At 43.5% G+C, this 127,093-nt stretch overlaps 2 protein-coding genes across 2 annotated transcripts; one reads left to right on the plus strand and one right to left on the minus strand.

The window, feature by feature from the left end:
• Positions 1 to 2,238: 2,238 nt before the first annotated feature.
• LOC149460243 (adenosine deaminase domain-containing protein 2-like) lies at positions 2,239 to 55,372 on the minus strand. Its single transcript, XM_089679869.1, has 11 exons — positions 54,952 to 55,372; positions 53,138 to 53,254; positions 48,292 to 48,371; positions 41,939 to 42,023; positions 26,843 to 26,965; positions 17,653 to 17,800; positions 13,671 to 13,835; positions 11,601 to 11,809; positions 6,659 to 6,893; positions 3,498 to 3,621; positions 2,239 to 3,166 (listed from the first exon to the last, which is right to left on the minus strand). Exons 1-11 carry the CDS (start codon positions 55,370 to 55,372, stop codon positions 2,999 to 3,001), a joined length of 1,875 nt encoding a protein of 624 aa, XP_089535995.1. The 3' UTR covers positions 2,239 to 2,998.
• An 11,627-nt stretch (positions 55,373 to 66,999) lies between these two features.
• On the plus strand, positions 67,000 to 114,646 carry CAPNS1 (calpain small subunit 1). Its single transcript, XM_089679811.1, has 11 exons — positions 67,000 to 67,149; positions 90,997 to 91,140; positions 92,604 to 92,637; positions 99,117 to 99,206; positions 99,338 to 99,395; positions 104,680 to 104,744; positions 107,193 to 107,261; positions 109,774 to 109,852; positions 110,780 to 110,896; positions 114,181 to 114,239; positions 114,323 to 114,646. Exons 2-11 carry the CDS (start codon positions 91,010 to 91,012, stop codon positions 114,347 to 114,349), a joined length of 729 nt encoding a protein of 242 aa, XP_089535937.1. The 5' UTR covers positions 67,000 to 67,149; positions 90,997 to 91,009; the 3' UTR covers positions 114,350 to 114,646.
• Positions 114,647 to 127,093: the final 12,447 nt, after the last annotated feature.

Consider the following 127,093-nt stretch of genomic DNA (forward strand, 5'->3'; position numbering starts at 1 on the left):
TTTCCCACCATAAAGCATCAAGGAACATCTTGCTGCTGCTGCTGCCCCTGTTGGAAAGAGTCACTTGGAACTTAAAACTTCATTCTGTTCCTGCAGCACAGCAACATTGACTTTGGACACCTCTAGTCATTGACCATTATGTGCTAGCAGCTGTCCAGGTCCCTTACTTAAGGCCTTGCCTCTTACCCTGAACCTGTATATTGCTAAACTGCTTTGCGGGGTGGAAGGCATTCTTCACTTGGGGCTTTCACTCAGGGAGTTTCTTAGTGGGAGGAATTCTCTCCTTCCTGCAGATGGAACTGGAGCAATGTTTGGCTCTCGGCACTATCAAGAGACAGATTTTAGACTTTTCTATCTTGTTTCAGAGACAGATACTCTTTTACTACTCGGTAGAAGACCTTTGTACAGGGTGGTTCACATGTAGGTTCCTTCACCCTTTCCCCTTTGACTCTGGGGATCTGAATCTGGTTCCCACTACATGTCAGAACCTGTCTGAACTCATTAGAGATATTCCACTCTCTACTTCCACCCACCAAGTGGTGTTTCTTTTAGCCATCTGCCAGATGGGTGTCTGAACTGGTGACCTTATCTTGCAAAGCACCCTTTCTGGTTTGGCATAGGGAAAAGGTGGCGTTGTGGCCCAGGACTTTATTCTTGCTTAAGGTAGTTTTGGTCTTTCTTCTAAATCAGAACATTGATCTTCTTTCCCTCTGTCCAGTTACAGTTCACTAAAAGAAAATTTCAACCACTGCTTCTTTCAGAACTGACTTCGCTTCTACAGTCTCTAGGTGGTTTTCTACCAGTTCTATCAGGTAGATCACGGGTGTCAAACTGGCAGCTCTCCAGCTGTTGCCAAACTATATGTCTCATGATGCATTGAAAGATTGACAGTTACAAGCATGGCTCCCAAAGGCAGAAGCATGATGCGACTTGTAGTTTCGCAACAGCTGGAGGGCCGCCAGTTTGAAACCCTGAGGTAGATGATTTGGCCTCATCAGATGCCCGTTTTAAATGTAATGGCCTTAAAATGGCACTTTGAGCAGTTAGCAGTCCCCATTTCTGGTATTTATCCTTGGGCCTGTTGGAATTTGTTTACTGTGTTGCCCACCCCTAGTTGGACTGCTTTTGAACTTCCTGAAATGTAAAGACTTCCTGTATTACTCAATAGATAAGAAAATATAGGAAATTGTACACACAATAAAATCCTTTACTTGGAGTCAATTGAGGAGCACAAGTCCTACCCCTCTGATAACACACTCTGTATTGCTTTGCTAAAAATTGAGGCATGCTGGTAGTAGGAGGGGTTATTTTGGACTGAATTAAATTTTTTTTCTTTTGCTAGTGTCCATTTCTACTATAGGTGGAAGTATAACTCGAAGGTCTAAGATTTCCCTTTCTTCTCAAAGGACAAGAAGGTAAAGGGAAGTTCATTATTAGGACTTACTGTCAACTGTCAAATGGAAGTGATCTGGCACATGTGCAACTGCTGGATCGCTTCCACACATCCCGATATGTGTAGGTCTACCCCCCCCCACTCACTTCCGCTACGTTTTCAGGGCTTTGCGTGTGCATCGCCATACCCTGGACTTTCATGGCTGTTCTCTAATCTTCCCATCTTGCTAATGACCCAGATGCATTGCTTCTGTAACATGTCACTTTCAGGTCCTAGTATCACTTTCCCCAAGTACGAACATAAATGCATCGAATGGGGGCACCTACGCGTGAAAACATTGCTTGTGCTACACTTGGAACATATCACTTTGCATGCTGTATTGTGAGCAACAATTCTAGGCCCATTATTTACACTAAACTGAAGCTGTTGCCTATAAAAAAAAAAAAGTATGTTGCCTTTTCAAGGCTTAAACTGTTGGGTATCTATTTACTTGGTGCAACCTAATCTTTTATATATTACAAAAAAAAGGTGTAATATATTGTGTTTATGTGCCCTAAAATTAACGTTAGTGTTTTTTTTACAGATATTTCGCAAATTTCATAAACTGTTGTGTTAATGTCGAGTGACATAAAACTGGAACTACTGCAATTCTTTTTTCTCAAGGGTGTCTTCTTTCAGAAAATGTATAATGTTTTCAGGGGTTTAAAATCATCTTCAGGCCTAAAATTATTTTTTATACGTGAGCAAAAGATACAAAAACTGCTCTTACAGAGGAAGGGTTAAGGGCAAGGGAGTTTCAGATTCACCAACATTGTTGTCCAGCAGTGATGAAAGACAAAGTTGGAAAAAGGAACAAAACTTCTCTCTTTATTTGTAAAGCAAAAAACATTGCAAAAGATGACACATCCTTTTCTTACAGAGCAGCTGTGGCCAAATTGCTTTTCTTTGTGATTTGGCACACTGCTTTAAAAGAAGTCATAACCATAGCCACAACATGAGATGGAAACATTTATAGAAGTTTAGGAAGGTCATACTGAAAATAAACACAGGACTCTCCATCTGGGCCTAGCCAGGTGGTGGCTCTGAATCTGTTCAAACACAGCTTGCGGGAAATAGAACTTTTCCCTCTCTTTTTTTTTTTGTAAAGCAAATAACTTGCAAACAATTATGCCTGGTACACATGGGCCGAATATCTCCTGGCATTGGCCAGTTCAATAGAAACCGGCCAAGATTCGGCCTGTGCGTACAGCAGCCTGTCTGACAGAAGCTGGCTGCACATCCAGGTTCTGTTGAATGGGCATGCTGGGAAAACAGCTGCCGATCGGCAACCGGTAGCGCTCAGCTAATGGCTGAGAGAGCTGACCGGCGTGTTCTGACGGGGGGCAGTCCCCATGTCAGAACACAATAGCTCAGTGGAGAGATTGCTGTACAACATCGCATAGTTAGTACAGTGAGCGCCTCAATTTTTGTTGCGTGCCAGGCATTACACATCCATCTGTACTTACAAAACTGCTGCCAAACCACTATTCTTTTTGATTTGGCACACAACCTAAAAGGAAAACCATAATTATAACCAAAACATGAGATGGAAGCATTTATAGATGTCTAATGAAGTTCACAATGGAAGTGAATGCAGGGCTCTCCATCTGGGTCTTGATAGGTGATGGCTTTGAATCTGTCCACACACAGCTTGCTGGGCCACATTCCATAACCATAGGTGTTCATATGGGAGCACAGCAGGGTCTTGACACGCTGGTACTGGTCTGATGAAGCCTTTGTCCCAGAGAAAAAGATACAATGGGCGGTCAGTTCCAGAAAACAAAATATCTTAATAGTAGTACAGGACACAGGACTTGTATTCATAGAATATGGGTTATATCTTGGGTTAATCACCTGAACGCAGCAGCATATAGCCCATGGTCCATGACTAAAAGTCCTGTGTCTTGTACTGTGTGTTTAGCCAAGTAAAAAATTCTATTTTTTTTTTATTTTGGAAGGGATATCATCTTTTATTGTTCTCTATGTTTCCATTTATGAAAATCCCTCCATCTCCTGCCTATTTAATAGTATGGCAGAACAGGAATTGATGGGATGTAGAACCTACCTTAGCATGGTGGTAGGAGTCTTGTATCTGCTCTTTTCCCATTAAACGCTGAATACCTATGTAAGACATAAGCATAGCTGCTTTACAAATCCGGCTGGGAGAACAGGAGGTATCAGAGAGAGCACTGCAACAAAACAAAAAAAAAACAGTTATTACTAACTAATGCTGGTTATCATAAATTTGCTAGAAAATACTGAATGAAGATTAGAAATGGGAGTCTCAACACAAACTTTTGTTTTTATTTTTTTATACTTTTATGAAATCACATTTAAAGTGGAACTCTAGCTAAATACAGAACACAAAACAGTAAAAACTGTTACCTGCCAAAATATTTTTGGGGAGCTCCAAATAAGATTCCTTGTGTTAGATACCTCCCTTAGAGAACCCAGTATCTGAAACATGTTAGACTACCCTTTCTAGGCAATTCAGTAAAGTCTGACGATCTATGAACTCAGGACTTTCTAGGTAGTTTTAAGACAGATCTCAGACATTTAGGGCTTCTTCACAGCAGCCTGCATTCTAACATATGCATGCTGGAGTAGGGGCAGAGCAATGTGTTGTTAATTTTTTTTACTTTAACAAAGTGAAAAAAAAATAAAAATTAAGACTTCATTCAACTCTACTCAGTGTAGCACCTTGCAACACACTGCAGTGCTGTGACATAAGGATACAATAAGGATTATTGCTTCAAAATCCTTTTCTTGGAGAACATCACAGGAAACAAGATGGATCTGTGTCCTGTGATGTACTCCCAGAAAATAATTTTACAGGTAAAAAAAAAACAAAAAAAAAGGTATTTTGGCTTTCCTATAAATTATATATATTGGAGAACAGTACAGGACATGGGCATTTTCGTTCATAGACCATGGGGTATATGCTACTACCTTCAGGTTATTCATCCGGGTCACTTTAGTGTGATGAGAATCACCTAAAGGTAACCTGAAATAATCATAAACTTTACAGCGTACTAGATTGGTACCTTCAGGTGACTAGACACTGGAAAGCATTTGGAGGACACATCTCCTGTGTGCCCCCCCTACAACTCTACCCCCACTCTGATTCCTTAGTTTTGTAACAAGTAACGCAGAGTAACCCAGAAAAAGGAGGGTGGGTGGCATGTGTCCTATACTCTACGCTAAGATATAGAATTTTCAGGTAATTCATAACTCCTTTTGTTTTATTCTTACTGTAAAGGACACAGGTTGAGTATTCATAGACCCTTGGACATACCCAGGTATTGAATAAGAAGGGTGGGCAACAACTAGGCAAACAGAACTGTGCCAACAGGCCCAACAACAAAAGTCAACAGTGCTGCTGCAAAAAAGACTGAAATCCCACCTAGTAGGACTTCGAAAAGGTATGCACAAAGGACCACATGGTGCTCTTACAAAGCTGGGCCATGGAGGCTTAATGCGTAATGCCCAGGAAACACCCATTGACCCACACGTAAAAAGCAAAAGTGGAACATTGTCCTTTACAGTGTAAGCTCTGGTGATGAGCTGTCATATTTATCTAGCAATGGTGGAATTTGAAAAAAGATGTCCCCTGCAAGGTCCTGAGGGCAGGACGAACAAGAAGTCCACCTACCTGATAGAAGCTGTTGTTTTGAGGTAGGCTCTGACTACATCTAGGCAGTGAAGGGCAATTTATTCTGGGATCTTTGGAGTAGAGCACAAAGATTGAAGGATGTCTTCAATGAGGAGGAAGACTGATACCACCTTAGGAAGAAAAGATGGTCTTGGGAGTAAAACTACCTTCTTTGTGAAGAATGGTCCCTTACAAAGGAAAACCGTTAGCTCAGAGAAATGTTTGACAGACGTGATAGCAACCACGAAGGCTACTTTGCCGGAGAGATAACCTAAGAGGAGTTTCCTGATGGGTTCAAAAGGTGGTTTCTGCAGGGCAGAGAGAACCGGATTGAGGTCCCAAAGAGGCACAGGTTGCTGTATGGGGAAGTGATTTGATATACACCTTGAATAAAAATTTTGACAATGAAGAATGAGGCCAAAGGTTTTTGAAAAAGAATGTACAAGGTCGAAACCTATCTTTTTAGAGTTCTTAAGGCAAAATTCTGGTTGTAGGAAGGCCAGAATGTGAGGAATAGAGTAATCTCTGGGGTGAAGTACCTGCGTTCACCACAGACAAAGAAAGATTTCCAGGTATCATAGTAGATCTTTCTGAAAGTGGCTTTCTCTGCTTTCAGCAAAATAGGAATGGCAGACTTAAAGACCCCTCTGTCCTTTAAGACCCTGGCTTCAAAAGCCATGCTGTTAAAGCCGAGACTGAGAAGCAGGATGAAATAAAGGGCCCTAAGACAGCAGCTCTGGCCTTTTAGGAACAGGCCAGGGTTGTCTCCTTATACTCCAAGTATATCTGTGTACCAGGTTCTTCTGGACCAGTTTGGTGCAAAGAGAATGCTGATTCTTTAGAACTATTTTGTGGAGCAAGCAAGGTAGAATTAGCACTGGAGGGAAGGCATAGATTAACCTGAACTGAAACCAGGGAGTTATCAAGGCATCAAATGACAGTGCTGAGGATCCTTGGTGCTTGCTACAAACAGAGGAAGCTTGTTGTTCAATCTGGAGGCCAGGATATCCATGTCCTGGATTCCCTATTTCTGACATAGCTGGTTGAAGAAGTTGGGCTTGATCCAGGAGATGACAGCTGAGGTAATCTGCCTTCCAGTTCCAAGTATGTAGAGGGCTTTTTTTAAAGAGATCCTAGGGGGAGAAAGGTTGGTTGTCTTGTGGCTGGATATCAGCTTTAAAGTGTAATTATTCTGTTTTTTTTATTAATTAAACAGGTCCCCAGGTGGTTTAAGCCATAATATTTAATTCCAATTTATGTGCAGTAACCCAAAGCAACCAATCATAAATTATCTAGCACTAATCCATCTTTAGTAGTTTGAATTCTGATTGGTTGCTACAGGTCTCTATATGGTTTTGGATCAATTTTCATTTTGATACATTGATCTGTTTTTAACCCCTTCCTGCCCACCATGGCATCACTTTTAAAAGTTCTGAATGCTCTGGGGGCGAGAAGGATCAGTGACCATGTGATCACTGTGATTGGCTGTCAGAGAAGTCACATAATCAGAAGCCGGTCCTTTATGCCCCCACATGTTACAGGAAAACAAGTAACCCTTCATATACTGTTCTTACCTCGCCACGGGTTTTCCAGTACTGCCATCCAAAGTCTCCACTTTCTTATCGCCTTTGCTCCAATTCAGGCTGTGTGTGGGGTGAACAGGGGGAGGGTGCTTGTTGTTATGTTCTGGCCCAAGAAACAAGTAGGGAGTATGTACCTCATAGGGCTGGAACAGAGACAAGTCTAGGGATGGCTGCAGCCGTTCAATGAGAGCATTAGAGAGCAAATCTTGTTGTTGCATGGAGCCCCCTGCATTTAAAAAAATGATAGCCACAATTAGTCCAGAAAACAACACCACCCCAGATACAGACACATAGGTGTTGATTAACGAAAAGGAAAACATTGCGCACTTTGCAAGATAGGGCATTTGCTTGAGAGCTTAGCAAATGAGGTGAAGCTTCACTTTGCAAAGAATACCCAATCATATGCATGAAAAAAAAGCATTTTTGCTTGCACATGATTGGTGATGGAATTCAGCAGAGCTTCCCCTAATTTACTAAGCTCTGGAGCAGATGCACTTGCAAAGTGCAGTCTATTTGTCTTTAGTAAATCAACCCCATAAGGTTTACAAATGTTTTATAGGGTTAATGTATGCAGATAAAGTACTGGCTGAATTTAGTTAAACACAGACCCTATATAGGAAAATGTCAGTCAGTCCACTCAAAACCTGTATTGCAGTTTTTTTAATCAAAGTTTTTGGTAGAGTTAAAGCCCACTCTCCTTTTTTATTACTGTAAAGCAGTCAGCGTATGCAAACAGTAATAGATATGGGTGCCTTTTGCAAATGTTTCGGCAATAAGGGTGCTACAGCTTTGGCTAAAATGGCTAAAATTTGGATACATATATTTTTATTTCCTTGGTTTGTATGTAGAATTTTTATGTAATTTGCACATCCCCTATGTTTACCGCAAAACACAATAATGTCAGCTGATTAAAATGATATCAAATGGAACTTTTATGTAATAGAATGGTGAGCTCACACCTGTGCAATATGTCACACTTTGGACCTCATGTGAAAATGTATGACAAATGGAATTCTATTGTTATCTATGGGGTCTGTTCATTCCTATGCAGTGTGCTGCTGTGCAACTTGAAAAAAAGCTGCAGGTGCTTTATTTTTAAGTTTGTGACCACAAACTTCATTTGGAATGTATAAGAACACATAAAAAAACATAAAAAGGCATGTCATCGCAAGGACACACAGAAAACAATTGTTTCCTGTGTGTCCCATTCGCACAACAGCACAGCCCAAGGCTATGCTGCAGAGTGCTACGATAAAGTGCAGACATGCTGCATTTTACCACAGCACACTATACAGAATCACATGGCACTGTACAGCAGTGCATTGCGCTGCTGCACAGTACCATGAATGAAGTGTAGGTTTTGTACACTTCAAATAAAGTTTGTCCAAAACAAAAAAGGGACCTGTGTGATACGCTGAATTGCACACCACACTGCCCCCTATCGCAGCTGGGAACGGACAGCTGCTGGAGAGATAAATCATTCTGGCAGCTGTCTGTTGCTGTGTGCACACAGCCTTAAGCTCACAGTGTACTATGTGCTTTACTATAGGAGAGCTTTATCCCCCCATTCTACATTCTGACACAAGCAGGGGAAAAAGAAAACAGTTTGCATAAATGGTTAGCATAATATTAAGATAAAATTAGCTCAGACTGATCATAGTTACATAATTAGTCTGGCTGGAAAAAGGCAAAAGTCCATCCAGTTCAACCATTAAAAAAAAAGTTATAATCCTATACCCACAGTTGATCCAGAGGAAGGCAAATAAACCCAGCAAAGGACGGTCCAATTTGCTCCTGCAGGGAAAAAAATTATTTCCTAATCCCCCGAGAGGCAATCGGATATTCCCTGGATCAACTTTACCTATAAATGTTAGTATCCAGTTATATTCTGTGTATCTAGGAAACAATCCAGGACTTTTTTTAAAGCAATCCACTGAGCTGGCCAGAACCAACTCTTAAGGGAGTCTATTCCACATTTTCACAGCTCTCACTGTGAAGAAACCTTTCCGTGTTTGGAGATTACATTTCTTTTCCTTCAGACGTAAACAGTGCCAGGGCACAAATTACAACGACAGCGACTTTATCAAAGGTTAAACGTTTGCACACCATTGTGTTCACTTGCGTGAGCATTTGATTAGTTTTTTTTTACCCTATTTTTAATGGGGGTTGGGATATGCTCAGTGCAGATCAAATTCAGACACCTCATGCAGCTGTGCAGCAGCAGATTGCTTCTCACTGTAATCTATTGCTGGCTGCAATCAGCCACAATAGATCGCTATACAAGTGATCTGCTGGTGCAGGGAGAGGAGCGACAAAGCTGCAACAGCTCTACCCAAACCTCCATACTTACAGGATATGCTGTAATGTCACTACATTCCAAGTGTACGAGGAAGCATGGCAGTATCCAAGCCATATCAAGACACTAGGGACTGACTCAGCCCATATTAATCCACCTTTAAACAAAAATATTACTTTTACGTGGGTTGACCATTTAAATCCCTGGTTCCCAACCTGCAGCCCTTTGGCACTTTTTGTGCAACTTTCGGGCCCTCTGCAAACAATACTCTGTGTTTCTTTATGGCCCAGTATAGCAGTGATTTCTTAGTCTCATGAAAAATGTCTGCAGTCAATGACTGTTTCCTGAAACTTGTTCCCAGTCTCCAACAACTCCTATAGCATGTTCCCAGTCTCCAACAACTCCTATAGCATGTTCACAGTCTCCAACAACTCCTATAGCATGTTCACAGTCTCCAACAACTCCTATAGCATGTTCACAGTCTCCAACAACTCCTATAGCATGTTCCCAGTCTCCCAACAACTCTTATAGCATGTTCCCAGTCTCCCAACAACTCCTATAGCATGTTCCCAGTCTCCCAACAACTCCTATAGCATGTTCCCAGTCTCCAACAACTCTTATAGCATGTTCCCAGTCTCCCAACAACTCCTATAGCATGTTCCCAGTCTCCCAACAACTCCTATAGCATGTTCCCAGTCTCCAACAACTCCTATAGCATGTTCCCAGTCTCCAACAACTCCTATAGCATGTCCCCAGTCTCCAACAACTCCTATAGCATGTTCCCAGTCTCCAACAACTCCTATAGCATGTTCACAGTCTCCAACAACTCCTATAGCATGTTCACAGTCTCCAACAACTCCTATAGCATGTTCACAGTCTCCAACAACTCCTATAGCATGTTCACAGTCTCCAACAACTCCTATAGCATGTTCCCAGTCTCCCAACAACTCTTATAGCATGTTCCCAGTCTCCCAACAACTCCTATAGCATGTTCCCAGTCTCCCAACAACTCTTATAGCATGTTCACAGTCTCCAACAACTCCTATAGCATGTTCACAGTCTCCAACAACTCCTATAGCATGTTCCCAGTCTCCCAACAACTCCTATAGCATGTTCCCAGTCTCCCAACAACTCTTATAGCATGTTCACAGTCTCCAACAACTCCTATAGCATGTTCACAGTCTCCAACAACTCCTATAGCATGTTCACAGTCTCCAACAACTCCTATAGCATGTTCCCAGTCTCCAACAACTCCTATAGCATGTTCCCAGTCTCCAACAACTCCTATAGCATGTTCACAGTCTCCGACAGTCTCCTTCAGCAAGCCAGCAGTCTCTAAGTGTTTCTTCCATCACGTCTGAATTCTATGCCCATCTCTTGTATAATGTCTGCAGATCCCGGCCCATCTCCTGATGGCCCACAGTCTCTCACCATAACTTGTATCATGTCTGCAGTCTCTGACCATCTCTTGTACCATCAGGGGCAGACTGACAACTCATGGGGCCCCCGGGCAATAGGGGATCATGGGGCCCCCTGTGTCCTTGCCCAAACTCAAAAAAGCCTATGAACAAGGTACCAGGGGCATCTCATGGGGCCCCCTACTGACCCTGGGCCCTCGGGTGGTGCCCGAGTTTCCAAATGGTTAGTCCGCCCCTATGTACCATGTCTGTAGTCTCTGAACATCTCCTGTACCACGGCCCGCATACTCTGACCATCACTTGTATCATGTGTGCAGTCTCTAACCATACCTTGTATCACACCTGCAGTCTCTGACCATCTTCTGTATTAAATGCACAATCTTTAGCCATCTCTTGTATCATGCCCATAGTCTTTGACTACATCCTGTTGTGTGTCTGCTGTTTCCGAAACTGAATATTCACTGAATTTTATGTGTGGCCCTTTGGTAAGGTTGGGGGCCACACTTGAGGCTCCATGTTAAGATAATTGGCCTCTGCTGACCTAGATGGATGGGGTGACAGTCCTGCTTTTTCCTTTTTGGAAGTTCCTCTTAAATATCTCCTCTTCCAGACCACTGGCATAGAGAGCAGCTACCCCTCACAGCAAGCCTGATTTCAAATTTCAGGTGCCATGTAGTAGCTCAAGCAAACATTTTTTTTGTAATTATATTAGGTCTAGTTAAAAAAAAATAGTTAGGGAAAAAGAGAGGACATCTAAAGGGTACATTGTACAATTCATTGGACCTGATAAAATACACGTGGAGGTCAAAATACCAAACCTGGCCATACACAGTGAATTTTGGCCAGTTCTTTGATGGCCTGGATGAAGTTTGAGCCAAGGATGGTCAGCACCCTCACATCCAACATCCCTCAATTTGAAAACTGAAGGAGCCAGATGGAAACTGCTGGATAAATAGAGGTTGCATCGAATGAGACACAGCTACTTTTCAGGTATTCTGACAGTCACGGGTGCTGGCAGTCAGAATACAATAGCCATAGTTGCTGTTTAGAGTTGATGGGCAAATCAACAGATTTCTCTAGTTCAGCCCTGCATATAGTGTACGACCAGCTTAAGCTCTTCAAAAGTATTTTTATTCAGTCATAGCAGAGTGTGATCTAGTTTATAAAACTACAACTTTGAAGTCACCATGACTTTGCACTTACACATAACAAAACATACCTACTACAATGCTTGTTATATACAGCGGCTCCATGATCTGGCTTAGCAATGCCCCCTGGACACCAAGGACGCTCCATTTAAGAACCTTGTCGGTGGCGGACATAGAACACACACGGGCAGCTGCTACACTGGGGGGACAGTTAGACAACAGGAGCAAAGAGCCCTTAGCGTGGATGCTCAGAGGTATAGAAGATGCTGGTACCCATGCACTGGAAGAGACAGTAAGACAAAATAGAAGGTCAAAAAAAACCAAAACATATCCATAGGCAGGTAAAAGCCTGACGTCCAGTATGAAACCTTTTTCAGGCAGGCGCACACTTGTAAAGGAGAATCTCAATTAATACCTCTTCTACCAAATGTGGTGCTCAACGTTACTTCATTGCAGAGAACTGAACCCCAAAGTTCAGTGGGAAAATGACCTTTCCAGGAGTGTCAATCTCTGTGGAGTTTGGTCCTCTGCAGCTTCCATTGGTTCCTCCTGCTGATCTCCATGTTACCGCAGGAGAGTAATGATGGGGAAAGCAAGAGGATGAACCAGTGAGAGCTGTGGGTGACTATAGAGATCAACACTCGTGAAAGTGTTGGTTTACTAGCAGACTTCAGGTAAGCAGTTCTAGGATCCCTGTCTTTCACATGTGCTCTTGCATTGTCACATGGTCTTCTGATGGAGACTGCAAATGAGCATTTCAAAATTCCTGCATGGTCCACTGTTATCACCAACAGGAAACCCACCCTAAAAATACCACGCCACTATCACTGCAGAGCATATAGACAGGAAGTGAACAAAGGATGAAAAACAGGCAAACAAAAATATTTAAAAATAAAAATATGGTATATGTTTATGAAACACTGGGGTTGATTTAGTAAAACTAAAGAGTGCAAAATCTGGTGCAGCTGTGCATGGCAGCCAGATTCTAACTTCAGCTTGTTCAATTAGGTTTTGAAAAAAACAAAACCTGGAGGCCGATTGGCTTCTATGCAGAGCTGCACCAGCTTTTGCACAGCAACCCCACAGTGTCCTAGAAAACAAGATGTTATTCTGGGCGGAGGGCGTACAGTGCTGCTCCCACAAACTTTTCTATTGCCATCAATCACCGTAGGCCTCAATTACATTTGTGGTTGGAGGGGGGGGGGGGGGGCTGTAAAAACAAGCAGTTGAGATGCATTTTTACCATTCCCCTCAATTGCTCTCCTCTCACTTAAGTAGCAAAGACAGCCGACCGACAGGAATGTACATATGCCGTGCCACGGCCGTGATGCTTTGCAAAAATTATCCTGTCACTTTTAGTGGTTGTGGTTGGAGGGGGGACTGTAAAAACAAGCAGCTGAGATGCATTTTTACCACTCCCCCCAATTGCTCTCCTCTCAATTAAGTAGCAAAGACAGCCGACAGGGATGTACATATGTCGTGCCACGACTGTGATGCTTTGCAAAAATTATCCTGTCACTTTTAGTGGCCAGAACTGCCCACCAAACACAGCCCATTCAACAACTGAATAGGGGTGCCCTGCAACCATGTACAATGCACATGGTTTTGGCACATTATTGCTGCCTTTAGGGGTTAAAACAGCAGTGAGGAAACAATATAACAAATCCTTACCGCCTGTAAAATGTGTGTTCCAACATAGATCGCTCTTTACCCAAAGTTCACATCGAAGCGTTTTCTGCAGTGCTTTGCAGAAACGCAGTACAGTCCATTAACATGATTTCCTATGGGACATGTTCACATCTCCGCGTTTTCACCCGGTGTTTTTGGAAAGGGTCAGGGACTTTTTTGAATGCACATAGTTGCGTTTTAGGTTTTATAGACTTCAATGAAAACGCTGCAGAAAAGCATGTAGTGCGTTTTTGCAGCGATTTGCGTTTTAAAACTGCCTAGCAACAAGAAAAAGTAAAAAATGAAAACAAAAACGCAAAATGCATCAAAAACGCAATGCAGAAACGGGTCTTATGCAGCCTGCATAGGTGGGAACCTAGCCTTAGAGGGAACTGCATGTCTAAATGAGGCCTTCCTGCTTCTGCATGCAACTTCAGCTTGTATTAACAATTTCACACCCATATGTCACTCACGGGCATGACGTAGTGGCCACTTCTGGCATGCAGCTTAGATAGAGGTACAGGAAAATCTTTGGTTTGAGCATCAGAAATTGGCTGTGCTGCGAGGGACAGAATATGCACTTCTTACGGGCCTCATCCACATTACTATAGTACATGTTGATTTCCTTGTATAGGTACCTATGAACAGAGATAAGAAATAGCTTTAGTACCAAAACAGTGAAAGCCAGAAGCTGGTGCTAGGATGAGATGCTAAAAAAATGTTAATCCAGAATCAGTGACAGGATGGTAAATGCAATGAGCAGAGGCAAAAACAGATGAGGATCCAACAGCATAAAAAGTCCGCAAATTGAGCCAGCAAGTGCTGCCTGAACTCTGCAGTTCCACCCTCATCAAACCTTCCCATCATGACACCAGAGTCTAGTTTGTGAACTCCACTCATTTATTTCTACTACTGTTCATCACCTTCCATGCTTTTTGAATGAATATGAGTTTCATAATATTACGTTTTTGTTTTCCCTGTTGGTCAGGGGATTGTACCTGAGCCCTGAAGAAGGAAGTATTTTACTCCTGAAACACATTGGCTTTGCTCCTCATTTAAATAAATTATATTTACAAGTGCTTCCTTAGTGTCGGTGTATACAAATTTCAAGGATTTTTTTCAAAGCCAATACTTCACAGCAATGGCACAGCTCAAAGACTTTATATACTGGCTACTTCGCTGGCCATGGTTGTCGGCTCAACTCAAAGACTCATCTCATTCAAAATATTATATTGGTTACAAAACACTGAAGCCACACAATATAAATCAGGAATTTTAACAATCTTTAGCTGGTTCCTGCCTGTCCTATTGTAGAATGCCTATTGTAGAATTCTTGCTACGAGGCGATCAGTGGTGAGCTGTGTCCCTTGGACATAGAGCAACACTGATGTGGGTAAAAAGCCAATGATGTTGGCTCTTAACCATGTGATCAGTTGTGTCTAATCACAGCTGATCACATGTAATCAACGGATCAAATTCAAAATCCTAACACTGACTTACAAAGCTGTCCACCATACTGCCCCAAACTACATCACTGACCTAATATCCAAGTACCGCCCAGCACGCACACTCCGCTCCTCACAAGACCTCCTTCTCTCTAGATCCCTGGTCTCCTCCTCCCACACCCGCCTCCAGGACTTCTCCAGGGTGTCACCCACCCTCTGGAACTCCCTGCCCCAACTCATCAGATTATCACCTACTCTCCTATCCTTTTGGCACACCCTGAAAACCCACCTCTTCAGGGAAGCCTACCCCACCCCCTGCTAACTTGCCGACCTCCTCCACTCTTCCTACCACTCCATCCCCCACAGCTATCTCCTCCTGTGCCACCACCCCCTCCCTCCTAGATTGTAAACTCGAAAGAGCAGGGCCCTCGATCCCCTCATGTTTTGCATTGTATTGGTATTGTTCTGTCCCCCTTTGTAATGTACAGCGCTGAGCGAACTATTGGCGCTTTATAAATACTGTATAATAATAATAATAATAATAAACAAATGCCGGTTATCGGCATTTCCTTTCTTCAACACTGTCACTGTCTAAAGGAAGGAAAGCCGATAGCCGGCTTTCCTGTGACGAGGTAAATTCATACAGATAATCAGGGCACTGATTATTAGTGTAGCCCCATCAGTGCAGCATACCTGTGCCCATCAGTGCAGCCCCATCATTGCAGCATATCAGTGCCCATCAGTGCAGCATATCAGTGTCCATCGGTGCCGTCTTATCAGTGCAGCCTCATCAGTGGCCAGCAGTGCAGCCTCATCAGCGCAGTGAAGAAAAATTACTTATTTGCAAAATTTTATAACAGTTTGTTTAGCAAAAAAAAACTCAGTGATTAAATACTACCAAAAGAAAGGTCTATATGTGTTAAAAATTTATAAAAATTTTATTTGGGTATAGTGTTGCACTCCCCTCCCCTTCTTGTCCTGACCCAGAAGGGACCTTATGATGTCACTTCCGGGTCCCAGTTGAGAGATTCCCGACAACATCAATTATTGCAGATAGGCATGGATTAAAAAAGTAGCATTGAACAATACTCAGAATGGATAAGAGAGAGCCAATCAGGCTCTGCTGCATGCACATGTGCTGACAGGGAGAGAGAACATAATAGTTTAACTCATCAGTGCTGGGGTATTTATTTTATCAAGCCATCCTGTTGCAGTGGAGGTCAAGGACCTCGCAGGGGGATGCCGGTATCAAAAGACTAGTTGAACAGAATTACAAATACGTGCCAGGTAAAATGCTTTACAGCCTTAAGATAACTACTGGATATGAATTGCCCCTTTTCTAAAGTTTCTTATCAAAGAGATCTTTAAAGTGGAGTTTTATACATGTTGCAGATTCCTGCGCAGAAAAAATCTGCACGCAATACTAGTGTTGTGGTGTGAACAGGGCATACAGAGAACAATTGATTTTGTTGTACCCTTACATAAGGTGTGCAAAAAAATGATGTCTCTGCACCATGGTATGAATGGGCCCTTACAGCCAAAGAAGCTGCTTCTGTTTGACCTGCAACTGCCATGGTGCTGCACATGTGATCAGTTATGACACCAGCCGTTTGATGGTTTGACAGTTTGGTTGGGGACAAACGCAAATGTAACAGTTAGCAATCCCAGCATTCCAGGAATGTAACTGTTATTTGAAACAGTTAGGCCCCATGTACACGGGACATTTCTGAAAGATGCAAACTGACTGCTGAAAAACGTAGGTTAAAAAAAGTCTGTTTAGCCGTGTTTGCATAACGCGTTTACATTTAGAGGCATTTTTTAAAGCTAAGCACAGGGGAACCTCCCAAATGCCCAGAATGCACTGAAAAGTGGTAAATTATTAACTGTTTCAGAGACATACAGAGAGTAGAAGCAGAGACAGCAGTAGGTGTGTTGAGATTATCTTAGGTGTGAGTTGCTCCTCAACATTTCCTTTGTTTCCAAGGGTGGGAAAGGTGTCTGGTGGAGTGAGTCATCAAGGTCACCCAGCAGGGGGTCTTCATGAGGAATTTGAGGTGTGAATAGTCATTAACATATATATATACATACATCCTGTGTTCAGTGTTTTGTCCATCTGAGTACCTTTAAAGCGCTTTGCATGCAATTTTCATGATGAAAAAAGGCTCTGGACAGCATCGGGAACTGGAAGTTAAAAAAAATTTCAAACGCAAAAGCTTATAAACGTGATTTGCCTCGTTTAGCCGCGTTTACAAGCATTTTGCGTTTCAAACGCTGATAAAATCAGCTGCTGAAAGCAAGTTTTCTGCATTTAAAAAAAACCACTGTAAACTCAAATGCCTGTAAACGAAGATGTGTACATGGACACATAGGAAAACATTAGGGTGAGTTCAGGGGCTGCTGAAGAAAACACTGAACAGCTCCTAAACGTGAGTTTATCAGCTGCTGTGTACATGAACCCTTAAGTTCATGGGTTTAGTTGCGCTTTATGATTTACGTCTGTTCAGGGGCTCTGGTCTTTAGCAAAACGGCAGCCTCCAGCAAGAAGAAACAGGAGCAATGCTGGGGGCAGTTTATAGCACACACTTCTTTTAGTAGCACAATTATTAATGTGGATTGTATGTTCCTTGCTAAAGAACAGTATTTTTTATCAAGTTGTTATGGGTAAAGTTCAGTTTTAACTGCAAATGTCACCTACTTACAATTTTATGTCAGTTTCTGAGCATGGGGGGGCTCTAACATGTAAATGAGCTGTTTTTTGAAGCCGGATACCTTGAATATTTGCCTTCTGTCTGCATCAATTCAGAGGAAGCAATGTTGTGCGCACCTCTAACACTATAACATGCTGAGGAGGAGCCAAACCCAGGTCCTTCCACCTGAATTTATTTTACAGAAACATTTATAGTTTTTTGATAGTACATTTTTGTTATTTTGTAACCCTTTATGCATAAATTGTGCTTAGTAATGTTCTTTGACAAAATGAAAAGAGAATAAAAAATCTTTTATGTCTCACCTTACCAGGGCCCTTCTTGCCACAACCAATGCATGGCTATCATGAACCAGGAGACCCTGGTACTCCTGCCAACCCTGGTAGCTGGTCACCCCAGTCCCTAGAGCCACCACCTCATAAGTATCCTCATTTGCTTGCCCACCAGGTACATCTGTAAATAAGAAACATACAGCAATTACTGACAGGGGCACACAGCTGGCTCTCTTTTCTGCAGGAAACCATTCCTCAGCTTGTTAGCTGCGTTTACAAGCGTTTGGCATTTGAAACGCTGATAAAATCTAATCCTGAACACAAGTTTTCTGCATTCAAAAAAATGACTGTAAACTCAACTGCCTGTAAATGCCTGTAAACGACGATGTGTACATGGACACATAGGAAAACAATAGGGAGAGTTCAGCGGCTGCTGAAAAAAAATGCTGAACAGCTCCTAAACGTGAGTTTATCAGCTGCAGTGTACATGAGTCCTTAGGGTTAAGTGAAGAACAGCTTTCAGAGTACGTGGGGATTGCGATTTCAGAATAGGTCTACTTTAAAGCCTAACTGATCTCTTATTCTTTAAATAGCAGCTAGGGCCTGAGTAGAAAAGCCAGTTACTTGCCAGCATGCTGCAGAGAAGAACCTTACTCTATGTGGAAGCAGTGGTAACTCTGCAGGGGTGCAACACACCTCCTGCTGTTTTAGACCTGTAGCTCTGCAATCAGTAAACTCATGTTCCGCGCAGATTGAAGCGCATGCAGAGACACCAATGTTTCCACACAGAAAGCAAAATCCTCAGGCTGTGGCTGCTTTCTAAAGAAAAAGAACTGCAAGATTCCAACATCCCTGGCCCTCCTCTTCTCTGCTGACATTCTAACCTGACCTTTTTCAGGTTCAACTATTTAGCTATTTAGACCAGCCAGCCTGGAATGATGTAGCACCTGCACATGTGCACAGGATTTATGTCATCTCCCAAGATGTGCCAAGTTGTTACACTAAGCCAGGGGTAGGCAACCTTTAAGAGGTGAAGATCTACCTGAGGAACATGGAGGAGATCAAAGATCACCGGGGTGCGCCTTCTTATTTAATTCAAAGAAACTTGCTAGCAAGCCCCCAATAATAAGTAAGGACCTATCGTTCCTGCTGCGGCCACAAACCAAAGCATCATGGCTGCAGCATGTCTACACCCCCGGCCGTTGCCTCTGCAGCTAAACAGGGGAGTGGTTGGAAGATAGTAAAACTGCTCCTCCCACTTCTCTCCTTCGCTGTCCTCCCACCTGTCTCTCTCCTCCCCTACTCTGCCCGGATTTCTCTTTCACTGTTTCTCCTGGTTGGCTCTCTCCTCCCCTACTCCAGAACTTCTCACACTGCTCCGCCAAGCTCTCAGCTCAGTGTGAGGGCAAGTCTCCTCCCTTGCTCTCCCACCCGGTTCTCTCCTTCCCTGCTCCTCCCACCCCTCTCTCTCCTCCCCTACTCCTTCTGTTTCTCCTCTTTCTGCTCCTCCAGGTTCTCTCCTTCTCTGCTCCTCCCACCCATCTCTCTCCTTCCCTGCTCCTCCCACTTCTCTCCTTCACTGCTCCTCCCACCTGTCTCTCTCCTCCCTACTCTGCCCGGATCTCTCTTTCACTGTTTCTCTCGGTTGGCTCTCTCCTCCCCTACTCCAGAACTTCTCACCCTGCTCCGCCAAGCTCTCAGCTTAGTGTGAGGGCAAGTCTCCTCCCTTGCTCTCCCACCCTGTTCTCTCCTTCCCTGCTCCTCCCACCCCTCTCTCTCCTCCCCTACTCCTTATGTTTCTCCCTTTTCCTGCTCCTCTCACCTGTCTCTCTCCTCTCCTACTCCTCCTGGTTCTCTCCTTCCCTGCTACTCCTACCCAGCTCTCTCCTCCCCTGCTCTGGAACTTCTCACCGTGCTCCACCAAGCTCTCAGTTCAGTGTGAGAGCAAGTCTCCTCCTTTGCTCCCCCCACACAGTTCTCTCCTTTTCCTCCCCTGTTCCCCCCCACCAAGTTCTCTCCTTTTCCTCCCCTGCTCCTTTCACCCGTCTCTCTCCTCGCCTACGCCTCCCAGTTCTCGCTTTCCCTGCTCCTCCTGCCTGTCTCTCTCCTCCCCTACTCCTCCTGTTTCTCTCCTTCCCTGCTCCTCCCACCCATCTCTCCCCTACGCCTCCTGGTTCTCTCCTTCCCTGCTCGTCCCGCTCGTCTCTCCTCCCCTACTCCTTTCATTCCTCTCCTTTCCTGCTCCTCCCACCCGTCTCTCTCCGCTCCTACTCCTCCCACCCAGCTCTCTCCTCCCCTGCTCTGGAACTTCTCACCGTGCTCTGCCAAGCTCTCAGCTCAGTGTGAGAGCAAGTCCCCTACCTTGCTCCCCCCACCAGGTTCTCTCCTTTTCCTCCCTGCTCCTTTCACCTGTCTCTCTCTCCTCCCCTACGCCTCCCAGTTCTCTCCTTCCCTGCTCCCCCCGCTCGTCTCTCTTCCCCTACTCCTTTCATTCCTCTCCTTTCCTGCTCCTCCCACCCATCTCTCTCCTCTCCTACTCCTCCCGCTTCTCTCCTTTTCCTGCTCCTCCCACCCAGCTCTCTCCTCCCCTGCTCTGGAACTTCTCACCGTGCTCTGCCAAGCTCTCAGCTCAGTGTGAGAGCAAGTCCCCTACCTTGCTCACCCCACCAGGTTCTCTCCATCCCTGCTCCTCCAGCTTGTCTCTTCCCCCGCTCTTTCCACCTGTCTCTCTCCCCCCCTGCTCCTTCCACCCGTCTCTCTCCTTCCCTGTTCTTTCCACCCATCTCACTCCTCCCCTGCTCTTTCCACCCCTCTCGCTCCTCCCCTACGCCTCCCGATTCTCTCCTTCCCTGCTCCTCCCGCCAGTCTCTCTCCTCTCCTCCTTTACTACTCCGGCTCTCTCCTCCCCTGCTGTTTCCACCCCTCTCTCTTCTCCCCTATGCCTCCCGGTTCTCTCCTTCCTTGCGCCTCCCGCCCATCTCTCCTCCCCTGCTCCTCCCGCCCGTCTCTCTCCTCTCCTACGCCTCCCAGTTTTCTCCTTCCCTGTTCCCCTCGCCCTTCACTCTCCTCCCCTGTTCCCCCGAGTCTCTCCTCCCCTGCTCCTTCTGCCCATCTCCCTCCTTCCCTGCTCCTTCTGCCCATCTCCCTCCTTCCCTGCTCCTCCTGCCCGTCTCTCTCCTTGCCTGCTCCTCCTGCCCGTCTCTCTCCTTCCCTGCTCCTCCTGCCCGTCTCTCTCCTTCCCTGCTCCTCCTGCCCGTCTCTCTCCTTCCCTGCCCCTCCTGCCCGTCTCTCTCCTTCCCTGCCCCTCCTGCCCGTCTCTCTCCTTCCCTGCCCCTCCTGCCCGTCTCTCTCCTCCCCTGCTACTTCCACCCGTCTCTCTCCTCCCCTGCTCTTTCCACCCGTCCCTCTCCTCCCCTGCTCCTTCCACTTATATCTTCCCACCAGTCTCTCTCCTTTCCTCCTGTACTCCTCCTGTTTCTTGCCTTCCCTGCTCCTCGCGCCCGTCTTATTCTTCCCCTGCTCCTCCTGCCCATGTCTCTCCTCCCCTACTCCTCCCAGTGCTCTCCTTCCCTGCTCCTCCTGCCCATCTCTCTCCTTCCCTGCTCCTTCCACCCATCTCTCTCCTCCCATGCTCCCTCCACCTGTCGCTCTCCTCCCTTGTTTTTTACACCCGTCTCTCTCCTCCGTTCTTTCCACTTGTCTCTCTCCTCCCCTGTTCTTTCCACCCTTCTTTCTCCTCCCCTGCTCTTTCCACCCTTCTTTCTCCTCCCCTAACCCTCTAGGTTCTCTCCTTCCCTGCTCCTCCTGCCCGTCTCATTCCTCCCCTGCTCCTCCTGCCCGTCTTATTCCTCCCCTGCTCCTCCTGCCCATCTCTCCCCTCCATTGCTCCTCCCGTTTCTCCCCTTCCCTGCTCCTCCCACCTGTGTCTCTCTGTACCTGCTCCTTCCTTTTCTCTCCTTCCCTGCCTGTCCCACCCATCTCTCTCCTCCCCTGCTAAGCCCTGTTCCTCTCGCCCTTCTATCTCCTCCCGTTCCCCCCGAGTCTCTCCTCCCCTGCTCCTCCTGTCCATCTCTCTCCTTCCCTGCTCCTCCTGCCTTTCTCTCTCTTTCCCTGCTCCTCCTGCCCGTCTCTCTCCTTCCCTGCTGCTCCCGCCCGTCTCTCTCCTCCCCTGCTACTTCCACTCGTCTCTCTCCTCCCCTGCTCTTTCCACCCTTCTTTCTCCTCCCCTACACCTCTAGGTTCTCTCCTTCCCTGCTCCTCCCATCCATCTCATTCCTCCCCTGCTCCTCCTGCCCATCTCGCTCCTCCCCGTGCTCTCCTTCCCTGCTCCTCCTGCCCATCTCTCTCCTCCCCTGCTCCTTCCGTTTCTCCCCTTCCCCGCTCCTCCCACCCATGTCTCTCCTCTCCTACTCCTCCCGGTTTTCTCTTTCCCTGCTCCTCTCGCCCTTTTCTCTCCTCCCCCCCGGGTCTCTCCTCCCCTGCTCCTCCTGCCCATCTCTCTCCTTCCCTGCTCCTCCTGCCCGTCTCTCTCCTTCCCTGCTCCTCCTGCCTGTCTCTCTCCTTCCCTGCTCCTCCAGCCCGTCTCTCTCCTTTCCTGCTCCTCCTGCCCGTCTTCCTCCTCCCCTGCTACTTCCACCCATCTCTCCCCTCCCCTGCTCTTTCCACCCATCTCTCTCCTCCCCTGCTCTTTCCACCCATCTCTCTCCTCCCCTGCTCCTTCCACCCATCTTTCTCCTCCCCTGCTCTTTCCACCCTTCTTTCTCCTCCCTTGCTCTTTCCACCCTTCTTTCTCCTCCCTTGCTCTTTCCACCCTTCTTTCTCCTCCCCTGCTCTTTCCGCCCTTCTTTCTCCTCCCCTGCTCTTTCCGCCCTTCTTTCTCCTCCCCTGCTCTTTCCGCCCTTCTTTCTCCTCCCCTGCTCTTTCCACCCTTCTTTCTCCTCCCCTATGCCTCTAGGTGCTCTCCTTCCCTGCTCCTCCCACCAATCTTTCTCTTTTCCTCCCGTACTCCTCCCGTTTCTCTCCTTCCCTGCTCCTCCCGCCCGTCTCATTCTTCCCCTGCTCCTCCTGCCCATGTCTCTCCTCCCCTACTCCTCCCAGTGCTCTCCTTCCCTGCTCCTCCTGCCCATCTCTCTCCTTCCCTGCTCCTTTCACCCATCTCTCTCCTCCCATGCTCCCTCCACCCGTCTCTCTCCTCCCTTGTTTTTTTACACCCGTCTCTCTCCTCCCCTGTTCTTTCCACTTGTCTCTCTCCTCCCCTGTTCTTTCCACCCTTCTTTCTCCTCCCCTGCTCTTTCCACCCTTCTTTCTCCTCCCCTAACCCTCTAGGTTCTGTCCTTCCCTGCTCCTCCCGCCCGTCTCATTCCTCCCCTGCTCCTCCTGCCCATCTCTCTTCTCCCCTGCTCCTCCAGTTTCTCCCCTTCCCTGCTCCTCCCACCCGTGTCTCTCTGTGCCTGCTCCTTCCTTTTCTCTCCTTCCCTGCCTGTCCCGCCCATCTCTCTCCTCCCCTGCTAATCCTGCCCGTCTCTCTCCTCCCCTGCTCCTCCCGGTTCTCTCCTTCCCTGCCCCTCCCACCTGGTTCTCTCCTTCCCTGCTCCTCCCGCCCATCTCTCTCCTCCCCTGCTCTGAAACTTCTCACCCTGCTCTGCCAAGCTCTCACTCTAACAGCACTGGGGAGGAGCAGTTTAAACCAGGCTCGGCAATGCAGAGATGCCATCTGCCCGTCACCTGGCCACGGTCGAAGGGTAGATCACAATGGACGGGTTTGTACACCCCAGCACTAAGCCATGAATACACAGCTCAGTGTACAAACTAAAAATGTTTGCTAGCAGACAAATAAGAAGCATTTATTATAAAAGAGAGGTTATTTTTTTTTTTTTTACACTAAAGCTGGAGTGAAAAATCAGGCTCACTGCTGCATAGAATCCGATCAGCTTCCAGGTTTTATTGCCGAAGCTTACTTGAACAAGCTGAAGTTAGAAGCTGATTGGTTTCTATGCAGAAGTGGAAATGATTTTGCACTCTCCAGCTTTAGTAAATAAACACCATAGTAGAGACTCTCCAGCAATAAATGCCTTCCTTTTAGCATTTTTTTTATTTGAAGTGACATTAAACTCTGCATTAAAAAACAAATCTATTCAAGTTTTATTCTTAAAAAGTACCTTATATTTCTTTCAGCCTTCTCAAAATCTGCAAATTCTTTTTTTTTTCTTCTGTGATCTGACTTCCTCTTACAAGGTTGCTGTTTGTTTTCCATGGTCCTACAGCGTGTAGAAAAGTAGCCACCTCATCCTACGCACTCCCACAATGAACTAGGGACTATGAGATGTGTAACGTGCACAGAGCAGTGCACATAACTGCAACTAACCTGCACTGCACCTCGTTCCAAACAAATGGAAGTGAGAGGGAAAAGAGAGGTTCAGGAGCTCACAGGGGACATTACAAGGAGGCAGAAAACACTGTAATGCTTTCATGAAAAATAGATTACTATATGTGGATTATATTGTCTATGGAGATGGATTATTTTTGGAGGATAAGGAAATAGTTTAGTGTCACTTTAAAATTAAATTTCCACTTTAAATGCTCATCATTACTCAGGGTTTTAATAATAAAATGTCCAACAACGCCACCATCAAACCCGCCCCGCAGGCCAGAGTACTTGGTGTCATTCTGGACTCCAACCTATCCTTCCAGCCCCAAGTCCAATCTTTAACAAGCTCGTCTAGACTCCACCTCCGCAACATCGCCAAAATCCGCACGTTCCTAACCCCAGAAACCACTAAACAGCTCATCCACTCCCTCATCATATCACGACTCGACTACTGCAACTTCCTCCTCACTGGCCTGCCTCGCCGCTGGGTATCCCCGCTTCAGTCGATCCTGAATACAGCTGCCAGACTCATTCACCTTTCCAACCGCTCCATCTCCGCCACCCCCCTCTGCCAATCCCTCCACTGGCTTCCGATTGCGCAACGGATCAAATTCAAAATCCTAACACTGATGTACAAAGCCCTCCACCACACTGCTCCGAACTACATCACTGATCTAATATCCAAGTACCACCCAGCATGCACACTCCGCTCCTCACAAGACCTCCTTCTCTCTAGTTCCCTGGTCTCCTCCTCCCATGCCCGCCTCCAGGACTTCTCCAGAGTGTCACCCATCCTCTGGAACTCCCTGCCCCAACCAATCAGATTATCACCTACTCTCCTCTCCTTTAGGCGCACCCTGAAAACCCATCTCTTCAGGGAAGCCTACCCCACCCCCTGCTAACTTGCCGACCTCCTCCACTCTTCCTACCACTCCATCCCCCACAGCTATCTCCTCCTGTGCCACCATCCCCTCCCTCCTAGATTGTAAGCTCCAAGGAGCAGGGCCCTCAATCCCCTCATGTTTTCCCTTGTATTGTTATTGTTCTGTCACATGTTCTGTGCCCCTTTGTAACGTACAGTTGTGACCAAAATTATTCAACCCCCAATGCTGTAAAGGGGTTTAGGGACTATAGTGTACATTTGGAATTGTATTCAGAATCAAATCCTACAAGGACGTTGTAACTACCCAAATGCAACTAAAATGACATCAATTGTTTATGTAATACAGTAGTAAATGGTTCTTATGTGGTTTCTTCATTGCCACAATTATTCAACCCCTTAAAGACTACCACTCTGAAGAACAGAGGTTCATACAGGTGCTTTCCATCAGGTATTGAAAACACCTGTGGATGTCACCGAGCAGCAATCAAGCATAATAAGCACCAATTAGGCAGCTTTAAAATGACTGTGATACTCAGCTCCTTCTAGACATTTACTGGTGTGGTTACAAACATGGTGAAGGCAAGAGAATGGTCCAGGAAGACAAGAGAAGAGGTGATTTCTCTTCACAGGAAGGGCAATGGCTATAAGAAGATTGCAAAGATGTTAAACATACCAAGAGACACCTTAGGAAGCATCATTCGCAAATTCAAGGCAAAGGGCACTGTTGAAACGCTACCTGGTCGTGGCAGAAAGAAGATGCTGACTTCGACTGCTGTGCGCTACCTGAAGCGTAGAGTGGAGAGAAGTCCCCGTGTGACTGCTGAGGAACTGAGAAAAGATTTGTCAGATGTGGGTACAGAAGTTTCAGCCCAGACAATAAGACGCACACTGCGTAATGAAGGCCTCCGTGCCAGAACTCCCAGGCGTACCCCCTTGCTGTCTCCAAAGAATAAGAAGAGTCGACTGCAGTATGCCAAAAGCCATGTGGACAAACCACAAAAGTTGTGGGATAGTGTTCTGTGGACTGATGAAACAAAATTAGAACTGTTTGGGCCCATGGATCAACGCTATGTTTGGAGGAGGAAGAACAAGGCCTATGATGAAAAGAACACCTTGCCTACTGTGAAGCATGGTGGAGGGTCAATCATGCTTTGGGGCTGTTTTGCTTCTGCAGGTACAGGGAAGCTTCAGCGTGTGCAAGGTACCATGAATTCTCTTCAGTACCAGGAGATATTGGATGGAAACGTGATGCAGTCCGTCACACACCTGAGGCTTGGGAGACGTTGGACCTTTCAACAGGACAATGATCCCAAGCATACCTCCAAGTCCACTAGAGCATGGTTGCAGAGGAAAGGCTGGAACATTTTGGAGTGGCCATCGCAGTCACCAGACTTAAATCCGATTGAGAACCTCTGGTGGGACTTAAAGAAAGCAGTTGCAGTGCGCAAGCCTAAGAATGTGACTGAACTGGAGGCCTTTGCCCATGAAGAATGGGCGAAGATACCCGTAGATCGCTGCAAGACACTTGTGTCAAGCTATGCTTCACGTTTAAAAGCTGTTATAACTGTAAAAGGATGCTGTACTAAGTACTAAGATTGAATGTCACTTGGGGGTTGAATAAAACTGATAATGCTGTGAGCACAGAAAAGACATTTGTGGTTATTTCATTATAACTGTTATGTTATATTTGTCTGACCTACAAGTGCCTCTTTAATGTAAATGTAAGCAAGATGACTGAATGATCAAAAGCAATGTCAAACTGGCCAAAACACTCAATTTCAGTGGGGGTTGAATAATTTTGGTCACAACTGTACAGTGCTGAGCAAACTATTGGCGCTTTATAAATACTGTATAATAATAATAATAATAATAAAAGCATCAACCAATGTCACAAACTCAAGACTGCAAAAAACACAAAAATGAAGGGTCATATCTGGTCACTCCCTTACACGCAGCGCTGACTGACTACCCACCTTTCCCTAGGATGAAAGCCGCCAGGTTGGTCCTGTGTTTGTAATAGTCACTGTCACCCAGTAGACGGTGGAACAAAGCATAGGCCACAGCCGCACATCTCTTTTCGTGAGTTATAAAATCCTCTGCAAGAGAAAACAAGTTAAACAGCCAAAGCAAATCTCAAGCACCTCACACCTTCCTGAGCAACGCAGAACTGGATTGTGACTTTGTTTGGTTTGTTTTATTCTAGGTTTACAGTACCCAGGAATTATGAGGAAAAATACAAGGGCACAGCCATGTATAAAAGTTGTATTTTCCAGCAGCACGGTCACGTGCTTTCCCTCCAGCAAAATGATGGCTCATAAAAGGTAGAGGTACTAGTTACTTGACTACATACAGTAGATATAAAAAGTCTACACACCCCTGTTAAAATGTCAGGTTTCTGTGATGTATAAAAATGAGACAAAGATAAATAATTTCAGAACTTTTTCCACCTTCAATGTACCCTTTAAACTGTACCACTGTTGAACGACAAACTGAAATCTTTTAGGTGGAGGGAAGCGAAAATAAAAAAAACTAAACAAATATGGTTGCATAAATTTGCAAACCCTTAAACTATTACTTTGCTGTAGGATGTGACTAAGAAAATGTCAGGAAAGACCTACTAGAACAGCTGAACTTTATTTGGGGTTAATCAGGGGCACTTTAAATGATGACAGGTGTGTACTGACTCCTACTTAACATGATTTTGAACGTGATTGCTTACCTCTGAACACAGCTACATCCCCAGTTATAAGAAGGTGTGCACACTTATGCAACCACATTATTTTAGTTTTTCATGTTTACTCCCCCCCCCTCCCAAAAAAAAAAAAAAGATTTTAGTTTGTTTTTCAGTTGAGTTGTACAGTTTATAGGTCACATAAACCACTTCCCGTCTGACCCAGGTACATAAACGGCTGGACGGGAGCAGTGCAGGAGTGGGTTACCGTTTACAAATGGAGCCTGCATTATTATTATACAGGATTTATATAGCATCAACAGTTTGCTCAGTGCTTTACAATAGAACGGGAGACAATATAGCAACAATACAGTTCAATACAAGAGGGATAGAAGGGCCCTGCTCCTTGGAGCTTACAATCTAACATTTACAGCCTGTGCGCGCTCCCTGGGAGCGATCCGGTGCACACTGTGTCCGATTGCTGTACGTGGGACCTCTGTGTGAGGTCCCGATTCATTTGATCACTGATTGGCCAATCAGTGATCACATGAATAGTAGTAAGCAAGATGTCACTTCTGACATCATTACTTACTACGTGTAAAATCTGTGAATGATCACAGAGGTCACCTGGTACAAGACTATTCACAACAGCCTTGTACCATGTGACAAGCTGTGACCAATCACAGCTCACAGAGTATTTCTCAATGGCTGCAAGAATGCAGTCAGAGAGCAGGAGAAATTATCACTTTTACAGCCTTTATGGGTGTAAAAGCAATCAGTGTAAAAAAAAAAAAAAAAAAAATATTCATCACTCCCCACAAGTAGTACAGTGTCACTATGGTGGCACTGTACTGCTAGGGTGACAGTATGTAAAAAAAACAAAAAAAAAACAAGTAATAATATAAAAAAAATAAAAATACCATATTTTTCGCTCCATAAGACGCACCTGACCATAAATACGCACCTAGGTTTTAGAGGAGAAAAAAAAGGAAAATAAAATTCTGAACCAATGGAGTGCGGACACAGTACAGGGGATGACCAGAGACTGCGGACACAGTACAGGAGATGACCAGACTGCGGACACAGTACAGGGGATGACCAGAGACTGCGGACACAGTACAGGAGATGACCAGACTGCGGACACAGTACAGGGGATGACCAGAGACTGCGGACACAGTACAGGGGATAACCAGAGACTGCGGACACAGTACCGGGGATTGACCAGAGACTGCAGACATAGTACAAGAGATGACCAGAGACTGCGGACATACTACAAGAGATGACCAGAGACAGCGGACATAGTACAGGGGATGACCAGAGACTGCGGACACAGTACAGGGGATGACCAGAGACTGCAGACATAGGACAGGGGATGACCAGAGACTGCGGACATAGGACAGGGGATGACCAGAGACTGCAGACATACTACAAGAGATGACCAGAGACAGCAGACATAGTACAGGGGATGACCAGAGACTGCTGACACAGTACAGGGGATGACCAGAGACTGCTGACACAGTACAGGGGATGACCAGAGACTGCGGACATAGTACAGGGGATGACCAGAGACTGTGAACATAGGACAGGGGATGACCAGAGACTGCGCTCACAGTACAGGAGATGGCCAGAGACTGCGGACACAGTACAGGGGATGACCAGACACTGCGGACACAGTACAGGGGATGACCAGAGACTGCAGACACAGTACAGGGAATGACCAGAGACTGCGGACACAGTACAGGGAATGACCAGAGACTGCGGACACAGTACAGGGAATGACCCGAGACTGCGGACACAGTACAGGGAATGACCAGAGACTGTGGACAGAGTACAGAACACTAGAGACTGCAGACAGTGCAGGGGATGACCAGAGACTGCAGACAGTAAAGGAGATTACCAGAGACTGCGGACCTTTGGGGAGGGAGGGGGAGTGGGTACCTGAATTTGACAGGTACCCGCTCCCACTTCTGTGGAGTTGTCCTTCCTTTTTCTTCCCGTGGCGGCTTCTGTGACAGCCGGGTGCCCACTGCGCATGCGCGAGAAGCTCTGCGCTTTGTGAATGGCCCGGAGCCTTCTGGGACCTGTCATGTGTCCCAGAAGACACCGGACCATTCACAAAGCACGGCGCTTCTCGCGCATGCGCAGTGGGCGCCCGGCTGTCACAGAAGCTGCTGCAGGAAGACTGCAGTTCTGGAGTGAGGAACAGGTAAGGTCCTGCAGGAGAGAACAGTTGAGCAGCCAGCCCGGTATTCTGACATGGTGGCTGCAGAAATACCGGACCGGCCGCTTTACATTCGCTCCATAAGACGCACTGACATTCCCCCCCCCTTTTTTGGGGGAAAAAAAAGTGCGTCTTATGGAGCGAAAAATACGGTATACAAAAAATTTGAAAATTTTTAAATTTTGGTTATAAACTAATTTGGGCTATTTTTTTTCACTAAAAAGATAACTGAATACATTTTGGCCAAAATTTATGAAGAAATATTATTTATTTGAAAAAGTTTATAAGAAAAACACTTTTTTCAAAATTTTTGGACTTTTTCATTTATATAGCAACAAAATTAAAAATCCCAGTGATGAATAAATACCACCAAAATAAAGTTTTATCTGTCTCAAAAAATGCTAACAAATTCATATGGGTACAGTGTTGCATGACCGCGCAATTGTCATTCAAAGTGTGATAGCGCTGAAAGCTGAAAATTGGCCTGGGCAGGAAGGGGGTGAAAGTGTCCGGACTTCAAGTGGTTAAAGGTGAAAAAAGTTCTGAAGTAATTTCTCTTTGTCTCATTTTTTTTACATCACAGAAACCGGACATTTTAACAGGGGTGTGTAGACTTTTTATATCCACTGTAGATGCTATTTAGTGACCATGCACTCCTGTATCCAGTAAAGGTTTACTTAGGTAGCTGCAAGGCTGTGTATTTGGCATCATATGGTGCTTGCTCTTAATTCATCAATAATCCCCGCAACACAAATCCATCACAGAGACCCAAAACTTGCTGTGCAAATGCTGACATTACACAAGGCTAAGAACACTCCTATGCCATCCTGTAACATTGTTCAGGGCCAGTCAACTGATTTTCACTGCCGATCAGTGGAAGAGAGTCTCGTGTATTATTTTTATCACCAGGATCTGGAGGCTGTTCGGATCAGTGCACAGAATCGAATTTATAGATGTTTATACTCACCTGAGCCCGATCTTAATCCAGCGATTTACACGAGAGCGGAAGCTCAACCGGTTCTCTGCCTCTGCATTGGCTAAGATACAGCCATCGGCTCCTGCTGCTGTCAATCACAGTCACTGAGGCGGGAGCGGGGGCATGGGGCCAAGCCACGCTCTGTGTCTCAGACACACAGAAGCGGCTTGGAATCAAGCTTGCACGAGTGCCTCCAGAGCAAGCAGCTTGCTCTGGGGGCACTCAGCAGAAGGGAGGGGCCTAGAGCACCAGCAGGGGACCCAAGATGAGAAGGATCAGGGCTGCTCTGTGCAAAACCCTTGCACAGCATCAGGAAAGTATGACATGTTTTTATATTAAAAAATAAAAAAATCGGAACCTTTACAATCACTTGAAGGGAGTATGAATGGACTACAAGTGCATTGATCAGCATGCTTGCAGCCCACTAAGAACTAAAAGCCATCTACCACAGTCGCAGATGGAACCTGTAGTTTATTATTTACAGATCCCTGCGAAAGAATGACGAGGCTGTGGGTGTAGAGCCCCGACAATTTTAAAATGTGACAGCAACTACAGGGGAAATGAACCCTACATTTTGTCGCAGTGGAAGGTGGTCAGGGGAAAAAGGGGGCAGGAGGTGGAAAATATTATATAAATAAATGCAGTGAGCGCCCAGGGAGGAAGGAAACAACAGCCACTAGCACAAAAGGACAACCCACTATATCCTCATAAACAAATGGTAAAAAGAAAGTGCAGCGCTATAACGAATGACATATAAAAGAAATTGCAGCGCTATGGTGCAGCACTATAATATAAACATAAATGGTGACTTAGGTGAGCAAATAATATATAAATAGATATTATATATGAATCAAGTGCAGCGCTATGGTAACAATATATAGATAGGTATTATAAATGAATAAAGTGCAGCGCTATAGAGACAACATATGAATAGTGACTTAAGTGAGCAAATTAATAAAAGATACAGATAAATGAAATGATTGAATGACCAATGATCGAATTCTTCTATAGTGTTTAAAAATTGATCATGACATCAGGTGATAGGTGAATCCGTGACAAATTCTTCCTTCTAATGCACTCACCAGAAGCACATAGTTAACGCGCATTAAGAACAGCAATAAAAACTCCTCCACCAGGTCAGCCTTATCCACCGCCAGGTATAAGCAAAGAAAATGCACAGCTCTCATGCACCAGAGACAGGAGATTCTCCCAACAGATTGTTCAATCCTCAGCAATAAAACATGCCCCACCTTGAAGGGAACAGCTCACAAACAGAACCCAGAGAAAGAAAGTGCTTATGGTGCAGTATTTTGATTGAGTATGTGAAAGAATGCACGTGGAGCAATAAATCAGGGTTACGAACTTACAAACATCACCATCGTATGGACGCAGCGGCGTGATGTCAGCACGTAGGCTCTTCCCTGACAGCTGAGGATTGAACGATCTGTTGGGAGAATCTCCTGTCTCTGGTGCATGAGAGCTGTGCATTTCCTTTGCTTATACCTGGTGGTGGATAAGGCTGAAGATCCATTATCTCCTGCGCTCAAGGACTCAGATCAAACAGGCGTTAGTGACAAGCAGCGTGTTGTGTATTCATTCACTGGTGATCAGAGGTTGTGCAGCTCTATCATGAAGCTGGGGAAGCTAATAAAACTGTAGAGGAAGATGAAAGAAAGAGCGCACAAACCTTGCGCATTACCTCAATAAATAGTGACTAATTTTATTAATAAGGAAATATACTCACAAAATGATTGTATAACAGGCATAAGTAACCATAATCCAAACAGGGTTACAGGTAAATCAAAAAAAGGGGGGGGGGATGAAGGCTAACGTGTTTCGAAGGGTGCTTCCTTCTTCATCAGAGCTGGGTTTGGCAGATAGAAACTTCAGTATGGCAGAGTTCCCATGGCAAGGAGATATTCAGCCACTGAGTGTCAGTATTACAGCAGTTCAGTAAACAGGCTGAACTGCCTGTTGAGCACCCTTCGAAACGCGTTAGCCTACACCCCGTCCCTTTTTTGATTTACCTGTAACCCTGTTTAGATTATGGTTACTTATGCCTGTTATACAATAATTTTGTGAGTATATTTCCTTATTAATAAACTTAGTCACTATTTATTGAGGTAATGCGCAAGGTTTGTGCGCTCTTTCTTTCATCTTCCTCTACAGGTGGATAAGGCTGACCTGGTGGAGTTTTTATTGCTGTTCTTAATGCGCATTAAATATGTGCTTCTGGTGAGTGCATTAGACAGAAGAATTTGTCACGGATTCACCTGATGTCATGATCAATTTTTGGACACTATAGAAGAATTTGATCATTGGTCATTCAATCATTTCATTTTTCTGTATCATTCATTCATTTGCTCACTTAAGTCACTATTCATCTGTTGTCACCATGGGGTTTATTTACTAAAGCTGGAGAGTCCAAAATCAGAATCCCTTCTGCATAGAATCCAATCAGCTTCTAACCTCAGCTTGTTCAATGAAGCTTTGGCAATGAAACCTGGAAGCTGATTGGTTTCTATGCAGAAGTGAGTCTGATTTTGGACTCTCCAGCTTTAGTAAACAAACCCCCATAGGTCTGCAATATAGCGCTGCACTTTATTCATTTAAAATATCTATTTATTTATTATTTGCTCACCTAAGTCACCATTTATATGTTTATCAGGAATGTGCAAATCATATCGCCCAACGCCCGGGACATACAGTTCCGGGCGCCGGGCAGGTGGTTTTCTTTGACATTTAGCCCTGCTGCGGGCAAGCAGATGATGAGCCTCGGGGAGCCGTGCACTTTACTACAGGGGATATGAGCAGCTCTAGTCCGGCTTACTGTCAGTGTGATAATGATCGGTGTGTTTCCCCCTTCCACTCCTCTGCCTCTCCCCCCTCCCTTTCCCCGGTTTGCAATGCTCAGCGTGACAGCTCGGCTCTCCCAGACTCCATGTCTGCTGCATGTAAAGCCTTGCGAGAACCTTCGTCCTCCTTCCCACCCCCTCCTCTACTACTCAGTGTCCCAGGACTGAGACCTCAGCACACTTTGAACACCTCTGGGAAGGTGTCTGCTTTTAGGATTTCTCTTTACACAAGATATGTAATCCTAGAGGAGTTATTAAGGTGTCCTTTTATGAAACAGAGATCAGCGGCGATCCTAAGGATCATTGCTGATCTCAGATCATTAGTGGTTTAGGAAACAGAGATGATCAGCGGAGAACATGTTCTCCGCTGATCATCTCAGCACACAGATGGCCAGTGTATGAAGGAGTGATGTCAGCCCTTCACTGGCGATCTGTGTTCTCCCTCTAGATTATCCAGCCCAGAGGTGGAGAATCGGGGGAACCGTAAGCGAAGCAGAGGTAATTTACTGCCGCTTAGTGAATGGTGTTTGACTGATCTCGTATTGTAATCTAGTGAGATTATAGTAACAGCAGCCGTTTTCCAGAGTTCAAAGCATTTGTAGATTGCTTCTCCCTTCATTACGAGAAGCAATCCACATTGCTTCATAAAAAGGCATTCAGAGGAGAACTCAGCCGCGGTCATTTACCACTACATGATAAAAAGGACACCTCAGTCTGCTAATTGGAGCTGTATCACTCTCCAGACCCACAGAAAGCATTAAGAAGACTGCATCAATCTAATCCAGCAAATAAATCAAATTCTCCTCCAACAAGTTATTGTGGTGGATCTGAGTGGAAAGTAGATATTTTCACTGGTTCTGGAGGAGAGTAGTGACATTTAATAAAATCAGAGAAAAACAAATGGAATTCTATGAGCAATTTCAGAGATCAGCCTTCCCCTTCCCCCAGAAGAGGCAGACAGCTTGACAGCTTCACTCAGCAGATCTAGCCCACTACACTTACCATGTTTTTTGCTCCATAAGACGCACCTGACCATAAGACGCACCTGAGCATAAGACGCACCTAGGTTTTAGAGGAGGAAAACAAGAAACAAAATATTCTGAACCAATCGACTACAGACACAGTACAGGGGATGACCAGAGACTGCGGACATCACCTACAACTCTGATCGCCACTCCATCTACCTTTTAATATGCCACCTCTACTCCTCCTTTTCATATTACTATCCTGTGTTCCCAAAATCTAATTTCTCCACCCCAAAACTTATACATCTCACCCTCACTGCTACCATCTCCCTACTACTGCTCTCATCACCTCCTGGTGATACTTTACTCTCCTGCTGACCCAAACACCAGGACAGGAAGGCATACATCCCGCTCCCATGTTACTTTCCTCGCCCTCCTTCTTCTCCTAACCTCTGGGGATATCTCCCTGAACCCTGGTCCTCTACTATTTCACCCCCACACCAGGCACCCTCCTTCCTCCATGAATAGCCACAATCCCCTCAATTTAAGATCAGTCCCCATACTCCCAAAACCCACCCTCCCTGTTTCATGTGCACTCTGGAACTCTGTCTGCAATAAACTCACCTCTGTCCATGACCTTTTTGTCTCCCGCTCCCTTAATCTACTAGCAATTACAGAAACCTGGCTCCAAGCAGCAGGTGGGGTTGTTTGCTTCTATCCCCACTGAGCACCTTTTAAGTCCTCCCTAACCCTCTCTCTCTATCCTTCTCTTCTTTCGAGACTCATTGCATTCAGCTGTTTTCTCCCATTTCTCTGAGGATTGCAGTGATCTATCGGCCTCCTGGACCGGAGTCCCACTTTCTTGATTTCTCCGCCTGGCTACCCTACTTTTTCTCCTCTGAACTACCCACTATCATTCTTGGAGATTATAACATCCCCACTAATGTGAACAACCCGGCAACATCCCAACTTTTCAACCTAACCTCATATTTTGCCTTAACGCAATGGACACAGTGCTCCACTCACTCTGATGGGAATACATTAGACCTTGTTTTCTCCCATCTTTGCCCTCCCTTCAACCTCACAAACACCCCCTTTCCTCTCTCTGATCACAATATCAACACCTTCACAGTGTCCTCATCTTCAAACACCTATCCCTCCAAGCAGCAAATAATTACCCACAGAAACCTTCACAACTTGAACCCTGCTCCTTTCCATTCTGCAACTGACCGCCTCTATGACAGAATCTCTCCCCTGTCCTGCCCTGACCTGGCCACTACTGTCTACAACAGTTTGCTTTCATCCACATTAGACTCACTTGCTCCTCTAACAACACGAAGCATCAGGCCCCGACCATTACAACCGTGGCAGACTGACAACACCAGAAATCTTAAGAGACATCGCCGTGTGCTGGAGCGACTGTGGCGTAAAACCAAAACTCGCCAAGCTTTTATCCTATATAAATCTGCTTTCCTAACATACAATTCCTCCCTCCATGCTGCCAAACAAGCCTACTTTCTCACTCTTATCAATAGCTTGTCATCTCCTCTCCACTTTTAGCTCTCTACTTTCTCCACCTCCACCCAGTACCTCACTCACTGCTTACGGGATTGCAAATCATTTAAAAAATAAGATTGATGCAATTCGTAGGGGCATCACTACTGCACAGACATCCATTACACTTAGCATACCTTATACTAAACCTCCCTCAACACTTTCCTCTTTTGACCTTGCAAGTACCAAAGAGGTCACTAAGGTTTTCTCAGAAGCCCGTCTCACTACCTGCCCCCTGGATCCTGTCCCCTCACAACTACTATGGTCACCATCTTCTTCCATCCTATGCTCCCTCACTCACATCTTCAATCTCTCCCTCTCTAACAGTGCCTTCCCCTCCCCTCTAAAGCATGCACACATCACTCCCATACTTAAAAAGCCCTCCCTGGACCCCACCAACCTGAACAACTTAAGACCCATCTCCCTGCTCCCGTTTACCTCGAAACTCTTAGAACACTTAGTCTACAATTGCTTGAGCTCCTACCTCACTGACAACAACCTTCTTCATCCTTTACAGTCTGGCTTTCGCTCACAACACTCCACTGAAACTGCCCTACTAAAACTCATTAATGATCTACTAACTGCTAAAACCAATGGCCACTACTCTGTACTCTTACTACTTGACCTCTCTGCGGCTTTTGCTACTGTTGACCATCCCCTCCTCCTCAAAAAACTCTGGTTCTCCTCCTGCCTATCACAGCGCTCCTTCAGTGTTACCTATAACTCTGGCTCCGCATCTCCACTCCCTCTTTCTGTAGGGGTCCCTCAAGGTTCTGTCCTTGGACCCCTAGTCTTCTCCATCTACACCTCCTCCCTTGGTCACTTGATAAACTCCCATGGCTTTAAGTACCATCTCTATGCTGGTGACACACATATCTATCTTTCTACTCCTCACCTCTCCTCTTCAGTCTCCTCTCGCATTACTAACCTGCTAAGCGACATATCGGAATGGATGTCACTCCACTTCCTCAAACTCAATCTTTCAAAAACTGAGTTCCTAGTATTCCATCCAGCCCGTCCCCCCTCCCCTGACTTCTCCATCAAGATCAATAACACAACCATAAGTTCCTCCCCTCATGCCAGGGTGCTAGGTGTAATCCTAGACTCCCATCTGTCCTTTCAGCCCCAAATCCAATCGCTCTCCAAATCTTGTAGACTCCTCCACCTCCGCAACATCTCCAAGATACGCCCGTTCCTAGCCTCGGAAACCACTAAGCAACTTATTCACTCCCTTGTTATCTCTCGCCTTGACTATTGTACCTCCCTCCTCATTGGCATACCTCATCTCAGGTTATCCCCTCTTCAGTCTATACTGAATGCTGCTGCCAGACTCGATCACCTTACTAACCGTTCTGTATCTGCCACCCCTCTCTGCCAATCCCTCCACTGGCTTCCCATTGCCCAACGGATAAAATTCAAAACATTAACAATAACATATACTGTAAAGCCATTTATAACTCTGCCCCAAATTACATCACCAAAATTGTCTCCAAATATCACCCAAACCGTACTCTCTGCTCCTCGCACGACCTCCTGCTCGCTAGCTCCCTTGTCTCCTCCTCCCATGCTCGTCTCCAGGACTTCTCCAGAGCATCCCCCATCCTCTGGAACTCTCTACCCCAATCTATCAGACTATCGCCTACTCTGCTCATCTTTAGACAATCTCTGAAAACCTCTCTCTTCAGGGAAGTCTATCCTCAGCTAATTATGGAATCTTCTACTCCTCCTACCAATCCACCCCCCACAGTTACTACCTTTTGTACTACTAGCCACCCTCCTAGATTGTAAGCTCCAAGGAGCAGGGCCCTCCTATCCCTCTTGTATTGAACTGTATCGTTGCTGTATTGTCTCCCTTTATACTGTAAAGCGCTGAGCAAACTATTGGCGCTATGTAAATCCTGTATAATAATAATAGAACAGGGGATGTCCAGAGACTGCGGACATAGTACAGGGGATGACCAGAGACTGCGGACATAGTACAGGGGATGACCAGAGACTGCGGACACAGTACAGGGGATGACCAGAGACTGCGGACACAGTACAGGAGATGACCAGAGACTGCGGACATAGTACAGGAGATGACCAAACACTGCGGACCTTTGGGGAGCATTGGAGGAGGTGCTTACCTGAATTTGACAGGTACCCGCTCCCATTTCCACGGAGTTGTCCTCACTCTCCGTCTTCTGGGACACGGGACAGGTCCCAGAAGACTGCAGGACCATTCACAAACCGCAGCGCTTCTCGTGCATGCGTAGTGGGCACCCGGCTGTGAAGCCGGAAGCTGTTACAGCCGGGTGCCCACACTAAAGAGAGAAGAAGTGAGGACAGCGCTGGACCGAGGAACAAATAGAACCAAGGAGCACAGAAGAGCTGTGCGGCCGGCCCGGTATTCTAACATGGCGACGGTGGGAATTCCGGGCCGGACGCTCCATATTCGTTCCATAAGACGCACCGACATTTCCCCCCATTTTGTGGGGGGAGAAAAGTGCGTCTTATGGAGCAAAAAATACAGTAACCCCTTCACTGCCACACAGCATACACAGCTTCACATACAGTAGCATAAAGATCTGTACCCTGTGTAGATCTGTATTCCTCTGCATCAATTGCCCATGCAACAGAATCAGAGAAAACAAGCTGAGCACCGAGCTAAGTCACTTAACTCCTTACATGCCAAACTACAACACAGGCACTTCAATGGTCAGCATTTAAAAGCTCAAGCAGCGTTACAGCCGAGCAAGGACACAGGCACAGGTCATCAATATTAATAGTGCCGATCCCCGGGGATACAGGATTTCACAGCGGCTGTAGCACCCCTTGCCTGTGCTGTAGTCTGGCATGTAAGGAGTTAAGTTACTTCAGGTACCTCTTCGGCTTTAGCTCAACGCTCAACTTGTGTTCCCGGATTCTGTTGCGTGCGCAGTTGCTGCAGGGGATACAGATCTTCACAGGATGCACATCTTTATGCTACACTGGAGTATTATTTGGCTACTCAGCATACACTTTTACTGAGCACCCAAGTGCTTCCTTGTGCGAGGATAACCTGAAGAAATACATTTTTTTTTCCTCAATGGGGCCAGCGCCTCGCTTAAGCTGGCCATACACATGTAGATTTTCGGACGAGAATCTTCATACGAAAATTCTTTGAATATTCGGTGACTGAACGAATGTCGTTCGAAAATTGTCTTTTGCTTTTAACATTCGAGTTTAAAATGAATATAATTTCTGAACCATAACCACATATACTGGCCGAAAATTTGTTTGATCGAGAAAAGTTTTCCTTCCTGCCTGTTCGAATTTAACCTTTGAGGACCAAGGGACGTATTTGTCCCATGTTTTTAATTGCGTGTATCATCTGATTAAGAACTTAAAACTGTTTTTTTTTTTTTTTTGGTTTGAGTCAAAATATTAGTTCTTATCAACAAACAACAAATGGATCTAGCTTTTTGACAATTATTTCATGAAATGGCTTAGTTACAGCAACTGAAGTGTACGAACTTTAAAAACAAAAAAATTGATTCTTTTGGCGTTCCGTAATCTTATGGTCCTCAAAGGGTTAAGAGCCCGACACTCCCCTTTCCTGACGAGCACCCAATCAGTGCTCAACACACTGCAAGGTCTGTCCCCTCCCTGCTAGTCCCCGGGTGTGGTGCTGCAGAAGGGCAGGGAGGTGTTAAAAAAAAAAAAAAATCTATATATATATATATATATATATTTTTTTTTTTTTTTTTTTTTTTCCTATCAGGTCAAGTGAAATGTCATGAGGGACAAGTAGATTGGGACCCCAATTTAGTTTTTCAAGAAATTTCTACACCCCCGTTTATGCCATAGCGCTGCAATTTCTTTTGTATGTCATTCATTATAGCGTTGGCTTTTTACCATTTGGAAAATATTATAGTTTACGCCCTAAATACAGGCATAAAGGTGGGAATACACGATTAGAAAATCGATCGGTCATCCGACGACCGAGAGGCGTTCGTTCGTTGGTCGAAATCGTTGGTCGAAATCGTGGCCCACATTAACCAATCTAAAAAATCGTTCGTCGGGCAATACGTAGTGTTGACATCTTCCATACAAGTGGAAGTGATGCGGTGTGCATGTGACCTTGTAGCCACGCCCTTCCGGCCAGAACGAACGATATACACAATTACCAGCAATGAGTATAATATAGTTTATTACATGACCTATATACATAAATAGAGATACATAAAATATAATCTGCAGAATTCTGGTTTCATGATCTCATTAGGCCAATCTACTTTTACCATTTGGATTTTTCGTTCGTGTTTATGAAGATTCCTTGGACATAAACATCTGAATCATCTTCTGTTTCCACTCATGCGTGATAGCGCTTGATAGATTTTTTTCGTATGACCGTCATACCACCGCATAGAAAATCGGTCGTTCGTATGTGAAACGACTACATTTTTCACTGTTGTTCAACCAGATTTTTTTCGTTAACAATATCGTTATCGGTTAAAACATCCTGCTCATCAACGAAGAGAAAATCATTTGATCCGCAAAATTTTTCGGCCGATTTTCATATTGTGTGTACGGGGCATAACCTGTAACATGTTCTAATAGGTGAACTTAGCGAGACGAGGACTGAGTTGAGCTGGCCATACATTATACAATTTTCTCTCAATTTTCTGTATAATTTCCTTTAGATTTATCTTAAACTATTTAGGACAAGGGTCTGCCTTTATAGATACAAACTGAACTTGTCACTTAGGTTTGACCTCTTATTATGTGGCTTTTGGTAAATCTAAACAAAAACTGGGCAGCACAGTGGCTAAATGGTTAACACTTCTGCCTGGCAGTACTAGGGGTTGCAGGTTCAAATCCCAACCACGGCACCACCTGCCTGGAGTTTGCATGTGCTCCCTGTGCCTGCGTGGGTTTCCTCCAGGTCCTCCGGTTTCCTCCCACACTCCAAAGACATGCTGGTAGGTGAATTGGCTCCTGTCTAAATTGGCCCTAGTATGTGTATGTATGAATATGAGTTAGAGACCTTAGATTGTACGCCCCTTGAGGGTTAGGGACTGATGTGAATGTATATGTAAAGCGCTGCGCAAATTGATGGCGCTATATAAGTACCTGGAATAAATAAATAGAAGAAATGTGTATAATGTATGGCCAGCTTAAAGGATAGGCAATTGTATGAGCTAATCGGGCTCTATTGCACAGCACTTCACACAATGAGGGCTTGCTGACAGTAGATGAGAGCAAAGCTTGTAAACGATCCTTAGTTATCTAACCAGCATTCGGGAGTTGGGTCAGTAACCAAGTTGTACTGCTCATCAACCCTGGAGAAAACTAAGATCGCTGGTCAGGCTATGCTCTCTCTCTGTGTAGTCTTGAGGACTGGACTGGCTGAACAAAACTGCAAATCTGGCATGTAACCCTAGGTTCACACCTAAGCGTTTTCCGCAGCGTTTTGCAGAAACGCACTACAGTCCATTTAACATTATTTCCTATGGTACAGGTTCACATCTCCGTGTTTTCACCCGGTGCGTTTTTTGGAAAGGGTCAGGGACTTTTTTAAAACACAAAAAGTTGCGTTTTTTGTTCTATAGACTTAAATGGAAATGCTGCAGAAAAGCATATAGTGCGTTTTTGCTACGTTTTGCATTTTAAATCTGCCTAGCAACAAGAAAAACAAAAACTGCAAAACACATCAAAAACGCGCCAAAAACACATGTGCAAAAATGCAAAATGCACTGCGGAAACGGATCAAACGCAAACTGCATAGGTGTGAAGCTAGCTTTAGACAGTTTTTCATATTGGTATTTCAACAGTGAATGTAGTTGTTTGCTAACAGGCAACTCACCTGCATCCTCTTCAGCGTGATCCAGGTCTGCAGCCACGGTGCTGTGACTTGATGACTGTGAACTTGGTGTGGACTCCATTGTAAACTAAAGAAATAAAACAGATTTTAAAGAAAAGTCCACTTTTGATAAACAAAACAATCATTTAACATATACAATTGTTACACAAGCCATTTAATAAATTTAAAGCCACACCTTTTTATCTCTTTATGGTCCAGGACCCCCTGAAGGTTATACTGCTGCCTACAGGAGGATTGGACACTGGCAAACAAAGAACTGTAGGCCAGTCCACAATAATCTCTCCTACTACCAGCATGCCCCAGTAGCAAAGCAGTACCAAGAGCATGATGAAAAACAGACGGGTGGGACCTGTGTTCCTTCTCCATGGACACCAGGAACAGGATTTTACAATGAGTATTAAAACCCTATTTTCCTTTTCATCTGTTGAAGAACACAGAAAGTCTTAAACCTTCAGAACATCCAAAATCAGAACAACTTCTTGGAAGGGTGGACAAAACAGCAAACACTAACAGAACTAATGAACAGAAATCAAAGAGCAGCCTGAAGGACGTAACGCAAAGCTGGCATCAGATGGGCATGAAATGTCCAAATGGCAGAACTTAGAAATGGACAGAAGACCAGGTAGTAGAATTACAGATCTGGGAAACAGAGGCCTGGTGCCAAGAAGCTCAAGAGGCACTTACCGACCTAGTATAGTGCTCCTTAACAGGAAATAGGGGCCCCAATCTTTCAGACCATATGTTTGAACAATGGTCCCTCTGAGATGGTGGAATGGGAAGCTGGTGCTTCAGTCTTTCTGAAAGAAGCAGTGACTTTAGGAAAATGGGCAGATCCACAAAAAAAATCTGTTGTGTAGGACACATACAGCTTAAATTTACTTCTGTTTCCACTTGCATGCAGCTTTGTCAGGTTACCTGACTCTCAGTGTTGCAACTTATGGAGCACACAACTTTATGATTCAGTGCTCACTTTGTACTTACAGTGTCTTAAAAAAGTATTCATACCCTTTGAAACATTCCACATTTTGTCATGTTACAACCAAAAACGTAAATGTATTTTATTGGGATTTTATGTGATAGACCAACACAAAGTAGCAAATAAGTGAAGTGGAAAGAAAATGATAAATGGTTTTCAAACTTTTTTTTACAAACAAATATCCGAAAAGTGTGTCGTGAATTTGTATTCAGCCTCCTTTACTCTGATACCCCTTAATAAAATCTAGTGGAACCAATTGGTTTCAGAAGTCACCTAATCAGTAATTAGAGTCCACCTGTGTGTAAATTAATCTCAATATAAATACAGCTGTTCTGTAAAGCCCTCAGAGATTTGTTAGAGAACATTAGTGAACAAACAGCATCATGAAAGCCAAGGAACACACCAGACAGATCAGGGATAAAGTTGTGAAGTGGTTTAATACAGGGTTAGGGTATAAAAAAATATCCCAAGCTTTGAACATCTCACAGAGCACTGTTCAATCTATCATGAAAACAGAAAGAGTATGGCACAACTGCAAACCTAGCAAGACATGGCTCTCCACCTAAACTGACAGGCCGGGCAAGGGGAGCATTAATCAGAGAAGCATCCAAGAGGCCCATGGTAACTCTGGAGGAGCTGCAGAGATCCACAGCTCAGGTGGGAGAATCGTCCACAGGACAACTCATATTCATGCACTACACAAATCTGGCCTTAATGGAAGAGTGGAAAGAAGAATGCCATTGTTGAAAGAAAGCCATAAGAAGTCCAGTTTGTGAGAATCCATGTGGGGGACACAGCAAACAGGTGGAAGAAGGTGCTCTGGTCAGATGAGACACAAATTGAACTTTTTGGTCTAAAAGGACCACACTATGTGTGGCGGAAAACTAACACTGCACATCACCCTAAACACACCATCCCCACCGTGAAACATGGTGGTGGCAGCATCATGTTGTGGGGATGCTTTTCTTCAGCAGGGACAGGGAAGCTGGTCTGAGTTGATGGGAAGATGGATGGAGCTAAATACAGGGCAATCTTAGAAGAAAACCTGCTAGAGTCTGCAAAAGACTTGAGACTGGGGCGGAGGTTCACCTTCCAGCAGGACAACACTAAACATACAGCCAGAGCTACAATGGAACGGTTTAGATCAAAGTTTAGATCATGTGTTAGAATGGACCAGTGTCCAGAACTAAATCCAATTGAGAATCTGTGGCAAGACTTGAAAATTGTTGTTCACGGACATTCCCCATCCAATCTGACAGAGCTTGAGATATTTTGCAAAGAAGAATGGGCACAAAATGTCCCTCTCTAGATGTGCAAAGCTGGTAGAGACATCCCCAAAAAGACCTGCATCTGTAATTGCAGCGAAAGGTGGATCTACAAAGTATTGACTCCGGGGGGCTGAATACAAATGCCGCCACACTTTTCACATATTTATTTGTAAAAAAGTTTGAAAACTATTTATCATTCTCCTTCCACTTCACAATTATGTACCACTTTGTGTTGGTCTATCACATAAAATCCCAATAAAATACATTAACATTTTTGGTTGTAACATGCTAAAATGTGGAAAATTTCAAGAGGTATGAATACTTTTTCAAGGCATTATATAAGTAACAAAAGCAGCTGTATAGTTGTCACAGATCTGCAGTTTTGCTGCAGATCTGTCTCCTCTATTCCTAACAATCAGCAGGAATACTGGTAGATGTCGTCTCATAGTTTTGACTTGCAAGGTTCTGCTATTCCCTATTATCACACAAGACTTTTGTTGAAGACTGGTTAACCACCTGTTGTTGATTCGATTAGCTACACGCCCAGCCCAGCCCGACCATCTCCCCATCTATTTTAGGTAGGCTCATACTTTCAGCCTGGGTTCACATATATGCGCTGCGGTATATCGCATGTGATTCGCACAGGAACCGCACCACATTCCTGTGCAAATCACATGCGATTTGTGTGCGGTGCAATTGGAGCCTTACATTTTGTATGGCTCTAATAGCACCGCACCAAAAACGTGCAGGACTAGAATCGGATCACATGGGTATTCATACCTATGCCATCCAATTCTACACATCGCACCACATTTTGTGGACCGCTTTCAGGGTGTTGTTAACATACACACCCGCAGCGGTTCGCATGAACGGTGTGCGATTCTAATGTGGTGTGGAATTTGCACAGAAAACGCTGCAAATTTGCACCGCATCAGTGTGAACCAGGGCTCAGGCTTTGCCAGTAACAGCTAGTGTTTCTAGTACCAGGTCCACCAATGTTCTAAGACGTTTCCTCTGGTGTACTTCCATTCCTAGTGGAGAAGATTCCTATTGTATTCCTGCTGCTTCCTCTTATCCCTGGATTCCTAGAAAGATTTCTAGAGTACCTCCAGTACTTCTTCCTGTCCCTGGAATGTTTTTTGTGACCCTGGCTTCCTGATAATATTCCTTGTGACCCCAAGACTCCTTGTGTCCCTGGCTTCCTGAGGAGATTCCAAGTGACCCCCATATTCCTAGTGTTCTGTTTTGAAAGACTCCTGGTGACCCCAGTATTCCTTATTATCCTGTGGCTGGATCCCCCTTGTTCCTGGTGTCTGTTTTAAAGTATCTTCTGGTGCCTTTCAGTGTGATCTCTGTACCCCCAAATTCTTCCAGTGTGTCCCTACTTGCAACCTATATCTTTGCTACTGTTGTGTCCTTTGAGCTTTTCAGTGTTCTTCTGCCTCTGTTTTCCCTGTGTACCTTTGGCAGCTTTCAGCCCTTCTGTGATCCTGTGAATGCCTTTCTGCTATTCATTAGCATCACCTGCCTTTAGTCTGCTTCAGTGTCTCCTAGTATATTTCTAGCCTGTTTCCAGTTTGGTGTCCCTGTGCACCTCTACCTGCTCCTAGAGATTCCGGCTGCCCTCTTTGCACTTCCTCCGTGTGTCTCTATGCACCTATGTTTTCTATGCACACCTGCTGGTTTGAGCTGTACTCCCTACTGTCATCTGCTTGGTGTCCCCATGCATGGCTACCTGTTCTTAGCAGTCTGCTCTAGTGAATTTCTAGCCTGTTTCTTGTTTGAGAATTCTTATCTGTTTACCAGTCCTTAGTTCCCAGTAGCTCTAGAGAAGACCAGGTGGTTCCTTAGACTGCATTCACACTTGAGTGTTTTGTAGCTTGAAGCTCAAGGCTCCAAAAAAGCTCAAACTTAACCACTTGCCTACTGGGCACTTTTAACCCCTTCCTGCAAAGGCCAATTTTCAGCTTTCAGCGCTGTTGCACTTTGGATGACAATTGTCGCACATTGAATGACAATTCGTGGTCATGCAACACTGTACCCATATGGAAGCTGAAGAGGAGCAGATGAAGAAATAAAACAATAATCGCCTCCAGACTATCCGTCGGATCCAGAAGATCCACGTCTGGTGTGTCCCATTGTAGACAGAGCTGTCAGAACACTTACTGCTGTGGAGACCATGCTCCCTGATCCAGCACCTGACAACTCAGTTTGCCATGGCTGGAGTGTACATGGTGGAGAAAGCTTCTACATTGGAGCTCTGCCTACCAAAGAATTCTGGCAACTTCCAGCGCTGTTGCCGCACTCCTTCCTGCTGACTGACATAGGTTATCAATATGGCACTGTCCAATCAAAACCAGACTGGATGCCCACAAAAAAAAGCTCTGTTAGCTGCTCTAGGCATAATCTAATTGTCTGAAGGTTCCAGGACAAAGATCGATTGTCAAGTTTCCTCCAGTAGCCAATGGCCTAAGCCGATCTTGGCCCCAGCACTCCTCCTCAGCCAGATAGGGTAGCATCCATAGTGACCACTGTCCAGTGTCGCAGAAAAAAAGACTCCTTGGCTAAAGACACTGGAGCCACTGGACCAGCCTAATCTGGCAAGGACAGAGGAGAGTCATCCTACTTGGAGAGGAATTCCAGGTCCGTGTGAGACTGCATATATAAGACCTCCGCAAAGTTGGATACCCTGAGGTACCAAAACCTGCATACGCAATCGCAGGTAAACTCACTTGCGGGACAACAGCAGCTAATCTCCAACTTAAGCATCCGAAGCTTATCTGGCAGAAGTAACACTTTGGCCTGCGCCAAGTCAAACATCAGATCCAAATACTCCATCCTCCTGTCTGGGTCAGAGTGGACTGCTTGAGGTACAAAACCCATCCAAACTCCTGCAGAATACGCATCATAAGCGCCACATTGTCTAACAGCGAAAAAATGAGTCTCAGCTCAGAGGAGGAGATTGTCCAAATAACCAAGAATGGCAATCCCCATTGTTTCAGCAAAGACAGGACTGGAGCCAACAACTTGGTGAATATCTGAGGAGTAGAGGCCAGACCAAATGGGAGTGCCACATACTGGTAATGCGCCTCCCTGATCACAAATCATAAGAAGTATTGGTGCTTGGCATGAAGGGGAACATGGTTGTGCCAAGTGTGCTTGGAGCACCCCTGGGGGAGCCTGAAGGGCTTGAAACCTGCAGAATGAAAAAGCCACATTGCCTTGGAAGGGAAGTTGGCCAAGGCCTGCTCAGATGTTCAGTCAGCAGACCAACACTGAAGCTAGAGAACCTAGAAATGAACAACTGCCAAGAAGGGGAGCTTGGAAGGCAAGAGAGCCGCATCCAAGGACACATCACGTTGTACCTGAGACCCTGGACTAGGTGGCCCTGGTCCTCCAGTTTGACTTAAGACCAGGAAAAACCATACTTTACCCAGTCCTTGGTGTAGGAGTCCATTCCACCCAGTGAGCATCTGCTACACTGAGTCATGCCAACACTGAGTCCACTACCATAAACCTAGAGTGGTAACCAACACTGCCTTCCTGTCCGCAGGATCCTTAAAGTGGTTCTAAAGGATGAGGGTTTTTTTTTTACCTTCATGCATTCTATGCGTGAAGGTAGAAAACCCTCCATGTGAAGCTCCCCCTTCAGTCCCCCAATACGTACCCGAGCACGTTCCAGCAATGCACACAAAAGCAGTGGCTCTCCTGGGTCTCTCCCTGCTCATTGGCTTAGACACAGCCAGTGAAGAAGGAGCGGGGGGCGAGGTCAAGCCACACTTGGTCACTTTGTGTGTCTCTTGGACACGGAGGTTGCTCGAGAGCAAGCACACACGAGTGCGCTCAGAGCAAGCAGCTTGCTCTGGGGGCACTAAGGTGGGGAGAGCCAAAATTATAGGCAGGAGATCAGAGAAGAGGAGGATTGGGGCTTATCTGTGCAAAACCAATGCACAGAGCTGGTATGACATGTTTGTTGTTTTTTTTTTTTTTATAAAGATGAACATTTATTGTCACTTTGAAGGGAGGAGACTCCTCCTCCGGTATGACAGGATGAGAAATGGATGGTCCACGACAGGGAAGGAGGTACACACCTTCAGAAGGACCACCTCAAAGGGAGAATGCACCAAAGGTGCTCCGGGACCATAAATGGATGGTTCAGGCTCCCCCTGGCCTAAGACATAAAACCATAATATTAGACGGGGTAGGGAAAATTCCTTGTAGCACAGCTAGGAAGTACCAAAGGGAACATTCACCCCCTCGGCAGCCCCATAAGTACCCTCAGGCTGCAATGTCTACCACACAGGGATAATGCATGTGGCCACCAGCGCTTTATTATGTGCAGCTGCAGAATCCACAAGGACACAGAGGGGAAACAATGCCCCCCAAACAGCTTTTTCCACCTCATAGATCAACATTAGTAGCGGGGGGAAGGGCATGTAGTTGCCAGGTTGGGGGCGGGCCCCATCAGCACTCATGTGGCCACTGGGACTGGGTGAAACTCCAGTACACTGAAATTACAGCAGCTGACAACCTGGCCACACACTTGGCATTACCCACAACAGGTGTATGTAGGGTCACCATCATCACCCGCAGTGCCACAGCCATAGATTTCATGAGTCTGCCACAGCCATGCAGTTCTCCTTCCAAAAGATTTGGGCAAGCCAGCAGCCATGATGATCCATTTATCCCAATCGGCAGCAAAGAGGAGCTCAACCAGCCACCGAGGATTTGGAGCTTGAACAAATGTGAGCATGGTAGGTCTCCACTAGAACCTTGGTGCCCACGGGGATAGCTGCTTCTCATCTGGCGAAGGCACCTAGGGGAAAACCGAGAAGGTAATGCGGAGGGGAGGACCCACAACTAGGACACTTATCAAAGTAGCCTGGAAAACCAGATATGCAACCCCTTCAAGTCCACTGTTCCTGGAATCATGGAGAAAAATATACTAGGAGGCCCCTGCAACTAGCACGAAGTCCTGATGAAAGAATAACAAACCACTCTGATGTTTCTGTAAGGCAGGAAGAAACACAAATACTGAGGACACGTGATGACTGTGCTCTTTTTGATTGTGGATGATGTGTTTCCTGTTTTAGGTGAGTGGAGCCTCTCTCTCTCATGTGCTGTCCTGGAAGACAAAGCCCAAAATCAAAATGACTGCAGCAACAGCCAACCGCAGGGTTCACCCTTTAAAACAGTGCCCTTCACAAGGCATCTCGCTAGGCTCAGTTGTGGCATGAAAGAAGGGAAGGGCAACAGCCCAAAAGAAATATGGTGGACGTGGCAGCCTGATCCAGTAGGCCACAAAGTCACGGTCTCAATTGCCGGGCAGTCCGACCACATGGTGAGTGCACTTGTGAAGGGCCCAAAGCAGTGTCCCTGGACAGAAGAAGAGAGTTTGTAGCATCCTCAACCCATAAAACAGGTGGGAAAAGGCACATCCTTAGTTAGCAGGAGTGATACTCGTATGGTCCCCGCAGCCTCAAGGGCTCAACCTGGAAAAAAAGGGAAGGGAGGCAGAAAGCACACAGGCAGCAGAGCTATCCCAGCCCCAGTGGATCCTGTCTATCTGGGGGTACAGCCAAAATGGGCTGCACAGGCCCACAGTGCACTGACCCCACAGCTACACCCTGCAACACAACCAAAGTATGGGTGGACTAGAGGAAGTGCCTAACCCCACACCAATGCACCACAGGGGACATTGGGGGACTGGCAAAGGGACCCAGACCTATGAGGGAGGAGGGGACCCTGCAGGAACGACCACCCCAAGGAGCACCCACACCCTGCACTGCACCCAAAGGGGGGCTTCTACTTACCAGTCCAGCGGGACATAGGTGCTCGGTCAAATGTCTCTGCAATACATTTAACTCACCTGCCTCCCCAGTCCTTGATGGGGCTCTTGCTGACCCAGCATGTAGCTAAAGGCCTGCGTACACACTTAGGCCAGACTGGGGTGCCGACTGGATCTAGATTATCCAGCCCAGCTGTTGATTGAAGATTTCAGCAGGAAAAAAGGAAATGGAACTATATGTCCCAGCTGGGAACTAGGTCTTCTCTCAAAAACACTAGGCAGAAATGACTGGCTTGCCTATAGCAGAGAGGAAATATATATGTCAGGACTGCCCATAGGCGGTGCTGTGTTCTTTTTCTGCCTAGTGTCCTACTCCTGTAGGTGGCACTACAAACCCTATGGTCAAGAATAAACAGGTGCTGTGTCTGTCTATGAATGTAAGAGAAAAGTGTTTTAAAGCGGTAGTAAACCTGATAATTAAAAAAAAAAACATTTCCTCTGCAAGGCAATGTCATGATGTACTAGTATGCAAGCATCACCTATGTGATGGAAAAAAAAAAAAGTAAAAAAAGTTATTTTTATATTGTAGAAAAATAAAGTTACAGCCAAGCACATAACATCCCCCCAAAATTAAATTTGAGGACCCCCACCCCCAAATATACGTATGTACAAATGTAAAAGCATATGCTGGGGCACCTACGCATGAAAACGTTGATTGCGATACACGTTACAAATCACCAGAATGAGAGCAATATTTCTAGCAGCAGACCTCCTCCGTAACACTATACTGATGACCTATAAAGGGGCTTTAAATGTTTGACAAAGTTGGACATCTATCTACTTGATGTAACCTCATCTTTTATATTTTACAAAAAAAACAAAAATAGGGTCATTTATTGCTTTTTTGTGTCCAAAAATTAACGTGTGTATTTTTTACTGACATTTTGCAGTAATATCGGTAATATCGTGCAACATTAAAAATTGGAACTACCACTATATTATTCTCTAGGGCCCCTGCTTTCAGAAAATATATCATGTTTGGTTGTTTTGTGTAATCTTCAGGTCTAAAATTAATTTTTAAACGTGTGCAAAAAACGCAACAACGGCTCTGTCAGCAAAAGGGATAAAGGGTAAGCCCGACACTCCCCTTTCCTGACGAGCACCCAATCGATGCTCATTATACTGCAAGGTCTCTCCCCTCCCTGTTAGTCCCCGGGTGCGGTGCTGGAGACAGGCAGGGAGGTGAGGAGGAGATAAATAGCGCAATGTTAAAAATATTACACGTTTAAGTTGCCATAAAGTCCCTTTTGTTTTTAACCGCTTCCCGTCAGCCCTATAGCAGAAATACTGCTACAGGGTGGCGCGGGTGCACAAGATCATATGTATATATACATGATTTTGCATTTATGGGCAGAGGGCACGCGCAAGCCCTACCAGCAACACCATTCACGGCCATGGCTGTCAATCACTGGGTCTCGGCTGGTGATTATTCGCTGGCGCTCGGTGATTTCCAATGATCTCTGACGGAGAGGAGAACTGTCTTGTTTACTAACAGATCTCCCTGTCAGCTCGGCCACACTGCTTTGGATGGCTGTGCACACCACAGCCTTCCAAAGCAGTGTGCTTGCAGTGAAACACACTGACACAGCCCCCTATACAAAACACTCCCAGCACACCCTTTGATCGCCCTTCATGTTAACCCCTTCCTGCCCAATGCCATTAGTACAGTGTCAGTGCTTTCTTTTAGCACTGATCACTATATCAGTATCACTGGGGATGTCAGTGACACCAAGTCAGTTCCCCCCAATGTCAGAATGCCAGTTATAAGTTGCTGATTGCCGCCATTACTAATAGAAATAAAAAAAAAAAATTAAAAATCCCAGTATCTATACTGCCATTTGTAAACGCTATACCATTCATGTAAACCAATTAAATTTACATGTATTGGGATTTTTTTTAGCAAAGCCACATAGCAGAATATATTTTGGACTAAATTTTATGATTAAATTTGATTTTTTAAAATTTTTTTACTGGATATGTTTAATAGCAAAAAGTCAAAAATATAGTTTTTTCTAGAAATTGTCAGCCTTTTTTGTTTTTATAGCAGAAAAAATAAAAATGCACAGGCGACCAAATACCACGAAAGAAAGCTCAATTAGTGGAAAAAAAGGGCGTAAATTTAATTTAGGTGCAGCGTTGCATGACCGCACAATTGTCAAAGTAACGCAGCACCGTAACGCAAAAAATGGCCTGGTCAGGAAGGGGGGGGGGTCAGTAGTTTTTTCAAAAATGTCCACACCCATACAAGCAATAATCGCATGTAAAATCCGACAGGCTGGTTGTACACAAGCCATACAATTGACTTGGGTACATTCAGCCTGCCCATGCTTGGTTTCTATCTTGGCTGGTCCCTGCTGAACTGGCGGAGATTTGAACCATGTGTTCACTGTCCTTCCTTCAATAATCATCATCATTATCATCATAACAATTGTTTCATGTACAGGAATGAAGACAACACAAGCTGCTGGTGTGAGGAATCATGTTGATCAACAGAACTGCATCCAGGTTAGGCATAGAACAGGAAACAGGAAGTATAAGGCAATGCAATATTACCATATGCAAGTCGGGTCACAGTATTTGTATAATAACTCTATAACATCTCCCTTTTTTACATTCAATTCAAACCTTGTAAGCAATTAAACTAAAACAGATCCTGAACATGGCATACTGTGTTACTGGTAGATACACTACAAATTGAGTCTATCTGGTGGTCTTGAAACTCGACCACTACGCAAAACCACAGGGATTTTGCCTGGGGAAATCCTTTCAGCTCCAGAAGGTGTTGATAAGGAGCTACCCTCTTTCCTGGCTGGTGTGTTTGGCAGAGAAGAACTTGACGGGATATGTGGCTGCATTGTGTCATCCTCACTGTATCCCGATATGACAGCAGAGTTCTCTCTGCTTTGGGCATTGAGTACCTCAGGAGGATCATGTGCAGGATGCTCATAGGCTTGTGCGGTGAATCGTTCTGCCCTTCGCAGGTCCACTTGATTGCGGCAGTAAAGACTGCCTTTTACATCCACAAGATATGATCGAGGAGCAACCCTCTGAACACAGGAACCCAGTCTCCAGCGACCGGGTCCTGTCACCTGGAAGCTGCTTCATACGGATTGGCTCTCCAATGCTTAGTTCAGGTAAGTCTTTAGCAGACACATCAAATGATAGTTTCGCAATCCGTTTCCTCCACTGCAGTTTCGCCGAGACACCTGTAATCACACAAGGATGAAGTAATTTGTTGGCCACAGGCAATGAAGTCTTCAGTCTCCTAGACATCAAGCGCTATGCAGGACTACTGTCCATGTCTTCAGATGGGGCATTTCTCCAATGTAGAATGGCCTTCTACGGATCAGTACCATCAAACTTGGCATTCTTACAAAGATTCTTCACTATCTTGACAGCCGATTCGCCATTGGCTTGCAGGTGCCTTGGGGATAAGGTAACATGCTTGAATCCCCAATCTGTAGAGAACCGTCTAAATTACTCACATGCAAATTGAGGTCCATTATCCGAGATTACTCTATCCGGCTGGCCATAACGTGCAAACTGTGCTTTACAACGCTTGATGGTAGTATCAGCAGACAGGTCAGGAAGTTGCTCAATCTCCCAAAAGTCGGAATAGTGATTAACAATTAGTAGAAAATCCTGTCCAGCATAATTCAGTAAGTCTATGCTTACAATTTGCCAAGGCCAGGTGGGCAGCACATGCGACATTATAGATTCTGTTGTGCCTGCGCATATTCATTGCATGCCGAGCAACAGCTAACAAAGTCTCTAATCTCGTTCTGCATGTTGCGCCAGTATAGGGTATCACGTGCTTGCCTATAGCATGCTTCTCCGCCAATGTGACTGGCATGAATACGAGTCAGCATCTCTGATCTTAAAGATTTAGGAATGATGACCCTTGGCCCCTTGTACAGTATACCATCTTGAATGACAATTTCATCTCTGAAAGTCCAATATTCTCTCACAAGTAATAGCACTTCCAACTTGGAATCAGACCAACCATTCAGAACAACATATTTAAGAGCCTGCAAACTCTACTCGGTTTCAGTGTGCTGTTTTATCTGAAGCAATCGTTGGTCCGTGACGTTTAAATAGTCTGAATGATTAATCTGTGACAGGACATCCAGGTCCCGTTGAACATTGCAAACTGTGTGTTGTGCATACTCAGGTGTACCACCCTCTGCTGTAGCTCTGCTAAGAGTGTCATTAATGTACATTTCAGGACCAGGTTTATAGACAACATTTAGGTAATAGTTTTGTAACGTGAGCAACATGCTCTGTAGACGTTTGGGTGCACACAAAAGTGGTTTCTTGAAAATAGAAATCAGAGGTTTATGGTCAGTTTCTGCCATGATCTCGTCGCGTCCATAGAGGTAGCGGTGAAAGCGCTGGCAGGCAAGCACTATATTCAGACATTCCTTTTCTATTTGTGCGTAGTTTTGTTCGGTAGGAGTCAGTGCCCTTGAAGATAAAGCGATAGGCTGGCCAGCTTGCAATAGGCAACACCCAAGTCCAGTTTTGCTTGCATCACTTTGAATAGTTACAGGTTTTGTAACGTCATAGTACTTCAGTACAGGTGTGTCCGTGACCAAGCATTTGATGTCCTGCACTGCACTATCATGCTTAGGAAGCCAATGCCAAACAGCGTCTTTGTCCAGAAGCCTTCTCAATGGCTCGCAGACCTCTGAGAGGTGTGGTAGGAATTTTGCTAGGTAGGTAACAATTCCAATGAAGTGCTGAAGGGATTTCACATTTGCTGGCTGCGGCATATCCAGTATGGCTCTGATTTTTTCTGGGTCAGCCTTCAAACCCTCCCTGGTTAGAATGTGTCCATGAAAACGGACCTCTTTGACCTTGAATTGCAGCTTTTTCATGCCAAGTCTCAATTTTGCCTGCCTACAATGATTCATCAGTTCCAGCAGTTTGCCATCATGATCTTGCTCTGCTTCCTCGTCTGTGTCCCCACAGCCAACCACAAGGATGTCATCAGCTATTGGTTCAATACCACTGAATCCAGTCAATAGTTCATGTTGGTTACGTTGATACACCTCTGGTGCAACTGATACTCCAAAAGGCAGTTTGAGCCATCTTTTCCTGCCCCACGGAGTCCAGAAGGTTGTCATGTAACTACTTGCATCATCCAACTTACAGAGTAAAAATGCATCCCGGGCATCAACAAGCGTGAACAGACGTGCCTTAGGCAGCTTGTACAAAACATCCTCGAGAGTTGGCATGATGTAGTGAGATCGTCTGAGCGCCATATTTAAGAATTTGGGATCTATGTGTATTCGTAGCTTATTTGGCTTCCTTACAATCACCATGTTACTTATCCAGTCAGTTGGGTCAGTCACTGGTGCCAAGTGTCCATTGGCCTCATACTGGTCAAGCTGTGCCTTAACTGCCTGTTTTAATGCCACCGGCACATTGCGTGGCGTACATTGGACTGGAGGGACACTCACATCAAGGTCGAATGAACTTCCCCTGGTACAGTTTCTACTGGTCCAGAAAACACATCACTAAATTCCTTTAGCAGCAGTTGTTTTTTCAAGGGCCCCTTAGATGGATTGTCCATCACATTAAGCTCTGCAGGGATGGAGAAACGTATCAGCCCTAGACGCTCACAGGTTGAGCCAGACAACAGTGGCTTTTGGCAGGCTTCCACAATGTTAAACTCCAGCTTGTGTGTTATTCCACGTATGGCACATTCTGTCTTGAAGAGCCCTAGAGATTTCATAATTGCACCTGAGTATAACTTTAACCTGGTGTCACTTGGCAGGAGACGTGCTTCTGGTGCTAACACCATTTTGTCTCTTAAGCACATTACATCACAAGTTGCTCCTGAATCGAGCTGGCAGGATTGGGGCTTATTATTTAAATGTAAAGTGACAAACCATTTCTTTCCTCTGGATTGCACAGCGCCGATCAATTCACTGCTGTATATAACTTCAGTGGTGTGTGTCTCTTCCTCATATGCGGATGTGTTCTCCACGTTGTGTAATTTGCCTATTGATGGCCGTTGTTTACTTGACAAAAGTTAGCAAAATGGTTTGTTCTTCCACAAGACTTCCCATAAGCTGGACACTGCTCTTTAATTCTTTGATGCAGTCCCACAGTATTTGCAAGCTGTAGGGTTGGCAGTATTTGTGCTAATCAGGAGTTGTTGCTGCAGTTTGTTCATGTTGCCATGCTGCATTGCAATGTTTATGCTGTCGCTCTGCTGTCTGTCCTGTTCCATAACTTTCAGACGTCTGTCAGTGAGCTCTGCTGTACGACACGTCTCAATGGCTGCGTTTAGAGTTAACTCATGTTCTCTTAGGAGGCGCCTGCGTGTGCTCTTGCTAGCTATACCAACAACAATTTTGTCCCTGATCAATTCGTCTCTGAGTGTGCCATATTCACAAGTTGCTGCCTTTTCTCTCAAGCGTGCAACAAAGTTATCAAAAGATTCTCCCTCTTCTTGTTTGCAGCATCCAAACACATACCTTTCAGAAATGACATTTTTATCAGGTTTGAAACAAGCTTCCAGTGCATTTAGAATGGCTGTAACATTGTGTTGCTGATCTGCTGTGAGGGTCATATTGTGTTGATACACATGCCTGCATTCACTGCCCATGACTCTTCTCAGGGTTGCTGCCTGCACTGCTGCACATTTCTCATTCCAGCCTGTAGCCAGAGGATAATCTTCAAATTCAGCTCTGAAAGATTCCCAATTGCTGCTCCAATCCCCACTCATTGTCATCCCCTCTGGGGGAGGTATGCCATTCATGGCAGTCATAGTCAGTAAGCCTCTGAGCTATCAAATATCAGAAAATCCTCAGTCTCAGGCTGTAGTTCACAAACCTGTGTTTCCCAAAGCTGCTGTACTCCAAACAAGAGGCTCAGTCCTGATTCAAGTCACTTCTGACACCATTGGGTTTATTTAAAGCTGGAGAGTACAAAAACTGGCACATCTCTGCATAGAAGCCAATCAGGTTTCATTGTCAAAGCTTAATTGAACAAGCTGAAGTGGGAAGCTGATTGGCTACTATGCACACCTGCTACAAACCTGTTTTAGTAAATCTCCCCCCATGTTTCATGTACAGGAATGAAGACAACACAAGATGCTGGTGTAAGGAATCATGTTGTACAACAGAACTGCATCCGGGTCAGCATAGAACAGGAAGTACAAGGCAATGCAATGTTACCATATGCAAGTCGGGTCCCAGTATCTGCATAATACCTCTATTATTATTATTATACAGGATTTATATATCGCCAACAGTTTGCCCAGCACTGTACATTATAATGGGAGACAGCACAGTAACAATACAATACACGTGGGGTTGGAGGGCCCCGCTCCTTGGAGCTCACTATAACAGCAATCACACAGTACAGATGATGGGGCTCAAAGCCTGAGTGTGACCACCATGATGATAACACGGATCACATGTGGCTGCTGTAGCCAGGCCTAGAGATGTGTGTGCTGTCATGTCATCACTCTACCTGTCCTATGACCTCTGCCAGAGGCTCAGAGTCAGCCATCCCTCTGTGTCTGCACTGCTGAGTGGACCTGCACACTGATCACTTCCATCCAGCTGCCCCCAGCCTGCCAGTGCTGTCCTTCTGCATGATTCCTTCAGCACTTACTTGCTGGAGGAGTCAGGCAGTGTGCAGGGCAAGCCCAATCACTCTGCCAGACCAGCAGTGGGGGCTTACTGCTTCTCATCACAGGATAGTGCATATATCCACCTGGAAAAGGAAAAAAAGTCCCCGCTAGCCGCCATCTATAGTCTCCCAGCTCCAAGGACTGCCTGGGACTGTGGCGGGGAACAGTACATCGTATACACTGACTGACTATACATAGGGACATTAGGGTTGCCACCTCATCCCTTTAAAACCGAACAAACATTAACCTGTTCCTGACTGTGCTATAGACAAATGACGGCTACAGCGTGATCGGCTAGTTCTAGGAGAGCGTCCATGGACGTCCTCTCAGAACTGTGTCACCTGGGGCGTGTATTACGTGATATCTGTGATCGATGTGTCCTTCAGTCACAGCTGATCACATGGCTATGGAACAGGCCGTTCACAGCCACTTTTACCATGTGACCAGCTTTGCCCAATCACAGCTGATCACCGGGTAAGTCGGAAATGCCAGTTATCAGCAGTCCTCACACTGACAGCGCTTCAGCAGAGGAGAGCCGGTAAGCGGCATTTCGCAGGAGGACTTCTACACTGATCATCAGTGTAGCCCCATCAGTGTGGCCAATAGTGCCCATTTGTGCTGGCAATCGGTGCCCATCAGTTAATCTTTGCTGACCATCAGTGCTGCCTAACAGTGCCCATCAGTGCCGCCTAACAGTGCCAATCAGTGCCACCTATCAATGCTCATCAGTGCCTCCTAACAGTTCCCATCAGTGCCACCTAACAGTGCCCATCAGTGTCGCCTATCAATGCCCACCAGTGCCGCCTAACAGTGCCCATCAGCGATTTACTGTAGGAATGGTGTTATTTGGATGATGAGATGGATTAGAGTTCCGTCAGACATATCATTCAATGCTGAGGCCAAATCATTCAATTGTACTCCTATCTGGCCATAACACCTTTTTCCATGTGCTCTCAGGATCTTCAAGGTGCGTTTTGGCAAAGCTCAGTTGTTACTGCATGTGGTCTTTTTTGAGGAGTGGCTTTTTTCTTGCAACCCTCCCATACCCCAAAATTCCCCCTTTTTGGAAAGTAGACAGTCCAAGGTATTTAGTAAAAGGTATGGTGAGTTTTTTGAAGTTGTAATTTTTTTTGTCACAATGTTTTGGAAAATGCTGAAATTAAATAAAATTCTTTTTGTCACTATTTTTTCTTAACGTACTGTCAACAGAGCAGTATTGTGTCACCATGACTGGTGTGGTGGTGATCAGGGGCATGAATGAGTGACAGTATGTGAAAAACGTATATACGAGGGGCGACTGAAAAGTTCTTAGCCTACCCATGAAGCATTTGTCTTAGCCCAATTTTTTTTTTTGCTACTCGTAGTACATATCTTTGGAAAGTTCCATACCAAATTTCTCACAAATAGCTTTTTCTTTGTTTCAGTTATTTCAGAAGCTCATCATTGTCTGAAAGATGGAGAAAGTGAGCAAACGTGCTGTTATCCAATACCTGCAGAAAAAGGGAATGAGTGGACAGGACATCATCAAGGACATGATGGAAACATAAGGGGAGGATGCCCCTTCCTATTCCACCGTTAAAAAGTGGGTGGCGGAATTCAAGAGGGGGAACTCCTCTGTCCAAGATGCCCCTCGCAGTGGAAGGCCAGCAACTGCCTGTATGGAGGAAAACATCACACCAATCCAGGATCTCGTAATGGCAGACAGGCGTGTGACAGAACGTTTTATCGCATAGAAAGTGGGCGTATCCCAGGAACGTGTTGGACACATTTTAACAGTAGTGCAGGACATGCACAAGGTGTCAAGTCGGTGGGTCCTGAGAATGTTGACTGTTGAAAACAAACGCGACAGACAGCAGGTATTGGATAACAGCACGTTTGCTCACTTTGTTCATCTTTCAGACAATGATGACCTTCTGTGCTTCAGTCTTCAATAACTGAAACAAAGAAAAAGCTATTTGGGAGAAATTTGGTATGGAACCTTGCAAAGATATGTACTATGAGTAGCAAAAATAAAATTGGGCTAAGACAAATACTTCATGGGCAGGCCGAGAACTTTTCAGTCGCCCCTTGTATATGTATATATATATATATATATATATATATATATATATATAAAATGTTTAAATATTTTTCATTATTTTTCTACATACTGTCTCCAAAGATATACAGTGTCATCATAGTAATTTTTTTACACTACGATTGCTTATTACAATGATGATTACTGTTTAAGCAATCGTTTTTACACTGTGAATGGCATCCATTCACATGCCATTGTGTACAATTGTGATTGGCCTTAGGGGCAGGAACCAGTGACATAAGATGTCTTTTCTAACAGTAGGGCGGAGGGGAATGTAATACTTATGGATGGCAGAGTAACCACAAGCTGCACCCTCTATCTTTGATGCTCCCTGTGGTGGTCTGGAAATTGACATACGCACCTGATCTGTAGTGCACCAGTCATTGTGCGCTTCCTTAGTGTGTGCATATTTTAATGGTTGTTTTTAATAAATTAGTGTGTTTTTTATGGAAAGAACTATGATTATTTTGGTTTGATAGATTGATTTATTTTTTACATTTATTCAGTGGATTTTTTCTTGGACTTTTACTATATATTGTTGGTTATAGTGCAGCTCTAAATCATTGTATTTTCATAATTAATTAATGTGTTTTCCTCATAGTACATCTCAAGAGCAAGCAAGAGAGGGTGACCACGTTCCCACGTATGGCCCATGGAGAATGAACGTAGCCACCCAGTAACAGGAACTCAGAACACAGCAGCAAAAAAAAAGAAAATTGGATATTTGGAGGAGTCTGAGAGCAATATAATGTACCAGGAGATGTATTATCCAACAAAAAGTAAAGTATTGAGGCTATATCATCCTCGCCTAGGAAAGGAATGAGGAAGTGGGAGTAAGCACCTGCTGAAAAAAGGTACTTCCTGCCCACCCAGAAAAAAAATTCTGAATATGTAAAAGGAAGGAGGGAGGGTTCGGATTATGTAATGTCAAAAATGTGAGTGAAGGTTTGCTTTAGGTATTGTTTCTTCTACACTATGGAATGAAAGTTTAGTTTTAATGGCAGGGATGCTTAAAAACACAACTTCAGTTTGGATATCGATTTTAAAGTGGTTCTAAAGCCTAAACATTTTTTACATTAAAGTGTCATTAAAAGGCTTGATTTTTTTTTAAAGTTTAAAATAATAAGCACATCTTACTTACCTGCTCTGTGCAATGGTTTTGCTTAGAGCAGCCACGAACCTCCTCTGATTGGATCTGCCGCTGGTGCTTCTGGCCCTTTGCTGAGTGCTTCCAGGGCAAGCTGCTTGCTCTGGGGGCACTCGTACATGCTCACTCCCAAGCCTCCTCTGCGTGCTCCCACTGCTGTGTCTCAGCCAATGAGGAGAGAGAGACCTTTTGTGCACATTGCTGCACTGAGATCAGGTTCAGGTAAGTATTGGGGGGGGGGGGGTGCAGGGGTTTTTTAAGGTAAAAAACCTTCAGCCTTTACAACCACTTTAATGCATTCCTTGCACTAGGGTAAAAAAATGTTTAGGTTAAAGTATCCAATCTCGATGCAACACAGTGCACATTTGCAGCAGCTCTCTTCTCTTCTTGTTTTTACAGGCTTTTCTGAGAACAGTGGGAGACACTGGTTTCCTCTGCTGTCAGTCAAATCTTGTGACGAGGGTGCGGGACCGAGTCTTGCTGTCTGTATCAACGGACACAGGCAGCGGGGCTTGGGATTGAGTGCACAGGTGTGTCACCATAGGAAGCATGTCGCGCTCCAGATAAATATCATATCATAAATTATATCCTCGTGATTTAAATCAAATTAAATAGTTAATATAATTAATATGTGCCATGTGGTTATACTCAATATTATTAAAACTCTAAAAAAAAAAAATCTAAAAATATATACAATTGTGAAAATATTGCATAAATCTATCAACAATAGTCCCATAAATCCATAAGTCCAAAACTATGAAATCCTGTGTACTTCTTATATGTTGTGCGCTCACCTCCTTATAAGTCTAATGTATTTTGGCTAATAACACTTTGTGTTCACAAATTGGAACTTGATGAAATCTTTAATTGGGACTTTTGGAGGATGATGGATATCCCGTGTGCTCCTTGGTAATCCTCTCCTATTATGTGGATATGATTGCTTGGATCTCTCCCTCCTGATGCTGCAAGTTTTCTCCTCTGTCTCCCCGATCCTTTCCTAGAGTCTCCTCCGTATTAATATTCAAAAAAGACAAGCAGATATAGTGCCTTATCCTTTGATAAAATATGCTTTATTTCATGCCCAGTAATGCACTCACATTTTTAAAAACATTTTGTGCTTTGTAAGTATATTAAACAAGACAGAACTCCTTCTCCGTGTGTGTGTGCCGCAAGATATAGATCGATATATACAAATTGACCCTAAAAAGATGGCCACGGTCAGGAATACTACAACAAAATGGCACTTAGCAGCTATATAAATCAGTATGGGTAAGGTGAACGTCAAATCATATCCCCCTGACGAAGGCACCTGACCTGTGGCGCAACGCGTAGGGTAGGGGCTCTGATGCCACTAAACCCAGGACGGCAAGTATACACTGTGTGTGGCACACACACACAAGGAGAGGATGAGCACCAGTGGGGACCCAAGAAGAGGAGGTTTGGGGGCTCTCTGTGGAATTTCATTGTGCAGCACAGGTAAATATAAACCTGTTTTTATTTAACCACTTCCCAACCGTCCTATAGCAGAACTATTGCTACAGGGCGGCACGGCTGTGCAAAATCACGTTGGTGGCTTCAGCTGTTGATCACCAGGCCCTAGCCAAGTATCGCTAATGGGGGAGAGGTCTGTATGTATACTGTACAATACAGAGCTCTCCCCTGTCAGCTCCAGCATGCTGCTTTGTGTTGCTCTGCATTTTATATTATATTATCTATACAGAACTACTGTCTTGGTTTAGGGATTATGTCAGTGTTAGGTCAAGGCCCAACATCAACCATAACATTATATACTCCACACCCTCACTCTGTATACTGTGCTGTGCACTATATACTCCACACCACTCCATTCTGTATAATGTGCTGTACACTATATACTCCACACCACTCCATTCTGTATAATGTGCTGTACACTATATACTCCACACCACTCCATTCTGTATAATGTGCTGTACATTATATACTCCACACCACTCCATTCTGTATAATGTGCTGTACATTATATACTCCACACCACTCCATTCTGTACACTATACTATACATTATATACTCCACAACACTCCATTCTGTATAATGTGCTGTACATTATATACTCCACACCAATCCATTCTGTATACTGTGCTGTACATTATATACTCCACACCAATCCATTCTGTACACTGTGCTGTACATTATATACTCCATGTCGCTCCATTCTGTACACTGTGCTGTACATTATATATTCCACATAGCTCCATTCTGTATACCGTGTTGTACATTATATACTCCACACCACTCCATTCTGGATAATGTGCTGTACATTATATACTCCACCCCACTCCATTCTGTATACTGTGCTGTACATTATATACTCCACACCATTCCATTCTGTACACTGTGTTGTACATTATATACTCCACACCACTCCATTCTGTACACTGTGCTGTACATTATATATTCCACATAGCTCCATTCTGTATACCGTGCTGTACATTATATACTACACACCACTTCGTTCTGTACATTGTGCTGTACATTATCTACTCCACACCACTCCATTCTGTATACTGTGCCCTGTATACTGTGCTCTACATTATATACTCCATGCTACTCCATTCTGTATACTGTGCTGTACATTATATACTCCACACCGTTCCATTCTGTACACTGTGCTGTACATTATATATTCCACATAGCTCCACTCTGTATACTATGCTGTACCTTATATACTCCATGCTACTCTATTCTGTACACTGTGCTGTACACTATATACTCCACACCACTCCATTCTGTACACTGTGCTGTACATTATATACTCCACATAGCTCCACTCTGTATACTGTGCTGTACATTTTATACTCCACACCACTCTATTCTGTATACTGTGCTGTACATTTTATACTCCACACTGCTCCATTCTGTTTACTGTGCTGTACATTTTTTCCTCCGCACAGCTCCTCTCTGTATACTGTGCTGTACATTATATACTCCACACCACTCTATTCTGTATACAGTGCTGTACATTTATACTCCACACTGCTCCATTCTATATTCTGTGCTGTACATTATATACTCCACACCACTCTATTCTGTATACCGTGCTGTACATTATATTCTCCACACTGCTCCATTCTGTATACCGTGCTGTACATTTTATACTCCACACTGCTCCATTCTGTATACTGTGCTGTACATTTTAAATGTCAAACACTGTTCCACTTTATACAATAAATACTCCACACTGCTCCACTCTGTACACTGTGTAGCACATTATCTGTGCTTCCTTTTCCCACTCTGTACACTGTACCATACATTACATAGTTCACACTACTCAACATTGTATAGAGTGCTGCTCATTATCTACACTTCACTGCTGCACTATGTATACTGTGCTGCACATTATATATTTCACAACATTCCGCTCTGTATATTGTGCTATACATTATATACTCTACTCTGTATACTGCACTGTACATTATTGCGCTGTTGTGTGTTTTGGATGCAGAAAAAAAGGCAACTGAAACGCATGTAGTGTGAACTGGCCCTTAGGCTGTCAGATCGGCCTCCACAAATTCGGCACAGTGCCTAAAATTAGAGAGCAACTGAGCATGTGCAGAACAGGGTGAGACAGTGTAATACTGGTGTACACACTTATTGTTAATGTTTTACATAGCTATACCTGCAGAAGGGGCCAGCATGTGATCTAGCAGTGATCCCAACCATGCACCACCTGCCTGGAGTTTGCAGATTCTCCCTGTGGCTGCGTGGGTTTCCTCCGGGTACTCCGGTTTCCTCCCACACTCCAAAGACATGCTGGTAGGTTAATTGGCTCCTGTCTAAATTGTCCCTAGTATGTGTATGCATGAATGTGAGTTAGGGACCTTAGATTGTAGACCCCTTGAGGGTTAGGGACTGATGTGAATGTACAATATATATGTAAAGCGCTGTGTAAATTGATAGCGCTATATAAGTACCTGAAATAAATAAATCTAGCAGGACTTTATTTTCTGACTAAAGGTCCACTTTAAGGAACCTTTCATTGACATCATAATCCCTGTGTTTACTGTGTATTTCTGCATGTGTAGCCAGGTGCCGACTAAATCATCATGTCATTCAGGGACGTTTACAGAAGAGACTATGATTACTCCTTTTCCCCCTAGTGCCCAGTACTGGGATTGCTACATCACTTCCTGTTAGCAGAGCGGATCCAGTTCTTCTGACAGCAGAGGATCTTGGGACCTGTAGTCTTATATCCAATACATCCTGTATTTCTGAGTGCTGATTGAACTACAACTACCAGAGAGGTTGCTGGGGGAGCAGATGTAGTCTACAGCACGGGACTGTCTCTCTCTCTCTCTTGGTGCAGGATTCGGAGCTGCACACAGGGGGACTGCCGTTCTACTCCAGGGACAGATTGGTCAGGGGTAGCGCTACACATGTGCATTTACATGTGGTCATGATGTTTTACTGGATTATTTTTCTACTACATTGTGTTTACGTGTTTGTGTGTGTTCACATGCATTCAAAGTACAATTCCAATTGATTGTGTGTTCTTTGCGTGTCCCAGTGCAAAAAAATGCGCACGCTGTTCTTTTTTAAAATGCAAATGAACGCACTGCAATTGCGTGCACTAGGCTCCTTGAAATACATTTTCTTATGTATATGTTTGTACTGCATTTACACTGCATTTAACCGCTTGCCCGCCGCAGCATAATAGAAATACTGCTACAAGGCGCCGCAAAATCATGTGTATATATACGTGATTTTGCATTTACGGGTAGGGGGTGCTCCATTGGCGGCTTCACCTGTCAATCACCGGGTCCTGGCTGGAGTTTCCTCACCGGCACCTGGCGGTCACTGAGTATCACTGATGGGGGAGAGGTCTGTATGCAAACAATACAGATTTCTCCCCTGTCAGCTCCAGCATACTGCTTTATATACAAAGCAATGTGCTTACACAGTAAAACACACACAGCACACAGTTAACCCTTTGATCACCCCAGATGTTAACCCCTTCCTGCCCAGTGCCATTAGTACAGTGTCAGTGCTTTTTGTTAGCACTGATCACTGTATTAATGTCACTTGGGATGTCAGTGGCAGTTAGTCAATGTCAGTTAGTGTCAGAATGCCTGCCACAGTCCCGCTATGTCACTGATAGCAACCATAAAAAGAAAAAATTTCCAGTACATATACCGCCATTTGTAAACACTATAACTTTTACGTAAAACAAATAACTTAACACATATTGGGATTTTTTTTTTTATCAAAGATGTAGCAGAATACATTTTGGCCTAAATTTATGACATTTTTTTTACTGGATATGTTTAATAATAAAAAGTCAAAAATATTGTTTTTTTCTCAAAATTGTAAGTCTTTTTTTGTTTATAACACACAAAATAAAAAATGCAGAGGCGATCAAATGCCACCGAAAGAAAGCTGTATTTGTGGGAAAAACAAGGACATACATTTATTTTGGGTGCAGCGTTGCATGACTGCACAATTGCCAAAGTAACGCAGCGCCATATCACAAAAAATGGCCTGGTCAGGAGGGGGGGGGGATCCTCTGGAGGGCAAGTGGTGGTTATAAATGCATCTGATGTAAAGGAGCCCTGAAGGACAGTCAGGTTGTGTGGTGATTTGGGGGGCAGTGACATTGCTGACAGTCATGGTGCACACTACATCCTGGATGACAGGTTCTCCTCCTGTGGCCAGTTTCCAGGTAATAATCCTGCAGATGAGTGTGCTGCAGAGTGGGGTGTGGTTGGTAATAGTGAATCTACCAGGAAGAGCAGATGTGTTATCTACACTCTACATCATCATCGCCACAAAACACACCCAGTGCCTGCAGGGTATCCCCGCTGTACAGTATACTCCTTTATACATGTAGTAAAGAATATGACTGTGTCTGCAGTTTCTCAGCCATGTTGTTGAAGTCTTAAGACTTAACCATAATGAACCGAAACCTCCAAGAACATGGCCGTTCGCTAAAGAATTTGGCGACGTGTTTTCCGTACACATTGGCCTCTAGCGGTCGCGCTGCTTTACTCAAATGGGCGTTCCTACGTGCCTTGGGCGGGGATAGAAGTGTCAATTCCTTACTTTGATTAGCGGAGAGGGGACCGGAGGGGGTGTGGCTGTCTCTGACAGCCCAAAGGCTCTACCCCAGTGAGTCAGTAGTCCCGCAGCCGCCGCCCTGTCCGGAGAGAAGTCGGAGGAGGAGCAGATTCCCGGAACCGGAGAGCACATCCCCGGGGTGAGTGCGGCTTCCAGCCTGGGCACCGAGCATGGGGGGATTATTTGATTGGCGGGGCTGGCTGGCCACACACAGGGCAGTCTTAAAGTGATCAGAGCAGGGAGACAGATGTCAGAGTGGGGGCGGGGCCTGTCTGTTCTATTATATGTCATTGGATCGGCTTGTGTATGGCTAGTACTGGCAGTGTGATCGATGTCTGTGCGATCCTGGATCCTCATACTTTGCAGATCTGTCCAATCCCTCCACAAAGTTCAGTACCAATGCAAGATGCAATCCTCATCCTACCGTGTATAGGGTGACATCCCCAACCTGGTTGTAGGAGGATAGTGTGGACAGCGCAATCTCCGCACACATCCCATGCAAGCCGTGTACCGGGGTCTTTCTGCATTGGGGATGGAGAACAATGTAAAATGGTAGAAAATTTCCGCTGCACCTCCCCTGCCTCAGAGCAGATCTCAGTTCCGGGAATCTGGAGCTCAAGTGCAATGTAAGGCTGACTATACACTGTATATAATGTGATTGTACAATTTCCTTTAGATGTACTCAATCTATAGAGGACAGACCTGATGTGTATCCAATCAGAGGAGCCCTTAGCCCCCCGTTCACACTGATACGACTTGTGCGATTTGACCGTTCAAATCGTATGCAATGATCAGCAATGGAACTGTTCTAATCAGTGTGACTTCGTCAGAATCGAACCAATTAGAAAAGTAGTTCCTGCACTACTGTTCCTGAATTGGGGTGCAGCGTACAATGACGTGTGTGCATGAAGTCACAAAGATGTCTATGAAGTCGCACTGCCATCCAGTGTGAACCAGGGCTCAAAGGAGATTGTACAGTTTGATTGGACCAGGGGCGGACTGACAACTCATGGGGCCCCCGGGCAATAGGGGATCATGGGGCCCCTGTGTCCTTGCCCACACTCAAAAAAGCCTATGAAAAAGGTACCAGGGGCATCTCATTGGGCCCCATACTGACCCCGGGGCCTCGGGCAGTGCCCGAGTTTCCAAATGGTCAGTCCGCCCCTAAATTTAGGTACAGTGTTGCATGATCGCACAATTGTCATTCAAAGTGCAACAACACTGAAAGCTAAAAATTGTCCTGGGCAGCAAGGGGGTAAAAGTGCCCGGTAGGCAAATGGTTAACCAACGTACTGGTACGTGGCTAGACGTGGGTATGCCCGGGATGATGCCTGCAGCCACAGACATCATCCTGGTATAGTTTTTTTTTTTTTTTTGAGCCGCTGGTTGTCTCTTTTGTAAAAGCAATCCTAGAAGCCAAGTGGCCCCTGGATTGCTTTGACAAGCAGGTGGGGGGGGGTCGTCTTTCATGGCGTTATTGGCCTGTCCAGTCCCACTGGGGCACCCAATCAACCAGCCGGCGCTTCCGCTGTCTGATCATATAGTCAAAGTCTGTAAGTGCTCTGTTCACCTCTGTGATATAGAGAACCGGAAGCGATGACCTTACATCACTTCCAGTTTACCTGGATGAAAACGGCACCATTTTTAAAAATGCAAAGCATTTGATCCCATAGATCTTGGTATGATCAAATGCTTTTAAGGGCAAAAGAGGGATCTTTGATCTCCCAGATGTCTCCATAAAGAGTACCTGTCAGAGGCCAATTGTTGTCACAAGGATTGTTTACGTTCCTTGTGACAGCAATAAAAGAGATTTAAAAAAAATGTAAAGCTACAGTGTAAAAATGAAGGAAAAAAAATGTAAAGTGCCCCCGTCCTCCCATGCTCGCGTGCAAAGGTGAATATTTGCAGTGGTCCCTTGTGCACACAGGCAACAATCGTCCCACACATGTGAGGTATCAGTGTGAACGGCAGATCATGGACAGTAATTCTAGCACCAGACCTCCTATGTAAATCTAAAATGGTAACCTGTAAAGGCTTTAAAGCGTCGCCTATGGATAGTAAAATTTACGCCATTTGTCAGTGTTGCACGGGCGTGTGCAATTTTAAAGTGTGACATGTTTGATATCTATTTCCTTGGTGTAACATCATCGTTTATATTTTCCAAAAAAATTGGGTTTCAGATTGTTTGTTTGTTTTTTTTTTTTTTGCTTCAAAAAAGTGGATGTTTAAAAAAAATAAATAAATAAATAAATTACGTTTGAAAAACCACTGCGCAAATACCGTGTGACCTATAAGTTGCAGCACCCACCCTTGTTGCGCTTCGGTCTCTGCTTTAAACAAATTTATAATGTTTGGAGATTCTAAGAAATTTTTAGCAAAAAAACTGATTGTTACTTTGTAAACAAAATATGCCAGAAAAGTCCTGGTCTTTAAAGCGGAGTTCCACTCAAAAGTAGAAGCTCCACTTCTTTGCCTCCACTCCCTCCTCTACTGCCATATTTGGCACCTTTTGGGGGAAGTGGGTACCTGGTTTTGACAGGTACCGCTCAGTTCGGCCCCCTCCTCCCTCCCGCAGTCTCCTGGGATCTGTCACAGGTCCCAGGAGACTGCCGGACCAATTAGGAGGTGCAGCGCGACTTGCACATGTGCAGTGGGCACCAGACTGTGAAACCGCAAACTGTCACAGCCTGGTGCCCACAGTAGAGATACCGGCGCCATGGAGGACAGAAGGAGAGAAGGGATGGCGCGGGTGAGAACATTGCTGGACCCCGGGACAGGTAAGTGTGTGTTTATTAAAAGTCAGCAGATACAGTTTTTGTAGCTGCTGACTTTTAATAAACACAAAACTGTCTGGAACTCCGCTTTAAGTGGCTTAAAAAAAGTTCCCTGATACACCGCCATCATCAATCATGTAGTCCAGTGATGTACGGTAGGTCCACGTCAATCATGATGAACGCCGTCCACCGACGCACATGAAAAAAATAAAAAACCCACCTGCTGACACAGCTGCTTTGTCGCTTGGCTCCTACCGAACGACCGCATTGCACCCCCTCCCCTCCTCCAGTCGCTAAGGAGACAAAAGGGTGGGGTCACCCATCATTGATTGCTGCCGAATGACTGCGCCGCTTCAACCCACCCCCGTCACATCTACATGCGGTTTTGCTGCTACTCCATTGAAGTCTATGGGGCACAAAAACACACTGTATTGCACAGGCACCTCCCCCAAAGTTGCATCGCAGTAGTGTTGCATTGATGTGATTAGGCACCATTGAAAACAATGTGATTTCCATTGCCATGCGATTCTGTGCAAATCAAGTAACATTTGAAATCACACTTGTGTAAACAGGGCCCAATTGTGTATAAATTGTTTCAAAACAGTCCCCAGGGTTTTTAAATAACCAAATATATTTACTGATGTCTGTTTTATGTTTTGGTGTATTGTTTGCTAAAATTCCAAACTTTTCTATGCAAGTCAAAAGTAAGAGTGACGGTGGCCATACACCCCTGAGCAGAGTGTAGACCTGGTGATTTTAGCTGTCCATAGATGGATCAACATTTGGCCAGTGCAGCAAAGACCAGCCGAATTTCAGTCTGTCTATGGGTGATCCCACTCAAGAGGCATCAGTCTGATAAGGACTCCTGTAATGGACTGACGGTAAGCTTTTGTTTGATCAACTGCATTACTGATCCATATATTCTGACAGTGGAGTAGCACCTGCTGTCAGAACACAATGACACCGTGGGGAGAATTCCTCTATCTACTCCACTTGTGTGGATGCGGGAATCCGTTCAGTCCTTTTTTTTTTTTTTTTTTTTTGATCAGCCTGCTGTAGTCATCTAGGACCAGTTTTGAAAGCTTTTTGGTCATTTTACAGGAGCACCTATTGAAATCTATGGGACCAAAGATGGAAACAGATTGGTGTGAAAGCAGGCTAAGGCTCCATTCACAGTTCCCGATCTGAATTTGTAGGCAAAATCGCAGCAATTCTGCCTGCTATTCCAAATTATGTGGCAATCTCTGCCCAACGTGTGTTTTGGTGCCATCACCATTCCATGAACGTGCACAATTTTAAAGTGTGGCACGTTGGGTATCTATTTACTCGCTGTACCATCCTCTTACATATTTTACAAAACAATTGGGGCATATATTTTTTTTTAATCAAAAGTGTATTTTTTTCCAAAATATATATATTCCTTTTTAAAAACTGCACGTTTTGGTTTTCGGCCAAGTGCGTTTTAAATTTTCGGTTTCGGGACCAGAATTTTAATTTCGGTGCACCACTATTATCTATGTGCGACAAGCAAAATCACGTGCAAGTTGCTCAACAAAAAAACGCGAGTGGGAACTATTAGAGTGTGAATGCAGATTTCGTCGTGCAGCTAACATTACCGCATCTCTAAAAAGCGATTTGAGAGGCGTTTGGTGATGAGGAGGCATCTGATTTATCCCCTGTAAAAGTCGCACTAGCACGGCACAACTGAGCTTTCATTTGAATGAGAATTTGGGGGGGCGGGGGTAAGTTTTGGCAGCGGCATGTGTTCACTCCCGCCCATCTTCCTTCTTACTACTAGATACACTGTGACCTACATACATAGATACCTTCACAGACATGTCAGAGTGAGCACATTTCCTGTGTCCTGGTGTGGGCAAATGTTCTGTATGGATTCTAAATTCATGGATCCGTCAGGATAGGAAATACAGCAGATAAGATGACACCAGGGGTGGACTGACAACTCATGGGGCCCCCGGGCAATAGGGGATCATGAGGCCCCTATGTCTTTGCCCAAACTCAAAAAAACCTATGAAAAAGGTGCCAGGGGCATCTCATGGGGCCCCCTACTGACCCCGGGCCCTCGGGTAGTGCCCGAGTTTCCAAATGGTCAGTCAGCCCCTGGATCAGACCCCTCCACACAGCCCAATTGGCCCTCTCGGTGGATGCTGGTCTTATTAGTATCTCTTCTTTGTTATGCCCTCTCATACTAGTCTGGCTGATCAGATTAGGACTGGGTCACAGGAGGCATCCTGCATGCAGTGGTTGTATTAAGAATGATGGTTATTGGGTCCAGAGCGCTTCCCATCGACATTCACAGCAGTCATCAGATCGCTGGTTTTGTTGCCGATTTCTAGGGAAGATGCTGGGAGAGAAACCCACTGACTTCTACCCGGTGATCAGAGTTTTGCAGTTGCCGGTTGGAGCTGTTATACTAGTCTGGGTGTGTGTGCAGCAGATACCCCGAGGCAGCTCTTTCAAGGTTTCTATACCAACATGCGGGTCCATGTTATATTTGCATTACACTCATCATACCCAATCCTCAATGTCTGTTCTCTGCATATTGAAGAATTCATCCTGCATTGAATTAGTTCTAAAACCAAAAAGTGTTTTTTTTTTTTTTTTTTTAAAGTGTTACTAAGCAGAGGACCCTGCATTCACTATATCTGGTCTCCTACAGTACTCAAAACATGGAATCGCAATTATTTTAGTAAATCTAAACTGCTAAATACCTTTTTTTCATCATCAGTATATGACAGTCTTGTGACGTCTATCAGTGTCCAGCAGAGCACTGGTTAAAGCTTGTAGGAGGAGTTTTCATTCTCCCCTGATTGTCCTATGAGGCTTCAGGACCCCTAACCCTCTGTCTGGACTTCACTTTTTGGCCCTGTGCTGATCACATGCACTCTCCAAAGAAAAAAAAAACTCTCTAGCATTACACACCAAATTAAGCATGCGCAGCTTGCCCCCAAAACTCTGTTCTATCAGAAGATGGATTGGGGACTGTGGAAGAAGAGGAGGATCAGCAAAGAAAGGATCAAACAGCCTTTTTACACAATGATGACAATTAACCTATTAGGTTCCACAGTGAGTATAACAAGCATGCTTTACTGCATATACAGACTGATTCTACTATTGCGGGTATAGTAACCCTTTAATGCATGCCCTGTATTAAAGTAGAAAAACATTTTTCAGCTTGCTGTCCACCCCACCTCCTCAATTGATCCAGCACTGTGTACGGCTGCACTCTACTCTCCCCTCACTTCCTCTTCACACAAGGACTTGGGCAGCAGCAGAAGCCATTGGCTCCTGCTGCTGTCAATCAAATTCTATGAGGCGGAAGTGGGAGTGGGGCTAAGCTACTCTGTGTGTGTCTATGGAGTGTGGTTCCATTATGCACACAGCAGCCCTGATCCTCCTCTTCTCGGGTCTCCCGCTGGCGCTCCTGTCCCCTCCCTGCTGCTGAGTGCCCTCAGAGCAAGCAGCTTGAAATAGGGGCACCCAAGCAGGCTAACTCCAGTCCTGCTGCTCTACATTTCCATTCACAAACAGAGCTGCAGTTTGCCCGCCCCCCCCCTTCTTCATTGGCTCACTGGCTGTGATTGACAGCAGCGGGAGCCAATGAGGTGGGAGAGTCCCCAGAGAGCCAAGGCTCTTGTGCACATCACTGGATTGCAGTGGGGCTTAGGTGAGTGTTAGGGGGGCTGCTGCACACACAAGGTTTTTTACCTTCATGCATGATGGTAAAAAACCTTGAGCCTTTACAACCAATGTAAAGCGGAAAATCACCCAAAAGGGGAAGTTCTGCTTGTTTGCATCCCCTCCACTTCTCTTTAACAATTGGCACTTTTTTTTGGGGGGGGTGGGGGAGTGGATACCTGGTTTTGACCATTGCACAGAGCAGGTAAGTATGACTATTGCCCTCTGACGCCCCCTATACTTGCCCGAGTCCTCACTCTATCCAGCACAGTGCCCATCAGTGGTGGATCTCTCCTCTCTCATAGGCTTTGTTAAGGCAGTGGGAGACATTGGCTCCTACTCTCACTCATATCCTGTGCCTGGGGGAAGGGTCAATCTGCATCATCTGTGTCTATGGATGTAGGTAGTGCAGTTCAGCATCAAGCCTGCAGGTGTGCCACCATAGCAAGCAACTTCCTATAGTGGCACACCAAGAAGAGGAGGAGTGGAGAGCACTGGCAGGGGACCCCAGACGAGGAGGCAAGTGTAACGTGTAATACTTTACAATCACTTTAATTGTAGGTGGATGTATTCACCTTGGTGTACCGTGGCTTTGAACCTGAATTGTACCATTGCAAAGCAGAATTGTGCTTATCAGCTGGAGTGTTGGTTTTGGTATACCATTCCAGATTGGTCACGTTGGCAGTCACTAATGATTTGCTGTAGTTCAGACTACTTATAGCATCAAACTGCAGAACAACATGTTTAAAGAGGTGTTCAATATGTCAATCTAAAACATCCAACACGTTTCAGGGAAAGTACCATTACTCTTTCATCAGGGTTCAACACAGAATAAAACTGAGATGGACTTGAAGAAAACCGTGGCCTTACAGATTAGAACCCGTATTAAACTATTCTTCTGAGGTGGAGGCTCCATTGCTGCCCAGCAATTGTTACATTCTATAGATGAGGTCCCTGTGTGGATGAATTGTGCCAGAGTTATGAATCCCGGTGGGGGAGTGTTACATGATCATCTTTTAATAAAGTGAATGTGTTGACCTCGGTGTGCAGTGACTTTGGTTGTGAATTGGACAATCGTGGAACAATAGCTACACATGGACTGCACAATGATGTGACTACAGTATGGGCGCTGGGGTGGTCATCCATCTATTTGGGGGCAACACCAGTCCCCCTAAGTCCATCCAAGTTTTAGCCTGTGTTTAGACATGATGATGGGGGAATGGTGTTGCCCCGAAACATGTTGGTTGTTTTTATTAATTTAGGCCCCATTCACATCTGGGGATTTGGGACCAGGGGCGTAATTGCTGCGATTCAGCCTGATTCCAAATCGCACTGCTGTCATGGCAGAACATGGCACACATGTTTGTGTCCCATTCATTTTTATTGTGGCAAACCACATCGTGCGAAGCTTGCCGCTCAAAAGGAACTCCTGCACCTTTTTGGGGGACAAGCTGTGCGCATACAGTTTACCACATGATTTTGTTGCGCGACAATCGCGGCAAAACCTCACTCAAACACTAATGGTGCGTTTTGCCGTGATTGCAGTGCGATTTGGAATCGTGGGCAGAAGAGCCCAGATAATTAACTGTTAGGCTCTGTTCACATCTGGCGATTTGGAATTGTGGGCAAGTCATTTTTAATGGCATTGCAAATGCCTATGTGGCAATCGCAGCAAACCGCAGACTAACGAAGCTTGTCGCCCAGAAGGGAGCAGGAGCTTCTTTTGGGCGATAAGCGATAAATGGTACCCAAACACGTGAACAGGGCCTAACAGTTTAAATTATCTCGGACTCTTATCTGTTTTTGGTCTGATGGTCTTTCTGTATTTCTATGGTTTGGGCCCCAGTTTTTAAACTGTCAGCTAGCCCAATTAAGCCCCACCGTTGGCTAGCCAGACCATCAATCACTGCGATAGGCCAATAGGAGATGGAAGGAGCGGTCAGCTCATATTGCATAACCTTTTGGCCAGTTATGGGGGAGGTGGTGGTACAGTGGTTACAGCCACAACCTTATTACCTGTGTAGGAAGTGAGGGAATGTTTCCTAAATGGAGAAAATTTTAGTGGTCATCTGTTGGCATGCAGTGTCATGGCACATTCTTCACAATTGTGAGAAATTCTTTCTGATATGTCACTTCCACATGGTTTGATGAGACAAAATATCTTTCACAGCTTATGCTCTAGTTGTCAGATATGGTGATATAAGCAACTGTGACAACACTCTCAGATGGGTATTGATGGATGGAGGGAGCTTGTCCATCTTATGAAGATCTGCCATGGTATACCCCCCTACCTTTGTTGATGTGGCAGTCGGTTGTGGGGAAAGGGATGCTGAGAAATGCTCATTACTGTGCTTACTACTCCTACATTGTGAAATTCCTGCATGTGATGGTACCATCCAATCTATTTTCCTAAGGGCTCATTTACACTTGCTTAGACCTTAACACACATGAAAATGCCTACCGCTTCAACAAGCTTTTTTTATGTGTTTTTGATGCTTCTGTGATGCTTTAATGAAGCTTGGCAAATGCCCTGTGTGTGTGCTGATTTTTAGCTCATTGGTAGCCTTGTTGCAGATCCCCAGCTCTTTACTACCCTTGTTCAACAGATCCCCAGGTTATTAATATCCTTGTTCAGCAGATTCCCTGCTCAGTAGTATCCCCAGTTCTGCTGATCCCCTGCTCAGTGGTAACCCCCAGCTCTACCGATCCCCCACTTAGTAATAACCCCCAGCTCTGCTGATCCTCTCTCTTGTCCCTGTCAACCTCCCGTTGTATTGCTCCCACTCTGCACATGTGTCGTCACATTGTTCGCTTCTTCTGCTCCGGTCTGCCAGCTCTGCTGATCCTCCGCTGCTCTGTCCTCTCTTCCCACTCCCCTTCAGCTATAGGAGTTGATTTACTAAAGGCAAACAGACTGTGCTGTTTGCAAAGTGCAGTTGCACTCTGCAAGAGCAGTTGCTCCATGGCTTAGTAAATGAGCCGACTTCCATCATCCAATCATGTGCAAGCAAAAGTGCTTTTTTTTAAAGTTTGCTTGCAAATGATTGGGTATTTCTTGCAAAGTGAATCTTTTTCTCATTTACAAAGTTCTGAAGTAATTGCACTTGCACTGGCGCACAGTCTATTTGCCTTTAGTAAATCAACCCCATAATGTTCCCATGTTGCACCCCACGTGTGTCGTCTGCTAGTTGCTCCATTCCAGTCTGGACCCCGCTTTCCTTCCTTCCTGCTGCTGCACACCAAATGTGATGTCTACACCAGACACTCCCAGAATATATACACATGAACCAGAAGTGACTGCTGATGACATCTTTCCGGTTCGCTTGTTGGTTGCTCAGTGCATCCTGGGATGTCTCATACCTGCAATACCTCCAAAACAAATCAAACCTTAACCCCCGGTTCACACTTAAGTGTTTTCTGCAGCATTTTGCAGAACCGCAATACAGTCCATTTAGCATGATTTCCTATGGGGCACGTTCACATCTCTGCATTTTCATCTGGTGCGTTTTTTGGAGAGGGTCAGGGACTTTTTTGAATGCAAAAAGTTGCATTGCTTCTATAGACCAATGAAAAGCATTTAGTGCATTTTGATTCTTTTTTGTTGCGTTTTTTATGCGTTTTAAATCTGCCTTTCACCAAGAAAAATTTTTAAAAACCCGCAAAAAAAATGCGAAACACATAAAAAACGCAAGTGCAAAAACACAATCCAAAACGCAATGCAGAAACAGATCAAATGTCAACTGCATAGGTGTGAACCCAGCCTAACTCTGAATAAAAGCCTCTCAAAAGCTGCAGGTGCTGTTAGTGGGTATTCTGGTAGACGTCTATGGTGGCTTTGATGCACCAAGAAAGCAACATGGCGTATATTTTTTTGAAGCAAAGCAAATGCAACATGTGGACACGACTCTAAGCCTGCCATTTTATTTAGTGACCGGGGCTTTAAAAAAACATGTCCAATGCCACATTTTGAAGCAAGTGTAAAGGAGGCCTAAATAAGCCGCGTTTTGGCAAACGTTGTAAATGTCACTAAATTTTCTGAGTTACATGGGTCTCCTATGTCTACTTGCCCTTTTAGGTTTTATTTTGCTGTGTAATTAGACAGAAATGTGGTATTGCAGGTGGAGACTGACCAGTTCCAGCGAGCGATGTGTGGGAGTTGTTTTCCTTCGGGGTAACAGGGCCGGATAATGAAAGTGGGGGGGAATGCTCACACCCCTGCATTCCTGCCAGACTTGTAGAGCAGGTATGTCTGTATCATAAAAACGAACCACCTTGCGCATAGTGTAAAGTAAATCAGTGCAATATTCTATTCAAAATGTGAAAAAAAGGGACGCCGCACACTAACAAGCATCAGGATACCAAAGCACAAATACAACTTCAATCAAAAATAGATCCTTTCAGAATCCTATCAGAACAGATTCTATCAGAAAAATTTTGAACAAATATAGTGACAACATTCCGGGATATAGGTGCGCAGGCACAAATGTGATCATATTCAAAACTGCAAATTAATATTGTGGATAGTTCATATAATAAGTGAACTGCAAGCGCCAGTGATCCGTGATGCAGATCCAGTACTTCATCGTCAGACAAATTCCTCCCGGTCACCAGAAGCAGAGACCCGAAAATTTAAGAGGTCTACAGCGCCTGGATACAGGACAAAGCCTGTCAATAGCTGGGTTCTCACATACATGTAAAAATCAGCGTTTTTGTTTTTGCTAGAACTATACTTAGAATCCCTAAACATTGTATCTTTTTCTGGAAGCAGAGACCCCGGAGATTAAAATGGTGGTTGTGACCATTTTGTATGTTGCATGACATTTGCGCAGCGGTTTTCAAATCAAAAGGTGCTTACACAAATTATTAGTGTAAGGGTGTGCACACTTATGCAACCATTTTATTTTAGTTTTTTATTTTTACTTCCCTCCACCTAAGGGATTTCAGTTTGTTTTTGTACAGTTTATAGGTTACATTAAAGGTGGAAAAAGTTCTGTGTCTCATTTTTTTTTTTTTTTACATCATAGAAACCTGACATTTTAACGGGTGTGTAGACTTTTTATATCCACTGTACGTATGTGTACATCCCTTGTGATAGCATGGACTGTGACAGGTCCTCTTTATAGAGAGAACTGGGGTCTGTTGGACCCCAGATCTCTCCTCTGGCCTCCAGAGCATCTGATCAAACCAAGATTGGTTTGATCAGATGCTGTATAAGCTGCGAAAGGCTTGTAAACAATAACTCAAAATTGTATTTTTTTTGGCTTGCAATTACTGCTGAAGGCTCCCCAAGAGCAAAACCCAATATCGCTGTGTGTTGATGGAGGAATCAAGTGATTTTCTGTCCTGTAACCTGCGGTTGTAGGAAAGAAAATCAAATCTTCTATGGCCTGCCTTGCTATGAGATTTTACTGCCCCTCAACCGCTAGTGCGAACAAGCCTTTTAGAATGTTCAGGAGCCCATTCCAACAAATGGGCTGCCCTAGCACAAAGTAATGGACATCAACACGAGATGTCCTCTTGCTTCTTCTTGCATTTCCAAGACAGACCATGAAGGGTAACCTTTCCAGGGGAACACACTGTAACACATATGCTGGTAGGGTTTTGAAGGCTTCCTACTGTACCCAAAACATGTTTGTTTTAGCTATACTTTCTCTTTATTTGCTGCAACTTCTAGTGACTATATCTATATGACTGAAGTGTACCTTTTATGACCCTTCACGTATTAGTGGTGCAACCAGTTCCTCCAGTAATAATCCCTTTATTGTAATATGATGCTGTGAAGCCGAGTATGCATACACAGGAGCAGGTGGGGCCACTTCTGGACACAAATTTGTTCCATGGTCTAATGCTTGTGATAGAGCTTCTCTCCATCAATTGATTTGCATGCAGAATGACTTTTATTTGAATATCGTTTCCTCTTTTATAGTAAGGCTTTTTGTGTAGAACAGTATGTGAACCCGAATTACAAATTTGTTCTACTAAAGGCCAGTTGTTGATGTAAATTCTGATAAATGATTGCACACCTTTCATGTGGTTTAAGAAGAGACCCATGAGAATGAAACTTGAAACTATCCAATGCCAGGTCAATGAGGGATAGGCCCAGTCTGGCTAGCAAAGTATCCCACAGCTTTACAAACTTTCCTGGGCATCCCCGGTGTTGAAAAATAAGTTTCTCTAAACATGAGGTATATCCCATAGAGTCCACCCATTCTGTATGGATTGGCGGCTGTTCAGCATTCTAGTGTAAGATGAGGTTCCTGGCTTGAAACAAAGCCCTGTGGTCTGTCAGCTGTGGGTCATCTAAGATGCCCAATAGGCATATTTTAAGGTCTAAGGCAGCCTTTCTCAACCAGGGTGCCCAGACAACCTGGGGTGCCTTGGGTTTTCTTCAGGGGTGTCTTGGCAAAATGTGTAAAATATGCCCAAAACTTGTATACAAGCCAGCAGGTGAAACAACCCTGCCTTTTAGTTACACAAAGCCACAGGTTTTCATTGTGCACTATTACGACCTTCTAGCTGCTGGCTTCCTGACAACCAATGACATCAGTTGATAAGGAGGGTGTCAGCTGCCTGTACAGCATCCTTTTTTGACCCTCCCCTGCCCCCCTCGATCAGTGCTGGGGTCATATTAGCTCAGTGATTAATAAAAATGAGGGAGAAAAGAAACACTGGAACACTACTCGGTACTAGTGGTGTAAAAGTGTATTTGCTTTGAAAGAATAAATCACCTCCAATGTTGGGTGTCCTACATGTGTGGATGTTGTTGCGTTATATAAAACTATTAGAATCATTTTTCACATTTTAGAATTGGGTGCCTCAAGACTGTCCATCATTTTAAAGGGTGCCTCGGGACTGTCCATTTTAAAGGGTGCTTTGACTGACAAAAGGTTGGGAAACACTGGTCTAAGGTAATCTGAAACACCGCATTCAATGTGTCCACCACTTTGGCCCTGTACCTGTGTAATTTCTGGCAGCGCCAAAACATGTGGATAAGGGTACCTCTATCTCGTCAATATTTGCAGCAAATAGAAGAGTCTAACAAACCCATTGCTTGTAATTTGGAGTATAGTGCGCCCTCTGAACAATGTACAGTTGTGAAAGTCTCTGGGATGCATTCAAAGAGCTAAGGTGCACAGATTCCAGGACACTTTTTCATTGATCTTTATCAAAAGTACCTACATCCCTCTCCCAATTCTCTGAGGCCTTGCAGTAAAAACCCTCCAGGTAGACTGAGAGGAGCATCCTATAACACTGGGATATGAGACCTTTTGTTGTGAATGAATTTTGGATAAGATGAAAAACAGGGGTAGGAGACCAGCTCCAGTCCCACGAGGGGCCCTGGGCGTTTACGGCATGTTTAAGCTGCATGTAGTAAAAAAGCATAGAATTCGGGAGGTGAAACCTAGTCTGTAGCTCTTGAAAAGATAGCAAGATGCCATCTTGAAAAATATGAAGGTGTGTGAGGCCCCGTGCCCACCATCTAGGATCATGCTTGAGTTCAGCTAGTTCAGGTATGGCCTCGTTATGCAAAATGGGGGTATAGCTGGTAAACCCCTGGACCTTATCTAATTGTGTAACCTTCGCCCAGATTTTGTACATTGGCACATAAGTAGGGAAAAGCTTATTAGAATTACAGAAATTCAGTGATTCCAGCCCACCTGGCAAGTCCTGAGCATTGGTGAAAAACAAAATAATAGCAAGAATGGAGTCTTTACACAAAGAAGGGTCTGAGGAACATGTCTGGAGGCCAGTGTGAAGGTGCTGTAGTTGAGCAGCCAGGTAATAGAGCTGGGGGTTAGGCAATGCAATACCTCCATTATCTTTGGGCCTCTGTAGTTGCTCTAATCTAAGTCTGGGTGGTCTGTCCCTCCAAAGTAAAAACCAATAAATTAGAGTTTACTGTGCGTAAAAGGCAAAGGGGTACTACCATAGGGGTGTTGTGGAGTAAGTACAACAGCTGAGGTGTGAGAATCATTTTTATGAGATTGGCCCTACCAATGAGGGAAATCCATAGTTTCCCCCATATTTTGACCTTCGCTTTAAACCGGAGTAGTAGGGGGAGAATAATAACCTTACAATAATCAGTCAGAGAAGGTGTAATGAATACCCCTAAATATTTAAACGTGGAGGTAATTTATACAAGATAAAAGGAGGAGCGTTTGGGGTCAACAGGGTTGTCAAAAGGCAGCAAGGCAGATTTAGACCAATTGATGGTAAGACCAGAGTAAGTGCCAAAGCTAAAGACAATAGACATAGCAGTTCTTATGGAAGGCCCGGTGCCCCCCAAAAGAAGAAGCTTGTCGTCTGCGTAAAGCATTATTTTTTTCCTCAATTAAGGGGTCGTAGCGGAAGTCTAAGATGCCTTCAGTCGATCTAATGAGTACTGCCAGCGGTTCAGTGGAGAGAGCAAACAGGAGGGGAGATAACTGGTTCCCCTGCCTTGTGCCCCTCTCCAGTTGAAAGGCCTCCGACACATGCCCTCCCTCTCTAATAACACCCTGTGGTGCATGATTCAGTAACCGTACCCAGGATATAAATGTATCCCTAAATCCAAACTGCTCAAGGGTTTTCCAGAGATATAACCATTCAGTGCTGTCAAACGTCTTGTTAGCGTCTAATGACAGCAGTGAGTAGTCTCAAGTGTTATCGGCTGGGGTCTGCATATTAATATAGAGATGTCTCAAATTAATTACCGTCGATTTTTGTGGCATAGTCACAAGTCCTAGTTGCTTCACAGCTTGCTTCCTGTGCAAGTCACGCGACACTTTATGGTCCCACAGCTTTCTGGGACCTGTGAATTGTCTCAGAAAGCTGCTGGCAAAGAGAGGAGCAGGAGTGGGTACCTGTCAAAACAAGGTACCTGCTTCCCCCCCAGAAAATATAGTGTCCAAAAGTGTTAGAGGAGGGGGAAAAGAAGGAAGAAAAGTGTAACTTGCCCTTTTGAAGTACTGCTTTAAGGGCCCTTTCACACTGGCAGAATTCGTCAAGTAGATCTGCTTGGATCCGCTCCATTTGTGCAGAGGAGACATGGACACGGCCCGCTGTTCTCTATGGAGTGGTAGGATGTAAATGGACTGCCTGCCTGTTAACATCTGACTATCATTTGATCTGATTCTCTGGATGGATGGGGTACGGATCCATCCATCTACTTTTAGTGGATCGGATGCAGGCAGGTATAAATGGACATACAGGTGAAACTCGAAAAATTAGAATATCCTGCAAAAGTTCATTTTTTTTCAGTAATGCAACTTAAAAGGTGAAACTAATATATGAGACTCATTACATGCAAAGCAAAATAGTTCTAGCCGTGATTTATCATAATTGTGATGATTTTGGCTTACAATTCATGAAAACCCCAAATCCACAATCTCAGAAAATTAAAATATGGTGAAAAGGTGCAATATTCTCGGCTCAAAGTGAACCACTCTAATCAGCTAATTAAGCCATAACACCTGCAAAGGGTTCCTGAGCCTTTAAATGGTCTCTCAGTCTGGTTCTGTAGGAATCACAATCATGTAATAGACTGCTGACCTGACAGTTGTGCAGAAAACCATCATTGACACCCTCCATAAGGAGGGAAAGCCTCAAAAGGTAATTGCAAAAGAAGTTGGATGTTCCCAAAGTGCTGTATCAAAGCACATTAATAGAAAGTTATGTGGAAGGGAAAAGTGTGGAAGAAAAGGTGCACAAGCAGCAGGGATGACCTCAGCCTGGAGAGGATTGTCAGGAAAAGGCCATTCAAAAGTGTTGGGGACTTTCACAAGGAGTGGACTGAGGCTGGAGTCAGTGTATCAAGAGCCACCACACACAGACAGATCCTGGACATGGGCTTCAAATGTCGTATTCCTCTTGTCAAGCCGCTCCTGAACAACAAACAACGTCAGAAGCGTCTTACCTGGGTTAAAGAAAAACAATGACCATGGGATTACTGTGCTTGATTGGCCAGCAAACTCGCCTGACCTGAACCCCATAGAGAATCTATGGGGCATTGCCAAGAGAAAGATGAGACATGAGACAGAACAATGCAGAAGAGCTGAAGGCCGCTATTGAAGCATCCTGGTCTTCCAGAACACCTCAGCAGTGCCACAGGCTGATAGCTTCCATGCCACGCCGCATTGAGGCAGTAATTGCTGCAAAAGGGGCCCAAACCAAGTACTGAGTACATATGCATGCTTATACTTTTCAGAGGTCCGATATTGTTCTATGTACAGTCCTTGTTTTATTGATTGCATGTAATAGTCTAATTTTCTGAGATTGTGGATTTGGGGTTTTCATGAGCTGTAAGCCATAATCATCACGATTATGACAAATCACGGCTTGAACTATCTTGCTTTGCATGTAATGCATCTATCTCATATATTACTTTCACCTTTTAAGTTGCATTACTGAAATTAACTTTTGCACGATATTCTAATTTTTCAAGTTTCACCTGTATGTCAATTTACATCTACCTCCTCATAAAGAACAATGTATGGTCTGATTGGGTCAAGCTGAAAAACGGACAGGCGGACCCGATCGGTCCACCCGTGTGAAAGGGCCTTAACAAGCTGCTTATACTTTAAGTGCAGGAGTCCCGATGTAAGGTTTGCCACACTTTAGCACCCATTCACACTTTGAAGCTTTTTTTTTTTTATTGTGTTTTTAATGCATTAAGTACTGTATAGGGGCTTCTTTGGGGCCAGATAGCGCATTTTTTGCCTATAGACTTTTTATTATGCTTCAGATGTTGAGGCGTGGGCTCCTGAACGCTCAGATATAATTAGTAGCAATTGAAAAGCATGGGATTTGGCTTGTTGAGCAATTTGAAGTTCTGAGCTACAAGACACTCCGGTGTTAATGGGCGCTTTCGCCTCTTTCAATCAGGTTAACCTAACCTTTAAGGTTGGATTCACTCTTGAGTGTAGCATCTTTGAGCATTTTTCACGTGACTTTTGTTCGTGTTTATACGCATTGGAATAGTGTTTTTCAGGCATTTTTGAGCTTTGGTTGCTTTTTTTATTTTTTTGTTTATTTCTTTTTCTATATAGCCAATAGAGAAAAATATCATCTTCTGCATTTGTTGCTATGTTTTTTTCAGCTTCTTTGAGCTTTTCCATCAGCCTTTTTTTTTTTTTTTTTTTTTTATTACTCATTTATTATTTTTTTGTTAGGGTTTGGTTGTTAGTTTTAATTATAATAAAACTAATAATAATTACAATGACAATAGTAAAAAATAAATCTAAAATAAATACAAACAAATCATAAATAAATGAATAATATATCATCACAAATATTAACCCCCTAACCATTTAAAATAAATAAGATATCAGTAATAATAAAAGTAATGCTAATAAAAAGTTGTTATTAATTGATATATTTTTCTTGAGCTTTGGGCTACAAAGTGTGAATGAGGCCTGAGAAGGCTGTCAGTTTACCCATGCAAAACAAGTCTTTTTAAAGCAATTCTAAAGGTTAACTTTTTATTGTTTTGTAAAATAACAAACATGTCTATACTTACCTACCTTGTGCAGTGGTTTTGCACAGAGCAACCTGGATCCTCCTCTTCTTGGGTCCCAGCAGGCTCTTCTAGCTCCACCTGTAGGGTGCCCCCACAGCAAGCAGCTTGCTATAGGGGCACCTGCTGCTCCGTGTGTCCATTCACACACAGAGTTGTGTCTTGGCCCTGCCCCCTCACTCTCCTCATTGGCTGACTGCCTGGCTGTGATTGACATCAGCGGGAGCCAATGGCACCCGCTTGCTGTCTCAGCCAATGAGGAGACAGAGACCCGGGACAACCGAGGCTGTTATTCACATTGCTGGATCGCGATGAGGCTCAGTTAAGTATTGTGGGGGCTAGGGGGTACTGCTGCACACACAGTTTTTTACCTTTTTATGCATAGAATAAATGAAGGTACAAATCTTCAGCCTTTGCAACCACTTTAAAGTCCTCCCCATGCTCCAGCTACTGTTCTGTTCCTCTACAGTCCTTACCCTGTCATCCACACAATGTTGTAGATATCATCCAAATTTGACACAGTTTGGATCTGGTGATGGGCCCTTCGGGACCAAGCACTGCATTATGATCTGAGGTCACCAGCACCCTTATACTCGGGACCATTGAGTGTTTTGAGGCTGCTCTACTGGAGCATCTGAGCAGCATGTGAGTGTCAGGAAGGTGAGTGTCAGGGTACTTACACATGGCTATACAACCACCCTAATTTGTAACCTACCTTATGCAGTGAGGTGCACATGGAAGGGCAGTGCACATGGAAGGGCAGTGCACATGGAAGGGTAAGTGCACATCACAAACAAATTTTCCAGCACTCTTACCAGCTAGACTGAAAAAAAATACATTAGATTGGCCTAACAATTCACATTCAAAACAGGGGTTAGTTGTACACATTTATAAATATTTGTGGAAACCGCAGTGCCTACGTCAAGGCTTCTCTGTATACTGCAGTCCTAACTCTATTTTTGAGAGTCTCCAAGTCGGAACATATACAGCATTGGATAATGGTGGCGCAGGGTTCTGTGTAATAAGTGCTCTGTATGCAAAGTTTAAGCTACACATACTGTACCGTGGGTATAGAAAAGAATCACCCCCTTTAAAATAGTCATTTTGTTTCTTTGCAGCCTGAAATGAAGACAGTTTTTTTTGTTTTATCCCGCTGTATTTATTCAGTGCAACTTATAGCATCCAAGTGAATGAACACCAACATGTGTCAGTATTTTGTTGAAGCACCTTTTACTTTAATTCCAGCCGTTAGTTTAGTTGGAATATGTCTCTACTAACTGTGCACATCTAGACTTTGCAATATTTGCTCACTCTTCTTTGCAGAACTGCTCAAGTTCACTTATATTTGATGGTGACAGTTTATGGACTCCAGTCTTCAAGTCATTCCACAGTTTTTCAATGGGGTTTAGGTCTGGGCTGTGGCTAGGCCATGCAAAGACATTCACCTTTTTCTTCAACCTCTGTGGTCATTTTTCCTTTGTGCTTTGGGTCATTGTCATGTTGGAAGGTAAACTTTCTTCCCATTGATATTTCCCATCCATTTTTCGTTCTATGCTGACAAGTGCTCCAGTCCCTGCTGCAAAGAAGCACCCCATAACATGTTATTTGAATAGTGAGCTGTACTGGATTTGCACAAGACACATCGTTTCGTGTTGAAGCCAAAATATTTCATTTTTAATCTCATTTGACCATAACGCCTTTTTCCATGTGGCCTCAGAATCTTCAAGGCGCGTTTGGCACAGCTCAGTCATGACTGCATGTGACCTTTCTTGAGGAGTGGCTTTTTTTTGCAACCCTCCCATACAATTCACTTTTGTGAATAATTTGTGATATTGTTGTCACACGCACACAATGGCTCTTTCATCCAGTTTGGAGCGATGTCCTGATCCATGGAGGGTCTGTGTTGTAGCAAATGCCTTCCACTTCTTAATAATAGACTTCACTGTGCTTCTAGGCATGGATACAAAAAAGTTTCAAAGGCTTTATCAATCTCCTGACTTGTGCCTGTCCACAACTTTATCCTTGAGATCTTTTGACAGTGCCTTGCCACCACCCATAGTTAATTGCTTCAGTTGCACTATCAGGTACTGAAATGCTCCAGGAAAGCTCTTTTCATGCTGAGCAGATCAAAATGATCACAGTTGAAAGTCAAATGGCTTTGTGTGCCATTGAGAAGATGATTAGCTACACATGATTGAATTTACAAGTCATTTTTAGTAGCAGGTGAAGACTGGGCAAATATTTCAAAGTTAGTAGAGACATGTCCCAACAGACGAAAGGTGGTAAAAGGTGGTTCAACAGAATAATTACACAAAGGAGTGATCCTTTTTCCATTTCATTGATTCTGTTTTTGAATATTTTTATATATTTTTTTTTTTAATTTTTTCCTGGCATGTTGGTGTTCTATCTTTCACTTGGATGTTATAAGTTGCACTGAATAAATACAGCTGGATAAAAAAAAAAATTCTGTCTTCATTTCAGGCTGTAAAGCAACAAAATGTAATTATTTTTTCTCCCCATTATACATGCGTGCAAGCATTAATGCAGCCTATTGTTAGGAAGCAGGCAGCACTTGCTGCCTAGTGTTCTGTATTGCAGGACTCAGATGGCTATTGCAACCTAGTATCCTTGGTTGTTAGGATGCAGGTGGCTATGGCTGGGTAGTGTCAACAGTTGCTAGGATGCAGGCAGCTATTACCACCTAGTGTCTTCCATCGCTAGGACTCGTACTGCTCTCGTACTTCCTTAGAGTTCTGTGTGCTGTACGCTTTTTTTTTTTTTTTTTTTTTTTTTTTTTTTTTTTTTTTTTTTTGTATCCAGTAATCCTACCAAAGTACATGGTGAACGGTCTCTTATGAGGGCCTTACAGCATGAGCGTATTGTCAGCAGATCTGCTTTGTTATAGAGAATCAGACTTTGTAGGATGGCTGTACTGTGACATATCTATGCCTATGAACAGGTGCTGTTAATCCCTGGGCTTGTTTGGATCATATCATCAGAAGCCTGACTCTGGAGTAGATTTATTACTGACCTCCAAGCCAACATCCCAGCATAGTACGTCTACAGTAGACGTCAGAATCCTGTGATATTTTGTCCCTTGCATGTGTTTGTGGCGTCACATCCATGTGCACACTGTGGTTAAAGGATAAGTTCATCTTTCGTAACATGTTACGTGTTACACCGTTATTCAGACCAGCCCCCGGATCTTCTCCCCCTCGCTAGCTGTCAAATTTTTTAAAAAGTGGCCGTGTGGGGCTCCGCCCACCTGACCACGTCTCTCGTTCACATTCCTCTGTACATCCTGTACGGACAAGCAGATATACTGACAGATCTGCAGGAGACCTGCATGGCAGGAGCGATCTACTGATTGCTGCTACAATGCTTTACAGGCTCGTGCAGACAAAAATAATAAATGCACATTTTCTTTAACCTGCAAAACAAATGTGCATTTATTATTTTTTACTAAAAGGTGAACTTATCCTTTAACCCTAGATGCCGAGTGCATGCAAATATGCGGCCTCTCGGAGTCTGGGCCTTGCGTGCCATTAGAAAGTACATATTTGTGTGCCATTAGAAAAATACATATGTGCTAACAGCGCGCTCCCAGCACATATGTCCGTGACTCACAGAAAGGACCCTGTCAAACACCACCTGGCGGGGCCTCTAGCAACCCACAGCGCAAGGTTCCCCAGGGTGCGGGGTCTAAGTCCCAATCTGCTTATTCACCAGGGCCCCTGATGGTGGGGATGGACTTGGAGCAGACTGAGACCAGGTTGCGACCCCTGAGTATGTCCGGCAGTGGTAGAGAGCACCGTCAGGGGTGTGCGGGAAATTGAGCCTGACGTGAAGAGGCTGGCAGGCCTGGTAACTGGGACAGATCTGTGCGGGATGGATGGATCGTAAGGAGTAGTCAGGCAGTCCAGGTCAGCAACGTGCAGGCAGCGAGGTACCAGAGGAGCAGGCAGAGAATGGTCAGGGTCACAAGCCAGGTTCAGCAACTAACGGGCAGCGCGGTACAGAGGATCAGGCAGAAGAATGGTCGGGTCAAGCAGGAGACAATCAGCAGGGTCAGATTCAATGCAGAGGTCGGCAACAGGAAGCTTCACAGTATCAGAATACAGGAACAGGACAATAAGACCAAACGGCAACTTGTGTCTGTGCAGGGCTGGTTTAAATAGCCCGCCCTGCTCAGACAGGCGCCCCTGGGTCCCAGTGCCTGCCAGCGCTGTCATAGGTGACAGGTGCGCCTGGGTCCTAGTGCCCGCCTGCCTGCATGTCTTGTCGGACACCTACGCATGTGCAGACTCATGCGTCGCGGTGATCCCTGACAGACCCAATCTCCCCTTGCGATCAGGACCTTTTCCAATCATGTGACCGCCGTGACGGCGAATCACAGCGGTCATATGACCCTAAAACTCTGCCCGCCTCATGGTTCCTGAAACTTAAAGGGCCAGGAGGTGCCGGCGCAAAGGTGTTAAAGTGCCTGAAATGCGTTGCCCAATAACCAATCCATCTGTAATCTCCGTGCGTTCCAAATTAGAGATCGATAAATCCTGGGAGCCAGATAGCCAAAGAAATACTGGGGACATTTGTGTTGGAGGCTCTTGTCTCCTGAACTAGCCAAATTTTGACTCATCTATGGGCAGGCTGGTTGTGCTGAAGTCAATCTATCGATCCACTTCAGTACAACCAACCTGGTTTATTTTTTTTGGTATGATTACTGCTGCTGGCTATAGCTGTCAGCAATGATCATTGTATTCTGACAGTGGGGAAACCTGCTGTCAGAATACAATAGCGGGATGGATTCCCCCATCAACACTTGACAGTTGCTAGGTGAATCGAGTGATTTTTTTTTTTTTTTTTTTTTTTTTCTTTCAACCCATGGTTGAAGGAAAAAAAAATTGCAAAATGTATGGCCAGCCTAAAGCTTATGTAAATATATTTTACTTGTTTGGATTGCACTTTAAATACAAGTCTTCCGATACCCATCTACATTGATGGTATAGTGTGGATGACTGTTCTATATCTGTATTTGACCAGTTTTGTTTGGAGCGATGTCCTGATCCAGGGAGGGTCTGTGTTGTACCAAATACCTTACACTGCTTAATAATAGACTTCAGTGTGTTTCTAGGCATTGGTAAAGTCTTTTAAATGTTTTTACAAGTCATTTACAGAAGGGAGGTGATCCATTTTCCTACTCAGCGATTCTTTTTTTCTTTTTTTTTTCTGACGTGTTGGTGTTCTATCTTTCACTTGGATGTTATAAGTTGCACTGAGTAAATACAACTAGATGAAACAAAAACTGTGTCTGTCTTCATTTTAGGCTCCAAAGGAACAAAATGTGATTATATTAAAAGGGGGTGATTCTTTCCTATACCCGCTGTATCTGTGGCTACTTTTTCCATTTTGTTTAGTCATATAGATCAAAAGGTGTGTGTGTGTGTGTGTGTGTGTGTGTGTGTGTGTGTGTGTGTGTTTAGGGCCAAACATTGTCACAACGGAGCAGGTCACATGCGCCCTCATACCTGGAATTGGCAGGTAGTGTCATGCGCCGCAATGGAGCGGGAGCACAGACAAGGTTTGTGAAAGGTGGTTAGGGGTTCCGAAAAGGGAACATTTTGGGCTTCTTTTTTGTTTTTGTTACGGTCATGTCATTTTACTTGTCTTATATCAGTGTAAGTGCAGCAGTTTTTTTTTGTTTGTTTTTTTTATATGTTTTTGGCCTTTTTTTGTTTGTTTTTTTTTAAATAGAAATAAAAACACACTACTTATTCACTACCAGCAAAGGAAAGCTCAGCCTCAAAAACAAACTGTTATAAAATTAATTTGGATACAGCGCTGCATGACCAAATGATTCTCAAACTGACAGATGGCTGGGACAGGAAGGGTGTTTACAGGCTATTACTGAAGTGGTTATATGTAGGCAAAGCATAGGTTCATTGTAAATTGACCACTGTACAGCCTCTCGGAATTCTTCATGTAGTTTTCATTCTCATTCAAAACATTCTCTTTTCCATTTCAGGTTTAACGCAATCATGTTCCTGATTAATCAGTTTATGGGTGGCGGTGGTGGTGGTGGCGGCGGGGGATTCGGCGGCGGGGGATTCGGCGGCGGAGGATTCGGCGGCGGAGGAGGAATGTTTGGAGGCATTATGAATGCACTCAGGTAAGACTTTGTGTTTTATATGTTGTTTTTTTTGAGTGTTTTGTAGAGGAATCGCTTCATTGTTATTGTTGGTGTATTGTAGATCATGGAGCAGTATCACTAATGGGAATACATTTATAAGGATATTGGGATTCACTGACAGGTGTACCTTTTAATATGACTTAATACCCTAACCTAAACCCACAAATGTAACATTTATGCGCCTAATAGTACTCCTAACCCTGAAACCTGAACATTTATCATGACTGCAACAGATAAAGGAAGTCCAAACGTAATCCGCCCAATGTCCACACTATTCAATCTTCCAATCGTGATAAGATGTCCAATTTGTTATTCCAAATCCAAGAAACCTCAAAAATATAAACTAAATATAGTGCATTACCTCTCAAACAATATTCTGTGATACCATGCAAACACTCGTGAAAAAACCAAAAAAAAAACTGAATTACAAAATTCTATGTGATTATCCAATACAAATAAATAAATAAAGTGGATAGAGAAGGTCGCCCTATACACCCCCACTCGTGAAGTGGATATAGTTCACAGCAACTGGACTAGTGGTAATCCACAGTATTTGAAGATATCATCACTCTAACCAGGTGAAATTAACAAAAAAACACTCAAACTGTGATTAGTGCACCATTCCAAACAAGTGCCACCACCCTAGTGGGATAACATACTATTACCCTCTTGCAGCTTTAAAAAAGCATTTCCAACATTCCAGGATACCAAGAGTATATCCAATATGCACCTTTCCCCTTGTGAATCAATTCAGTGGAGTCTTCCCTGCTCCTCATAAGGCAAAGAGGACAAGAATAAGTGGAGTATATAAGTTAAACACAGATTTTTATTAACTGCTTACATTGACAGCCTGTCCATCCTGTTCCATCAGTTCAAACAGACAAATTCCCACAACAAATATGGCGGCGTTGGTCCTTCCGGTTATGCGTCCTGACGTCACGACCTTGACGCGTTTCGTCACTTCCGACTTTTTCCAACTCAAGGGATCCCTTGAGAAAAAGTCGGATGTAAGCAGTTAATAAAAATCTGTGTTTAACTTATATCCTCCACTTTTTTTTTTTTTTTTTTTTTTGGGGGGCAGGGAGCGGGTACTTAGTTTTGGCAGGTACCTGCTCCCACTTCTGCTGGAATCACATAGGCGATTCCACCAGAAGTTGTCCACCCTTCATTTCAAGAGCTGTGTTCCCAAAGAGAGCATTCCGCTTCCTCCACCAAATTGCCAGCCCAAACTTTCCCCTCCTGTGTAGACCTCTAATGTTATAGGAGGTCTAACAGCATAATAATGCCAAAAGCAATTTTCCATCTTTGTATTCAGGCATCCTGTACATCAAGGGTTAAAGTAGAATCCTCACATGACTCCAATTGTACATACAACAAACAAATGCCACAATGCCCTTGCTTTTAGGTTCATTTGCTATTTTTTTTTTTTGTTTTCTTTTTAGCGATGCTGCTTCAAACTACAGACCAGATCCTCCGGTAAGTTTTTTTTTTTTTTTTTTTTTTCTTCCTAATCTTGTCTTTAAGCTTTTCAAAGCGTGGGAAATTTGTATTTTATGCTGCGATTTGTGAATGGTCCTGAAGCCTCCTGAGACCTGTGTTGTGTCCCAGATGGCTGCGGGAGAGGGGGGGAGCCGAACGTCTGCTCCAATCACGAGACTATCCATGTAGAAGTGGGAGAGTGTACCTATCAAAACTAGGTATCCACATCCCCTAAAAAGATAAAATGGTCCAAAAGTGGTAGAGGAGGGAGGAGGCAGAAAAGCAAAACTTCCTCTTTTGGTTGAAGTTCTGCTTTAATTCATTTTATGTGGTAAAGGTACTGGTGGGAGAATAGAACAGACTGAGCGTTGACCTCCTAAGTTTGCTGTTTCTTTGTAACTGTCCAGTCCTCAGACTGGGGATGGGGAGGTGACCCCGCTGTGTTGTTTAACCGTAACAGAAAGTGGGGTCGTCTGCCTGATTGTGCTGTGTGGCACAGCTGTATTAATTTTAGGCCTGGATGGACAGACCTATACAGGTGTAACTTGAAAAATTAGAATATCATGCAAAAGTTCTTTTATTTCAGTAATGCAACTTAAAAGGTGAAACTAATATATGAGATAGACTCATTACATGCAAAGCAAGATAGTTCAAGCCGTGATTTGTCATAATTGTGATGATTATGGCTTACAGCTCATGAAAACCCCAAATCCACAATCCGCATAGAGAATCTATGGGGCATTGCTAAGAGAAAGATGACAGACATGAGACCGAACAATGCAGAAGAGCTGAAGGCCGCTATTGAAGCATCCTGGTCTTCCATAACACCTCAGCAGTGCCACAGGCTGATAGCTTCCATGCCACACCGCATTGAGGCAGCAATTGCTGCAAAAGGGGCCCAAACCAAGTACTGAGTACATATGCATGCTTATACTTTTCAGAGGTCCCATATTGTTCTATGTACAATCCTTGTTTTATTGATTGCATGTAATATTCTAATTTTCTGAGATTGTGGATTGGGGGTTTTCATGAGCTGTAAGCCATAATCATCACAATGATGACAAATCACGGCTTGAACTATCTTGCTTTGCATGTAATGAGTCTATCTCATATATTAGTTTCACCTTTTAAGTTGCATTACTGAAATAAATGAACTTTTGCACAATATTCTAATTTTTCGAGTTTCACCTGTATATTCTTTGGCAGGTAAAACAGCTCCCAACTATGTATTTGCTCTTTGTATTCAGCTGTTTGCTTAGAGTTCAGCTTTACATCTGTCCCAAGTCTACAAATGCTCTAGTTCTTTTGAATGGCCTAAGGGTGTTACGCTACTGATCCCCTCCCCATCCACCCATCTGCTCGCCTTTTTCATGATACTTCTCACATGCTGGAACAATGCAGATCTTTTACTTGGCAGCAAAACTCATTCTGTTTATTAGGCTTCATACCATATATACATTGAAAGCCACGTCAGCCTCTAGCTGTTTCACACACACTGCATGCTTCTTGACATTTCAGGTTTGATGTGGTTAGGTTTCTGTATTGACATACATTTTGGTTTCTCTTTTCACATGCAAGCCATGCCTAGGTCGTACATGTTTCTAAATTGCCATTACAAGTACTAGTGTATATTCTTTCTGTGTGCTATCCTGAATGAAGACTAAATGAAGTAATACACATCAACTCACCGATGGCATTTATGACGTGTGACTTTTTTTTTTTTTTTGTGTGTGTGTTTTTTGATGCGTTCAAAAAGCATACTGAAAGCTTATTAAACACCCATGAAAGTGTTTTTCTAGGGCAGGGGTCTCCATTCTTTCAAAGAAAGGGCCAGTTTACTGTCCTTTGGACTTTGGGGGGGGGCCCAGATTGTGGCCCGTGAGGGTATCGGTGAGAATAATAAAGCCTTAGGTTTGGTGTTGATAGTTGGAGAAATGGTGCCCCATCGTTGGTATTAGTGGGATGAGTAGTACCCCATCACTGGTATCAGTGTAAGAAACTGTGCCCCATTGTTGGTGTCAGTGGGAAGAATACTGCCCCATCATTGATATTAGTAGGAAGAATAATGCCCCATCATTCGTGTCAGTGGCCGGACTTATACCCCACTGTTGGTGCCAGAGGAAGAAACCGTGCCCCAGTGGAAGGAATTTTGCCCCATAATTGCTAGTAGTGGGAAGAATTATGCCCGATTATTGGTGTCAGTGGCAGGAATTCTGCCCCACTGTTGGTGTCAGTGGGAGGAAGAGTGTCCCAAGGGTCAGACAAAGGCTAGCACAGGGCCGCAGTTTGAAGACCAGTGTTCTAGGGGGAAGTGCTGCAAGGTGAAGCGATAAAGAGAAAATGAGCTGCTTTGCGGCATTGTTAGGTTGTGGTGTGATTGACATTTTTGTGAATTCTCTACAAGATGGGTTCTTCGTTTTTTGACAATTGGCTTGGCCCAATTGTGCAGTTGTAGCGCATTGAAATGAGAAGAGATGGCTGATATGCATCAATGTCTCCTGAAAGCGACATGCTGCCTAAGTTTTAACACTCCTGCTCCTGTGTGTACTGCACTGTGTGGTGCCAGAGTTTTGGTGAAGGTGGAAGGGAAAGGCAATCCATACAAGGCATTCTCTGGACAAGGTGGAGAGGCAGGGCAGTAACCTCATAATGTCATCCTCATGAAGTCAGAGAACACTTTCCATTTATTTATTTTATTTATTACAGGTACTTATATAGCGCGATCAATTTACGCAGAGCTTTACATATATATTGTACATTCACATCAGTCCCTAACCTTCATTCATACATACACATACTAGGGTCAGTTTAGACAGGATCCAATTAACCGACCAGCATGTCTTTGGAGTGTGGGAGGAAACCGGAGTACCGGGAGGAAACCCACGCAGGCACAGGGAGAACATGCAAACTCCAGGCAGGTGGTGCCGTGGTTGGGATTCGAACCATCGACCCTAGTACTGCCAGGTGGAAGTGCTAACCATTTAGCCACTGTGCTGCCCCATTTGTTGAATAATGCAAAGTTTTCCCATCCACATCTCTTCTATTGATGCAGGGATCTGTCAGATTTTTTTAAATGTGTTTATTTTTTTTATTTTTTTTTAAGTAAATAAAAAACCTGTTTGTCAAAACTTTAAACTTGTCCCATGTCCATTTCTTTCATTATCTCGGAGTGACCTCTCCCTGTTCTTATCTTGGACCACAGGTCAATTTAGTCTTTGTGCTGTGGATCAGGCCTAATCCACACTGGGCGTTTAACTCCAGTACACAAGATCCTACAGTTTTTGTGAACGTGGAAGGCAAAGGCGCATCATCCAACCCCACTGCTGGCAGCAGGTTTAACTCTGCGTGGCTGATAGCTGCTGCAGCTCGATGGTGTACTGTGCAGTACTAATGCTTAAGGCAGCCATGCATAGACTGAGGCTCCATGCACACTGGCGTAATTGCCAGTGCTCTTGACTGTTTAGCAGCGTTTTTTTAATTATGTGTTTTTTTTTTTTTTTTTATTAAACACTAAGCTTAAAAAACACCTCTAGACTACCTAATGTGCATGGATAACATTAGTTCCTTCTACAAAATGCAAAACTCTTAAAGATGTAGTGATTTTAAACCAACGTGCATGGCACTTTAAAGTATTGAAGCAAAACACTGCCAAGCAGTTAGCATAATCAAGAGTGACAACATTGGCAGCCCCCATTCTTTTCTCATGACTTGAGTCCCTTTACCTCCTGACCCAACACAGAGGTTTTATAGCGAAAAGGTCTCTCCAAATATGTTGTAAAAATTTGAAGGTGAAATCTGTATTTTTTTAAAAATGGTGATACAGAGCTCTTGTAGGTGCAGTTACATAGTTAGTATGGCTGAAAAAAGAAAAACGTCCATCCAGTTCAACCATAAAAAAAAAAAAGTTATAATCCTATACCCAAAGTTGATCCAGAGGAAGGCAAAAAAAACCCAGCAACACACGATCCAATTTGCTCCTGCTGGGAAAAGAATTCCTGATTTCCCCCCCCCCCCCCCGAGAGGCAATCGGATATTCCCTGGATCAACTTTACCTATAAATGTTAGTATCCAGTTATATTCTGTGTATCTAGGAAATAATCCAGGCCTTTTTTGAAGCAATCCACTGAGCTGGCCAGAACCAACTCTTGAGGGAGTCTATTCCACATTTTCACAGCTCTCACTGTGAAGAAACCTTTCCGTGTTTGGAGATTAAATTTCTTTTCCTCCAGACATAAAGCATGCCCCCTTGTCCTCTGTGATGAGCTCAGGGTGAATAGCTCTACACCGAGTTCACTATATGAACCACTGATGTATTTATACAAGTTGATCATATCCCCCCTTATGTATTATACATAGAGATCATATCCCCCCTTAATCTCCTTCTCAAGAGAGAATAAATTCAGTTCCTCTAATCTTTCCTCATAGCTGAGCTCCTCCATGTCTATTATCAGTTTGTTGCCCTTCTCTGTACTTTCTCCAGTTCCCCAATGTTCTTTTTGTGAATTGGTACCCAAAACTGAACTGCATATTCCAGATGAGGTCTTACTTATGATTTGTACCGGGGTAATACGATATCTCTCTCTCTGGAGTCTATACCTCTTTTAATACAAGAGAGGATTTTGAAACCTCAGCTTGGCATTGCATGCCATTATTAAGCTTGTGATCTACCAGAACCCCCAGATCCTTCTCCACCATTGATTCCCCCAGTTGTACCCCCCCTAGTATGTATGATGCATGCATGTTCTTAGCCCCCAAGTGCAGAACCTTACATTTATCAACATTTAAATTTCATTTGCCCCATAGTTGCCTAATTAAACAGTGCATTGAGGTTGGCTTGTAAATTGGAGACATCCTGTAAGGACGTTATTCCACGGCACAGCTTGGTGTCATCTGCAAAGACTGAAATGGGATTTTTAATCCCAGACCCTATATCGTTTATAAATATATTAAAAAGTAAGGGTCCCAACACTGAACCTTGGAGTACATCACGGACACCCCTAGACCATTCAGAGTATGAATCATTAACCACTACTCTCTGAATACGATCTTTTAGCCAGTTTTCTATCCATTTACATACAGATTTTTCCAAGCCTGTAGACTTTACCTTACACATTAGCCGTGTGTGGGGAACTGTGTCAAACGCTTTTGCAAAATCCAAGTATACCACGTCCGCCGCCACCCCTCTGTCCAAGGTTTTGCTCACCTCCTCATAAAAAGAAATCAGATTTGTTTGACAACTTCTGTCTTTCATGAATCCATGTTGTCTGTTGCTTAAAATATTTTTTTCCAGCAAGAACTCATCTATGTGGTCTTTTATTAAACTCTCCAGTATCTTCCCAACTATAGAAGTTAAACTAAGAGATCTATAATTACTTGGTAAAGATTTTGGCCTCTTTTTAAATATTGGCACCACATCGGCCTTACGCCAATCCAGTGGTACTATGCCAGCCATTAAAGAGTCCCTAAAAATTAGAAACAATGGCTTTGAAATGACAGAGCTGAATTCTGTAAGGATCTGTGGGTGTATGCCACCCGGTCCAGGTGCTTTGTTCACCTTTTTATACTACCTATTTTTGAATCATATCAATTGTGAGCCAATATGGATCATCTGGAGCTGTGAGAATACCATGCCCATTATGGACAAGAGCTCCCCCATGCTCCTTTGTATACACAAAGCTAAAGTGCAATTAAACTGCAGAAGTGTGAATGAGCTCTGAGACTTGAGCCCCTTGGGGCTGTGGGGGGTTTATGGCCCCCTGTTAGAACATAATAGTTCAGTGGAGAGGTTGCTGTACTAAAATCAGATACAACAAGCTCTTCAGTTTTTTTAAGTTTAACCCGCTGGGTTGAGCAAAAAAAAAAAAAAGATAGTGTGTACCCAGCATTAAAGTGGAGCGGAACTCTGGAAGAGGTGCCAGAAAATAAAGCAGGTAGAGGGCAAAGGACCAGTATTGCCTGTCATCTCTCTGCAGCTAATATTTTTCCTATTTTTAACTTACCATGCCTTCTTCTGCATGGTGTCTCTTTTGTGGAGGCGGCCATCCTGGTAGAGGTAGAGCTTTGTTTCCTCATGTCAGAGCCTCATCAAGGAGAACAGTGAGCAGCACAGTAGTGACATCACATCTCACTCCACTTCTGAAACTGGTAGTCAGAGGCAGCAATGCCTTTGATCTCTCACTACAGATGTACAGCTATGAGGCTGTAAGCACAGAAGTGCCTAGGCACACTCACACGCCAGGAAGGGCTTTTATTATTTTTCAGGAGACATTCCAGACAGAAGTTGCATTTTTCTGGATGCTGGTTGGCACAATTAAAGGTTTCCTGTTATAACAGATTTTCAGTTTTTCAGTTCAGGTCCACTTTTTTTCAGTCTGTCGCAATATTTGCAAAAGTATGCCATAGTGTTTGTAAGTCACATTTCTGCAGTGCTTGTCTTTTAATCACATCGCCATCTAACCCTACCCACTCTCTCTTAGCCTCCCAGAACCCATCCTTCAGTCATTCAGGCAAATGAGAATGATGAAGATCGACAGTTCCGGAGGGTCTTCAATCAGCTGGCTGGAGATGTAAGTACACAGGCTCTCCTTTCTGCTCCTTGTGACTCAGTACCTGGCAGACATGCTGTTGTCTCAGGGAGGGTTTTCTGGTTGACTTGGAATGTTTGCTTGCTGTGTCACTGACTCTTGTGTTCTTACAGGACATGGAAGTGAGCCCAACAGAGTTGATGGGAATCCTCAACAAAATAATTGCAAAACGTAAGTGTGACAATGTAGTTTTGCACATACATTCCAAGCCAGGAGTTCACTTAAATTCCGGCTACACATAACCCCCTCTCCTTCACTTTATTTATCTGCTCTGTTTGGCCATTGGGGGCAAGGGAGAGTTGGTTCTGTGTACGTTCCAAACCCCGACTTGGAGCTTACACAAGGCTGATAATTCTCTCCCTTCCTATGTGATAGTCATGTGCCTCAGCAGCCAATGACCAAACACCAGCACTTTCACGTGGGAGTGAGAAACGTTGTTCCATATTCTTCACTCCTGGCAGGGGAGGGGTGGGGGGAGTAAAAAAGAAACTACGGTCTCTGAACCCCCTCCGGCGGAAAGAGATAATCCAGCCCCCTTCCTACGTTCCCCTACAAAATCCCCATTGTCCCCTTCCCTGCCAGAACAGTTATACACATTCCCCTCCCCTCCCCCTTTTTTTTTTTTTTTTTTTTTTGTCTTTCTTCTCTCTCTTTCTCCCTCTCTTCTCTCTTTCTCCCTCTCTTCTCTCTTTCTCCCCCTCCTTCTCTCTTTTCTCCCCCTCCTTCTCTCTTTTCTCCCCCTCCTTCTCTCTTTTCTCCCCCTCCTTCTCTCTTTTCTCCCCCTCCTTCTCTCTTTTCTCCCCCTCCTTCTCTCTTTTTCTCTTTTCCCATCTCATTACACTCTCCCCCACTATGTACTAAGTTTTGTTTTTACTTTTTATCCTAATAGTCACTCAACTGTTACTCGTGCATACATTACTCTTTCTCACTCACAACAAATAACCTCATCATATGACGCCCATAATATAGCCCAACACTTCACACACCCACATTGTTGCCATGTTTGCCTCCATGTGGGCACTTACTATATTATACCACGACTAAAACATACTGTAGGGCACTAGTCTACTCACCCTTACCTATCCTCTACCCACCTAATGGAGCTTGTCCAACGGCTATGGAAGGCAAGAAATTGTGAGATTACTCACCGTACATTTAACTTTTCAATGACTCCTTTATCTCCAAAGTCCATATGGAAAAGTGTTTTTTTTTTTTTTTTTTTTTTTCACATTTCCTAATTGAGTCCTACTGCATGCATCTGGTATACTTAAAATCCTCAGTTCATTGTGACTTTTATATTCTGTTTGTGTATGATACAACTAGCTGTACAATCAGATTGCTTGTCAACTACTTTTTGGTATCTGAATAAACTTTTAAGGAATAAAAAAAAACAAACAAAAAAAAAAGAATATGAGTATGTGGTGCTGCATGGGATGGCAATAAATTGAATCTAGAGCTTTGCCATACATGGGCACAGCACAGGTTCACTTAAAGTGGTTCTAGAGCCTCAATGTTTTTATTTTGCTTTAATGCATTCTCTGCAGTAAGGTTTAAAAAACCTTCTGTGTCCAGGATCCCCCTATCCCCACCCTTTTACTTATCTGAGCCTGATCTTAATCCAGTGTTGTGCCTGGGAGCAGTGGCTAACAGAGGGAGCCATTGGCTCCTGAAGCTGTCAGTCTTATTCTATGACAAGGGAGCTGGGGGGAAGTAGGGGCTGAGCCCCGCTGTCTGGGTCTATAGATCCAGTCTCAAGCCGCACGGCTTGAGAGCGAGCTTCTTATGGGGGCACTTACTGAAGAGGAGCAGCCAGGGGACCCCAAAAGAGGAGGATCAAGGCTGCTCTGTGCAAAACCATTTCACAGTACAGGGGAGAATGACATGTTTGTTATTTTAAAAATATAGGGTTGTCTGTATAATGTTTCTAAAAATTCTTAATAAATATATTGAAATATAAAAAAAATATAGGGTTTACAATCACTTTAAGTCAACCTTTCCCAAACCTTGGCAATTCAAACTTAAAGCAGAACTAAATGCAAAAAATAAAAAATTGCTAACCGGCAGCTGTTTATTGCAGAAGAGATGTGCAATGTCTTTTCTGCAATAAAATACCTGCCTGTTTGGAATCTTCTGAGATATTAAATGGGACTGTGCATGCGCAGCTCTGTTTTTACATATCTGGCACAGTGCCAGTCTTCTGAGATGAAAAACTCCTGTATCCAAAGAAACTGGTGAGAGGATGACAGCAAGGGACCCTACAGGTGTCAGACATTTTGGATAGGGGAGTATTATTTCCTTTTAGTTTCACTTGAGCACAATTTAAAAAAAATTCATAAGCAGAGGTAACTGGTCAGTGAGGATGCCCATCAAAATAAAGTACCAATAGGGAGGCTGAGAAGGTATAAGATGGTGGGGAAAGCTCTGACTTTTAAAGGAAAGGTCTAGATCACACTTTCAAGCCAGTTACACCACTGTACACCAACCCTAACTGAAACATGCATAGTCGCTACAATGTACAAACTTCTTGATACCAAATCTAAAACATCCTCTGTATGACACCATGCTTTGGAAATAGCAAAGGAAGGTAGTTGATATTTTTTTTGTTTTTTTGAAGGTGCATGCTGTAGGGCCACCATCTAGAGCATAAAATCAACAGTGAAGAAAAAAAAAAATACTGCACTACATAAAAAAAATTGCACAATACCTATAAATCAAAAAAATTGGAAAAAATGAAAACATTTTAATCAAATATATAAAATAAAATATGAAAAACAAAAATCACACAAACAAAACAAAAAAAAATATTATTGAATCAACCGAAAAGTCATTATAAACTCAAGTCCAATCAAAATAGTGGTCTTCTGTAAACCCTCCTGTGGAGAACAAAAAATAGGTGCTGCTGTCACAAATTCCAGTGAGAAAACATCCTCCACCATATATCTGCTCACCTCGCGCAGTGTGACCTCACATTATACAATGGTACAGTCTAACTGCACTTTTGGTCCCAATTAGACTCAAGATCAGCTTGCTGAATGAGGACTCCAAAGTATGCTCCCTCCTGGTAAACGTCTTGGTGTCAGCCATATTCCTCATTAAAAAGAACTCAACATTGTGATTTTATACTTTTTATACTTTTAATAAGCAATAAAACATAAATGCACTCACATTCTCAAGGTGCATATCTGCACCACGTATGATGAACACCTGGCAATGTACAGATTGAGCACAAAATGGTAGTATCACCTAAACAGAAGAGTCCTGTAAAGGCTCACAAAAACCTTGATGAAGTCATGTGAGTAGTGACGAAACGCATCGGGGAAGAGCATGCGGATGACGTTTCAATGTTTTCATTAATCGGGACAGCGGTTATAGTATTCGTGAAACTGCTCCAGGAATGGCATCATAGCAGGCAATTGCATTCACAGAGAGGGCCCGTGCTTTGCCTTGCAATACATTCCGTATGGTGATGGTTTTTTTGAGCCTTTACAGTACTCTGCTGTTTAGATGATACTGCCATCTTGTGCTCAATCAGTACATTGCCGGATGTTCATCATATGTGGTGCAGATATGCACCTTGAGAACGCGAGTGCATTTCTTATGTTTTATTGTTTAAGAAAAGTATAAAAGGATGAAGCACCATGTTGAGCTCTTTTTAATGAGGAATACGGCTGACACCAAGACGTTTACCAGGAGGGAACATACTTTGGAGTCCTCATTCAGCAAGCTGATCTTCTGAGTCCAATTGGGACCAAAAGTGCAGTTAGACCATAACATTGTATAATGTGAGGTCACACTGCATGAGGTGAGCGGATATATGGTGGAGGATGGTTTCTCACTGGAATTTGTGAGAGCTGCACATATTTTTCCTTATGCACAGGAGGGTTTACAGAAGAATACTATTTTGATTAGACTTGAGTTTATAATGACTTTTCGGTTGATTCAATAATTTTTTTTTGTTTTTCATATTTTATACTATATATTTAATTTTTTTTTTCATTTTTTATAATGTTTTAGATTTATAGGTATTGTGCCATTTTTGTTATGTAGTGCAGCATTTTTTTCTCTTCACTTTTGATTTTATCATTTGCCCCACCAAGACATGGGTTGAGTGCACTAGTGGCCACAGTATTTATATATTACTGATATATATATTTTTTGTTGCTTTTTATTCACCATAGTAAGCGCTTGAGTTATTTAATTTTATATTGATGCACCATAGAGCATGCTTTGCTGTGTAGCCATTGATGTTGGTGCTAGGTGCTGTAATTCTTTCTTCATAGGTTGGACAATTCTCTTTGGCTTACCATCCTTGCATCATGAAAGACATTTATTGAATTGTTGATGCTGCAGATCACCAATGTTTTGGGGTAACACAGGACCCCTTTTCATGGCAAAGTAAACATTTGCCTTTGTCAATACAGTATGCAGGGATTAGAACTTTTAGGTTTTTTATTTCTGTGATAACTGCTACCCTTATTTCTTGACCTGCTGTCACAAGGACAGAAAGTGACATAAAGTTTTTATTTGCTGGATGTCTCTTGGGAATTTCAAGTGTGCAATTTGTTCCCCTATGTTTATCTTGATGTTCATTTGGGTTTCAAAATCTGGTCAGCATAGGTAGCTCCTGTCTTTGTCCACCCAAGTACTTTTTGTATGGTTTTGGGTGGTTGTTCCATTTGACTTCACTACCTCATAAATATTTAAATTTGTATGTAAAATCTATGTAAAGCCATAGACTGTAGGGTTGATTTACCAAAACTGAAAAGTGCAAAATCTGGTGCAGCTGTGCATGGTTACCAATTCGCTTCTAACTTCAGTTCAAATAAGTTTTGACAACAAAACCTGGAAGCTGATTGGTTTCTATGCAGAGCTGTGCCAGATTTTGCACTCTCTGGTTTTAGTAACCCAACCCCTATGTATTGTCTATGTATAGCCAAAATGTTTTATTTTAGCTTTGAATGGAGTAGGACGGGTTAAAACCTGCTGTCTGCATTATGTTGGGAAGATTTTCTTCAATTCCTGTCCAAGAGACCAAACATGGAAGTAAGAAGTCGTCTCTACAAAAAGAAGGTAATTCCCTCTTAGATAGTTGCCATCAGAACAGTTCTGTCCATTGGAAGATTTTTTTGTTCTCCTGTTCTGGTGACCAATTTTGGTTTTCCCGTAACATTTTTTTTGTTTCTGCAACAGTGGTCATCAGGACAAATGGAAGAATGAATCTCCCTAGCGGGGACAGCAATAAAAGCTGGACAGTGTTTCTAATCCTTCCCTACACCCTTCAAAATTAAGAAACATTTTTTGGCTCTACATACACTTAAATAAAGGCAGTCTCTATAGACTTTATACTGTATTTGAATACTCTACAGCATGAGGGTGACGGACATTCTTGTAAAGTGAGTTGCTGTAATAAAATAACAGCCCTAATGTGCTTTTTCCTCTACATTTTTTTTTCTAGATGCTGATCTGAAGACAGACGGATTCAGCCTGGACTCGTGTCGCAGCATGGTGGCTGTAATGGATGTATCCTTCGAGGATTAGTGCGCACAGCTGGGCCAGGTGTTCCTTTTAGCAACCACTTGTTACCAAGGTCACAGCTGGCCTTTTCTCACAAAAAGGGAACAAAACTATCTGGGACCATCTGGGCTGCCTCTTTGTCACCAATCAGGTCCTTTTATTTTTATTCTCCCAGAGGAAGAACCTGGCCTGGTGTGAGACAAAGCAGAGAGCACTCTTCTGCAAACACCATGATAAATGAGACCCGATTTCATTGTTAAAAGTTAGCGAAGTTATTTTTGGTGTAACTCCGGCTTTCTGACAAGATCTACAATTTAAAGAATAACCCTGAAGCATTCAGATTTGTATTGTACTAGCTTGTGATTGTTATTTATTGCAGACAGTTACTGTATATACTGTCGTCAGTTAACCCCTTGCCCTCCAGAGGATTTACCCCCCTTCCTGACCAGGCCATTTTTTGCAATACGGCGCTGCATTACTTTAACTGACAATTGCGCGGTCATTCAATGCTGCACTCTAGTGAAATTTGCATCTTTTCTTCCCACAAATTGAGTTTTCTTTTGGTGGTATTTGATCACCTGTGTGTTTTTTTTTGTTTTGTTTTGTTTTTGTTTGTTTGTTTTTTTTTTTGTGCTATAAGCAAAAAAATACCAACAATTTTGAAAAAAACACAAAAACTATATTTTTGACTTTTTTGCTATAAAACATGTCCAGTAAAAAAAATTTTTAAAAATCAAATTTCGTCATAAATTTAGGCCAAAATGTATTCTGCTACATATCTTTGCTAAAAACAAAATCCCAATATGTGTAAATTAAATGGTTTACGTGAAAGTTATAGCATTTACAAATGGTGGTCTAGATACTGGAATTTTTTTTTTTTTTTTTACTGTCAGTGACTTATAGCGGGACTGCGGCGGGCATTCTGACACTGGGGGGAACTGACTTGGTGTCACTGACATTCCCAGTAACACCAATACAGTGATTAGTGTTAATAAAAAGCACTGACACTGTACTAATGACACTGGGCAGGAAGGGGTTAACATCTGGGGCAATCAAAGGGTTAACTGTGTGCTGTTTTACTATGTGGGCTGTGTGTGCTTTACACTGTAAGCACACTGCTTTGTATGGCTCTGCTATTTGTTTACATACAGGTCTTTCCCCGGTCAGTGATACTTGGACATCGCCGGGTGCTGGTGGGGAATCCGGATCTGGTAATTGACAGCCGAGGCCCCGAATGGCGGTACGGGTAGGGCGCATGTGCGCCCCCTGCCTGGAACTGCAAAATCACATATATTTATGGGATTTTGCGCACCCTTGCCGCTCTGTAGAAGTATTTCTGCTATAGGGTGGCGCGGAAGCAGTCTAATGTTGGCCATGCATGCTTTGATAAATTAAAAAAAAATCTTCTCCAATCTCTCCCCATAACAATAATCAATCTACAATCGACAACCCAAACAATCGATATGCCTTACACGGGGAAGTGGATTTTGATACAGTCATAAATTGCCGATCATAAATAAAATCACCCGGCTCAACACTACAAACATACGTTACCCCAGTATTAATATTACTACAATGTGCAATATCACTGCAGCCTTCATTCAATATACCCAAAATATGCAACACAATAACAATAAGAAAGGTGCTGCGAACCTAAAATATGCAATATATAAAATAAACACCACTGTGAAAGTGCAAGTTTCTTTTGGGCTTTCACAGTGGTGTTTATTTTATATAACGCATGTTATGTTCACAGCGCCTTTCTTATTGTGTTACTTATTTTGGGTATATTACATTGACGGCTGCAGTGATATTAAACACTGTATAAATTACCAATCGCATATGTTTTCACCCTATAATCTCATAATCTTATCACGATCGGTTTCATGACCAAAGCATCTCATTGCTAACGATGGATGCAAAATGATCATTCATTTTTGGGGCTTGAGAAAGGAAGAAGCACCCCCGAAACATGTTGTTTAGGTATTCCTCATTCACTGTCAGAGGAAGTGTTGGACAAGTCTGGATGCTGTTTGATCTTGGATTTAAAGGCACATACATACAGTAGTGACAATTTCTGGGTTGAAATCTACCTTCTGCCTACTTCATCTGAGCCTAGGTTATCATGGACTGTCCCTCCCTGGGGTGATATGTCATCATGCAACCTGAGTTCTGGACTGCTGCGCAAAATGGCGCTTGCTAGTTACAAGTGCTGTTCTGTGCAGAAGTAGTTTTTTTTTTTTTTTTTTTTTTTTTTTTTTTTTTACTCAAACTATTTTTTATTTATTTATTTATTTTTTAAAAGATTTCAGTACTCCTTTACATTTTTGTCTGGCATATCTGTGTAATTGTATCAGTTTTAATAGGATGGTTGCATTCTGTTTGAAGCAAGAGCCTTCCTAAACAATAACAACCTTTCTGATTAATAAGTTATGCCTTAACATCACAATGCAGAGTGACAGCACTGGCAAACTGGGCTTCGAAGAGTTCAAATACTTGTGGAATAACATTAAGAAGTGGCAGGTGAGCTGCTCATATGATGCAATGTATTACTCTTTATAAAATATAAAGGCAATAGGGTTCGCCAGGCTGTACATTGACCAACTAGGTATGAATGTATAATTTGCTGAACTCCAAAGTAAATTCATTTTTAAAAATCAGATGCAGTATATATTTCATGAAAGGTCAGAGCTCAAATATTGTAAAATGATGAAAGAAACATACTGACAGGTGGAGACTGGGAGGCTGGGATATGATAGTCAAGTAAATAAAGGAGTTGTATGGGGTTCATAAATAACACTGTTCAACAGGTAAAATGTTTTGGGCATAAAATTAGCTAATCTTACATAATTTTGGGGTGCTGAAAACGAAAATGACCCTAAAAAATGTTGATTGGCTCTAGTTTCCATGATATATTCGCCCATCTAATGACGTAAGCCATTCAAAATTATGATGCAACTTCAGCTGCATATTGCGCAATTGATACTGGTGACCAATAGAAAATTGCATGTATACTGAGATGATGCAATATTAGCCTTTAATTGCATCACTTCACTGCATAAAAGCTGCAGTATCTGTAGCTGATTGTAGTTCGACAGCGTCTTTACATTTCGTTTTATGCTCATATAGGCTACTCAGTAATGCCTCGAACTTGTGTGAATAAAGCAGATAATTTCTGCTATATCTGCGGTGAAATAACTTTTATCTCACAAAAAAGGAGGATAACAGGAATGATTAAGAAAGCCTACAACTTGTATTTTGGCTGCAAGATAGGAGACCAGGACAAGAGCTGGGCACCACATATATGCTGCAATTCTTGTGGGACGGCACTGGAGCAATGGTTGAATGGAAAAAAGGCATCTATGCCTTTCGCTGTGCCAATGATTTGGAGAGAGCCAACAGATCATGTTAGTAATTGTTACTTTTGTATGGTGCCTCCAATTGTAAAAGGGCTAAATAAGAAGAAAAAGTTATCTGTGCACTATCCAAATATTCCATCGGCAATACGTCCAGTTCCTCATGGAGAGGGGCTACCAATTCCTAAAGCACCAGAATCCTTCGTGGTTGAGTCAAGTGAGGAAGAACCTGAAGCGTGTAGTCACGTGCAGTTGTAAGAGATAGCCCTTTCCTCGAATACAAGAGAAAAGCCAAGAGAAGCAAAACCGACACACACTGAAGACAAAACTAGTGAGAATCCTAAGTATTAAAATGATTCAACTTGGCTTATGGCTATAATTTTTCTTGGTAATCCTATGCAATATATTATGCCATTTAGGCTTTGTTATGTAGTCAATATCACTTGCTTTATATTTGTGGAAAGACATCTATCTATATAATTATTGTGCATTATGTAGTCATTACGCCTATAGTAGAAAACTTTCCGTTTACAGAAAAACTAGAGCCAATTGACAAATTTCATTGTTATATTTGAACTCAGAATGTGAAATTCATTAAGAAATGGATCCTTTTGTTTCCAAAACTGGCAAAAAATAAAAATTTGTTGAACAGTGTAATCAAACCTACATACATCTTTGCTGCAGCTGTCGGTTCTAAGCCTGAAAACATGACTACTGTCAGTCATCACTCTCTGGTGTGCTCCTCTAGAGCTCACTGGAGCACCAGGGTGGAGGGGGGGTGGGAGCAGCTGTCTCAGGCTCTCAGCCGCACACTGAAAGCCAGAGCTAGCTGTTATTGAGTCAACTGGGTGGATCTCGACAATATTGTCGTGATACTTCTAGAGCGGCTCTGCCATGTCAGCTGACAGCAGGCAGTAGCTCACTATAAGCTGACTGTGGGTCACAGGAGAGCAAAAGTAAGTGCACTTCTGTGATGCAGAAGAGAAGTATTGCCCAAACTGCTTTTATATGAAATATTGTACATTTTATGGGCATGTAGTCCTCAATTTAGGAGGTGGAACTCTAGGCTCTGTTTCCCCTCAATAATATGATTACTTCTCATCTGCGCTGTAAAAAGCCCAACCTGTACAGAACAGCATTCAGGGCTGTGACACATCCCTTTAAAAGGTTCAGTAGGTTGGTTTTTAATCAGAGGGAGATACAAAGCAAGCAGCTTTTGCTCTGCTGTCTCTTTGAGCAACCCGTTATTATCTGGGAATGGATGTTAAAGATTTACTTGTTAAACTTTTTTTTACCATTTCTAGAAGGCTTAATTCTAAACATGATTAAAAATGAAATAAATGTGACACACATTGATGCAAAAACTGACATAGTTTACCTTTTAGCTACTGTGTACATCTTTTTTGAAGAAAGTGAAAGTTTTGGAATTTTTGAATATATTTTTTTTGTTAAAATGGATATTTTCACTGCAGTTTTTTCAGAGAAACCTTCCCTTTTAGCTAGTGTTAAGCCTATGGCATATAGGACATTCCACCTATGTACCTCTGTTCCATATTGGTCCTCCTTCCCACCTAATGCAAAGCATCCCATGCGATACAAATCACATGTATAGAGCAATGCCAGATCACTGTTTATTGTAACTTTCCAATGTTTACTAACGTGTTTTTGTTTTTTTTCAGGCTATATATAAAAGATATGATGCTGACCGCTCAGGAACAATTGGCAGTGCTGAACTTCCCAATGCTTTCCAAGCAGCTGGTAAGTAAACTTGGTGAGCACTTTTAAAGGTAACAGATGTCTGGTATGTAACTATCTTGGCTCCAGATGATGAACTTGGATCATCGATTTGTAGCAATGTTTCTTCATCCTACTCCAGGGGGGCAAATGCCTATACTTGAGTTTCTTAATAAACCCATATACACCCTAATCTATATATGAGGTTATAATTCTCAAACTAAATAACCGACCTCTGCCCTTTATGTCCAAAGTTGAAAAACCACTATACTTGATTCCAGCTTTGTTCCTTTCTCAGAAAACTTCCCCCATCTACTCATCTATAAAGAATGGGGGGGGGGGGGGGGTTGTAGTCTGGCAGAGGATCTGTAGGCAGGGCTGACAACACTTCTTTGGGATGTCTGTGTACCTGATGCACGGTTGTTGGATTCCTACAAGAAGTTAGGTGCTCACTGGATTTCTGGCAGATCAGCAAGTATTTTTCTGTACTTGCAGGGTCTTGAATAGGAATAAAGCACGGGGGAAAGGTGTATGTATTGCAGAGATGTACTGCATAGGTTTTATTTGTTAACCCATACAAACAATGTAACAACTGGCCATTAATTGCATAATCTGATCTTGGGACAAAATTTATTTCATATATGACAAAGCTCTGAGCCCGAGCTTTGTATGAAAGAACAAATCCCCTGTAGACATGCATGTTCCTCCCTGCTGGCCTGTAGCAGAATGACCACAGGAGTGAATGTATTGCACTACTGCTCCTTTATTGTCCAGTCAGCAGGCTGGGCTGTGTTTTTGACCAAGCTATGGTGTCACTGCAGTGGAGGCCAAGGATGTTAGTGTGTTGTTTGGTGGGGGTGAAAATGATTTGTCACACACACACACACACGTGTGATCATTGTAAAATCATTGCATAATATACTGTACATATATAAATCTATTTTATTTTAGGTTTCCAGTTAAGTGGTGAGCTGTTTCAGATGATCATTCGACGTTATTCTGATGAGAAAGGAGAAATGGATTTTGATAACTACATCTGCTGTCTGGTGCGACTAGATGCCATGTTCCGTAAGTGATTAAAATGTACTGTTCTTCCTGAATCTGTTTGTTTATACCTCAAACCTGCAAGAAATGGTATTCCGCTTCTGCTATTCCCTTTTAAAGAGAACCAGTCTTTGATGTACTAAATAAGGGCATGCCATTTTTTTAGTGCACTGTTTACCAAAATTGGCACTCAAGTCATTGTTTTAGCACAGCTCCCTGCATTCTACAATTCAAAGTGTGTAGCTCTCCATGAGTCTTCTCTGCTTTGCATTGTACGATTCCAGAGAAAAAGTGGCTTTTACAAGAACCAGGGGGCCCCTGGGGTGTGTTCACTTGAATAGGTTGTATCCTCGGCGGTGGTACTGACATCCCAAATGCTACTGGGGGTTCATTTTTGCCATGTACAGCCCTGAGCAGCTGCATGCCCTTGTTTAGGTGTGTGGTGGGCAGTAAATATGCAGCTCAGTTGTGTAATTTTACTGCCCCGTGACCGCCGTGTGAATGAGCCCTGGTAAAGATAAAGAATAAAAATAAATATTAGCTTTAACACACTGTACAGGAAATAATCTAAGCTTCCCACTCCTTTATATTGGCACAGGAAAGTAGCAAAAATGGGTGGCCCCACATTAACAGAGCAAATCGACCTGTTTCAGGTCTGCCTCCTCCACCAGCACCCCGTGTTCGGGAAAATATGTCCATGCATGTGTAATTGAGTACAGGTGTTTATACAAGATTACAGGAACACAGTGTGTATTTTAATATATTATGGGCAAAAATATGCATCAGCAGGGTCTCTTGGGTGCTGTAAATACAGGCGTATCATTTTCTTTACAGCCATATGCGTGTATTTACGTTCATGTGCATGTAGCATAATAGTATGTGTTGTGGGTTGGGTGTCTTTGTTCACCACGTATATGTGCATGTCCTGTACAGCAATATAACTGGTTCTGTATGTCTCCTTCTCTTTCACTGAAAGCTCAAGCCATAGAGCTCTATGACCATCTCTGGGTGTGACACTGAGCAAAGGTGTTCTGGCTATGGTTGAGTATAGCCTGGAACACTATACATTCTCTGTGGCTTTTTCTGCAATTATTTTCCCATTGGTCATTAACCTCTTCACGCCAGCAGCACGCAAATGTCCGGCGTCTGGGCATAGACGCCGTGCGGCAGCACACTTCCGTTTAATATACAAAATACATATGTGCTGAGAGCGTGTGCTGTGCGTGCTCCCAGCACACATGTACGGTACTCACCGAAAGGTTCTCTCTTGCGATCGGGACCTTTCCCGATCATGTGACTGACGTGACGTCATGGCGGTCACATGACACTAAGCAATGCCCTGTCCTGCCCACCTCCCGGCGCAGAAACTCCTCTTCATGCCGGGACGATCCAGCGTGAAGTGGTTAATACAGGTAGATGATTCCTTTAAGGCATGTGGTGTGAGTTTATACCTCCTTGGGGTAGTTAAAATAGTAATAAGCGCAGAAGTTTAAAAAAAAAACAATTCTCTCTGCAAGTAAGTTTTATAATGTGCTAGTGTGCATCGCATAATAACACATTATAAAAGACTTGTCTAAAAACAAAGCCTTCCAACTGCACACTGTCACTGCTGACAGGACTTCCATCTTCATCCAGTCTTCCTTGCTGGTTCGCAGGCTCCAGCCATTTGAATGTCTTAGACGCGATGACGTTACTCTCTCACACCCATGGCACAGCGCTGGCATACCGTCCATTGAGAGCGCAGTGCACATGTGTTGATGACACCACTGGCTGCAGAACTAGTCAATATCTTCTAAGCAGCGAACATTTAGGAGGTGTTCCTTGTACTTACAGGTAAGCTGTATTAGAAGCTTACTTGTAGATACAAGTCACTAAGGGAACGTTACTATCACTTTAAAGAATATGTCAGCCCAAAATATTGTGCCTGCTGTACCATGTACTTGTATGAAAAAGTATCCTCTTCTCTTTTGTATTGCTTCCTTTATGTGATATCCCTGGTGTTCCTGCTAGTCCCTCTGCTGTCCAATAAAAACTGACCACACTAGGCTAGCTGCTAACGTGGCCCCCCTGCACAGTCATTCACTGGAAATATCAGTGTGCTGCTTTCTCTCCTTGCCTTTTTTAGTTTCTATTTTCAACTAAATGGGTTGGTTTACAAGGTGAGGGTTCACATGTGCTTTAAAGTGATATTGAAGGTTCAGGGTTTTTTTTTTTTTTTTTTTTTTTTCTAAATAACAAACATGTTATACTTACCTGCTCTGTGCAGTGGTTTTGCAGAGAGCAGCCCTGATCCTCCTTTTCTTGGGTCCCCCATTGGAACTCCTGGCTCCTCCGCTTGACCAGTGCCCCCCAATAGCAAGCCTTTTGCTATGGGGGCACTGGTGCGTGCTTGCTCCCGAGCCTCACCCTATGCATCCATAAGACACACACAGCTGCAGCTTGACACCCCCCCACGGGTGTTCATATGGTGCATATAATGGGTGCGCTGGTGTGGGTCACCAACTGAATAGACTTTTTTTTTTTTTTTTTTTTTTTAACTTTATTGAAAGTTAACCAAAAACACTTAATTCTACTCTGGTTTCCTCCCACACTCCATAGACATGCTGGTAGGTTAATTTGGCACTTCTCTAAAAAAGTCAAACCCCTAAAGTGGTTGTATAGGCTCAAGGTATGCATTCTATGCTTGACGGTAAAGATCCTTCGGTGTGCTGCTCCCCCACAACCCCTCCCTTATACTCACGTGAGCTCCATCTTCATCCAGCGATGTGCACAGGAGCCTCAGCTGTCCTGGGTCTCTCTCTCCTTAGCTGAGACACAGCAGTGGGAGTCATTGGATCTCACTGCTGTCAATCACAGCCATTGAGAGAGTGGGAGTCTGGGCTGAGCCGCAGATCTATGTGTCTTATGGACGCATAGAGCAGCGCTCAGGAGCAAGCACGCACCAGTGACCCCATAGCAAGTGGCTTGCTATGGGGGGCACTGGTCAAGGGGGATGAGCCAGGAGTGCCAGCAGGGGACCCAAGAAGAGGAGGATCAGGGCTGCTCTGTGCAAAACCGCTGCAAAGAGTAGGGAAGAACCCTTTAATATTACTTTAAGTCAACTCTTTGCGCAGGAGTGTGTTGCTGTGCATTGTAACATGTTGTGTGTTGCGCTTGCATAACAGCACTTAATTTTGTTTTTTCAATGCATACCAGTGCATTTGTATGATGTGAAAATCTTCTGAATTCACATTGATGTGTTAAAGCTTCTATTTACTTTTAGTGATTGGGTTTAGATCTACTGTTCATGGTTCACCTTGGTTTTGCAGGCGCTTTTAAAGCCTTGGATAAAGACGGGGATGGGAGGATTAAAGTGAACATTCAAGAGGTGAGTGTGTGTGGCTGTCATCCGATATTTGGTGTGCTGTTGTATTTCTCTGTCCTCACTGTCTTATTATCGGACTCTTTCAGTGGCTGCAGCTAACCATGTACTCATGAGAGGGAACGGGATCTGCCGTCTGGAGCTGTGAAAAAAAAAAAGAAACTTTTCTCCCTTCTGTCCTCGCTGTATACAGGCCTGATTTTTATACACTGTACTGTGCTCAGTACATCTCCCTCCTTTGTAAACTTCAGTATCAGAAATTGTACACTTTGATATTGGATCACCGTAGCTGGGTTCACGAGGATGTGTGGATCCTAGATGGCTGGCACAATTTTCTGTGTGATGCTTTTTGCTGTGTCGAGTATATGCGCTGGAATGCAAAGACAATGATATTAAAGTACCGATTTAATGAACTGAGTCGTGTATTCACTTACATGTCTTTTTCTTTAGAAATGTTGTATTTCCATCCTCCCAGCCAAATTTGAGAAAACCCCACTTACCGTATTTTTCGCCGTATAAGACGCACCTGACCATAAGACGCACCTAGGTTTTAGAGGCAGAAAACAGGAAAAAAAAAATTCTGAACTAATGGACTGCAGACACAGTACAGGAGATGACCAGAGACTGCGGACAGCACAGGGATGACCAGAGACTGCGGACAGCACAGGGATGACCAGAGACTGCGGACAGCACAGGGATGACCAGAGACTGCGGACAGCACAGGGATGACCAGAGACTGCGGACAGCACAGGGATGACCAGAGACTGCGGACAGCACAGATGACTGCTGACCTTTGGGGAAGTGGGGAGCGGGTACCTGAATTTGACAGGTACCCGATCGTACCTGTTCCTCGATCCAGCAGCGCGCTGTCTTCCCGGCTTCTGTAATGGCGCTCGGCATGACAGCCGGGTGCCCAGTGCGCATGAGCGAGAAGCACTTGCACTTTGTGATTGGTCCGGCGGCTTCTGGGATCTGTCATGTGTCCCAGGTGCCGCCTTACCATTCACAAAGCGCACCGCTTCTTGCGCATGCGCACTTGGCACCCGGCTGTCATGCCCAGTGCCCACACTACAGAAGCCGGGAAGACAGCACGCCGCTGGATAGAGGAACAGGTAAGGTCCCGCTGCAGAGCTGAGCGGCCGAGCCAGGTATTCTGACACGGCCGCGGTGGAAATACCGGACCGGCCGCTCCATATTCGCCTTATAAGACGCACTGACATTTCCCCCCCAGTTTTGAGGAAGAAAAAGTGCTTCTTATACGGCGAAAAATACGGTATGTTCATGTGTTCCCATTCTCAGAGGAAGTTAAAAAAAAAAAAAAATCCTTACCTTTCTATTTGTTTCTTTGGAGCAGGACTATACATTGGAATCTTTAACCAATCTGACCATAAAGTATTTCTGAACAATAAAAGTTGCCTAAAAATTCATTAATATACATTAAAGTGGAACTTTAGTCTCTCAATCAACATTGACTGTTTTAATCGTTCTACTGCTAGCATTAGTAAATAGGAATATATATCATATTTACTTGTTTTAAACCTTTTTTTTTTAATTTATTCAGTTACTTCCTTGTTCACATGCCTAGGCAAATGATGTCATACATCCCAGCAATCTTCAGAAGGGTAGGGAGGGTTCTCAGCTGTGCCAAAGCCTGAGCTAAGGGCAGATGGATTTCAGGAAGTAAATGCTACATGAATCATCTGCCCATACTCAAGATGGCCACTGCCAGAAATGCCAGAGGGTGTTTTTCAAAGTTATTTCTCAGCAAAATAAGCATGGAGACATAAATGAATTGGGGAGTTTGCTTTGAATATTACCCTCTCTAGCGGTATGATTATGTCAGTATTTCTGTGCTCAAAGCGGTACATTGTTTTCAATGGAAATATGTTTTTTTTTTTAATTGTAGACCTGTAATTCTTAGGAATAACTCTGTCCGAGCAAGAGTCTAGTAAACATCCCGGGTATGATAAAAATTTGAAACACAAAATCATAAATTATAATAGAATAAATCATTAAAAATAATATAATAATAATACATTTTATTCAATAATATAATCAAACCAAAAACACTGAAATTTGAAATAGAACACCAAGTTCGCACATCACTGAACTAAGTTGCAAAATCGTTTTCAGTTTCTGATGAATTTCCCAAAAGAAATCATTATCACTCAATTCTGCAAGTGGTTCTAATTTACTATCGCTCTTCTCTAGCTGGTCTAAAACCGATTTTGACCTAAAGGGACGCTTTTTGGACGCCATGGACATTTCCCAGTTTCCAGGCAGAAAGAACAGTAAAAATGCAGGCAGGGCACAGGACGAAGCACTCGGGACAAAATGTATGTGAAATGGTTTCACACAGTAATGTAATACTAACAGATTTTAGTGTATTATGTGTGTGTAAAATTTTGACATTTTTGAATCTTCTGCCTCTTCCATCCCCCATACGTCCCGACGCTCGCAGGGAATGGAACCCGGAAGACGATGCCGGCATTGGCCTGGGACGCAGCGGAAGGACAGCGTGGGACAGGTTAAGTGCTGGAGAGATCCCAGAGCAACGCTGCAGTGTAATCCCAAGTGTAGCTCGGGGTTACCGCTTCTGGTACTGAAACTTAACTTCGAGCTACACTCGGGAATGGGTTAAACAATGAATTAAATAGCATTTTTGGTTTGTGGTGCTCAGATGCAGTGCAGTTCCACTTTAAGGGGAATTTAGTAAAACCAGAGCAGCTGTGCATTGTAACCAATCGGCTTCCAGCTTTCATCTTCAAGACCTAACTGAACAGGTGGATGTTAAAAGCTGATTGGTTACTGTGCACACTCCAAATTTTGTTTATTATTATTATACAGGATTTACATAGCGCCAACAGTTTGCTCAGCGCTTTACAATATAATGGGAGACAATACAGTTCAATACAAGAGGGATAGGAGGGCCCTGTTCCTCGGAGCTTACAATCTAGGACCTTTTTCTGTTAACTCCAATGGAAAAAAAAGGGCATCCAAGAGGCGCTGGGACTTTGATATGAGTTAAAACATGCTGGTGAGAGGACAAAAAACATTTGAAGAGCCCACTGGCTCAGGTTAGGCTGCTCTTCAGTGGGTATCCAAGCAGGTCACCAGAAAACAAGTGCATATATGGAAGGAGCACCAGACCAACAGATAAGTGTCCACATTAACTTATTGATATTGTGTTAGAAGCCAGCACTGCATTTTGGGGGTCAAAGGAAGCTTCCTATTTTGACTTCTGATGCAGATGCAGAAACTGCTGGCCAGGAATCCTAATCCAGCATTCAACTGCAGAGATTGAGGAATCGAACATTGCATACAGGGGCGGACTGACTACTCATGGGGCCCCCGGGCAATAGGGGATCATCGGGCCCCTGTGTCCTTGCCCAAACTCAAAAAAGCCTATGAAAAAGGTACCAGGGGCATCTCGTGGGGCCCCCTACTGACCCCGGGCCCTCGGGCAGTGCCGAGTTTCCAAATGGTCAGTCCGCCCCTGATTGCATACGTATGGTGGACCAGGAAGTCCCTCTGTTTTAATCTACAGATACAAAGGATAAACAGCGACAATGGACAGAATTCCTGCACATATTTTACTATGAAAAATGATTAATAATGAGCATGACCAAACCGTTACTAAAGTCAGATACATCAAAAAGTATGAAGAAAGAATGAGAGAAAAAAAAAGTTACGTAAAAGAGGGCCAGCCATGGTCCCGCTAAGGGACGGAGAGGTATTGAATCCACGGATCTCAAGTTCTGTCGAATTTTGACGTATTATTAAGAATGCAGACGAGTTTGTCTTTAACCATGATCCAATTTAGTTTATTTTTAACATAGTGAAGTGGTATCACCGATCGTTTCCAATGTTTAGCAATAGTGATTCTTGCAGCCAGGATCATATAAAGGATCAATTTGGTTGATTCTTTTGGGGGATTCCTGAAGGTAACTTCTGAAAAAGGGCCATCTCTGGGGACCTACAAATATTCACTCCTGTCAATGAGCAAGTTAAACATTCGGATCCAAAATCTAGACACCGCAGGGCAAGCAGATGTGGCACTATATATGCACATTTTTTTCCATATTCTGTTAACTCCAGTTTTAGTGTTTTCCCCAACGTATCACCCAAACCCTGAAATCTTTAGCCTTTTGTTATGACACAGGTGTCCGTTTTATGAACCAGCAGTAATAGATCGCTGCTCAGTTCTCCAGCATTCTCGGAGAACACAGTTCTCCTGTGAATGCCATTTATGAAGCATATGTAGATCAGTTCTCCAAACAAAGGGAGAACGGTCTACAAACGCTGGAAAACGGCTGATTTTACTATAATCTCGTGAGATTACAGTAAAAGATCAGTTTACTAAGCAGAGGTAAATTATCTCTGCTTAGTTTTCGGTCCCTCCGATTCTCCAGCTCTGGGCTGGAGAATCTGGAGGGAGAACACAGATCTCCAGAGAAGGGCTGACATGATCTCCTGGGTGTCATAATCTGTGAATGACCAGAGAATAGCTGTGATCCTCTGAATCTCAGCTATTCTGTGTGTCATAAACGGACACCACAGTATGGGAAATCTAGTGATGATATGCCAGCACAATATAGACAGGGTTAATTATGGTAAACATTACCTCCTCAGCCCCCACCTTAACCACTTCAATACTGGGCACTTATACCCCCTACCTGGCCCCAGGCCAATTTTCAGCTTTCAGCGCTGTCACACTTTGAATGACAATTGCGCAGTCATGCAACACTGTACCCATATGACATTTTTATAATTTTTTTTTTTCACACAAATAGAGCTTTCTTTTGGTGGTATTTAATCACCATTTTGTCTTATTTAGCAAAAATAAAAAACTAACACCTGAACCTTTTTGAAAAAAAAAACATACTTTTCTTCGTTTCTCTTTATAAAATTTTGCAAATAAATAACATTTCTTCATAAATTTAGGTCAAAATGTATTCTGCTACATTTCTTTGGTGAAAATAATAATAATTGAATTAGTATTTTTTTCAAATGTTTCTATTTTTTGTTTTTTATTTTTCAGCACACTGTGACCAAAGCAACACAATGTTACTATAGTAACATTGAACTACTCTGGGCAAGTGATCAGGATTTTTTTTACACATTACGATTGCTAATACCAATGTATTTCATTAATATTTGCAATCATTGTTACTGAATTAAACTGATTAATTCAGTCTCTTGTTGTGATTGGGCAACGCTGATCACATGACACAGATGGGCTGTGATTGGTCCTGTCTATCATGTGACTGCCTTGACCAGTCACAGCTAACAACATAATTGTATACAATGGATGGCATGAAAGGAAGCCATCCATTGTATACAATTGATGTGATCTGTAATTGGTCACCAGCGGTCATGTGACACTGGCAACGGGCCAGTGTAGTGATGTCATTGACTATGTCCCATGGACACAGCCGGTGACAGATCGCTCCACTGCGTGGCCCCATGAGTGGCTTGTTTTCAGGACGCCATATGACGCCGAGTCACAACAGCAAGTGTCCCGGCCGTCAGTCTGCTATAGGCCGGGCGGGAAGGTGTTAACATTGCATAGAAGAATATATTGGAGTCTTCAGAAAAATGCAAATAAAAAGGTAAGCAGCTGTTTCTTTATAATTATAAAACTTAAGTTCTGCTATGTGAAGGAATAAATATAATGTTTGGGGTCTTCCAATTTGGCTGCAAAAGTGGCAATACATATCCGTAGGCCATTATTGCGGACTTTATGACAATTTTGGCAGTGCTGTTTATTTTGCCTAGCTAATTGAAGTCATTGACCCAGGACAATCATACAGATCTGAGGTTCTGACTATGCTTGCTGCTTGTCGTGTGTGATATTTTTTTATTTTTTTTTGTTTTCAGGGTAGTGACTTAAAAAATGAAGCCACTAGACCAGCATGAAAGCCAGGGAACTATCTTTTTAAGGCAAAAGTATTATATACGTCTCATTTGAAAGGTTTTCTTTAAAGACTAAGTCCACCTTTTAAAAAAAAATAAATAAACACCAATATTTGCAGAAAAAAGTGCATTTACAGGTGTACCTCTGTTTACAAATTTAATGCATTCTCCAGGATGTTTCGTATTGCGAAAAATTCGTAAACCAAAAATGCGGTTTCCAATAGGAATGCATTGAATACCAAGTAATCTGTTTCGGAGGTCAGAAAAAAGTAAAAAAAATAATCGCTGTCAGTATATGTCCGTTCCAGTTTTTAAATGTAATTACCGGCTCTTTTTTTTTTCTTCACTAAAGCTCAGAGAATCAGCTGTCACTTTCCCCCCAGCTAAAAGAAAGGTTTCCCTTTTAGTTTATTTCACCAGTTAAAAGAAACAATGTTTCCTTTTAGTTTGTTTCCTGAGATAAAAGAAACAAAATATCCTTTAGCTCCAGGGAAAGTGACAGCTAATTCTGTGAGCTATATTGAAGAAAAAAAAAGCCGTCGATTTCATTTAAAGATCGGTACGTACATACACTTCGTATTGCGAAAACAATTCGCAAGCCGAGGCATTATTTTCAATGGATTTTCATTCGTAAACCGAAAATTACATTAACCGAGGAGTTCGTAAACCGAGGTACACCTGTATTTTGCCTAGGAGCCTGCAAAGCATTGCACCCACAATCATTTACACGGCATTGGGTTACTTATTACACCTTAACCACTTGAGCTCCAGAAGTTTGGTGACCAGGCCATTTTTTATTTAGCACTGTGCTACTTTAACTGGTAATTGCATGGTCATGCAACACTGTACCCAAATGAAATTTATATAATTTCTTTTCACACATATAGAGCTCTCTTTTGGTGGTATTTGATCATCACTTGGTTTTTATTTATGTAAATAAAAAAATTATTACAATAAAAAAAATGAACCCTATTTTTTTACTTTATGCAACAAAACATCCAATTAAAAAAAATGTCATAAATTTAGGCCAAAATGTATTCTGCTACGTCTTTGGTAAAAGAAAAAAAAAATCTCATTTAAGTGTATATTGATTGCTTTGTGTGGAAGTTTTAATGTCTACAAACTATGGTATATAAACTGGAATTTTTATTTGTCATCAATTTTTTTATACTAGTAATGGCGGTGATCAACAACTTATAGTGTGCCAAGCAGTCTGGCACTAAGTGACGCTGACATCACCAGCAACACTAATAACAGTGATCAGTGAAAATACTATACACTGTCACTGCTAATGAACCTATCTGGGAAGGGGTTAACATCTCTGGGTAATTAAATGGGTTAAGTGTGTGCCAGATAAGTGTTAATCTGTCTGTTATGTGCTGCTGTTTAATAAAATATTTGTTCTTTCTCCCCAAAGCGATTGTTCCCTCTATATTGGGCTGTGATTGGACACAGCCGATCAGCAGGTCCCGTCCATGAATCATTGGCATTTTTTTAGATAAAGTAAGGGAGGGTTATAACCCGTGTTGGTTTATTTATTGCCATCAGTGTCCCATTGGTGAGATTTACCTCCAACTTCCTGTTGCATAGCCAAAACAGGTAATGAGAGAAAATCTCTGCAAAATAAGCGAGTTCCTTGGGGACCCCCAGGTCACAAGAACTAGTGTCCCCATTGGAACATTTCCCCTCCTTACTTTTCTGGGGACAACCACAAATCTTCAGTTTGTCCTGTTTACCATTATCATTGAAAAGTGAAAAATACATAAAGTGCCCCAGTTGGGGGGATTTTATAATTGTCCCTTTTTTCATTTATTTTATCTTGTGTAATTTTTATGTTGTCTTTACAAAGTGCTGTGAGAAGCTTCTTTCAAAGGCACTATATAAAATAGAGTTTATTATTAAAGTGTTACTAAACACAACAGTAAAATCAGTCTGTATATGCAGTAAAGCATGCTTGTTATACTCACTGTGGAACCTAAGGGGTTAATCCACATTGTTTAAAAAAGGATGTTTGATTCTGACTTCTGATCCTCCCCTTCTTCCAGTGTCTTCTAAATATATTCTGATAGAACAGAGGTTTGGGGGGCAAGTTGCACATGTTCAGTTTGGTGTGTATTGCTAGAGTGTTTGTTTTTTTTCTTGAGAGAATGCATGTGATCAGCAGAGGGTTAATCAGCACTGTCCAGACAGAGGTCAGGGATCCTGCGTCCTCCTACAGGACAATTGAAAACTTCTCCTACAAGCTGTAACCAGTGTTCTGCTGGACACTGATAGAAGTCACAAGACTGCTCTAACAGCTGATGAGAAAAGCTATTTTGCAGTTTTATATTTACTAAAATAATTGTATTTCCGTGTACTGTGGGAGACCAGATATAGTGAACGCAGGGTTCTAGGTTTACTAACACTTTAATAAAAACCTGACCGGTGTTCTAATCCTTCTCTCTATCCAAAACTTTAAAAGTATAACTGAAAAGGCAAAACTTTTTTTAATGCAGGCGTAGCATACTGCAAAAGGCAGTTAGCCTTAAAAGTAGATATTGAATGTCATGAATAAGGAAAAAAAAATGCTGCTTTGCTCCATCTTCGAATCTGATGCCTTGGTATCCCAGATCACATGGTCTTTGACTACCAAAAGCATCATTGGTGTGCCATTGTATGGAAGACTGCAGGTCTGCAGTTTTTCAATCAAGCCGTCTGATAGAATTGCAGTGATAGGATCAGTAAAACAAATTAGTGAAACAATAAAACTGCGCAAAACATAAAATGAATCAAAAATAATTATGCACAAATCATAATAAATTATGTGGTTATAAGATAAATGTCCAAATCTACCAAAATTTTTGTCCAAATACAAAAAGTGATGAAACCAAAAACAAAAAGTCCCCTTTAAACATGCAAATAGTGCTCCAAAAAGACTGATGTATTCCGCACTCACCAGAGATCAGAATAAATTGCACTTTATGGATACACTAATTTTAAAATGTCTTTTCATTTTGGTGGTTTTGGACATTTATTTTATAACCACAGAATTTATTATGACTTGTGTATAATTATTTTTGTTTCATTTCATGTTTTGCGCTGTTTTATTGTTTCACTGATTTTTTTATTTTTTTTATTTTTATCAATCTTTTTGATTGATTCTTATCAAGGCACAGCAGCATTCACTTTCAAATTTTTACATAGTTCTTGTGGCGCAGGTTGTTTTTGTTTTAGTAAAACAATTTCGCTGTACAACATTATGAAGTAGAAAGCACTATTATTATACATTATTTATAAAGCGCCAATGGTTCGCTCAGCGCTGTACATTACAAAGGGGGACAGAACATGTGCCAGAACAATACCAATGCAATGCAAAACATGAGGGGATTGAGGGCCCTGCTCTTTCGAGCTTACAATCTAGGAGACCAAAGGCTTTCTCCCTGTACAGTACATGTTCTACAATCAATGTATTAAACGGCTTGTTATTATTGACATAAACACTCAATAAGATGTACACTAAGTTGATCGGTTACATATCTGTTTAAAAATGCTGCAAGTACAAAAAAAGCTATTGATTTGGATAGATAATAGAGTGCAATGAGTGTTGTCAGCCCTGCCCATTTATCACCTACTGGACTACAGCACACCTTCCTCTTATGTAATGGAGATGAGGAGAGGGTGGTGTGTTTTGTAGTCCAGGCAAGTCTGACAATACTGTTTGAGATATCCATGCAGCAGAAGCAGTGTTGTCAGCTCGGGAAGTTAAAAGCCTACTGGATTTCTGGCAGGATAAGATGTTTTTTGGTACTTGCAGTGTGTTTCAATGCCTACAACATGGAAAAATCTGAATGTATTTTAGAGATGTACTGTATTTAATTTTCTGGCCAGACATACTCTGAAACATATCTGTAATTTGTTTTTTAAATAAATGTACAATAAGTATTTGGGATAAGGTGACCCATGCCATCCATTTGCATAAAGGGTTCATACTATAGAAGTCAAAAACATCCTCACCATAAGGCCTATTGGCCAATACCATGAGTGGACACCTGCTATGGCTTTTGGACTGTCAGAGATTTTGAACACTGTGGTTGGTTTGTCTTCATTTTTCAAGCTTACTGATCAGAATCTAATCTAAGAGCAGAACACTGTGTAAGATGTGCATATGTTTAGTGGCATAAGGTTCATTCAAGGATAAAAACTGACTCATTTTTAAATGAAGGCCTATGTCACACTCGCGAGCCTGTTCTTAGACAATATTGACAAAGGCTTAATGTGTTTGGTTGGACAATTTCAGATAGAGTTGGAAAGGATTTGTTGATCTGTGTTTTTTACTGCTACCCAGGGCTCTATTAAAAATATTTCCCATCACTTCCTGTACTGCTAACACGACAGACAAGAAGTGAGGGGAAATCTGCAACAGACAGGTGTAGGAGAATGCTAGTCAATGTTTTCTACTTTCTTGCCTATTGAAGGACACAGGACACATGCTCCAAGTTTTCTTCCAGCCTGGGAGTAGACACCTTTTTCAGCTCTGCTGACCAACCTATTTTGCTTTTCTTTTTTTTTTTTTTTAAATAAAGATTTGTCTCTACTTTGCTGCTGGAGTTTTATTTACAATTGCAGCTATCCAGGGCAATCCTCTTCAGCCTGACCTTTGGAATACAGCATCTGGAACCCATTGGACTGGGTGTTGTTGGAATAGTATGGAAGTGCACATGTCCCGTCTAGGAAGACTCACTTACTGAGTGGGCTAGTTGGGCCAAGCATTATTAGCTACCTCCTTTACATAGGTTGTTGGGTGCCATTATTCCCTATTTCCCAACGATTCACCTGCAGAGATTCTGACTCAGGCGCAAGTCAAGGACTTGAGTAACTCAGAATCAATCTATTGGCATTACTCCCAAATTAAAGGAGATAATTTCTCCCTCCATTGCAGTGCACACCATTCTGAAACTAGAGAAGATAAGCCTGCTGCTTTTAACAGTGTGGTTTCCATTTCAAGCTCCTAAGGCCCGTTCCTCAGTTCCTCCGGATAGCATCAAGAATGCGACTGGTGGCAAGAACACTCATTCTCCTCTACAAAAGAAGCCTAAGGAACAGACTATAAAGTTTTCTCCCTCTCTCCATGGTAAGAAGTTTTCCCATTCGTTTCTCCACTCCTCAACCTCCTTGACGAAATCCTCCAAGATTGGGTTCCATTCCATCCACAAGGCAGTCATATTCTGCTAATTTCTTAGACAAGCCTTTCCCTATGAAGATGCATCCCAACTTTCCAGACTGCAATGTGTATGTTGGCATTCACAGTTGCTTGAGTGCAGGAGGTGTTATCCCAGGGCTGCAAACTAGAGGTTCCCTTCCTACCGTCTTCTTCACCTCCAACCTGTGTCACTGTACAGGTTACCTGATCTCAATTGAACCCCCTTGTGTCCACTGGATCAGGATATCATTGTACCCAGTTCCTGTAGCAAGACAGATTCTAGGGTTTCACTCCAGGCTGTTTAGTGTCCCCAAAGGGGGCATTTGCTTCATTCAGGTCTGAAAATGCCACATGAAATCTACCAGATCTGTCATTGCCTCTCCCAGGAAGACTTTCCACCTTCTGTGGACATTAAAGGTGGTTACCCATCTTTCCAGTGCATCAGCAATTCCTATACTATACTGTGGAGCTCCTGCACTTCCAGTTTGTGACCCTTGTCTGGTTTCGTAAAGGGGAACAGTGGTGGTGTTGAGGCCCAGTTTCAACCTTTCACCTTAACCAGAACATTATCCATTTGGCTGCAGTTAACCAATATTAAGTTCCATTTTGGTCATATCAGATAGATCCTGAAAAGCTGGTTCCACCATCTGGAGGTGGCTTTGACAGACCGTCAATCAAAGCTATTGTCCTATGGATCAGGTTCAACCCCCTTGTGTCTACTAAAGTGCTTCTTGAACTTTTTGACATCAAGCTTCTCTTTCTCAGGTTTGCAAAGTTGCCACCTTGCATTCTGAGTTCTACCAGGTGCATATTTCTACCTTAACTGATGCCAGTTTTGGGTGTAAGGTCCTTCAGGTGGCCATTTGAGCTGCGGGTAGTCCCTAGTTCTCTGTTGTTTTCTTGGCCTGTTTGCAATTATTGTTTTTTTTTTTTTTTGCTGTGTTACCCACCTCTCAGTTTAACTTTCAGGACTTCCAAAAGCAATTTAAACTTCCTTAACAGATAAGGAAGTAAATGGGATTTTTGTACTTTGTATTTATGATCGTGCTCCCAATGCTTAAAGACATCCAATTTCCCTCACTGGAACCAAGAAAAAGGATTTAATAGGGAGGACAAAAATCAATTTTCTCTTGGGATTTCTGTTGAAAATTTGTCCTAGTTACCTATCTGATGAAACCCTAGGTACTAGGACAGAAAGTGTGTGTGTGCTAATCTCTCCAATGGAGCCCTACATAGCAGTATAAAATAGGCAATAAGTTTCTTTCTTCCCCACTGAAACCAAAACCTAAAAAAGTTTGGACGTGACCTGAAACAGTGTAGTGAAATGCAAGTCAGTGCTACAAAAAGGACACATGATCTTTGGACATATTTACCCACTTCTAGGGAGTGCATCTGAATTTGTGAGTTTTTATTAGGAAGATTGGACCCACCAACCATCACTGTGGGCCCCATCTAATGGTTTTGTCAGCCATCACCTCTGATGTCAAACTATGTAGATGTTATTCACTATTAAAGAGGTACACTGCATCTAAGCACCACAAACCAAAACTGCTATTTAATTCATCTTTAATATTCAAAGTAAACTCCCCTATCCATTCATGTCTCCATTCTTTACTCACTTTGAAAAACATCCCCCTAGCATTTCTGGATGTGGCCATCTTGAATAAGGGCGGTAGCCTTTACTTCCTGTAATTGATCTTTCCTTAGCTTAGGCATGCAGTCAGGAGGGTGTACTAAGAAAACCCCACCTCTCCTCCACTCTTGA

This window comes from Staurois parvus, unplaced genomic scaffold (assembly GCF_062004578.1).
Source record: "Staurois parvus isolate SC_StPar_1 unplaced genomic scaffold, SC_StPar_1.0 ptg000232l, whole genome shotgun sequence".
Classification (NCBI taxonomy): Eukaryota; Metazoa; Chordata; class Amphibia; order Anura; family Ranidae; genus Staurois; species Staurois parvus.

What these genes read in the sequence shown, in the direction of transcription:
- LOC149460243 (XM_089679869.1), bottom strand. Translation starts at nt 55,372, where the DNA reads ATGGTGATTGTAAGGAAGCCAAATAAGCTACGAATACACATAGATCCC. An exon ending in CCGTATGAAGCAGCTTCCAG is followed by an intron (nt 48,372 to 53,137) that starts GTGACAGGACCC and finishes TTTATGTCTTAG; the next exon opens with GCCAGGGGGAGCCTGAACCA. An exon ending in ACTCCTACCACCATGCTAAG is followed by an intron (nt 3,167 to 3,497) that starts GTAGGTTCTACA and finishes TCTGGGACAAAG; the next exon opens with GCTTCATCAGACCAGTACCA.
- CAPNS1 (XM_089679811.1), top strand. Translation starts at nt 91,010, where the DNA reads ATGTTCCTGATTAATCAGTTTATGGGTGGCGGTGGTGGTGGTGGCGGC. An exon ending in GCATGGTGGCTGTAATGGAT is followed by an intron (nt 104,745 to 107,192) that starts GTATCCTTCGAG and finishes ATCACAATGCAG; the next exon opens with AGTGACAGCACTGGCAAACT. An exon ending in GCGACTAGATGCCATGTTCC is followed by an intron (nt 110,897 to 114,180) that starts GTAAGTGATTAA and finishes TTGGTTTTGCAG; the next exon opens with GCGCTTTTAAAGCCTTGGAT.